The sequence below is a fragment of the Ipomoea nil genome, unplaced genomic scaffold (genome assembly GCF_001879475.1).
Source record: "Ipomoea nil cultivar Tokyo-kokei standard unplaced genomic scaffold, Asagao_1.1 scaffold3321, whole genome shotgun sequence".
In the NCBI taxonomy this organism is placed as follows: Eukaryota; Viridiplantae; Streptophyta; class Magnoliopsida; order Solanales; family Convolvulaceae; genus Ipomoea; species Ipomoea nil.
This window is the reverse complement of record NW_017619749.1, coordinates 2289902-2429530: the sequence shown is the minus strand read 5'-3', so window position 1 is coordinate 2429530 and position 139629 is coordinate 2289902. Positions and strand designations below refer to the sequence as shown.

General features: G+C 35.5%; 16 protein-coding genes and 3 long non-coding RNA genes across 32 annotated transcripts; 5 read left to right on the top strand and 14 right to left on the bottom strand.

Moving 5' to 3' along the window:
• The first annotated feature begins 6872 nt into the window (after window positions 1-6872).
• Window positions 6873-10447, top strand: LOC109170292 (G-type lectin S-receptor-like serine/threonine-protein kinase At4g27290). 2 transcript variants are annotated; one of them, XM_019319334.1, is made up of 7 exons: window positions 6873-7363; window positions 7595-8581; window positions 8816-9075; window positions 9178-9388; window positions 9481-9718; window positions 9807-9957; window positions 10027-10447. In XM_019319334.1, exons 1-7 carry the CDS (start codon window positions 7045-7047, stop codon window positions 10333-10335), a joined length of 2475 nt encoding a protein of 824 aa, XP_019174879.1. In that variant the 5' UTR covers window positions 6873-7044; the 3' UTR covers window positions 10336-10447. The 2 variants fall into 2 exon arrangements, with proteins under 2 accessions (XP_019174879.1, XP_019174878.1); XM_019319333.1 differs by having other exon boundaries at window positions 7574-8581.
• Window positions 10448-10616: 169 nt separating this feature from the next.
• On the bottom strand, window positions 10617-16210 carry LOC109170293 (CSC1-like protein RXW8). 2 transcript variants are annotated; one of them, XM_019319335.1, is made up of 12 exons: window positions 15925-16210; window positions 14933-15323; window positions 14338-14484; window positions 13809-13872; window positions 13473-13682; window positions 12756-12926; window positions 12360-12658; window positions 11989-12277; window positions 11624-11902; window positions 11314-11547; window positions 11053-11230; window positions 10617-10932 (listed from the first exon to the last, which is right to left on the bottom strand). In XM_019319335.1, the coding sequence occupies exons 2-12, from the start codon at window positions 15211-15213 to the stop codon at window positions 10856-10858; spliced, it is 2229 nt and encodes a 742-aa protein (XP_019174880.1). In that variant the 5' UTR covers window positions 15214-15323; window positions 15925-16210; the 3' UTR covers window positions 10617-10855. The 2 variants fall into 2 exon arrangements, with proteins under 2 accessions (XP_019174880.1, XP_019174881.1); XM_019319336.1 differs by having other exon boundaries at window positions 13845-13872.
• Window positions 16211-17349: 1139 nt separating this feature from the next.
• LOC109170294 (squalene monooxygenase-like) lies at window positions 17350-20700 on the bottom strand. The gene is made up of 8 exons (XM_019319338.1): window positions 20361-20700; window positions 19853-19964; window positions 19533-19707; window positions 18909-19077; window positions 18500-18718; window positions 18135-18410; window positions 17767-18045; window positions 17350-17673 (listed from the first exon to the last, which is right to left on the bottom strand). Exons 1-8 carry the CDS (start codon window positions 20589-20591, stop codon window positions 17566-17568), a joined length of 1569 nt encoding a protein of 522 aa, XP_019174883.1. The 5' UTR covers window positions 20592-20700; the 3' UTR covers window positions 17350-17565.
• A 4881-nt stretch (window positions 20701-25581) lies between these two features.
• LOC109170295 (transcription factor bHLH74-like) lies at window positions 25582-29858 on the bottom strand. 2 transcript variants are annotated; one of them, XM_019319340.1, is made up of 8 exons: window positions 27890-29858; window positions 27643-27856; window positions 27333-27563; window positions 27150-27215; window positions 27006-27074; window positions 26382-26453; window positions 26149-26286; window positions 25582-26074 (listed from the first exon to the last, which is right to left on the bottom strand). In XM_019319340.1, the coding sequence occupies exons 1-8, from the start codon at window positions 28129-28131 to the stop codon at window positions 25979-25981; spliced, it is 1128 nt and encodes a 375-aa protein (XP_019174885.1). In that variant the 5' UTR covers window positions 28132-29858; the 3' UTR covers window positions 25582-25978. The 2 variants fall into 2 exon arrangements, with proteins under 2 accessions (XP_019174885.1, XP_019174884.1); XM_019319339.1 differs by having other exon boundaries at window positions 27643-29857.
• Window positions 29859-42247: 12389 nt separating this feature from the next.
• LOC109170218 (AP2-like ethylene-responsive transcription factor ANT) lies at window positions 42248-45987 on the bottom strand. The gene is made up of 11 exons (XM_019319229.1): window positions 45050-45987; window positions 44374-44941; window positions 44203-44285; window positions 44017-44025; window positions 43851-43939; window positions 43679-43752; window positions 43550-43600; window positions 43390-43466; window positions 42693-43066; window positions 42411-42659; window positions 42248-42372 (listed from the first exon to the last, which is right to left on the bottom strand). Exons 1-10 carry the CDS (start codon window positions 45336-45338, stop codon window positions 42450-42452), a joined length of 1824 nt encoding a protein of 607 aa, XP_019174774.1. The 5' UTR covers window positions 45339-45987; the 3' UTR covers window positions 42248-42372; window positions 42411-42449.
• A 4145-nt stretch (window positions 45988-50132) lies between these two features.
• Window positions 50133-52628, bottom strand: LOC109170220. Its single transcript, XM_019319232.1, has 5 exons — window positions 52057-52628; window positions 51827-51954; window positions 51566-51678; window positions 50878-51060; window positions 50133-50590 (listed from the first exon to the last, which is right to left on the bottom strand). The coding sequence occupies exons 1-4, from the start codon at window positions 52413-52415 to the stop codon at window positions 50920-50922; spliced, it is 741 nt and encodes a 246-aa protein (XP_019174777.1). The 5' UTR covers window positions 52416-52628; the 3' UTR covers window positions 50133-50590; window positions 50878-50919.
• A 3977-nt stretch (window positions 52629-56605) lies between these two features.
• Window positions 56606-78308, bottom strand: LOC109170222. Its single transcript, XR_002052382.1, has 3 exons — window positions 78214-78308; window positions 63901-63903; window positions 56606-56616 (listed from the first exon to the last, which is right to left on the bottom strand). It is a non-coding gene; the product is annotated as an uncharacterized LOC109170222 (long non-coding RNA).
• On the top strand, window positions 67468-70557 carry LOC109170219 (growth-regulating factor 1-like). The gene is made up of 4 exons (XM_019319231.1): window positions 67468-68172; window positions 68766-68981; window positions 69102-69450; window positions 69623-70557. The coding sequence occupies exons 1-4, from the start codon at window positions 67845-67847 to the stop codon at window positions 70338-70340; spliced, it is 1611 nt and encodes a 536-aa protein (XP_019174776.1). The 5' UTR covers window positions 67468-67844; the 3' UTR covers window positions 70341-70557.
• Window positions 71652-74985, bottom strand: LOC109170221. The gene is made up of 2 exons (XR_002052381.1): window positions 73485-74985; window positions 71652-71839 (listed from the first exon to the last, which is right to left on the bottom strand). It is a non-coding gene; the product is annotated as an uncharacterized LOC109170221 (long non-coding RNA).
• On the top strand, window positions 76908-86932 carry LOC109170216 (pre-mRNA-processing protein 40A). 8 transcript variants are annotated; one of them, XM_019319225.1, is made up of 30 exons: window positions 76908-77106; window positions 77419-77497; window positions 77798-77860; window positions 77948-78193; window positions 78319-78486; window positions 78670-78740; window positions 78922-78991; window positions 79728-79780; window positions 79911-79968; window positions 80050-80402; window positions 80487-80556; window positions 80898-80990; window positions 81062-81130; window positions 81235-81312; window positions 81502-81588; window positions 81987-82021; window positions 82155-82260; window positions 82573-82653; window positions 82790-82882; window positions 82946-82999; window positions 83084-83200; window positions 83386-83484; window positions 83962-84009; window positions 84103-84195; window positions 84654-84761; window positions 84847-84911; window positions 85021-85123; window positions 85491-85811; window positions 86302-86364; window positions 86548-86637. In XM_019319225.1, the coding sequence occupies exons 2-29, from the start codon at window positions 77465-77467 to the stop codon at window positions 86314-86316; spliced, it is 2850 nt and encodes a 949-aa protein (XP_019174770.1). In that variant the 5' UTR covers window positions 76908-77106; window positions 77419-77464; the 3' UTR covers window positions 86317-86364; window positions 86548-86637. The 8 variants fall into 8 exon arrangements, with proteins under 8 accessions (XP_019174770.1, XP_019174767.1, XP_019174769.1 ...); XM_019319222.1 differs by lacking the exon at window positions 86302-86364 and having other exon boundaries at window positions 76911-77033; window positions 86548-86932; XM_019319224.1 differs by lacking the exon at window positions 86302-86364 and having other exon boundaries at window positions 76911-77106; window positions 78685-78740; window positions 86548-86932.
• A 1045-nt stretch (window positions 86933-87977) lies between these two features.
• On the bottom strand, window positions 87978-89388 carry LOC109169739. The gene is made up of 3 exons (XM_019318627.1): window positions 88800-89388; window positions 88580-88667; window positions 87978-88468 (listed from the first exon to the last, which is right to left on the bottom strand). The coding sequence occupies exons 1-3, from the start codon at window positions 89196-89198 to the stop codon at window positions 88059-88061; spliced, it is 897 nt and encodes a 298-aa protein (XP_019174172.1). The 5' UTR covers window positions 89199-89388; the 3' UTR covers window positions 87978-88058.
• Window positions 89389-92633: 3245 nt separating this feature from the next.
• Window positions 92634-98010, bottom strand: LOC109169722 (kinesin-like protein KIN-7N). 2 transcript variants are annotated; one of them, XM_019318611.1, is made up of 18 exons: window positions 97767-98009; window positions 97526-97615; window positions 97018-97136; window positions 96813-96926; window positions 96657-96738; window positions 96486-96553; window positions 96267-96323; window positions 95832-95974; window positions 95640-95742; window positions 95474-95554; window positions 95211-95279; window positions 95075-95134; window positions 94834-94986; window positions 94427-94711; window positions 94233-94319; window positions 93981-94139; window positions 93618-93884; window positions 92634-93287 (listed from the first exon to the last, which is right to left on the bottom strand). In XM_019318611.1, the coding sequence occupies exons 1-18, from the start codon at window positions 97909-97911 to the stop codon at window positions 92850-92852; spliced, it is 2520 nt and encodes an 839-aa protein (XP_019174156.1). In that variant the 5' UTR covers window positions 97912-98009; the 3' UTR covers window positions 92634-92849. The 2 variants fall into 2 exon arrangements, with proteins under 2 accessions (XP_019174156.1, XP_019174157.1); XM_019318612.1 differs by having other exon boundaries at window positions 93200-93287; window positions 93506-93884; window positions 97767-98010.
• Window positions 98011-100480: 2470 nt separating this feature from the next.
• On the bottom strand, window positions 100481-100879 carry LOC109169795 (bZIP transcription factor 2-like). Its single transcript, XM_019318685.1, has one exon. It carries the CDS (start codon window positions 100877-100879, stop codon window positions 100481-100483), a length of 399 nt encoding a protein of 132 aa, XP_019174230.1.
• A 1006-nt stretch (window positions 100880-101885) lies between these two features.
• Window positions 101886-102420, top strand: LOC109170625. Its single transcript, XR_002052476.1, has 2 exons — window positions 101886-101977; window positions 102189-102420. It is a non-coding gene; the product is annotated as an uncharacterized LOC109170625 (long non-coding RNA).
• On the bottom strand, window positions 102203-107511 carry LOC109170624 (uncharacterized protein KIAA0930 homolog). The gene is made up of 12 exons (XM_019319819.1): window positions 107088-107511; window positions 106320-106509; window positions 106106-106180; window positions 105775-105881; window positions 105343-105403; window positions 105186-105245; window positions 105037-105111; window positions 104617-104733; window positions 104001-104055; window positions 103204-103323; window positions 102536-102756; window positions 102203-102429 (listed from the first exon to the last, which is right to left on the bottom strand). Exons 1-12 carry the CDS (start codon window positions 107123-107125, stop codon window positions 102406-102408), a joined length of 1143 nt encoding a protein of 380 aa, XP_019175364.1. The 5' UTR covers window positions 107126-107511; the 3' UTR covers window positions 102203-102405.
• Window positions 107512-108151: 640 nt separating this feature from the next.
• Window positions 108152-110065, bottom strand: LOC109170655 (protein PHLOEM PROTEIN 2-LIKE A10-like). Of its 2 annotated transcripts, none has more exons than XM_019319854.1 (2): window positions 109780-110065; window positions 108152-109659 (listed from the first exon to the last, which is right to left on the bottom strand). In XM_019319854.1, exon 2 carries the CDS (start codon window positions 109617-109619, stop codon window positions 108363-108365), a length of 1257 nt encoding a protein of 418 aa, XP_019175399.1. In that variant the 5' UTR covers window positions 109620-109659; window positions 109780-110065; the 3' UTR covers window positions 108152-108362. The 2 variants fall into 2 exon arrangements, with proteins under 2 accessions (XP_019175399.1, XP_019175400.1); XM_019319855.1 differs by having other exon boundaries at window positions 108152-109619.
• A 1301-nt stretch (window positions 110066-111366) lies between these two features.
• Window positions 111367-114382, bottom strand: LOC109170574. Its single transcript, XM_019319745.1, has 3 exons — window positions 113701-114382; window positions 112967-113154; window positions 111367-112442 (listed from the first exon to the last, which is right to left on the bottom strand). The coding sequence occupies exons 1-3, from the start codon at window positions 114281-114283 to the stop codon at window positions 111891-111893; spliced, it is 1323 nt and encodes a 440-aa protein (XP_019175290.1). The 5' UTR covers window positions 114284-114382; the 3' UTR covers window positions 111367-111890.
• A 1461-nt stretch (window positions 114383-115843) lies between these two features.
• LOC109170628 (U-box domain-containing protein 30-like) lies at window positions 115844-118334 on the bottom strand. The gene has a single exon (XM_019319823.1). It carries the CDS (start codon window positions 117616-117618, stop codon window positions 116269-116271), a length of 1350 nt encoding a protein of 449 aa, XP_019175368.1. The 5' UTR covers window positions 117619-118334; the 3' UTR covers window positions 115844-116268.
• A 9602-nt stretch (window positions 118335-127936) lies between these two features.
• Window positions 127937-135849, top strand: LOC109170416 (peptidyl-prolyl cis-trans isomerase FKBP62-like). Of its 2 annotated transcripts, XM_019319526.1 has the most exons (13): window positions 127937-128405; window positions 128541-128627; window positions 129084-129350; window positions 129511-129591; window positions 129741-129821; window positions 130388-130582; window positions 131127-131216; window positions 133850-134025; window positions 134413-134535; window positions 134634-134780; window positions 135057-135184; window positions 135333-135453; window positions 135660-135849. In XM_019319526.1, the coding sequence occupies exons 1-13, from the start codon at window positions 128195-128197 to the stop codon at window positions 135762-135764; spliced, it is 1812 nt and encodes a 603-aa protein (XP_019175071.1). In that variant the 5' UTR covers window positions 127937-128194; the 3' UTR covers window positions 135765-135849. The 2 variants fall into 2 exon arrangements, with proteins under 2 accessions (XP_019175071.1, XP_019175072.1); XM_019319527.1 differs by lacking the exon at window positions 127937-128405 and having other exon boundaries at window positions 128560-128627; window positions 129073-129350.
• The last annotated feature ends 3780 nt before the right edge of the window (window positions 135850-139629 follow it).

The following is a 139629-nucleotide window of genomic DNA, read 5'->3' as shown; positions in this document are numbered from 1 at the left end:
AAATGTGCTATATGTCCCTTCCCTGCGTAGAAACCTTATTTCCGGAGGCCTATTGAATAAGGCTGGAATAAAAATGGTTTTCGAGTCTGACCGTTTGGTTCTGACTCACTGTGGGAAATACCTGGGAAAGGGATATTTTCGTGCTGGCCTTTTTGTGTTAGATGCTTCTGTAGCTAAAAATCAAGTTGCTAGAGTAGGCTCTACTAAATGTGATTTCATTTCAGACAATGTTGCCAATAATAAAGCTTCTTCTTCTGCTTATATAGTTGTTTCTTTAAATCTTTGGCATGATAGATTAGGACACGTTGGCACCAAATGTTTAAACAGGCTAAAAAGCATGAATTTGTTGCCAAAATTGTCAAGTGAAGCATGCACACAATGTGAAATTTGCGTTGAATCAAAATTTGCTAGAAGTTCATTCTCAACAGTATGTAACAGAAAAACATCAATTTTAGAACTGATTCACTCGGATTTAGCCGATTTCAAAACCACTGAAAGTAAAGGTGGAAAACGTTACTACATTACGTTCATTGATGATTTTTCGCGTTTCACAAAACTTTATCTATTAAGATCAAAAGACGAAGCTGAACAGAAATTTGTGGTTTTTAAAAATGAAGTAGAAAACCAATTAGACAAAAAGATAAAAAGGCTTCGTTCTGATAGAGGGGGAGAATATGAATCAAATTCTCTTAAAACACTATGTGAAAGTTCTGGCATTATACATGAAGTTACTGCACCGTACACTCCCCAACAAAATGGCATTGCTGAGAGAAAAAACCGAACTCTCAAAGAGATGATTAATGCAATGCTAATCAGTTCAGGTGCTCCGGACTCTTTGTGGGGGGAAGCTGCTATAACAGCAAACCACATTCTAAATAGAGTACCGCACAAAGGGTTTGATAAAACACCCTATGAACTTTGGAAGGGGCATGCCCCAAACCTTAGTTACCTAAGAGTATGGGGCTGCTTAGCAAAAGTAGGACTACCGTCCTTCAAAAGGCCCAACTTGGGACCTAAAACGACGGATGCCATCTTTGTTGGGTATGCTGAGAACAGTGCTGCATATAGATTCATGTACTTAGAAAATCGTACAATGTGTGAAGCTAGAGATGCTATTTTCTTTGAATCTGTTTTTCCTATGAAAACACCTTATCCCTCATCTGATGTTAGCCTTCAACAGAATTCTACGGACTCTTTTCCGAGTTTCTCAAACACTACTGAGGAACCAAGAAGGAGTAAAAGTACTAGAATAGAGAAAAATTTTGGTTCTGAGTTCATAACATACTTAACAGAATTGAAAGACATAAATGAGATTTGTGATCAGTTCATATGTCAATTGGTCCTAGAGGAAGAACCAAAAACCTTTCAAGAAGCTATGCGCTCAGTAGATTCCACATTATGGAAAGAGGCTGTCAAAAATGAATTAGACTCCATACAGTCTAATCACACTTGGGAGTTAGTGAATCTACCAAGAGGTTGCAAACCTATCGGTTGCAAATGGATCTTTAAAAGGAAATTGAGACCAGATGGCTCAATTGAAAGGTTTAAAGCCAGACTAGTGGCAAAAGGCTACACACAGAAATTCGGTGAGGACTATTTCTTTACTTACTCACCGGTAACTAAAATAGCAACTATTCGTGTTCTATTTGCTTTGGCATCTCTACACAGGTTGTTGGTTCACCAGATGGATGTGAAAACTGCGTTTCTCAATGGTGAACTCGAAGAAGAAATTTATATGGAACAACCTCCCGGATGCGTAGATCCTGGTCAAGAGGGGAAAGTATGCAGACTCAAGAGATCTCTGTATGGCTTGAAATAAGCCCCCAAGCAGTGGTATGAAAAATTTCATAAAACCTTATTAGACCTGGGTTATACTACTAACCGGTCAGATGCCTGCTTATATACTAAAGAGAGCAAGTCTAGCATTGTGATCATATGTCTCTATGTAGATGACATGTTAATCTTTAGTCCTAACATTGAGACTATAAAAGACACGAAAAGGAATCTATGTGAAAAGTTTGACATGAAAGATCTAGGGGAGGCAGATGTGATACTTGGGATAAAAGTCACAAAAACCAAGGAGGGTTACCTCTTATCTCAAGGTCATTATACGGAGAAACTTCTAAAGAAGTTTGGGAGTTATGATGTAACTCCAGCCAAGACCCCCTACGATCCCAGTGTAAAATTGTCAAAAAACATAGAGAATAGTGTGTCGCAAGAAGAGTATGCAAAAATAATCGGTAGTCTGATGTTCCTCATGAACTACACTAGACCCGACATTGCATACACAGTAAATAAACTCAGTCGCTATACCCACAACCCGAGTAACTTACATTGGGATGCACTAAAACGGGTACTGAGATACCTAAGAGGCACAGTAGACTGGGGTCTAGACTATAAAGGGTCTCCAGCTGTGTTAGAGGGGTATTGCGATGCGAACTGGGTAAATGGTGGCGATGATGCAAGCTCAACAAGTGGATATGTATTCACTATGTGTGGAGCCGCTGTCTCATGGAAGTCATCAAAACAATCGTGCATTGCCAGATCAACGATGGAAGCTGAATTTATAGCTTTAGATCTGGCAAGCCAGGAAGCAGAGTGGCTGAGAAACCTACTGGCAGACGTGCCACTGTGGGGGTGTCCGGCACCTGCAGTTCCAATACACTGTGACTCACAAACTGCCATCTGTGTTGCGCAAAACAGTGTCTATAATGGCAAAAGAAGACACATACGAGTCAGACATGAGTCTGTGAGGCAGTTAATGTTGAATGGGGTAATCACAATGGAATTTGTGAGATCTGAAAAGAATATAGCAGACCCCTTCACGAAAGGTTTAAATCGTAAGACCGTCCTTGATACGTCAAGGGAAATGGGTTTGAAACCCAATGTGGTAAGAAATTCGTGATGCACCACATATGATGGGCATATGAGATCACGGAAAGACTTACAAAGCTGGGAAAAAACCAGTGACAAATCTGTAGCCTGTTACAGGTAGTCTATGCAGAGATAGACTTGACAGATTAAAATGTCTACATGTAGAAATAGACGAGACAGGGACTGGTACAAAGTTAATGAGTGCAACTAAGTTCAAATCTCGACTGACCGATGAGTTCAAGATCTTATTCACTCTCGGGAAAAGAGTTACTTGGCTCCACTACATGTCAGTTCAAGTCTTATACACTGATATGGAAATTAACTCGGATGTACACTCAGGTTGGTACGGTGTTGAATTACCACTTTAAATGTGTGGGGGATTGTTGGGGACATTTAAAGAGTAGGTTTTGTCCCACATTGCTTATCTACCTTTCTATCTCCCACTATTTAAATTACCACTTATTTTAAAAAGCTTGAAGTATTATGAAGAGGGAACAAGGGGAGATCCCGCGCTGCCCGCACGGTGTGGTGGGGTCAAATTTTGGTCCGCACTTTTATTTTAACTCCTAATTTTAAGGAATTTTGACCACCTTGTCCGCACACCATGCACTGAGAAGTGAACATGTGATAGACAATGTGTGGAGTTCCTTCCCTTGCTCTCCCTCTTTGTAGGAAGTTTTTGGCTTGTAATGGAGGAGTGGTTTCATACAACTAGTATATAAACCCACTGTTTCATTACATCAAAGATGAACTGAACCTTCATGTTACCTGAGATATTTCGGAACCACATGTTCCAAGCGATTCTGTGTTTCCTGTCGAAAGCAGCGATATCCTGGTCGCAAATGCTTTTAAGGAAGTGTATAACATACACGACACAGATATAATCCAAATAATACACACTACATCCATCAGTGTTCGAAATTAACTTGTTCAAAGCAGAAGCAGTTTTGTTCGAATTAGTAGCAGAGCTTGCGTCATCCACCATCAATTGAGTCCAGTAGCTTTTGGTTGGCTTTCCCACGTCACAAACAAAGCATCATTGCATCATCATTGCATCATCATTGCATCATCATTTGTGTCCAGTGACTTTGATTGCTTTTCGCACATCACAAGCGAATCAAGAAGTGCAGCAACGTTTCAGTCCACTGGTTTGGCTGGCAATCGCACATCACTAACGACACAACATCATGGACCCGAGTCTAAATACAAAAATACATTTTGAATGTTCATAATTTTGTAAAAGCTAAATTGTAAATATTCAATATGTAAATTGTGTATTTCAGGCTCGAATCACAAAATAACGACACAATGCTTATACAGTTTTTCTTATGGTATACTCGTAATTTTTAAGTATAATCTCATTTTTTTAAAAGAAAAATTTAATACTTTATTAAATCAAAGTTGCAATAAATAAGGAACAGAATCCAACCAAGTATAATCTCAATTTATTTGGTCGTTTTCTCCGCGTTCTTGTGACATTATTTATGAGATATCAATTATTGAACATCGGTATGACAATATTTACGAGTCACAATCAAATCTTGATGACAATTTATGCCTTAATTTTCATGATTAGAAAAGAAAGGAGATTATATTTCACACACTGGTTCAGATAAAAAGATGGTGGGGGATTTGTAATGGAGAAGATATAGGCCGTGTTTAGTAAAATAGTTAACCTATTACTTAATTTTAACTTATTTAATCACTATTGGTTGTTTAATTTGGTTAAATAATCATCAATATGAGTTGTTTGATTAATTAATTTTTTTTAATTATTTTTTGTTCTAAAATGTTAAAATTAAAAAAATTATTTAAAATAATTTTTTCAATTAGTTTTTTGAAAAAATCATTTGTATGTAATCAGTTAACAACTAATTTACCAATTATTTTTTTACAATCAACTAATGCTATTAACTAGTTAAATTCACTAACCAAATCAGTTAATAACTAACCGTAATTTACCAAACACCTCATTGCAGTGAAATACAAAACCTATTCTACGAACGTTCCGAATAGAGACAAGTCGTTGCAGCCTACAAAAGCAGGCCAAGGACAAAGTGCAATCGTTATATCCTACACCACGGCGCACATAGCATTGTGCGCCGCGCCTCCCAAAACGACGTCGTTTTGGGGTAGTGTTGGGAGGCGCGGTAGGAAGTTGTTGAGATTATGTGTATTTGTTCACAACGTTATGTGTATTGGTTCATACAGTTATGTGTATTTTTTATACAATTATGTACATTCTTTTTATACAATTATGTATATCTGAATCAGAAAATTTGTGTGTATTATGTTAAGAGTTGATGTGTATTATGTTAAAAGTTTATGTTTATTATGTACTAGTTTTTTACGCGCATTGCGCGATTGAGATAATGCCCAATACTTTTTTGTTAAATAAGTACTTTAAAGTATATTAAGGCATGCCCAATACTTTTTTGTTAAATAAGTACTTTAAAGTATATTAAGGCAGGGCCAAATGCTGATACGTACAAGGAATCTGCCCACTTTGGACATAATTCCGGCATTGCCGCCGCCGAGGTTCAAACCTTGGTCTCTTCTCCCAAATACTACCCACTAAACCATTGAGCTAAGCCCGTGCGAGTTAAATAAGTAATTCTAAGTTTACAAATGCAAGATAATATAGTCAAGATTGATTATAATTGTCAATAAAATAATTGTATAGGTATAGTTGAAACCAAATACGGGACATAAGGGAGAACAAATAAAAATTAGGGCATAAAAAAGATAATAGATAATGTAATGAATATAATCAATTGATGAATTTGAATGTAAAAATTTTTACATTTGAGAAAAATAAAGACAATATAACTAATGAAAATATTTCTTTTAATTAATTTATTGATAATTAATATTTTATTTTTCACTGAATAAAGACATTGTAAGGACAATGTAGCAAATATAATCAATTAATAAATTTGAATATAAAGAATTTGTATATTGAAGAAAAATAAAGACAATATAACTAATAAAATTATTTCTCTTATTTAATTTATTGATAATGAATATTCTTTTTTTTTTTTTGAATAAAGGCATTGTGGACACATAATTCTAAATTAAAGAAATGCATATGTATTATTTTTTTTTGTAACTACTATTTTTATTTTTTTTGTTTTGAATGGTAACTACTAAATTATTATTTATATAATTTAGTAAGAGTAAAATAGAATACTAATTATGCCAACTTTGATTGGGATGAGGTTCGAACCTAAGACTTTTTTTATTTTATTTTTTTTTTATTGAAATCAATGAGTAAGTTAACGGTGAACTAACGGCAATTCTTAAAATTTTAACGGAATTAGTAACGGTGTGGGGGTATTTTAGGAAATTTTAGTGTAAAATTTAAATCTGATCAATCTTTTAATCAATCTGAGCCATTCATTTGATTAAAATCTGTGACCGCCATTTTTTCTACCCATTATAGGCCTAACTCTCTTGGGCTCTTATTAGTATAGTAGATAGTAGATTATGTTAGATTATGTGTATTATCTTTTAAAAAGAGTATGTATATTTTGTTATATAATTATGTACATTCATGTATAACATTATGTGTATTCTAGTATAACATTATGTACATTCTTAAACAGCGATTTTTTTTTAAAGAAAAAACTACTGCCATTCACTGGGGCGGAAAATTTCAAAAAAAAAATAATTAAAACGACGTCGTTTTGTATCTGGGCGCATAGTACAACGCACCCCGTGGTGTAGGATATAAATTGCCGACAAAGTGCGTGGAAAGACATTCATTGACTTGGACACGACAAGCCCACTATAGGCTTCAATTCTCTCCTTTCAAATGTGGTATCAAATCAATTACACTGCACAACCTTAAAATTCAACCTCACTATTGGTCCGGACATTGACCTTCGACATATAATTTACTAGTAAGTTGTTTTCAAAAAAAAAAAAAAAAAAAATAGTAGTAAGTTATATCCATTTAAGAAATAAATATGTATACAGTTTCATTTTCGATCACATTCCCTCTTATTAGATGGTTGTCTTTTCTTCTTTCCATTGCAACTTGCAGTTTAACAAAGACTATTCCATCACCTCCATTTGTGGAAAATCTACAGAACCATTTCCAGATTTTGTCTGTATTTTAACTATTAGAATATTAATCCAAGCTTAATTAATTAAGTGCTTAACCCATCCATGGAAACTCTCTCTCTTCTCCTTCTTTCCTACCTCCTCCTATTAGCTCCCAAACTACAATCTTCCCATGCAACCGATTTCATTAATTCTTCTCAAATCTTTGGCTATGGAGACGCCATCATCAGTTCTTCCGGTGGACGCTTTGAACTGGGATTCTTCAACCTCGGAAGTTCCTTCAAACGATACTATGTTGGCATATGGTACAAACAAATATCCGTGCAGACCATTGTATGGGTCGCCAACAGAAATGCTCCCATCTTCAATACATCCGAGGTTGTCCTCAAGCTCATCCAACCAGGCCGCCTCGTTCTTCTTGACGGTAATTTATTCCTAATTGCATGATTTTTGAGTGATCAGGAAAATTCGCAGTCTGATCTGTTGGGTAAATTTAATTTTGTAGTCTTAATCTGATAAAAGATCGTAATAATGGATATAAATCAGTCTTGATTATTTATAAGTGACACTCTCAGATCAAGATTGGTCTTACTGAAAGTTAAATTTATAAAGTTGACTTGATTTTTTATTGTAGGTAAGAAGGAAAGGGCCAACAACACGGATGTTAATAATTCTACTATCTTATGGTCTACTAACACGTCGAGACCGGTGCGGAATCCGATAGCTCAATTGTTGGATTCCGGGAATCTCGTCGTCAGAGATGCCGCCGACGAAAACCCGGAGAATTATCTCTGGCAGAGCTTTGATTATCCGACGCAGACTTACTTGCCGGATGTGAAATTCGGGAAGAATTTGGTTACTGGTAAAGAGGTTTACTTCACGGCGTGGAAGAGTGACGACGACCCTTCTTCCGGCGACGTTACGATGCACTGTGATCCCGCCGGGTATCCACAGACCATCATCAGAAACGCGACGGCCGTGACGTACCAGACAGGGCCGTGGAACGGGCTCCGGTGGAGCGGAACGCCGGCGTTATCAAGAAACCCAATCTACACCTACAATCTGGAGTTGGACAAGGAAAAAGTATGGGTCGCATATCATCTTCTTAGAAACTCCGTTTACATCCATTTAACCCTGTCGCCGGCCGGCGTTTTACAGAGCGAGACGTGGGTGGAGCAGAGCAAGACATGGGCGAACTACATAAATGTGCCGTTAGATGTCTGCGATTCCTACGGAATATGCGGCCCCAACGGCCTCTGCAGCATCGATATCTCCCCAGTTTGTGCTTGTTTCGACAAGTTCTTGCCCAAATATGAGGGGCCATGGGACCGGACTCACTGGTCGGAAGGGTGTTTCCGGCGAACGCCGTTGAATTGTAGTGAAGGATCCGACGGGTTTCTCCTCTACTCCGGGATGAAATTGCCGGATACCCGAAACTCCTGGTTTAACAAGACGATGACGCTGCAAGATTGCCAGCAAGTTTGCCTCAACAACTGTTCTTGCACGGCTTATACTTATCTGGATATAAGTACTAATCCAGGAACAGGATGTTTGCTTTGGTTTGATGATTTGATCGATACCAGAACACTTTCTCAGAACGGGCAAGACATTTACATTCGAGTGGCGGCTTCAGAATTGCCAAGTAAAATGTTAAATAAATAAATTAAAGCTTGCTGACTTTTATGATACTAAGATAAGATACAAAATGTCCTTAAAAAAAAACATTATAAATTAAATAATGAACTTTGCTGTGATGTAATTGAGTGGCTTATTACTCCTGTCCCTGTCTAGACATTAAAATAATTCTCCAGCAAGGTAACATATTAAAAGTGGACCAATAATTAATTAATTATTCTATATGGGTGCATGCATGCAGTCTCCAATGGAGTTTCAAAGGGAAAGAGAAGAAGAGATATCCTTATAGGGAGCTTATTATCAGCATTTGGAGTACTTACCCTGCTAGGGGTAGGGTTGATGTTATATATTCGGAAAAAGAAGAGGAAGGAGAAAGGAGAGATGAGCACACAACAAGATTTTGAGCTGCCACTCTTTGACTTATCTACTATTACTAGAGTTACGGATAATTTCTCTTTCAACAACAAGATTGGAGAAGGCGGATTTGGACCTGTTTACAAGGTAATTACTCTGCGGATTTAACTATTAATAAGTGTAAGTAATGTGTTACGTTATTTGTTATAGTAATTGTAATTATCGATCGAGCTTTGAATGAATTGATAGGGTGTGCTAGAAGATGGAATGGAAATAGCGGTGAAACGACTATCGAAGAGTTCTACGCAAGGACTCGATGAGTTCAAAAATGAAGTTGTTTATATTGCCAACCTTCAACATCGAAATCTTGTGAAGCTTTTAGGCTGCTGCATTCAAGGAGAAGAAATGATGCTAGTCTATGAGTACATGACCAACAAAAGCTTGGATGCATTCATATTTGGTTTGTTTGTTTTAATCTCCAACACCATATTTTACAGCACTATATATATTGCACCATCAATATTAATATGTTTTTTTTTTTTTTTTGGGTAGATTCAACAAGGGGTAAATTACTTGATTGGCCTATACGCTTCAACATTATCAATGGTATTGCTCGTGGGCTGTTATACCTTCACCAAGATTCTCGATTGAGGATAATTCACAGAGACCTCAAAGCCAGCAATGTCTTGCTTGATAAGGACATGAATCCAAAGATATCGGATTTTGGCTTAGCTAGAAGTGTAGGAGGGAATGAGGTCGGAGCAAACACAAGCCACGTGGTGGGAACACAGTACGTATCGATCTGCCTTAGCTTAGCTTTATTCTCATCATTTACATCAGTCATGCTTAATGATAACTTCTTTGATTAAATGATGCAGTGGTTATATGTCTCCGGAATACGCGGTAGATGGGCTGTTCTCAGTCAAATCAGATGCATTTAGCTTTGGAGTTCTTGTCCTCGAGATTATTAGTGGCAAGAGAAATCGAGGATTTTCTCACCAAGATCACAACCATAATCTTCTTGGCCATGTAGGTGTTACATCATACATAAATCTCCCAATTTGCAAATAAAGTCTAATTTTTGTTCAAACTGGATAGGCATGGATGCTTTACAAGAAAGAGAGATCAATGGAATTACCAGATGACCATTTGGCTGTTTCATGCGATGCATCACAAGTTGAACGATCGGTTCACATAGGTCTGTTATGTGTGCAACAACGTCCAGATGATCGACCAAACATGTCTTCTGTGGTTATGATGTTGGCTAATGAAAACTTGTTATTACCTGAAGCTAAGGAGCCTGGTTTTTTTACTGAAAGAAGGATAGCAACTTCAGAATATTCTTCCAGCACTCAAGGAGGGAGTTCTGTAAACGAAGTCTCCGTTTCACTCCTAGATCCCCGCTAAGATTAAGTGACACAAACACAACTAGGTTTATCCTTTATGTTTTACTTGCAAATCATCAAAGTACATGTTCATTTAGCTAGTTTTTGTTTTGGTACTTGTATTTTTGACTAATTTTTTGTTTACGTTCTTCCAAATCTAATACCGCTTTCTTTTTTACGTTCTTCCAAATCTAAATACACACTACCGTTAACCCTTAATAATCAAAGGAACCGTAACAAAATGTAATTCTTTTCTTTTGCCAGATAACCTAAAAATCCCACAAAGTAAAACCACGTTAACGATAACTTGCCCGAACTCCCCTTCCTTTTGTATTAAAAATCAAAATTGATGTATGAATATTACAGATATGTACAGACGACATGTTTTAATTTCTTCTCTTTCTGTACATATTTGCAGGCTTCATGAGCTCTTGAGAACAACAATGTACTGTACTGTTACATTTTCACAATAAATTTGTGTAGCTATCTGTCTGCCTCTTCTCTTTCCATGCATGCACTTTCTGATCTGAGCTCGCTCGCTATTACTTGCCCACCTCTTCAATCTCTAAGTTTGTGTGGCCATTCCATGATCCTGCAGGCATGTCGGGTTTCAAAGCGGCTGTGCCACAAATATAGACAGCTCGGCCAAATTAATTAAATGATTCATGTTTTTCATTCTACTACAGATCGAGTTTGACAGAATAACCGGGATGATGAAAATAATGAAGTTAAGTTGAACCTGGATTCACGTCGTCTTCTAGTTCTTGAAGCATGCTTTGTTCCTTGGGATTCAAGGGATGAGGGCTACCTAGAGTGACTGAACTTCTTCTGAACTGACAATAAGCCGACGTCACCTTTTGGTAGATATCTTTCATCCGCTCTTCCTGCTCATCCTTCCTATCCATGTCAACCAGGATCTGCACAGCATTCGATAAATAAGAGGCTCGCAAGCAAACTAACAGGATAGACGATTCTGATGATGAGATGGTGTATGACGTACCTGTGCAGGGAGGTTTCTGAATACCGGATGAAATCTTTGCCTGCAATACTCGTTGAAAAGGAGTGTGCAGATTATCAAAGGAAACGTGAATCCCGATGCCACAGTGGATTTTTTGAGCCCAAACACTCCCAAAGCTATGATCTGTGTGAGCACCAATGAGAAGATGGTTGCCTTGTGCACAATGATCCAATAAAGACCCCCGGTCTGGTACTTTGTAACATATACGTTGAGAATCTGAAAATAACGTGTTGTCAATCACATACAGCGTATAGTATAGTATAGTATAGTAAAATAAAAGACGACGACTTACCTGATTGCGGTATATAATGTAAGCAAGGGCAAAGTAAACGAGCAACGGGATCAAAATTAGAGGTGCGAGGATAGAACAGGTATATCCCAGGAGCGCAAGGAGGAGGACCCTAGGATATTCAGTGTGATACGGGAACGTCATGGTTCCATAAGTTGACTCATCCTTGTTCAACAGAATATATCTATAGAAAAGGTTGCACAGAATTCCGAACGGTTGCATCAGCTCACACGACAAACTTGCCCACCCCGACGTCATAACATAAGTATTAAAGAAGGCTGCCTGCAAAATATTAAATCACTGTCACACTTGCAACAAATTAAATAATCGATGTAAGAGAGAGAGAGAGAGAGAGAGAGAGAGATAACCGTAGTTGGAACTGCTGTGGCAAGGAGGTTAGGTAAGTCTTTGAGATTTTTACCCAGCTTAGCAATAGCACTCCATCCATCGATTACAGACCCAGAAATTGTCTGTGCGAAGAAAACATTCCAAATCATGAAGTACAAAATCTTAATGCATGCACTCTTCTTCCTGTCACTACGTGAGATTGAGCCTTCCATCGTAGAAAAAAAAATCATTATCGGAGGAACCATGTAAGAAAACAATATTAACACGACACTTGGTAGATATCCTGTAACAAGTTCAACCACCAACTTCCTGCAAGTAAACAAAAACAAACACAATCTCAGATGCTGAATTCTCGAGACCATAAGACAATATCCGGATACGAATACTTCACCCCTTCAACGGTCCTTTTAGAAATGGAAATGCATGCTGCAGCTTATCGAGGTGAACAAGGCCTTGGGTTAGAGACACTGGCACAAGGAAGAAGGCCACGAAGAAGAAGGAAGCCACAAGAATAATAATTTTACGAATCCAAAGAAGCCTATACGGTACACAAATGTTTGACCAATACATATCTCTGGGTTCTGGAGCAAGATCTGTAACCCATAACATTGGATTTGGAGATTTAATTCCCTGTGAAGCAACCGAAGCAGCATACCGAGTCCTGAAAAAAACTAAAGCAGCTGCACATTCCTAAAAAAAAAAATCATTTGCACAATTATGTTAGGATCCTGTTTTACCCAAAACGAAAGAACTAGAAAGACATGCAAAGTTTCAAAGCATCTATTACCTGATCTCTAAAATCCGAAAACAAATCAGTACTTTCTTGATCACTTTCAGAGCAATCACTAGTAAGGATCCTGAAAGATGCTGATGTTCCACCACAGATGCCGCATCTCAATAAGCTCCCATGCCTTTGAGGGGTTGATTTTAGCATCCTATAAAATTTTTCTGCATCGGTCTGTGGTTATATACACACAATATCAACCATTAATCAACACAATCTCACAATTTGTATTTTGAACAACTATACTGCCTAGCAGAAGGGGAATATTTAATTTAGTACAATACTTATTTTCCCTCATTCATGGCACCCAAGAATACTATGCCTTATTTTCCAGCAAGCATGTAGTAAATAATTTCATAATAAACAGCAAAAAAAACGCAAGCAGCTGATTCAAAAGTCCAAAGGGGTCAAATCTTTGTCCTCAGTGCTCAGCAGCATAATCTATGAGGCTAGATCTAATGCCTTCACAACAATGATTCCAAATGATCCAACAATGGCTGGGAAAGGTTCTGATCAATTTTAGCATGACAATCCCATCACCATGGTTGTGCAACTATTTTCTAAGACCATGACTACAATGCAGTGTGTCTAAGCCAAATAACAAGCATGACGTTCCCAGGATAAGAAAAAGATATCGAATTACAGAAATAATCTTTTCCCCCCAAAAAAATCATAAAAACCATTAGCAAACAATCAGAAAAAGGTCTCTTAGATACTTACCACCAGTCTCTGAACAACACCCGACCGGTATATGATTTGATGAGTTAAATAGCTTGATGCATAATAACTTGTAAAGAATTTTGCCACCAGCTCACTGTACGATTCTTCTTCAGACCGTGGGATACCACGAACAAGAACCGTGAAATAACAAGGGTTGGAAACAGATGAACTAATGTAAGCCAACCTCATTTTCGTGATGTATTTGTATTCCTAAGAAAAAGTGGCAAATCTTCAATGATGAAAGAAACAGATACTTCTTGAAAGCTTATGTTTTCTGTGGGTGTAAAAAAAAATATTACAGTAATAGATAACAGATATGGCCTTGAATATCCTTACAAAGTATAGGAGAATGCAAGTAGAGAATGAAATCACGTATAACGCTAGGCAATGAGCCCAAAGCCTGACAAGGAAAATTGAAGACAAAACAAAAGTAAGAACAATTGCAAACATAAAAAGATGGGAAGCAGGAGGTAAATAAAAATTTCAAACAATGGCAAGTTTGTACTGTATGGATCGCATTATAATAAATCCATCCAAGATACAGTAATAATTTCTCCATAGACAACCAAATTAACTCTGATTGCTTGCAAAATCTGTCCTCGAGTCCTTAGAATGAAAAATAAGAAAATTTTGCAAGTTTGCAGACTTTCAAGTGTTTGTTAAGATAAAATCAAATGATGGCCATTGGGTCAAAAGATACAACCAAATAAGTTTTCAAACAAATGGTAGACATTTAGTCAAATGCAGGTTATCTTGCACAGTGCACCAATGTTTGTAAATTTGAAAAGATAACATCCTAATTCATCTGAAAACTCAGGGTTGAAATGATGTAGATTGTCAATATCAGAAGATATATGTATCATACCACTGAGACCCTTCCTTGACATTTTCAATGGTGAAAATCTCCAATGAGTCCTCAGGAGCCAGCTCGTGTGCTACATCCTGCCCGAAATAGTTGAGTGGCAGCACAAGGAAAAGGCAAATGGAAGCAGCAATGGAGAATATTCGGATACTGTACATAATAAAGCACAGTTAAATGTAAGCAGTGGAGGATCAAAGTAAAGCAGTAGAGAAGGTAAGAACAGTTGAAAGCAAAGACCTAAGAAAGATGAAGGCAATCATATGCAGTCTTAGATTAGTGTTCAATATGAATTTCAAGATTGAAATTTGTTGATGTTGGCATAACGTTACAAGGTTTAGTGTGAACGAAAACAATCCCTCATATCATCTGTACCTCAGTATATTTCAGCATCAGAACCAAAAAACAATCCTTCTCAACCAAAGCATTAAAACAGTCATGGCTGATTGATCTAATATCCATTAATAGATTCCTTCATCTAATATAATTTCACAGTGAGTACTACTTTTTAGTGAAAACTTACAAAAACTGAAACATGTTAAAGACAACAAATAATTTGAGGAAAAATTAATTTAGTAAAAAAGAAACAATACGAAATCACCTGAAAACAATTGTACGATCAAAGACCAGAGCATCCAAGCCTCCAACAGCATTTATTTCTTCATCAGTTGTCTCCCATGCCTTCATAAACCAACTAGGAGAAGGGACAAATCGTTCAAAACAAAGAGGATCAGGACGCTTTGGTCCCAAATGAGCAAGCTTCTGTCCAAAGTACACACTGACCAGGCTTGGTTGCTTCCTTAAAACTGAATACAGAATGAAACAAACCACACACACTACTGTGTTCATACCAGCAGAGGTCAAGAGTGCAGATAGATTCATCTTTGTTCAAAATACAATGCGTAATCTTAAGGCAACTCATTTGCAAAATCATCCATTAAAGGCAAAGAGTTGCCACAAAATAAGCCCCGGTGTTCTCAGAAGCCTAGAAGCTGCAAAAGTAAAATAATAAAATCATAAAAAGTTAAGTTCTTTTCTCCGTTGGTACAGGCAGATATCAAAATGAATTTATATATATATATATATATATATATATATATATATATATATATATATATATATATATATAGATATATATGCATAATGACAAACCACAGAGCATACAGAAGCAAACAAGCAACAATCCGTTGCCATGTCCCCAACTTATAAATGATTTCTCATAGAAGAGCATATCAATAACTTGTTTCAATTGGCTTCAACTAAGTCCTTCCAGTTTGACAACTATACTCAACTTTATAAATGCAGGATTAAGAAAAGTTGCAATTTTTACATTTCCGAAATCGCAGAAATAATTATTTAGCAATAATAACTAAATCTTTTCGCATACCCACAAAATATCTCCTTCTACAATAAACCAATCAATTACTACTTCCCCAATGTTCACAGACCGATAAATATAAACTGGACTGCTCGCAGAAAATTAATGCATCGCGAATAAAAATCTCGAAAGCAGAAGATAAGATCAATCGCCCCGTTTTCAAAAGAAAAAGGAAAGCAATAGATTTTACAAAACAAAAGGGGACAAATACTTACCCTTTTAAACGAAAATCGTGATGTTGCCTTGAAGGGATATATGATAGAAAGATTGCTTTGGATTGGGAGGGAAAAGAGAGGGCAAAAAAGGGAAAGAGAAAAAAAAGAAAAGATTGAATTTTGGTTGAAAAGGAGAAGAAAATGAATGAAAGAAAAAACCCTAATGAATGAGATTCTATCGCGAATCAATTTTGGGTTTGGAATTCTCATTGAAATTGAAATGCGGAAGAAGTGGGTGGTGAGACAGATGCGATTTGCTGGCGATTTGAAAGATAATTGGAAAGGCGCCTCAATTTGTTGCTTCTACGTAAGATTGAGTTGGCAAAACAGAAACGCCACGTGGAGTGCAAGGATATAGCCTGTCCAAACGGCTGAAAACCGACTTAACCGTCGCTTGCATAAACTATTAAACCACAAGTCCCGCCGCATTAGAGACTTGTACGTTCCGCATCCATCCTTCAACCTCATACAATTGAACTAATGTTGAAGAGCTTTTTGGATAACTTTTGTGGTCTCCAAAATTCTTTATTTTACTCCACAAACTATAACTAAGATATAGATTATAGAACCCAAAGATATTAACAATTAAAAATGAACGTGAATGATAGTATATGACACAATATACAATTAGAAGAATGATTACGAATAGTCATGATAAATGACAATGCAATTTTATTTTTAGATTTAATATTGTTTCAGACTTAATAACTTAACAATAAAATTATGAATGGACATAAATATTCGTTATATGAAATTAGATTATTAGAAAGCAATTACCGTATTAAATTTGTGTGATCGAAATATATGATGACGCCAAAATAGAAAGATGAGATCCTCATAAAGTAATCATGGAGACAAATCAAAGAGTTGATTAATAGATATTGGTATTGCTTAATTAAAGGTGTGTTTGAAAATGATTTTTCAGGTTTTTAGTGTTTGGCTAAAAGGGAGAAAATAGAAGTCAATGAAAAATAGGGGTGTAATCAATGACAGGAGATTTTCTAAAAAAAAATTATTTTTTTATTTTTTGAAAATTTATTTTTTTAATTTGCAACAATAAATTAATTTTTTTAATTTGTAACAATAAAACAATCAATCAACCGCTACCACCACCACCGTCATAATATATTTTAAATATTTAAAATTTGAAATTAAATAAAAATATGCTTATTTTTCAAAAATCATTTTTTTTATTTTTCAAAAACACCCTAAATATATTTATCGTAAAATCTCAACTAGTTGACGGAACTTCCATGATCACATTTAAAATAGCCTCCAATCAACACACGCACACACACATATATATATATATATGGACTAATTGGCGATCTTTCATGATCATATTCATTACTGTTTGTAGACATTGTGGGGATTGCTCGCTCCAGAGTGATAATTATTCATGTGTTCTAAACTACGGAGTATATTTTAATCATAGGAAGTAATTGACAGTTTACATTACATCGCCATAGTAATCTGTAAAAGATTGATGCTGGAGAGTACATGAGACAGGAATCTATAAATGTTGTGCACAATATTTACTTGAAGTTAATGAACAAAAGTGGAGAAAGAGACAAATTAGAGATACAATAATATATTTGTTGAATGGAAGCATATATCCCCGCGGCCGGCCGCCGCTTTGATTTAGCAGGACGCAGGAGGAGCTCTGTAATATGCCGGAACAGTCGCCGGGAAGAACATCTGCCTAACTCCTTCTGCCTTGATGATGGGGAGGATGATGGCCGATGCACTCTGTAAATATTTCATTTTCATCACACACAAGTTAAAATCCAAGGAAAGTGGGGAAAGAAAGAAAGAATGAGAGATTGAAATACGAGGGCGCACCGAGATTAATCTTGCTCCGATCCACATCCGTTTGAGCGAGGGGAAAGGCAGCAGCAAACGCCCCACGCCATAGATTGCAACAGCAAAGAAATGGCAGACGAGGCTCAGTGGTCGAGGGTTCAACCCGGAGAGCAGAGACACGGGGCCGTTCGAGAAAACCCCTCCGAGGCTCAAGTAATCGAAGCACGCCTGCCGCATTTCTTTCCTTGCTTGATCGGGCGAGGCGCAAAACACTTTGTAAAGTGCACCTGCCAATGTATTGATGGTCGATGCCACGGGCTGCAAGACACACAAACATCAAACATACAAGCGGATTGAGAGGGCAGTCCCGAAAATGTAAGCAAATTCGAGCGTTTGTAACAGTTTACCTTCCGCAAGGTGTAAAAAGATTCCAAATATTTGCAGAGAGTGGGTGCATCGTTGAGATCTTGCAAAGGTCTGAGAAGATTGCGTAGGACGACTATATCCGACAACGCTACCGTCATTCCTCCACCAGTTAAGGGATGGCGCATGTTGAAGGCGTCGCCCATTAGCAAAGCCCCGGGGGTGGGATGAGGAGCGGCAGGCATGCTTCTGTTCTGCATCGTCCTAATGTTGCCCTTATCAACAGCAGCAATAAACGCATCATACAGCTCCGGAGGGACCTGAGACCAGATTGTTACTAATTTAGAATACAAGTTCCCGCTATCTATTATTTGTCATTACTAAAACGCCAGTAGTTTTTAACGTCTACCTGGGGAGCAACAACGGTCTTCAAATATTTGGCCATTTCACCATTCAAAATAGACGGTACCTTTTGACCGGGAACATCCACCAGGCACCGGATCTCGGTACTGCTTATGGGATAAAACAAGATAGGCGATGGATCTCCCAGAATAACATGTCCATGGTTTGCATGTGGAAGTCGGCAGTTCTCCAGGACCAAACCAACAAAACAAGAAGGCACATCGACCTGCAGAATAAAACATAACATTTGCAGTCAACATCAAGAGAAAGGACAATAGAGAAACACCAAAAATATAAAACTCTAAAGAAAGTCGTTATACAAATGATGCTTGCTATTTTGAACGTATTCAACTATAAATAGCCTGCAATTTTGTCATCAGTTAAAATGAAAACAAACAATTCCGATTCGTCCTTACCTTGGGGCTGCAAAGTGACCGTCTCAAATTTGAATAACAACCGTCACATACAATGGTCAACGGCGCATATGCTTTCAACTCTTCGCCAGATTTAGACTTATACTGCACCCCTTTAATGGTTCCCTTCTCTTCAAGCAAGGATGTAACAGTCCCTTCCTCCAATTGGACACTAGTACATATATATATATATATAGGTAATGAGTAGAAGCATTGATCAGTGAAAAGACAATAACTTCAAAGGAAAAAATTGTGAAGACACAGAAACTAGTGACAGATCCTAAGCAAACTGTTATAATTTAAGATTGGGTCATGGTCACTCAACTGGGTTATAATGCACATGAGTCAAACCACACTAAAAGATTGAATCCAACCAATTAGCTAGTCTAACTTATGGCCTTATTTTATAGATGTGGACTCTTAACACATCCAAAGAAACAAGCAACGTCATAACCCCAAATTCCAAGTAAATGGTAATACACTTAGGTAGGGAGTTTCCAACGAGAAGTTCGGAAGATATAAAACAAAGAACACAATCTAAGCATCTGCAGGCCAGCCCCAGAAATGGGGCATAGAACTGAAAAAATCATCAGATTATATATCAGCAGAGAGGAAACATAAACATACTTGGGAAGAGATGCAGCTTTCTCCCTCATTCTTTGAATAAAACGCCCATTATGAAAGCTTCTTCCAGACACATCTGAATGAAACTTCTCCAAAGGATAAGAAAGGCGGGTGTTCTTCCCGTCCTTGAAGAGAGCATACCCAAATACTCGCTGCGCATCAATGTGTTCCACGCAGTCTGTAATCAGAGCTCAAAAGTTATACACTGAAAAAACGAAATTTAAACCCTAGAAGCCATACATAATATTTTCTCCATTCAATACGTGATGGGTTCACTTTAAAAGCTGAGGATGACTTATGTCTATGATAATCTGAATTTATACCTTCAAGACCCAACTCAATCAACTTGAGGTAACCACCAGGTTGTAGCAATTCTCCAACAATTCGGTCTGGCTCGCTCAAATCTCTCTCAATCACATGAACCCTACGCCCATCCTGCAACTCGAACCATAAAAGCTAAACTAAGAAATCTGTTTATTTTTCCATTTTACCAACAAAGTTTCATCTGAAAGTACTGGTCAGGAAGCATTCCTATTTCCTATTAATTGAGTGTTCAGAAAATTCAAATTTGGAATCTTGCGAACAGTCAAATTTTTTGTTCAAAGATCTTAGGATTTAACATCAGTATGGCCCAGCATCATACATCAGTCTCTGTTTTCATCGTCTTCCAATCAAAATCGCATATTTTAGTGAGATTACAACAGCTTCGACAGACTCTATACATATACGCTATAAAGATTGTTGACATAAGCAAAACTTTGAAATAAAAAAGTAAAAAGGATCTGCGTCATAAGAAAGCAAGAAAAGAGGAAGGGAGTTTAAGGTTTTAACCTTTCCGAGAGTGTGGGCCAGGGCGGCGCCGGCAACTCCGGCGCCGACAATGATGATGTCGACATCGTCGCGACCGCCGTCCCTCGATCTGCACTCGCCGTCGATAATGGTGGTTGTCTTGACGCCGTCCTTCTCACTCCCTCCTCCGTTTCTTCTAAAAAACAATGCGTAAGCCGCCACAAGCCCTAAAACCCCGGCGAGAAGCGTGCCGGCGAGATACTGATCCACCATTTTTTTCCGGACAGTGCCGAACGATGCCGCGCGCTCTCACTCTCTTTCTCTCCTCTGTATCTCTAAACCTCTCTCTCTCTCCGTCTCTAGCAAAAAGCAAAGGCTGAGATATACATACAATCTCTCTCTCCTCTCTCTCTCTCTCGTCTGGCAATGCGGTGTTGTTGCTGCGCTGTCGTTTGGTTTTTTGCGTTTAACGTTGATGTTGTGCAGTTGTGGTTGGAGTGAACGCAAGTACGCCCTCGAGAGATTTCGGGGCACCGATTGTAGTAATTAATAATTAAATATATGGGGAGTAAAGATTAAATAAAACATAGAAAATATATCGGAGAAACAAATAATAATTTCTTTTTATAGAATTAGGTAATGCTTGCATGAGATAATGAAATTTAGGCTTGAAAAATGATGGTTGTAATATGTACGTAAAGTGTGATTAGTGATTGTTAATGATATGATTGAATACAATTGATTTTTTATATTTTATTTTAAAGTTACAGGTCAGTGTCATTCGATACTAAATTTTAGATCAATTAAGTTACCTAAATTAATAATAAGTTTATTTTCTTTCATGTGATTTGAATTTTCAAAACTCTTTTTTTTTTTTTTAAAGTGGAATATGATTATTTTTGTTAGTTATAGTTTTAAATACATATTTTTTTAATTAGCTTGCAAGGCTCACCCATCCACATAAAACAAGTTAAATGTGATTTGTATTCAATCATATCATAAGTTACCTAAATTAATAATAAGTTTATTTTCTTTCATGTGATTTGAATTTTCAAAACTCTTTTTTTTTTTTTTTGTTTTAAAGTGGAATATGATTATTTTTGTTAGTTATAGTTTTAAATACATATTTTTTTAATTAGCTTGCAAGGCTCACCCACCCACATAAAACAAGTTAAAGCCCAACCAAAAAAATAATTTGCAAACTAACCTATGAAATTGACACTTCTAATATTGGATAATGAAATGGTACTTCTATTAAATACAATCAACTAATTCTATTTTTACAGCATTGTTATTTCTCATGTTACAATTGATTTCTTTCATTTAGACCTCAATCTTAAAATTGTCTGTTTGTAATTGTTGACATAAGATCGTGCTACGAAGTTTTTAATTTTTTTTTATATTTTTTTTATCATCCCTCCAAGTGTATGGCAATTTCTAATTATTGTTTAAGATAAGGGATTAGATTGATTATGTTTCGAGCTTTTTAATTTAAATAAACTTAATTAGAATTTGACTTAAATTGTTACTCAAGCTCAATGCAGTATTAATTAAACCATGTTTAAAGATTTAACAAGTTGAGATCGTGATTTGATTCGTTTACACCTTTATATCACAAATTAAATTAAAATGTGCCAAATGTAATGACAAAACAATTGGTATAAAATATAAAAGTAGCATATTTCAACTGATTAATTGTATATAGATATTGAAGCAGTGGGCGGGTGTTTTGTTAATTACTTGTGTATCTGTGTGCAATTGGTACAAAAAGAATGTATAAAATAAACTGCAATCACAGATTAGTTGTCCTACTAAATACCAAATTGTGGCCTTCACAAATCAAATGTATTCTAAATTCACAAGTCACAACCAAAATTCGTTGCTGAAATCACTATTTATACATGAGGTTTATTCAATACATACCGTAATACCTTTAGATAGTGTGTAATCACTCAATAATTTGTTCTTAGATTTTATTCGGCCACTTGAAGTTTTAATATTGTGTATACTACACCTTGGAATAAGTGACCAAGTGGGTAAAACATAATTATCGTACATAAATGTTATGAGTTTGATTCTTGTAAACACTATTTTAGTCAAACCCATCTTATATAAATTTTGAGTTAATTCCAGCAATGGTCCTCCGACTATAGTGATTTTCCAAAATTAGTCCCCGACTTTTAATTTGGACACTTTAGGTCCCTTGACTTTCAATTTCTTTCCAATTGAGGTCCTTTCGTTAGAATACGGTTCATTAGACTTTAAATGAAGGGGTAAACTCGTCCTTTCACCTGCCTATGTATTATTTTTCGTATTTCTCCCTTCGTATTTCGCTGTTATACCTTGTAAACATCTCAATAATAGAGGAACGCATACACGAGTAGTCAGCAAATGGGGAACGACGAGGAACATTTTAGGGTTTCGACTAAGATTATCTTCATATATATCACGTATACAATGGAGAAATACTAAGAATAATACATAGGCAGGTGAAATGATGAGTTTACCGCTTCATTTAAAATTCAATTAACCGTATTCTGACAAAAGGACCTCAATTGGAAAGAAATTGAAAGTCAAGGGACCTAAAGTGTCCAAATTAAAAGTCAAGGACTAATTTTGGAAAATCAATATAGTCAGAGGACCATTGCTGGAATTAACTCTATAAATTTTCTATTGCGATAAATTTTTATATGCATACCACTCAAGAAAGGTAAACTGCACTAGGAAATTAAACTCTATACAATAAGCTTGATCGAGAGAGTATTGACAATGATTAAACTCGTGACTTTTAGATATGATAATCATGTTTCACCCACTCAACTGTCATTTTCTAGGTAAATTGCTTCTTTTATTATATTAGTACGATTTTTGTTTTGGGAATTAATTAAAGGGAGAACAAACAAAGCAGTTAAATAAGCATTACTTTATTATCAACTATCATTCAGATTTGATTTTAATATACCGTATCGGTACTGTAAAGTCACGGATCGACTCAATGTATTGGACTATAAAGTCACAGATTGACTCCACGTATTGAAAATTAAACCTCAATCAAGTTAATTAGGTTATTGTCTTGAGAACTACAAGAATACAAGTAAATTTGATTCTCAACAAGAATAGTTTATTCACCTTATCGATCGATTTGGAACAATCAATTATGGACAACTTAGACTCTCTTTTACCTTCTTATAATCATTTACGAGTTAGAGTTCTAATGCAAAATTTACCCATGAAAACTATGTAATATATATATTCTACATCACTCACTAACATTACTAGCACGTATGCATGGATGCATAATGAATTAATTAGGTTGCAATAAAATTGTCATAATCGTCCCCACATATGACTTATTATTAATGCATGCATGGATCCATTTCCTTATAAGTTGTTCAATTCCATCGCATCACCAATCCCAGACATTACCATATATGATATATCATGCACATAAATCGTACACGCTTCTTATTTGTTGTAAATACCAACACTATTATTATGCCCTTAGATTTTACGGCTGAAATGGACAAACTTAACGGAAAAATTATTGGAGGCCAATTTTAAAATTATACCATAATAGAAACTGTGTTTGGTGCCCAAACTACATTGGTTGTACTTTAAATCCTTTCTTGGGCATTTGATGTTTGATAGTGGATGCCAACATTGTAGTCTGAACTGCATGTGTGTTGGCTGCATTTCTGATATCAGGTTTATCAGCAATCTATTGCTGCATTGTGCAGTTTAGACTGGCCGAAATCGAAACTGTTGATTCAAGTTCTTGATGATTCAAACGATTTGATAACTCAATCATTGATTGAAGAGGAGGTGCATAATTTAAGTGGCAGAAGGACGGTGTGAATATCGTGTACAGGCATAGAGGGAATAGGGAGGGATACAAAGCTGGTAATCTTAAATCTGCCATATGGATTGCAGCTATGTCAAAGACTATGAATTTGTTGCCATATTTGATGCTGATTTTCAACCCTCCCCAGATTTCCTTAAAAGAACAGTACCATATTTCAAGGTATTGAGTTTTTGAAGTATGCCATTTGTAATGATTGTGCAGATATTCTAGACTGACAATATACATACATTTGTAACACAAAATACCAAGTTGTTCCTGGGAGAACAAGTTGCATGGGAAAAAGATGGTATAATGCTGCTCTGAACAATTGCAGAAGGTGATGCTCTCTGCAACATCCAAGGCCGCTTCTTTTTCCTTCCCCTTTTGATTCTTGTTTTCGTAACAAGAATTTATCAGTGGAAAACATCATACACTAGATTTAGTGATTGTGGATATAGTAGGATTTGCAAAATGTTTCTCCCATAGAATAATTCTAGTCAATTTATTCTAGTATTATCTCAGAGGTTTGATGGTTGTCATTGAATGTGTCTTTTACAGCTTTTCCTTTTGCCCTTAGATTCTCTTCATTTCGTTCTCATGCATTGCATCCAACCGCTACTCAAAATATGTTCGCGTTGTGACCCTAACTAATAAAAGACTACAAAAAGGTAAACCAGTCTAAGTTATGACCAGTTCAAACTAAGCCAATCAACAGGTTCCATGAGAAATCAAACTTGAAATCTTGTGAATACTAAACTAATTGTTCGACCAACATGGTTGAGGTTGTCCCGTGTATTCTTTATTGAACCTTTGGAGAGCACTTGAGGTTGAGAATTTTAACTTTTGAATATCTATTCAAATGGATAAATTAAAACTTTTTATTAAGAACATATTCTCACTAAACCCTTCACTATTCATATATAATATCATCAACAAAATGAAATCTTGAATTGCTCACTTATTGGACTTGAATGCGATATGAATATGACTTGTGAATTGTGACGTAGGAGCTACCATGCAAATATTGCTTTAGTTATTTCACTTTATTTTCTGTTCTTGGTTCCATCCTTGTCTATAGTTGGCCGATGCGGTGAGTCGACACCGACAGCGACGTTGCAACGTACGACTGGCCCTATCAAACATGTCCAATCCAAACATCCCATTATTCACCAATAATATATAAAGCAAAGTATAAAGAAATTATTGATCCCACTTATCCCTGGGAATACAAGACCCGTTACATCTTAACTCGATAAATTATACGATATATAACTTTGTCTAATCAAAAACATCATGTCCATAAAGTCATGAATTTGAATATGATTACGAGTATTCGACATTGAAAAATGAGAGAGTTTTATTCAGACTCAACTCTGGTGCGTCTATACGTGATCCCACTCGATAGACTAAACAAGAATCACATACAAATTTGAAAAATTGCAAACTTTACACATACAATAATATTGATATTGTTCGAAAATCCGCATGAAGCTAAACACATACAGACAACCCCATTTTAAATATGAAATGCCATTTCTTCTGCTAAAATTCGAAGAACAAAGAGTTAGGAGCTAAACAACCTATACATCTCTGAAAATTATGTATAGCTACTTTTTTGTTGTCCAGTGGAAAGAAACAAATTCAGCAGTGAAGAGTTAAGGCATTAGTTGACAGCAGCTAGCATTCCCAGAAATCTACAAATCCATTCTTCACCACCCTGCTAATCAGCTCGATCGATCGAGACATCTATCTTTATGTTTGGAGGGGAAAACGCCAGAACCGAGGGTGAATACAAGATCAACAAATATCGCTATATGTCCTATGAACGATTACCGTTTGGTCCCATGTTGTTCAAAGAAGAGTTAGAATCAAATCCCATCTGGAGAATACTCTGGAGATCGTTCTCCCACACATTCTGGGCAGAAAAAAAGTTTTAATATCAACATTCTTGAACAAACCGTATAGCGAGGAGACTGATATGAAGTTTACCTGAGGCAATGAGTGAAATGGCGTGGCGTTGGGGACATTATTGAATGTTCCCAGTGGAGCACCGGGGAAAGGATGTGGTGAGTTCAATCCCGGGCCAAGTCCGAGAAGAGCTCCATTGTTTCCTTGTGCGTGAAGAATCTAAACAGAAGCCAAATTGCTGATAAGCTTCAAACTTCTTTCTAATACTCGAATATATATATATATATGATGGACAGTCAATTTCCCGTACTTACATCTTTGGATAATATTCGTTCGATATCAAAGTTCAGCTCGGGATTCACAGTAGCAAGTTTCATCGACAGAAACTGGAAATGAGCGAAAGACCAAAAGGTTGTCATCAATTTGAATATCAGATTATATGCTGCATATTGCAGATATATAGTTCGATTTAATTAAATAGTCTAACCTTGATATACAGAGTATATGATTAGCATCTGTAGCATTCTCATTGTTCCAAAATAGAATTCTACGAAATTTTAAGGAATCATTTCTGCTAATAATTTGCTCAAAAAACACACATTCTTCAAAACCATCCCCATATTCAGCGGTCAAGGCATAAAGTAGCATATGAATTTCGAGCAACAGAGAATAAAACAAAGCATTAATCACTTTTTCTCGAGTTATGCGGTGAGTTTTCAGATTCCCTTCTATAACCCCATTAAGAACAGAACTATGGGCTTATGGAAAAGTAATTGAATAAAATTGAATTTGTTAATCATAAAGCTATGTTTAAAATCATGAGTTTCAAGCCAATAATTATCAAGTCTAATCAAATCGACCAATTTTACAATTAGTGTAATGTTAAAGAACACTACAAAAACATGGCTGCAACATAACTGAGGTTGCTAAACACATACCTCGACTTGTTGCTGAAGTGACTGCACATAGTTAATAATCTCGTCAAGCATCACCGCTTTCCCAGTGATCTACAAATCAAAATCGTCAATATTCAGCAGGGTAAAATGACCGATAATTTGGAAAAGACGAAAGCCAGTGACAACCTTATTGCAGCCCGGAACTAGTTCTTGAAGCAATCTCATTCTTTCACTGATCCTTTCTCGTCTCACCTGCAAACCATAAAGAAAGGTCATTCATTTTCACAAGCAAAACTGAGCTTGCCTCCAAAGTATTTAATCCCGAATCGAGACAGACCAAGAGAAAGGGTGATTGGAGAGAGGGTTTACCCTTTCGGCAAGGCTGTGGCTGTTTGTAGCCTGCCCGCGTTTAGCCCTTACATGAACATAATTTTCTTTAGGGGGTTCCCCGCTACTGGAAGTATCTTTGACTTGTTTCCCGGCTTGCTTACTCCTCAAACTCGAGCTATTGTTTTGTTCGGTTTTATGTTTCTTTTCGTCTTCTTTTGAGCATTCAGAATTGTCTCCCAATGGATCTTTGGGCTGTTCTCTTTCAACATTCTATTACAATAACTAACAATTAATCCACCAAATTATACATAACAATTAATACACAGTAAGGATGATTTGCTTATAGTACCTTACTGGCAATTGATGGAGAAAGAGCCTCTGATGATCTTCTCTTCTTCCCCATAGTGGCCTCTTCCAAATTCAAGCAATCCTCTTGAGAGTGTTGGCCCCGGGAAAAGGGTCGATTAGTGGCAACCCCTATGTTGTGCATATAATTCAAGCGACAATCCGGTAGCCCGAAAGAACTGACCATCTCTGAGAAACCTTCATTCCCAAAAGCCGGAACCTTGGGCACCATATCAACCACATCCGAACCCCCCGAGGGATAGTGAACAAGATGAGAAGTGCTACTCATCGGCTGATTATCAATCGCAACCGGGTAATGCAAGCTCTGATTCACTGGAACCATAGGATCCCAACCAGAAGCACAAAAGGAGAGAGAGTCCATCCCAGTAGGAGGAGACCTGAAACTGGATTCTGAGCTCATTGCCATTGAAATACTAACATTAGCTCTGTGTTGTTGGAGCCCCATATCACCATTATTATCCTCAGTGCCCATTTTCAAAACCAAAACCCCAGAATTTGTGGAACACACACACCACCGTGCACCTTCAAAAAGGCAAAGCCCCAATTTCTATGGTGAACCACAAGACCAAAGCCCAGATGGTTACCTGTTTAATGTAACAAAAAGGCAAATTAGGTTTGACCAAAAACAGGCTGGTAATACCTTGCAGGACTCAACAAGGAACAAAGTAAGCTGGCAGCTTTATAGGACTGAGAGGGGGTCTAGGGTTAAAGCAAAGCAAAGAAAAGAAAAGAAGCCTCTCAGCACAGCATCCTTACAGACACAAAGGAAAAGGGAAAAATCCAATGTACCAGGCATAAAATCTTACACAGCACCCCCCACTCTATTCACCCCTTGGATCTAGTCTACTCTGATGAGAGAAGAGAGAAAAAAAAAAAAAGTAATCCCCTCAGGGAGAAGAAAGTACGAAACTTTCAGGGCATAAAGTGGACAATGGGAGAGAAATGAAAGGCGTAAGTAACAGCTCACCAGAGGAACAAAAAGAAAGCAGATTCCCTTTCTTTCCCTGATGTTTATGCAAACCCCATAAGTGTCATATATTTTCACATCCTCTAATTCAACACTAAACTTGATCTTAGCAGGGCTTAAATCTTGTTTTTGAGCTGCACACAATGAGGATCACGCCCTAAACTAGGTAAAAGAAGCCCCTTTTGGCAGGGAAGAAAAATATACCAATCCTTGTAAAAGAAGCTTAGAATCAAGACTCAACCAAAACCCCCCACAAGGATCAAGAAAAGCAAAGTCCCAAGGACCCTTTTCTAGATATTCTCAATCTGGGTACCCAAAACCATCAAACTACTGGAATTGTGGAGAGGAAGAGATAAATGAGCGGGGGACCTCACACCCAGACCCTCAAATGGGTTGTTTGATGGCACTCCCCCTTAAGAATCAAATGCTGGTTCAAATTCCACAAAGAAGTAAATCTATCCACCCACTGCACTGTGGGCACTTGCAGAAATGGCAAAGAAAGCAAGGATCTTTATAGATCAAATTATCCTAAATTACTCCCTAGGGGATAGGTGTGAGAGCAAAGCATATAAAGAATGATGAGAGAAGAGAAGTTAACAAGGCCGCCGGGTGTTTGGCAATTGGCATCTTTTACCTGCCCAGTGCCCAGGCTAAACGGGTGACATGTATGATTTTAAAAGACAGACTAACCACTGCCAACTGCTCTTACAGCTTTGCTGCTTTAATTATTACACAACCTAATCCCACATAGTCTCCCCCTTCATTTTCTTTCATGCTCTCAATTAAACCACATTATACTTATTATTATTATTCTACCCAAAAAAGATCTCAACTTTATTATCATTACATTAGATTTGTACGTAGATTATAAATATATGGTACATTAACAAATATAGCCCACGCTTGCTTCCTTCCTGGTTGCTTTAATTTGCTTGACATTAGCTTCCACTATTTTATATGTCTGACACATTTGCCAGCTACTCAACCACACTTCTCTTTGCTGTTACACACTCATTTTTCTCAGTGCCAACTAACCTAACAATTCTTTTGAGCCCACCATTGATATCATCCTCCTCGCCTCTATGCAATTTCCGGTGTTCTTCACTGTTTAAACTCCCCCGCCCCCACCAAATCATATCTTCTGCCGGCTGGCCATTTACAAGATTGATTGTATGTATGTATTATATTTAGGCACTCCCAGTTTTGCAAATCGCTACGGATTTTGAAGATGGATGAAATCCTGCAAAGATGGGCTGGGTGTACGATAGTGTATGGAGTAAAGATGCAAGTTTTCTGATTGAGAGAAGTACCGAATCGTCCCCCCTGATTTGCTATTCAATTCTTTGTTTAATTCGTGTGTCAGTCTTTTTTTTTTTTTTTTTCTTTTTCTTGAATTTTCTTCGTCTTCGGACAATCAGACCGCAGGGGAAATAATGGGAATCTCATCATATAATTACCTCACTGTCCTCGTACGGTTTCCAGCTGACAGCTGTTGATGTCTAAACGACACTAAATTATACAATAAAAATGATAAGTGGATGAGATTAAAACTCATGTCATGTGTCCTAATCTTATCCGATAAAAGATCATAATGTGGTAAATCAACTTAGATTGTTTATAACTGGTCAACTCAATCAGCAATGTCAATATATAACTTCTACAATTACTCAATTTTAAAATATTGTGATTATTAATCCATCTTCCTACCTGACATGGAGATTTGAACCCAGGACCTTTAGTCTGACTCTGATACTAAATTGATGCATGTGCTTCATCTCAACTAAAAACTTAAACTCATAGTTAGATTGCACATTAATAATTAATATGCCCAACAAAATTAATTGTGTTTATAAGTTGTCGAATATTCTAAATATACCATGCCTAGTGTACCTAAGCTACTGTGCCTGCAAGTTCTTATTTCAACAACCAAACTAGTCAAACTAAGAATAATTTAGTCTAACACTGGTAAGGCTGTGATCTTGCTGGATATTGCAATTATGCCGACATTAACGGCTGATTATAGCTCTGTAAGTCATCATCCAACCTGCACTACCCAGTAGCCACTAGGCCACATTGTACATCATATATCTCCTTTTTCTTATCCCCGAAGAACAATTACTACAAGAAATGTTCTTTTTTTGGAGAAAATTCTGAGGTTGGTCGGTGACTTATAAATGTTTTTTAAGAACCCCAAATTTGTGATTTTTAAAACCAAAGCTTGGGATCTGACTCAGGATTAGTCTAAATCGCACTCAAAAAATATTGCTTTTGCAAATTTTTTAAACAGTTTTGTTGGTTTTACAGCTACGTGGTAACTTGGTCGGCAGGTCAACACAATCGTAAGACATTATGAATGAGCTTTGAACAAAATAAGGCGCCAAGAAAGAACGAGAGGCAATGATATTGCTAGAGAAGATGAGAATCAGATCTCCTATATTATGATCTCATGGGATATTTATACATATTCAAGTTGTAGATAAAAAGAAATGAGAAAACTTAACAAATTTGAATATAAGAAACTTTCCTAAACTGTATTGGGTCTTGTTTCCTAAGTTATGAGATCTCATTCCTAAAATGAAGAAAGGAAATCTTGCTCTTAAATCTCAAGGAAGATCTTGGAATATTCGCACCCCTCACGCCTGGGTCCATGGTTCTTCCATTCTCCCGACTCTCGATTGTCGACCACCCATCACTCCAATTGTATGTTCGATTGGGTATCCCACTCGGAGTATCCATCAATTTTGATATATGAATAAATATGCCGTCACTATTAAAAAGTGTGTTATGGATAAATATCGTTTTATAACACTCTAAAATGGATAAATGACTACAATAAAGTAAATCAACATAAATTACTTATAACTTACTTTTTTGAACCAATAAAGCTAATCTGTAATAGATAGCGCTCATAGCGAGTCAAACTTAAAACCTTATAATTACCCGAATAATTGTTCAATCAACTTGATTTGGAGTTGTCATTCGCTTTATAATCTCCAACTCTATGGTCATTTTATTAAATAACTAATAAAATAACTTAATTAAAATAATATTGACAAAAAATTAATCTTGTTATATTATATAAAAAAATTATGTTATACCCGTGGATCACTCCATTCAACATTTTGTTATTGATAATTTATTGTGACACCCCACCTCATAGGTCAGACATCTAATCACACGATCCACGAGAGGGGCATTGTCAAATCCTACCAAAACAACAATAATTGCGAAACCTCAAAACGACCACGAACGCCCCACAATATACGGAGTAGCAGGCAATAAATAAAACCTCAAACAATACTAATCAGCACAAAAGCTAGTTTATGCATGTGTTTAAGACTCGCAAAACCTGTACTTGAAATAGTTAATCACCATCATTAATCATGATTAAATTACAAGGCTAATTGAGGCCCGCAGGGATCACGCGTGGGCGGGCTTTTACAAGAAGTGGGCTCTTTTCACCCCTTTGTGGTCCATCCCTAACTTGCAATGATGGGTTTGATACCTTAAACACAAGAATCTCTAAAGATTGTGCTTATTCACATTTTAGTTTGCCACACATTAATAAATTAATTAATTAATTCTCCCTACTTTAACTAAACTAATCATCTAAGGCTTTGCTTTGCCCATTTGCCCATAAAGATGACCATTACATACTCACAAAACATGTTTTGTTTATCACTTTCCTTCACTAATCTTTTTGCCCTTCCTAGATAACTATACAACTTTTTGATCAGTGTCTAGACATCTCAAGTTTTCACCCTTTAAATAGTATGAACACATACCTCTTACAGTTAAAAATTACACGAAATTATTTTAAAATGATATAATCAAATAATCATCACTTTCTATTTACAAAGAACAAAATAGAATAAATATCATTACTTGCATCCATTATCCAAAGGCATGCTTTGGGTGAAGCCCGCTTCCTAACTTTAGCTGGTAAAATACTACAAAGTAAACTATCATAGTGTTAGTGAGTGTTATTATTTTCTATAATATATAGTTGTTTTATGTGGTTCAGGTTTAATTGACTTAGGATTCTCTATTAGACAGGAGAGTCTTACGTTAATTATCTTTTAATACTTTGTAATCGCTTCTGTTACAACTAATGAATGAAATCTGAATTCTAATATGGAATCAGATAGGTTACGATCACCTTGTTTCTCTCTACCTTTCCTAAACAAACTCCATTGAAAACTAACATCGAAACCATGTCACAGTCATCGGAACGAACCGTCTCCGCCGGCGGCTCTCCCTCACCGGCGACCGCCAACCCATTGGCCGGCGCCCATCACCATGTTTCCATGAAGCTTAATAGCCGCAACTTCCTCTTCTGGAGGACTCAGTTGGTCCCTTTCTTGAGGGGGCAGGACCTGCTGGGGTATGTGGATGGCTCCACGCCATGTCCACCGGCGACAGTCGCAGCGGCCTCGGATTCCGGCTCAGGCACAACGCCGGCGACAGGGATGATTCTGAACCCAGCGCACAAGGCTTGGGTGCTCCAAGACCAATCGATTTTATCGATGCTAATTTCATCCATGTCCGATGAGGTGCTACACTTGGCTGAATTCTAATCCATAGGTTGTATATAGTAAATTGGTTCAAATCTAAAAGACCAATAGGTAATTCTTCCAAGGGGTCAAATTTGAAACCTTTGAAATTAACTACCTAACCAACTAATGACGGAGTAGTAAATATAAAGATGGAATTATTTTAATTTAAAAAGAAAAGAAACAGTGACTATCTTTAAGATAAAGAAATAGAATAGAAGGAACTTAGGTCACATGCAATACATCAACTCAATTGAACATTTGGTGTATTAAGCAACCTTTTTTGGGGAATTTATCACCTCTATAATAGTGTAATAGTCCATGAAAGAGTGTCTCTTTCAATTTACAAGTATAAACTAACACAATATATATCTTTTCAATTCAAACCGATGCATTGCATGCGCAGACCAAACGCAATTATTAAAGATGCTGTCGAAGAGATTAAAGAGGAAGAAAGATCAGTGTGTTAAGGATACTTGAAACTGTCATGATGTTTTTTCATATATATATATATATATATATATATATATATATATATATATATGCACTGCTAATAAATACACTCATCAGCTCTTCTAATGGTAATCATTATGATATGAACCCACCTCCATTCAATGTTTCCTCATCAAGGAGTTTTCTTAAAAGTTTCACTTGTTTCTTAGATGCTATTTTCTTCTCATGTTTAAGAGAACAATTAAAATGATGAACAGATTTTAAGTAAATAAATATTTATGCTTATAACTTGATCAAACATTTAACAATTCATTATTATAATAAAACATATATGTAAATAGCTAGGGATATCTTTTTTTTGCTAGGTTATTCCTAGCAATGAAATGTGTGTGGTTTCGACTCTTATTATCAAGTCCTTATTTCTTTATTTAAAATTTTAATAGTTAAAAGTGCATAACTAAATAGTAGATTGGTTGAATTGTGTAACATTATTTAGAAGGATAACAATTTCTCATCTAACATTACATAATTCCCCCGTCCCTACTCTAATGGGGACATGGATGGAGAGTTGTATCCATTAAATTCACCGTCAATAACTAATGGATATACCCCTCCCTATCTTGTCTTTGGTACATTAATTTTAAAAATAATATATATTGATGAAGTTATGACGAATTAATAAATTAAGTATTAGGTTAATATTTGAATTTGATAGTTTAAATTAAAATGTTGTTATTTAAACTTTTTAGTTAAATATTAAAAATTATACTATTTTGACTATAGAGTTAACTGGGGGCGTGAATTCTCAATCTCTAAAAATTTTATGTGGGAATGGGAATTGGAAGAATTTTTATTCCCAATAAAAACGAGAATGTGAATATAGCCCCGCTGCCATCCCTAATCATCTATGACCATTCTACCCAATTGTAACCTTAATAAATCCCTCACAAGGATTTCTCATCCAAATTGGAAGCAATTAATGAATATCTACTACTACATATTTGGCTTCATGAAAAACAGAATTATATATTGTGAAATCCTATCATATATGTTTTTATTTTACTCTACAATTCTAAAGTAATGTGACTCTATTACAAAGTAATATCTCTTCTATACTTTTTCTATCTAATGCAGCTCAAAGAGTCAATACCCCACTACCAGGGTTTGATCCTGTGATCTCCCATCAAGGAGAGCTACAGAGGTGTCATCTGAGCACAAGGTGCTTGGCACACGAAGAGTTAATCACCATTTTAATTCCTCAATTATTTTCAATTGTCAATGTAGTCCATAGTTTTCAGTTCCAATCAATTTGATCCTCAAATTAATTAAAATTTCGTCAATTAAACTCTTTTATAGATCAACATGGTGATTTTCACATTTTTAAAATTTTGTCAATTTGGTCCCTGAAAAGGTTTGACAAAGTTTTAAACAATTAAAAGATCAAATTGGAAAACAATTGAGTAACCACAAGAATGACTTTTTTTTTTCTTTTTTTTTTTATGGGCATTAATGTAGGTGTGACGGTGCAAAAAATATATTGAGAATAGTAGAAATAGTAGATTGCATTATAGTGAGTAGGACATGGAGACATAGGAGTTTATTGATGTTTGCGGTGTGGCTACGCCTTTTGGTAGGATGATCAGCAGACAACAATCACATTCACAAATGCTTGCTCTCATCTTTTCTCACATCCTTTTCTACTATCTAACTTCCACCAATCAATGGATATAAATATGTAATGCACACCATTGCTTACCGGTTGATCAAAGGCATTGAATTCGTTTTTTTATGTATCACTATACAAACACACTGAGAAACTTGTAAATCGTTGAAATACATCTTATGATCTATCTTTTCGGGACAGGAATAAATGGGTTCTTTACGCTTTTGTACCAAAAATTTGTTTTAAAAATTGTAAATTTAGTATAACATTTTTTTTTTGAAAACTAGTAAATTTAGTACTCCGCATAACTTAAAAAATAATAATAAAAAATAAAACTTAAAAAAATCCCAGACGGCAAATTATTGTGTGGACCAGTGTTATGTGAACCATAATAAAAAATACATTTTTAATATACTAAAAGTCATTGTTGAAAAAGACACTAAGCATCCGATTTTTTTTTCTATTTTTTAGGGGTTATTTGCCAAAAAAATCAGGGTTCGGCTACCTAGGCGCCTGCCCGCGGAAGAGACTGATTTCGGCGTTTCTCGACGCGGCCAGGCGCCGCTTAGCGCCTAGGCGTGATTTTTGCAACTATGCTAAAAGTATATTATTCTTGTACTGGATGTACATTATACAAAATAATTTATTTTCAATACTCAAATAATGTACTTTCCTTGAATACAATGTACATTTTTAATATATTAAAAGTACATTATTTTTGTACTAAATGTATATTATTTCATAGTATGATCCACATAGCTGTGTAGACCATGGTATACACAATAAAGATTGATCCCAGACACACTGGGCCTTGAGGCCTGCCATATAAATTGTTTAAATGGTTTGGACTAATTTTCAACTTTTACCCATTAAGGAGTGATCACTTATTTTCAACAAAAAAAAGAAAAAAAAAAGGGAGTGATCACTTAGCAATAGTTATGCTGTGCACCCGAATGTACCATGCGCATGGTGCATACGGTTCAAAACGACGTCGTTTTGATTAAAAACGCGCGTCCCACTTTAAAAAAAAAAATCAGGTTCGACTATCAGCAATCGCATTATTGTGGATATATAGTTATGAAATTGTGGATATATAGTTATGAAATTGTGGTTATATACTTATGAATTTATGGATATTTAGTTCATTCGTTGTGGATATTTAGTTCAATCATATATTGTAGATATTTAGTTCATTCATTGTGGATTTTTACTTCATTCATTCATTCATTGTGGATTTTTACTTCATTCATTCACTGTGGATATATAGTTATGAAATTGTGGATATATAGTTATGAAATTGTGGTTATATAGTTATGAATTTATGGATATTTAGTTCATTCATTGTGGATATTTAGTTCAATCATATATTGTGGATATTTAGTTCATTCATTGTGGATTTTTACTTCATTCATTCATTCATTGTGGATTTTTACTTCATTCATTCACTGTGGATATATAGTTATGAAATTGTTGATATATAGTTATGAAATTGTGGTTATATAGTTATGAATTTCTGGATATATAAAAATGCTATTGCCAGGAATCGAACCTGATTTCTTCTTTAATTGGGACGCGCGTTTTTTTAACCAAAACGGCGCCGTTTTGCAACCGTATGCACCTTGCAAGGTGCATTCGGTTGCACAGCATAATTTGCGATCACTTAGTGGACGCAAATTATGCCATGGAATCGTGTTCACCGAGAATGGTGAACACAAGACAAAACGACGTCGTTTTTAGGCAAAAAAAAAATAATAATAAAAAAATCGCGGATGTGGAGTTAACGGCGCGCGTTTGATCAAATTATGAATTTTCTGTTATGAGATTATGAATTTTATGAAAATTCATAATCGCATAACAGAAAATTCATAATCGCATAACAGAAAATTCATAATCGCATAACAGAAAATTCATAATCGCATAACAGAAAATTCATAATCGCATAACAGAAAATTCATAATCTCACAACTGAAAATTCATAATCTCATAACAGAAAATTCATAATCTTATAACAGAAAATTCATAATCTCATGGTTCCAAAGTGAATGTGTAGGCATGGTTCCAAAGTGAATGTGCAGGCATGGATTCATAATTTATGAATGTCCGTGATTTCGGATGGGAATGTGTAGGCATGGTTCCAAAGTGAATGTGCAGGCATGAATTCATAATTTATGAATGTCCGAAACCTTTGTTCATCTCAAATTAAAGTGAAACCGCAAAATGTGAAAATAAAGAAGAAAAGTCACGCAATTAATTAAGAAAAAAAAAAAAAAGATAACGGTGTACTAACATCGTTGGAACCGTGTTCACCATGAATGGTGAACACGGTTCCATGGCATAACGTGTGCTTAGTGGATCAACGGGCTCATTTTTTGAAAGGAAGGGCCCAAATTTAATAACGGCAAATTTAGCCCAACTTAGCTGGTTATCCAACACACACACATTCAGGATGTTGGGCCTAATTGATGGCCCAACACTTGTATGTTTAGTGGTGATTTGATTTGAATTAAACTATATTTTTGGGTTGAATTGCCTGCGGATGATGAAAGGAGACAAATGCAATGATGCAATATGGGTAGCTACTAAGATCATGAGTTTTTTCCTTTTCTAGTAGCTGCACAAAGAATTATTTGAAAATAATTAGTGCTACTTATTCAAAACAAAACAACAATATATGCATTAGTTTTTTAATTAGCAGTTATTAATGTTTTCTTTACTTGGTATAATGTCACCTTTTGATTGAAACAATAACAACAACGATACCAGGACTATGTGGTCTAATGGTACCCGGGTTGGACTTTCATCTGGAAGATTATGAGTTCGAGCCTTATTGGAGGCGTTATTGATTTTTTGTGTTTCAGTAGGTTGAGAAAGTATATGAAGCCAGTAACTAATATTAGAAAATATTAAAACATGATAGAGAGTAAATTTCAACGCCTTGTTTCCGATCACTTTTGTCAACAAAATAATTTAAATATCATTAAATAAAAGGACATTTGCCAAACACCTTGTGCTCAGATGGCATGTAGTGACTCTCCCATATGAGAGGTCATGAGATCTCGCCTCAGTAGAGGCGATGTTGACTCTTTGTGTTTCAACAGGTCTTTGTGTTTCAACAGGTTAAGAAAGTATAGACGAACAGATACTACAATGTAATAGAGCCAGTAGCTTTTTTAAAAAAAAACAATGACATTTTGATCTTCAATTATAATTTAAAAAAAAAAAACATAAAGAATATAGCAGGTCAACTTACTTTGTATAAAAAAGATCGAAATGTCTTTGTATTTAACGACACTTCAACGATTTTATTGATTGAGAACTAAAAATGATCATCACACAATAATAATACTATGACTAAATGAGGATGTTCTAATAAAAAATGACTCTCATTTATAAATTTAGAATCAGAAATGAAATTAACTTGAGTAGTCATTAGTGTCACAAAGTATATTAATCAATATCCAACATTCCATCAAGGATAACACAATATAATGTTGAGCTTGTTCCTCACGTGTATACGTTCCTTCATATATATCATACGTGCCCCAAGGCGGGCAGGGTTTATTCTAGCTAGCTAGCTAGGACGACAATTCAAACAAAATTAAACATCCTCGACGACGACCTTTATTTCAAGTCAACATTCGGTTTATCGTATGTGGATTTCGCATGAGAGAAAATTAAAGTAAAGTTACGTTTTTGCAGCAGGTAGAACGCATGCAGTGAAGAAAACAGGACCATATAAAATCGCAGAAGACCAGATCAGAAGAACTATACAAAGACGACGACAGATATATACATAATTTTCTTAGCCGCTCATAGGATCTTTGATTAATTAGTACACAAGCAAAGTAGCAGGTCGAGCATGCAGCTGTCGACAACTAATTAACCCATGAAATAATCATTAACTTTGACCAAACATCAATCCTGCCCAATAGCTGATACCAAATCTGCCAAGCAAAGCTAGCTAGCTAGCATGCACGACCTGCAGGCCAGCCCATCCAGTTTCAAATCACCATTATTTTCACCTTTTTAGTTGCATATATTATATATATGTATGCCGGTAATAATTATTGATATGATACATATATCCCTATACGCTTTCCATTATTTTCCACAAATATTGTGTCCTTTTTGACCATTAAACACTATATTGTTCCCTTGTGCCCACGAACTTCATCAATCATGCATGTCTACTGTTCCCTTCTTCTTCATATTATATTAATTAGTTAAGGATCCATGTATTATATATTTTGCTATTATATGTTTGTTTTCTTCTCATTCATCAGATGCATGCCCTTTATAATAAATAAATAAATAAAAATAAAATAAAACTTTAACAAGTTTGAAGTTTTTTACTTAACATATAGTATATCAACTATCGATTTAGATTTTTATTAGAGAAGAAACACACTTTCCTATTTGGTACACATTTTTCAATTTTCTTCTTCCATCAATCAAACAAATTTATCTATGAAAAAATGTAAATAAAATTTGTAGGTATTTAAACTTTTTCTTATGTTATAAATTATTATTAGTATTTGTAGTATCTGTTCAACCTAATGAAACACAAAGAGTTAACGCCTCCTCTGAGGTTCAATCTCATGACATCTAACATGGGAGAGGCCACTACATGTCATCTGAGCACAAGGTGCTTGGCGAGACTCACACTTGATTGTATAATTCAGCGCATAAATTAAGAGTCTAACCCCAACCCTGGCCCATCCAACTCCAGTCCCAATCTGGAGTTAAATTTATGTCTAAGTATTTAACAAAATATGTAAATATAACTCTATACAAAAAGGATACAAAACAAATTAATTAAAAAAAAAAAAAAAAACAAGGGCAAACAGTGAAAAAAATTTAAATTTTATTGTTAATGAATAATATTACGCTAAATATAGTGTAACACTGTTCACCCCTAACAAAAAATTTTCCGTATTACCATGTTCTTTGGAGGCTAGCCGAGTCAATTTTTTTTGCCTAAATGTTGATTTGCCATCTAATTCTTTGGAGATGATCTAAAGGCACTTGATATATATGCTTATTGATCATTAGGTTTAAAGGACAATTTGGCGTTTTTTCTTTTCTTTCGATCTATTCAATCAATATAGATAAAGTGGTGAGGTATATAATATCAAGACTAGAATTATAACTTTTCTTTATAGATTATCCACAAATATAATGAAATGATTGGCAACATAAATTAGACTTGTTAAATTTACTTTAGCCATTAAAAAAGTATTAGCAATCAAATCAAATTTAAATCTTTAAAAAGATAAATTATCTTTATTAACCCAAGCGATATAAACATATAAAGTATAAAGCTCTGAATATTGTTATTAAAAAAAAAAAAAAAAAAAAAACTGCGCAAATATGGCCAGCTAATGAAGTTGTTGATGATAAGGATAGAAGAATAACATCATGATTATTATGAGATCTATAGAATCTCACATTCGTGGTGCTCAATTTCATCATTTTTAGGGCCCCACCTTAATATTAATTAATCTGGACCGTACAAATGTCCATGCAAAACCGCTTGCTTTGATACAATCCAATGACCATATTACTTCTCCTTAGATTATGCATGTATAGTCAATAATTAATCTTGTGTTCATTCACACACATCTTTGATTTATTGAAAAAGATTCAATCGTTACCATAAAGATTCATTTGCACTTACCAATATTTGAAAATTGAAATGTTGATTACCCAATAATTTATGACAATTTATAAATAGACTGTTAATATAATATAATATTCTGTAAAGTTAGATTTTTAAATGAATGAATAAAATATTTAAGTAGATTTTTGAGACCGTCTTACATAAAATGTGTAATACTTATTAGCCAGATGGAGAAATTTGGAGAAAAATGTAAGAGTGATTAGAAAAGAGAATGTGGGAAGGGGAGGAAAAAAAAAACCAAAAATGATTTAAAAAAAAATAAAGTAGTGGCCTTGTCAGGCGCGCCCGGCGTGGCAGTTGCTGTGCGCGAAATAACTTCCTTGGGAAGAGAAATAACTTGGCATTTGCAGAAAAAAAAAAAAAAAAAAAAAAACTCTCTCTTCACCTCTCTCCTCCAACATGGCATTTGCACTTCAAAAGTTGTGAAATAACTCCTCATTCTTCTCTATAGTGGATGCTCTTAAATATTAAGAAATATGTACGTTCTAAGAGTTCAGGATTAGCTTGACGGAGCTGAATAACTTGATGCAAACTACTTTGAATTCTTGGTCACTTCTAATCTTTTTGACGAATTTTTTTTAGTAATATATAGTTGAAAAAAAATTCTAATTTTAGGTGATATTTAACTAAAAAACTAACAGACAGAAATAACAATAATAAAAATTCAAAGAGAAGAGACTAATAGTGAAAATAATAATAACAATAATAATTATGGAAGACTATAAGTAAAAAATCACAAAAATCAAAGAATCAATTAAAAAAAAATCCTACTGAGTATATAATTTTGGATAGCTGCAATTCTGCAAATAGCATTTTTCTGAGTTGAATTTGGTTTATAGTTTATAGTGGTGGATGGCACATCAAGACATGACATTGGTTCTGGGTAGAGAGAGATGACAAAAGAAACAGAGGATGGAAACTAGAGGCCGGCGTAGATCCAATAGAATTTCATCATCAGCAACCTAATTTAATGCCAAAGAATCTAACTTTATAAATATCCAAGAAAAAGTTGTATGTAGGCCAAGTAATTATGATCCTAAATCCTTAATGTAGCCCACTAACTTAACGTTGTCACCTTATACTACAGTAGAATAATCTGCATCTCTCTCACCCCTTTTTTGAACAATGAGAGAGGTAATAATGGCATAATTCAAGATTAGATAGCAGATCATATCATTATCTGGACAAAGCATTAAGATTCCTTAGCTTTTTCTGCATTATTGGAATGAAGAAACATTGATCTGATCGAGCTGGAATCTGTATTTTAATTTGCAGAAAATATTTGATTTCATTTCATTGCAGAATCTAAATGGCAGTATACCCCAGAATCCAAAACTAAGTTACAGACAATCTAGGTCGTAATTCATTTCGTGATTGTAGTACGTAAATTCCTACGTCGTCCTGTTGATTTCCTGTTTCCATGCAAGAATCTAGCTTTCAGTCTTTCACGTGTTAACAGAAAGTATGGGAAGTTTTAAGAGTTGTCATTCCAGGCGGCGAACAGTGGAAGGTGAGCCATGGACAGTGGGATATCCATAGGCGACCGTCGTACGTTGTTTGTCGTGGGAATCAAGAATTTGGTTTCCAGTGTCGGCTTTGCGCCGCCGAACGCCATTGATTCCGGGCTGGCTTCTCTGGAGTTGCTCAGGCTGCTGACGAGGGAGGATGGGTTGGAGAAATGGGTGGTGCTGAGCTTGTTTGGTTCGTTAATGGCGGTCTCAACCGAGGGGATTATTGATGAATCCATCCCTATCAGATTCTGCACCGCCATTGAGAAGATGGGTTTTTGCTGATTTGATTCAAAACATGCATTCTGTTCTTCTTGCTGCTGCGGCGGCGCCTGATACAATGCCATTTTCCAGTCCGAAACAGTCCCAGTAGTACTACTGTTATTTTCCTGATGACCAACCATGTCATTATACTCCACGGCGGCTTCTTTGTTTCGCCGGCATAATTCTCCGGCCGCCGGAGAATTGCTCGCCAAGATTTTGTCCACGTCATATCTGGAAATGTCAAAGTTTGTGACAGCACTAATGCCACGGAATTTGATTGCAGCAATGTCATAAGCTTCTGCAGCTTCTTCTTGGGTGCCTGTAAAGTACATAAACCATAATAATCATTTAAGCATGTATTAAGCATAGTGTAAATACACAAAATACTCGCCCTCGTCCGGGCCCACAATCTACCAACTGAGCTTCCCGTGAGGGCAAATCTGTCTTTTCATGCACTCGGGAGGGAAAAGTTTTTAAAGAAGTTCCACTAAACATTAGTAATGATGCAGTCAAAAGCATCATAGCAGCTAAAAAGACAGAAAAGACTCAATTCCAGGACAAAGTTGCAGCATTATTGTTCTATCAAGCATGGAATTTGCAGGGCAACTAAACTACTGAGAGAAGTAGGGAGCGAAAACTCACTGAAGGTCCCGAGATAAAGGTCCTTGTTTCCTGCAACTCTGCCTATTCGCGCCTGCCACCGTCCATGTTGATGGTGCCTGTTAAACGGGGGCGAATAAAATCGTCATTCAAAGTTTAAACTCGAAACTTTCATTTCCTAATTAAGTGAAACGTTAAGGACCTTGTCACTCCTCGATATATCGAAGCACCCCTAGAGAATCCACTACTTTTCCTGCAACATAAGGAAGTGAATTAGCTACTAAAACAACACATTTATCTTCCAATTAGTTTAATTTATTCATTCATTTACCTTCTCAGATGGGCAACATGTTCCTGGCGTGTCATGTTCTTCATTTCTTCGAGCTCTTTCTGGTAATTTTCCAGCTGCAAAACGACACGAACCAAATCCAGTGCCCTATCAGTATGTTTTAAACATGCATATGCAGATTAACAAACTTAGACAGTGTTGAACTAAACCATACTGGAAAGTTAATGTGGGTTGAAGGTCCCCAATACTTGAGAGCAGCAAGGTCATATGCCCTTGCAGCTTTCTCTTCCATGTCATAACCTCCTGAAATATAGATTAGATTAGATTAAATTAATGTTTGCCAAATCTTTTAGTATTTAAATTAATAGAACATGGCTTACCCAAGTACACTAAAAAGATCAGCAGCAGTTGATTAGAATAGCATATCCCCAGCAAGAATGCACATGCCAAAAGTTCATATTAAAAGTCAGACCATGAAGACAATAATGTGGCCAAAAACTGGGTGCTGTAAACAAATATATCCAAACAAATATGTTCTAAGGCCTGTGGTTTTCCCATAGACTGACCTTGCCTCCCTTTCCTAGTCTGCCCTTCCTTCTTGCAACTGTTATCCCAAAGATGGGCCTCATACCTGCCTGTCCACCTATGTCTGTTGGAATCATAATATTTCAGAGATTAAAGGCATCATTAATAAATCCTAAGTATAAATTGAAGACAAGATTTTGATTTGAATTGACCTTGTTACACCTCTATACTGAGAGGTTCTTTGACCAAAGGTGTCTATGGATTTTCTGTGGATGGGTTGTTTTGTTGTTGCCAGTTTCCCAGAGGCCCTTTTCTTGCAGTCCATGGCTACACATTCCAAATCAGTGGGAGAAATTTGCCTAGCAGCAGTAACACAGCTGGACTGAGAGCCAGGACTCATGGAAAGACTCAAAGGCTGCAAGTCATTACCCCCACCACCATCACCCACCAGGGCAGTGGTGGTGGTGCCTATCTGTTGTTGTTCAGGTGCTTGTTGTCCAAAGAGTTGAACAGAAGCCCAGTTTTTGAGCTCATCATTTCCTGGCATTTGAGCTATTTGCAGGTTAGAGTAGTAAGAATGGTGATTTTGTGGGTCTTGATGGAACCCCAACCCCAAACACCTCTGCCTTGCAGCTTCTTCTTCAACATCCTGCTGGGTATAATATATGCTGTCCAAGCTAAGAATCCCAGCTTCCCTCTCATGGCTACCATACTCACCATCCCCCATTGTTGCACCTCCCAGAAAGTCCTCCAGCTTAGGACTAGAATTTGGAACCATACCTTTCCACATTCAAAACAATAACAGTATTATTTTTTCAACATACCACAAAATAAGGGGAGAAAAAAAAAAAAGAGATTTTTTTTTGGAGGGGATAATAGAAAGCATACTACGAGTCTGGGATCTTGAGAAAGCTTCCATGATGCAAAGAGAGCCATCAGATTTGAGAGGCATAGCAGACAAGGGAGAATGAAAGGCACCGATTTCCCCAACAGCATAACAGAGACCAGAAGAGTGGAGGGGAGAAAGAGAATGGTAGAAGCTTGTAGGAGCAGAAGTGGCAGCTGTGTAAGCATCCATTTTCATGGCGGGTGAGAGGGAGAACCCCAACAAGTGATTGTTATTAGCATTATTATTATTATTACCACCGCAGCTGTTATGATCATTCATGGACTTCATTTTCCCCTTTCTAAGTGTTTCCTGTGCCTCAAGAAACCTCAATCATTCCAACAGGAAAATACATAGAAACTCCATTTTCATCTTCACCTTCAACACAATCATCTAAAAGAAGACAAGAAAATAACAAAAACCCTTCTATTCTATCTATGCACAGACTCTCTCTCTCTCTCTCTCTCTATCTATAAAAAAAGAAGGACCCTTTGAACTAAACAAAGAGAATGAGTTTCAGGCAGCAATGCTGATGAGTATCATCACCCCAGGCAAGCAGTCCATAGGGATCTGTGTTTTATACATACACACTCCTAACGAGAAGTAGCTTTCCAAAGACTAGTGCTTTATGCAAAGACTGTTTATATACTCTCACTTAATCACACTCTTAAACCCTAGTTAAACCCAGACTACCATAACCCTCCAAAAACTCAGCTCTGAGATGAGACATTAAAACTGACAAAACCCACTACTTATTGAGCTTCGTCTGCCATGAAAAGGGGATTAACTAAATAAAGCAGAAACCTTTTTTTTCTGGGATTTAAATGTTTTCCTCAAGGGGAAGACGGGCTGTACCGTATTACGGAGTAAATAGTAAAAGATTGAAGAAGATCGCTTCAATCTAGTGGGGAAGGAAAGAGCCAATGGGGCGAGAGGCTGGTCAGACTCTGATAATAACAAAGACAAGTTTCCTTTTTCCCGGCTTACTCTCATTACTATATAAAGCCACACTCTTTTTTTTTTTTCAAAATAACCAATGTTCTCAAATTCGTCCAACTATATTCTGGACCGTGAATCCATTATCAGGCTATGAAGAGATAATCAAATCAATTTAGCTTTAAGAATTGAGATTCAATATCAAATTTTTACTTATACTTATAAAAAATATAATTTAAATCCAAATCCAAATCCAAACTTCCAATACTCGTAACAGAAATCAAAACGTCATCTTTTGTCACGGAAAGCGAATCTTACATTGAGCTTATCATCCATTAACATAATGTTATGGGGCATTGGGGCCAATAAAGGCACACCCCACCTTTACACCTTATGTATAACACTTGATAAGCAAAATATTAAAATAACTGTAATGTTAAAAAATGGCTTTTGTATTCGAACAACATATTTTATAGTTCTGAGCCAGACCATTTTAAGTAAGAATCAAAACTTACAAATTAAATTAAATATGACTCTAAACCTAGTAGAGAGTAGTCTCTAGTATTAACCTATTCAAAATTTTATTGCCTAAGAATATGTATATTATTTTCCTTTCAAAATGTGGGTAAATTGAAAAGAAAAGAAAAAGTATAATTACTACTCCGTAATTAGGATAGATACAGAAATGAGGGAAGGAAAAAGGACATCTGCCCATGCAGTCACTTCATACAGTACGTACAGCTTTCTTTCTCTGTACGTACTGCCACCCCCACCCCCACCCCACCACCATTCATTCACCCTGCCACCACTCTGCACACTCTTTTTTTTTTTTCATTTTTAAAAACCATAATTTTCTTGTGACCTTACGTACAAAGAAAATGACAAGTGTCTCATGAAATAAATTGTCTTTGTATATGTTTTATTTTATTTTAAGAAAACAAAATGATAATTTATAACCTTATTGTTTATTTGTTTTTAAAATTAATACGGAGTATATAATTAAAACATATAACGTTAAATAAAAATTTATGAAATGTGATTTTTTAAAAAAATGTGAAAATATTGCAGAATTATTACTTTGAACTTTGAATCCATATCCTCATATAGTCAATCTCCCTTTTTTCAATATCCCACACCCTTTCATGAAAATGGGAACATGGTTTTACATAGGTGGCTGTAGGCTGTGTAATATGTACTCCTCCTTGAATTTGGACTCTAATAAATACGGAGTAACCAAAATTCAATTCACTGTCTCATGCTCTCATCAGCTCATGTACCATGAAAGAATATAGAGAATTTACTTCTTTATCCTTTCGTTTTGTCCTCAATCTTTAACACGCTTTAGATTAATTCGGATTCGATCCAATTTGGTGTACTCTTACAAGAGTCATTACACCATTTAATATGGTTAGAACGTTTATTTGATATTCTAATATTACATACACATATTGGCTTATGAAACTATTATGTATAGGTCTGTGTGGTCAGACAATTGACTTGGAGAGTTGTCTATTGACATTCTTGATTTGAACCGATAACTATACAAAACTTAGGTTGATTTATCTCTTGTCACGTAATCCTTTGCTAACTAAAGTTACAAGAGAAACTTAACCTAAAACATATATTCGGATCTGTGGATGTTGGGACATTATAAAGTATGGGCAGGAGTTTGGTGTATGAAAAGGGAGAATTAGGGAGGGTAGTCAAAACCTGATGCCAGACAAAAGTCAGGGAGTGGGTGGTCGTGGGTCTATAATATGCTCCATATATTCCAGGAATGATGAGCAAAGGGCCCTTAACAAAAGCATCCTTAATTGACAACCTAAAGAACAACGTTATTAGCTAAAGTAGGTAATTAATGGCATAATTAAGCACATTTGGTAACGATGTGAAATTGGTAGGTAATGCCACAGCAGAAAATTCTCCTTTTTAGGGTGGCCTGGTATCGATCTGCAGAATGTTATCTACGTAGCTTAGCTATAAAAAGTGCGATTAAAATGCCAATCTTTTTCCTGCATCGTAGGGCTACTGTAACACAGTCCTAGAGCTAGCCTTGAATTGTTTCATATCTTGACAAGAATATGCCTTTACTATAGAATTACCAAGACAAATGAAAAGATTTTTCTATGTCAAAATATAAATAAATGACTATTTTTTTCTCCCACAAAAGTATTTCAAATTTAATTTTAAAACCAAATCATACGAATTGTTATAACTTATAATCAAGAACCGACAAACTGGTAAAACAGTTATTGTTAGTGAGGGGACAAGAGGTGGCCATCTCAAGGCATGTCATGACCTACAGATGCGCATTAGCTAAACAAACAAGCGAGACGCGTAGCATTACTTCATCCACACACAACGACAATATAGGTTTTACGGTCAACAATAATGAATATTATATATATTTATTCAGTAAGACTCAAGTAGCAATAGAATGGACGGTCGTAAATAAATGGTATCTCCCTAACCACGCTAGGCACTCTTCAGTGGGGTGGGCCATCATTCATCAGGCTATGTTGCTTTTGGCGACATATTTAATTTTTTTTATTGTATCCTATGGGACATTCATATAAACCTAAGTCGTTAGATCTTTCTCGAAACATAACTTGACTATAACGATTAGTGTTAAAATTGATGAATATGTAGTTTAAAGTTTAGTAGGTGAAACCGTGACAAATGAACAGATACATTCAAAATTTGTGGTAAGCAATTAAACCAATTCCTTAGTACTTAAGAAACTCTAGAACCATAATTACCTTGTCAACCCAACAAAAATTAAAGGTGAATAAATAGATAAGAAAATGGATGAAGTTGTTAATGGTGGTCCAACAATAAAGGATATATATGGACTATAAACCTAGCTAGATAGGTAGAAAGAAAGCTAACCCAAATTATAACTTGTTTTGCTTTTAAGTATAATAATGGCAAAAGAAAAGAATTGTTGAACATGGGAGATAGAATTGCATGCAGAAGTGCATGGAGGTGGCAAATGAGGGGAGACATATTTTCCAATTATAATGATTTGGTTTGAATCCAGAAAGTGAGATTTGAATTGGGAGGGAATTGTAAAAGCAAGAAAGAACAGTTAATGATGGGAGGTAAGAGATTGTGCGTGTGGAAGTGATTGGTGGTGATTCTTTAAATTTTCTTTGCTTTTTGATTATGTAGTAATGATGAGTGAATCCACCCAACACAAACTCATGAATTCACTCCCATTCAAATTATGTGGTTTTCCCACTCCCTTTGGTTAATTATGGGATCTCCTCAATAAAAAGACCAAAGTTAACGACTGACTGCTCTATACCCAAACTCAAACATCGAATTAGTTAAAGATAGATCAGTCTCTCCCACTCAACCAGAACCCAGATTGTTGTTCGAAATATGGGAGTTGGAAGCTTATGTTTCAAAGTTGAAACATTGTACGTAACAAGGAAAAAAGCTCAGTGCTCACGCTACCCAGCTGCAGCTAAACTGGTAAAGCAATAAATGAGGGGGGAAAAGAGCAATATAATGCACTCGTTCACGTGAGAAGAAAGAGAGAGAGAGAGAGAGAGCAGAAAATCCAAAAGCAAATAAGAGCCAATTAACTTCACTACCCAATTGCCCAACACAAACCCAAACCCAGAATTAAAAGTCAGACGTTTGTCTACCTTAACAGCTGATCGATAACGACAACTGATCTCAGACAGTAATGACACCAGCGGATCCAAGAAAAACACCAACCCTCCCTCCATATATGCCTGCTTCCTTCCTTGCTTACACCATTCTTTAATGGTGCTTAATATAATAGTAGTAAGTAATCTTGTATCTAAGCTGAATTGTCTGGTCACAATCACTGTAGATTTTCTCTCTGCTGAATCAAATCAATGCACAGGTCTCTTTCTCGAAACAGATACAATGAACATGTAAACAACACAAATGTAGTCTGGATCAATACTTTAGATTTTCTGAAAAATGTCAATGCTAAAGATTTTGTCTAAAATGGATAAATGACTCTATGTTTCCAGTTTCCACATAGGTGTTGAAGAAATTTGAGGGCAAGCATGTCTCTTCTCCAGAATCTGCGGATATAATAAGGGAATAAAATCATGGCTGCTTATAGTGGCAAGGTGGATATGCTCTTCACCCAACCATGACAACATAAGATACAAAATTCAGCTAATAGGATGCTCAAGAAATGATTTGTATCATCAGTTAAAGTGTGCCCAAGAAAACTATATATATATTATTCTGATATATCAGTTTTTGGACACTGAAATTCTGATATATGTGACTAGAAGTTCTCAAGTAATCTAAGGTCATTTTATTGAAGTCTATTTCTGAAGACTTTGATATGTATAGAGCAAAAAGAGTTATTGTGGGTTGGTGATTCTTCCTTCCCACATTTAGCAGGCAAACCGTCTGAGTAATCAGGCACATCGATCTTATACTGATTGCCGGGAGGAATTATGGCTGAAGCATTTGGGAAATTCCATCAAAATGTTGCATAGATATTAAGAAATGCCAATTTCTCTTGCATCTTGAAAATTGCCTTCTAATAGTATGTATAGTAAAGCTCACTTGTGTTGCAACAATTATCATCCTCCCACAAGTGATGTCAAAACCTGCAAAGCCAAAGAAAATGCCAGCCGTTACTTTGTGAAATTAAGCAAGCAATAGTTATACGGTATAACAAACTTTATCTTATATGCAGCATCTGATTGATCAAATGGAAACCAAGATGCATCATACCCCCATTTGTGAAGTTCAAATTTTACTTGGCTCAGTTTAATTTTTTTTACCGACCAAAGCAAAATCAGAGCAGCAATGGCAGCATATCGACTAAAGTTCATGAACACAGTGACAAAATAAGAAAGAGAGACTGTCTCAGATTAAATGAGAAAACCCTTACCTCAGAAAGTGCAATGGGTTACAATGCTTATTAACATCATTTTCATCGCCTCCCATCTGGTAAAGAACTCAGCAATAGTGTTCTCCATCCAATAAGCAATACAGCAGTGCTCCTCATTGTAGCTGTGATAATGTTGGCTGACGGTATGTGACCGTCTGTTGTTGCCCTAATAATTAAACCCAACTGCCAGAGAAGAAAAACAGAAAATAAGTTATGTTATAACACTTACCCATTTTCAGTTCCAAAAAGGTCCACATGCACCTTAATTCCCATGGCACTCCAGCATACAATTCCTCTTTCTTCAATTCAGAATATAGAGAGTCTAATTCTAGCTTCACTTTTCACTTTTCTAAATGCCTAAAAATTCACTTAGTCTATGTCTAGTATTTGTAGGCTTGTAGCTTGTATACTTCAACTATGCAAGTGTCCGTTACTCTCCAGTTTGTCTATTTATCTAAGATACTGACTGCATAGTGCATACTAAACAACTCTTGCAACAGAGGCAATGTCAATATAACCTTGCACAACATGTTGGTGAGAAAATTATTTGTAAAAATTGAATTGCAGGATACATAATCACCCAAGCTCTCTATAGCAACATAACTGATGAGCAAACAGATTCTAAGAGAAATCAATCAACACTCGTAAAGATTAACTAGTAAACTGAAAATTATGTAAAGGAACTTACTGGGATACCTAAAGACCAAGTCTTTGTTGCAGCAATAAACCCCTTGAACAGACCATTCATTCCTAGACCATCCTCTGCATATCCCCCAAGAAAATATGCACTAAAAAACCAGCCTATTAACACAGCATAAATAAACAACTCAGACATGCCCATTCATTCAAACATGCATTCTTAAGCTTTATAAAGTGAAAGCATCCAATTTCAAAAAAAAAAAAAAAAAAGTGAAAGCATCCACAGTAAGTATTTAGTTACTGCCCATACCAGCAGTAAAAGGGTCAGCTGTTCGCAATGTCTCTGAGTGGAAGACCGGCAATCCCTGAGTGAACCTTCCAATTGCTGAGAACAACAGCAAAGCCACTACATCCCCTCCAGCTAACAATGCCACTTTACTAAACTTGCCAATTTAAAGTTTAAAAAAAAATAAAAACTTTATTCACGCAAAATCAAAAATCGAATTTTAATCATGACATAAGAAGAATAACAAGAATTACCTCCATTTGTCAATGCGAAAAGAAGAATTGGGCTTCTGGAATTGGAATACACCTTCAGGAGGAACCTTATCTTGGGTGATCAAAGAGATTACATCATCACCGGCGGCATTGACGTGAGTGTCTAGAGTTGAACTGGGCGGTGTGACGGTGGCGGCAGAGGGCCGGGTAGCTCCCGGGTTAGCGGCAGCAAGACTGGGGAGCTTGGGCGGAGTTTGCGGGCTTTGAGTCGGGTTGCAATTGGAACGCCCGGGGCGGCGGTTAGAGAAGAGGGGAGGAATTGGGTGGGCGAATTTCAAAGCGCACCGGTCAGAAGAGGACAGAGAAGCCCCTCCGCCGCCTCCGCTTGGCAGCAGATTCATTGTTCACTCTTCTTCTCCTCTTCTGATGATGAAAGAGAACGCTCTATAGTTGTGGCCACTTTACAATGGATGATTATATCACTTCTGGACTTCAATTTCTGAATTGAATTCTACGGCGTAGAGAGCCATGGAAGGCTTGTGGACTGTGTCTTGTCTGGAGAAGAAACCAATGAGATTCACAGATTGCTGGAAAACTCACTCAGAACCAAAGAAAATAGAAAATTTGGACTCCAAATTACGACCCCGACCTTTTATTCGGGTATGGGTCATCCATCGATTGCGATTTGAATCGGGTCGGATCCTGCCAAATCAATGACTAAATTGTGAATTACTACCATATATTTCTTTTAAAAAATATCTAATAATTTTTTTTGAAAACTTATTACAATAGGGAGTATTTATCTCTATAATGCAATGTCGGGCCAAATTCACAACTTATAATAAAGTTATAAGAGAGTTTTGTTACACTTATTCTTGACCACCACCACTTACCTACCTACCTTACCTAATAATCCGCAGTTATTTCACCATGCATGCCTTCCTTCCCCCGACTCGTTCTTCCCAACAATGCTCTGATATCCAATTCTGACTTTTCTAAGAGTATGAACTGCACTTTGAACTGTCAGATTTTGCTGCATTCTCAATCCCCATGATGATGGATGTATTCTTGTTGTGTATGAACTATGAACATAGCTGTGAGTACAAGTAGCAGAATGGGGTAGGATTTGGCCCATTAAACACCCCAAACAAAACACATCATTATCCAATAGCAAAGCATAAGCCCATTTGAAGTTTGCCTATCTCTAGTACATGGGCCTATTCTCCCCATTTCCTTATTACAACACTAATTCACTTGTTAGATCATAGTTCAAAACAACGTCGTTTTAAAATATCATGTTTAATAGTCATCCGCACTCTTCAACTCACATTGCAACCATGTTGCACTTGTAATGTAATATTTATATACATTAAGTTTTATTTTATGAACCATTGTCCACATTATAACACGAATTCGTTGATACATATTCATTTTTAGTATATTGTAAATTTATTTTTAAGTACTACACTAGAAATGAATATGTAACGAAATATAATAAACTTACTAAAAATATATATAAAACCGTGAAAAAAAAAGATACAGGCCCTGTTTGGTAAAAAATTAGCCTATATGCCAATTTTGGCTTATTTGATCACTATTAATTGTTTGATTTAGTTAACATATCAATATAAATGTTTGGTTAATTAGTTTTTTGCAACTTCAAAAGGCTAAAATTCAAAAGGCTACTCCAAGCAACTTTTTCAATTAGCTTTTTGAGAAAAGAAATTACACCAAACAGCTATCAGCTAACAGCTAATTTACCAAACACTTTTCTACAATCAGCTAATGTTATCAACTATTTATACACTCTAATTAACAGAATCAGCTATCAGCTAACAGCTATTTTACCAAACAGGGCCACAATATACTAAATATGAACATATATGTTAATAGTTGATCTTGTATTGTATATCATATTCCATGATATATTTATTGGGAGTTATTTAACATAATACATGCATATAAAATCAAGTATATGACATTATATTTACATTAATAGTCCACTTACCAACTACTCCAATTGATTCGATAACATAGCATGCTATGACATTTTATTTGATAGGTTTGAAGGACCATCTTCTACACTCATTTGTTTATTTACTTTGAGAAAACGAAAATAATAAATCGTTAATTAATTTTAAAAAGAATCACAGAACTCGAGAATTTATCTAATATTAAATATTGTTCAATAGGTTGGTTTAACCAACGACGGTTATGCCAAACCTCGAGATGCCTCGACAACATGCATGCTTAATTAGCTTAATTTATTTATTTTCGAAAAAGCTAAATTAATTTAATTAATCATATAGTGAAGTGAAATAATGGTAAAACGTAAAGTATGAGAATGGAAGGAAGGGAAAACTTGTAGCAGGCAAGAAACCAGCATTATATTAAACCATACTCCAAATGACAAGAATCACAAATTCACAAGATTCACCATTAACATATAATTTTTTTTTTAATATATTGAATGCCCCTTTTTAATATATTACCGTAGACACTGCAAATATAATAAATATGATTATTTTTTAACATTCATATATTTGAATATATTTTGGATAATATTAATATTATATAATTTGTTTAATTAGACCGATAATACTCCGTATCAAAAGAGTTTGAATATATTAAAACTCTTCATTTTTTTTTTATATACCTAGGTGATCTCAGCTTCGTCAGACTAATCTTAAGTCCACAAGACCTTGTCCCTAGAGTCATTGTGGAAGTAAACCGTGAGAGTCGCAATCAGTCCACCGATCAAAACATAGTCTTCATATCTTATCACTATAAATAGGAGCTCTAACATATCATGAAAATATCCTTTGAAGTTTATTTAAAGATCACCACAAAATTTCCTAAAAATAAAAGTTTAAAAAAAAAAACATGAAATCCCTACCTTGAAGATCAAGTCATTCGGGTCCGGATGCCCTTCAACAAAGCGTTAGCCATATAAATCCTTCCAGGAAGATTAAGCCACTTGAACTTAAATTAAGGAGGGCCTTCAATGAAATATTAAATAATTAAAAAATTATCTAGAGATCTTGTACTTACACCGCATTGATACTTCTTGTAACTAAAATATTGTATTTGAATTTAATATATTCAATTTTTTCGTATTTACAATTACAAATTTATTTATAATATATTATTTAAATTATGAACATTTAACATACTAAAAATAAATATTTACCATAATTTATTTTACGATATGAATCATGTTGTAGAGTATAATTTTGTTGGCAGGCAAGGCTGAGTCAATCCCGAGATCTTGTCACATGACAGGCCTTAGGACCAAAGCAAAGAATTAGGATTTCTTCCACTTTTTTAATTCTCCGGTCGTATGCGTGCGAATATTCGATAATTGCGTCCAATTTTTTGTTATTCATCATTAATCTAATCAACACCCATGTGCCTTAATCTTCGTAAACATACCAACTGGATTTTTCTTTATTAAAATCTAAATATTTGTTAAATCTGCTCACGATTGTCTTGCCATTTATATTAGAAGTTTCCTAATCGACTATACCTAATTTTTCAGTAACCACGGAACCACCCATTGTTATGATTTTTTTATTTTTTAATAATATTGACTTTATTACAATCTAATATCTATTCATAACTACTTTCTCAAACAAATGAAACACAAAAAATTAATATCGTTTCCGCTGAAGCTCTAACCCACAAATTTCCTTATGAGGAAGCATCTTGGTGCCATTGGACTACAATGTTATGAATAGTTATAAGTGACTCACTCTCATAAATCACCTATCAACCTTTTGAAAAGTAATACTAAATTTTCATGGAATGAGTGACTAAATGGTGCATGATTCTCATACTTGAAAGTCACAAGTTCTGTTATTGCTAATATTCCCTTAGTCAAGCTGGTCGCATAAGATATTCTTAGTGCAATTTACCTATATTATGGTTCTATTTGGTAAAATAGTTAAGCTGTCAACTAATTTTAGCTTATTTGACCACTATTAGCTGTTTGACTTGGTTAAGCAATTAATATATGCGTGTTTGATTAATTAGTTTTTTTTTTTTTTTGTAACAACTTATTGCTTTAAAATGTTAAAATTCAAAAAATTGCTAAAATTCAAAAAACTGCTCAAAGTAACTAGTTCCGATCAGCTTTTTGAAAAGGACATTTTGTATATAATAAGCTATCAACTAACAATTAATCTATCAAATACTTTTATACAATCATCTAATGCAATCAACTAGTCAAATCCACTAACACAATCACCTAACAACCATTTATTAAACATCCCCTATATCATTTGCAAGCTACTATACAAGAATTGATTTTACCTAGTGCAAACTCTAGAATATTGACTACGAGATTTTGTTAGCAGTCAAAAGTAATACGGAGAGTTTAAACCACATAATTATGATGTATTATTGTATTTTGGAGTTGTTTGGTAAATTAATATAAGTTCGTTTCTTGGTTTTCAAAAAAAAATTATGTTACAATTTGTAAGGGCATCCTCAATAGTGAGATTTTTTGGAATGGTTTTTGAGGTGCCAACTAGAAGAAAGAAAAAAAGGAAAAAGATGAAAAAAAAATAGAAAAAGACATATCTGACAAAAAATAAAAAAGGGCTTGAAGCGCCAACCGACGCGATATGTGCCCCCATGCAAGCCACCGCGCTTTTTCCTTTGCATTTCTCTCTCTTGCAAAGTCCCACAAAAACCCACTATTTACATAAAAAGTTAAAAGTTCTCTCATTCACATAAACATGGTGCCTAAACAATTGTGAAACAACCACTAATATGGTGAGCCTAAGGTTTTATGCTATTCAAAAAGACATAAAAACGATTAAATAGTTCAAGCGTTAAATTAAATTGAAAATATTTGAACCTTGCATGGAATTTTGTCTTTAAATTATATATTTGTGGTCCAAACATGAATAATGTATAGGGTCTAGGGCTTTGAGCCAGGATTACAAATTCCAACTACTAGTAATTAATTACTCGGTAATTTAATATAATAATTAAATTAGTATAACTAACTGGATTTAGCATGTTGGAATTTGATCCAAAAGGGACTTAAAATCTTTTTATGCATCTCATCCTCTGGGCCGTGGGCTTGATTCAATCCAGGTAAGGTTGGTCTAGAAAGCATCGCCCGCTACGTCGCCGTCACGTGCCATGTGGCACGCTACGTCATCATTTCCAATGCACATATATTTATTTCTATTTTTATTTTATTTGCGATTTGCATGATGAACGGTTGGATCTTCTTTGGTGAGCCATGCGATTTTTCTCTTTTTTTTTTCTTTTTTTTTTTTTACATTATAAAATAATGCTTTATTTAAATAATGATCTTTGACCACGATGATGCTTCTTCGTCCACATCATCCTCCCCCTTGTAGTCTGGTAAAAAAAATAAAAAGTAAATATAACTAAGTAACATGAGACACACTTGTTATATACGGAGTAGCATATTTTTGGGGTAATTTTTTTTTTTTAATTTTTGTGAAATTTTATTTATAATTTTAGATTATCATTCTTCAATATTAATATATCAACTTTAAATTATTTGGTGAATTTTCATAAAACATTATATGAAATTTCTTGCCATTTTTAATCTATGTTGGAGTGTTTTCTAAGATAAGATAAGCTGAATTAACTGTATTTTGGCATGTTTTCAGGTGATAGTTAATTCAAGAAATGTTAGGTTTATTAAAATTACAAAAAAAAAAAAAAAAAAAAAAAACTCTCCAAAAGAATTAGAAGTGGTAGGAAATTCAAAGTCAAAAGAAAAAAATTAAAAATGATAATTGATAATTATAAGTAGAAATGTCACGAAAATTGAAGGATTAGAAATGAAAATTATCCAAACATGGAGATTGATATTAGTGTTGATAATACAAGAAAAATCTGTAACTACTATTACTTGAGGATTTGAATTGGATAAACTCCACAAAGCCTTAAATGTGACGAATTCAACCGAGAAATATTGATAAAAATTAAATTTATAATTTTTTGATTTGAAAATCTTGCTCAACTTACTTGACTAGTCTTTAATATTGGTTGAACCATATACTGTTACCTTGGATACTATAAGCATCCTAAAAATAATCCATAAAAACCATATAACAAAAGAAATATTATAATAATAATGTTGAAAGGTTCACGCTGGTTGGGTTAGGTAGAGTCTGAAAACATTGAAAGACAGCCCTAGCTAGGCAGGGCAGGGCCTAACAAGAAGACACCCAACTTGATGCACACCTAAAAGTACACCAACCTACAACTAGCTTAAGGGCTGGCATGCAATCACTCTTTTATATTCTTCAAGCTTTTTACCCTTCAAGAATCAACATTTTTATTCTTCTTGTACTCTTTTTTTTTTTCCCCTTATTTTATTACCGTGTAATAGTAAAAAAAAAACATATTCTAATTCTTTATTATGTGAACATGAAATTAAGATTTAAAAAAAAAAAGTTGATGAGACATGCCTTTGGGATTAGACATGCAGTCGTATGCTTATAGCTTCTTTCTTGTCCATTGCATACATAGTACTGTACTTCTTCTACTTTACTAAAAATAATTTCTTTGTTTTTCTCTCTGCCATCCACGACACCCTATTACTCCATGGGTTTATTGTTCTTTTTTGGTTTTCTAAAAAAAAAATGCAATAATTTTTTGTTTAATTATTTTGAGTAATAAACAATTATGCAATAATTACTTGTTTCCAGGTCGTCGGTCCAAACACACACCTGGGTTTATGTATTTCCCAATGTGTAAGGTAAGGTTATATAGTAGTTTTTTTTTTTTGTTTTTTAAGGTTATATAGTAGTTGTAGGCTCCGTTTGTGTATAAACTTTCTTTGTATTTTTCCAATACATTTTCTTGGAAACTCAATCTGCATGTATTGGTAGTTTTTTATTTTGTTGATTATTGTGTGTGTGTGTGTTTTTTTTTTTTTTTAAAGTTTATTATTGATCAGATTTGTTTAAAAACAAAAATTGTTGAGAGTTTTTAATTTCTTATAACTAATAAAAAGGACTAATATACAGTAGTGGTTGTAGTAGAATTTCACTAGAGGGTGTTGAACTTTGGAGATTCTGTCCTTCTTCTCTAAAGTCCAATCAAATCTATGGTACTGCACGTAGTAGTAGTGAATGAAAATGAAAATAGTTATACTATATGTACCCCTAAATTTTACTCACTAATATTGTGGTCACTGATAAAAAAAAAAAAAATTATGTGGGTCCCAACTCCCAATACAAATGTGACATCAAGATTTTGTGTGTGTGAGTAAAAAATTAGGAGTAGATATAGTATTTTCCTTTAGAAAATACTACATGGACACATGGACTCTCATTTCTTACTTTAAACTTTATTCTCTTTTACAAATTCTTGATGTAGATTTTTTTATGGGACCTACATGATGATAATATCGTATAAGTTTTTGTCATATTATGAAGTAAAAATAAAGTAGTAAAATTTGAGGGTACATGTAATAAAACTCGAATTGAAAAATATTTATTCAAATGATTATCTTCTCATAAAATAAAAAAAATATTTCACAAGAGTTTTACTCTTTAAAGATAGTACAATTACTATTTTCCTTGATGTACCACCATTATTGTAGCTTGCTGCCCACCCAACATCCTTTTAATTTTCCTCCTGCTCTACAACCTTATCTTTTGTCCCTATCTACCACTTAAATGAAATCCAACAAGCATAACCAAGAAATTTGACGGTGGAGATTTAATTCATTTCGTTATATCATAAAGCCAAACCCCAACAAATTACAACTATAGGTAACTGAGTGGATATAATGTTATTTTCATATCTAAAATTTAAAATTTTATAATTATCATACTCTTTTCAATTGAATTTATTGCAAGGGTCTTTTTAGTGTGATTTACTTTTCCTGTGTAGTTTACGGACTAATATGTAAAAATGTGATATTTCAACACACACTTGGATATTGAATACAAATTTGTCTCGGGAAAAAAAATTAAAAATAGTCATTTTCATTTATTTATGTAATAATATATTGATATTACTAAATTTAATTTTATGAACTTAACTTAGAGAAATCATTTGGTTTAAATGATCTCGCATAATCTTTAAAATGTGAATATGGTAATACCATATTTTTATGTTCGGTTCAAAGGATGTAATGTAACATATCAAAAGTGATATTTTCAAACTTGTTTATTTATTTATTTTATATAATTTTCTTGAAAATCGCATGTCATTCATATTCTTAGCGTTTGTAAATTTTAAAAAATTGTAATATTAATTCAAAATATCACTTAAACCAATCACCTTAACTATTACGGAGTACCTTTTTGGGTTGTACACAGTTAGAGCATAATTGAAAAGTGCAAAACATTTTGTCGTAAAATATATGCATATATATACTTCTATTATTGATGATCATATATTCATATTTAATAACTAATGATGATATGTGACAAGTCCACTTTTAAATAATTTTTTGCTGGTGATTGCGCATGGCTTGAAATTTGAAAGAGACTTAACACCCAGCACACAATTATTGGTTACTTTCATTTAAAACCCATACCATGAATATAACACACACACAAAAGATATATATATATATATATATATATATATATATATATATATATATATATATATATATATATATATATATTTATATAAATAAAGCATCATGTGAAAACAATACCATATGAGAGAAATAAGAACCAAACACAGTTTTACATCCTGTAAAAAATTGGCATATCAGATCATATTTAAAAAAAAATATTGTGATATTTTTGTAATTATCATCAATTTCATTATGCAAACTTAAACACTTATATATGCAATCTTTAACAACTACATATGCAAACCTGATAAATTTTATAAAATCAATGAAAAAGATAAAATTTAAATCTAAACGGTAATGCTAGACCCTAAGCAGTAAAAACGTGAAAATCAAAACCCTAAGTGCAATGCACTTTCACATTTTTGAAAGTGCAATCTTTTAATACTAAATGTGACAAAATGTTAATTCTAATTGTGCAATATGTTAATACTAAATGTGCAAACTTGAAAATTTTTGAAAAATACAAATTTCAGTGTTCAAGTTTGCAAAATAAAGTTGGTGATAATTAAAAAATGCTGCCACTTTTTTTTTTTTTAAATAATTTTGATTTGGTCGATTTATTTTTTTCAGATGTAAGATTTATATTAATTCTTATTTATCTCCTAAAGACTAGTTTTCATTTGATATAACACACACACGCACACACACACACGCATATATATATATATATATATATATATATATATATATATATATATATATATAACGGTCGTGATGTACTCAATGATACATGTTCGTAGAGTCTCTCCTAGTCAACTTTATCACGATACCATTTGGCATAGAAGAGAATGATGATAATGTAGAATATAGTGTACGTAATTGTTTAAATTGATAGTTTTTACATTTAACTTTTCTACTTTTGATAGCGTAATTTTTTAAAAATGCTATTGACTCTATTATATTGTAGTATATGTTCAAATATACTTTCTCAACTTAATGAATCACAAAGAGTCAATAACATCTCCACGGAGGTCACTACATGCCATCTGAGCACAAAGTGTTTGGCTTTGATAGTGTAATTAAATTTAAATACAAAAATATTAGGGTACATTATATGGAATATAAAGTTAGTAGAGAGTATATAGTGCGTTATACTAACGGTTTTGACATGGTAATTTTTTATTAGATATTCATATCAATTGATCTTTTCAGTTAGTTGTGATAAACAATTCACAATCATAGTTGTAACAACTCGTTTTATAATCATGTTTTACCTATTTAATCACTATTTCGAATAATAATCAAGTAATTTTGTTTACTTTAACGTAGTAGAGAATATAATACAGCGTGATTTTAAAAATGTTTGTCGTCTAAATACAATTATACTGAAAATGACCATTCATGCAACACTCACAGCAAGAACGAAAGTGATACCCATTCGTACTCTTTCTCTCTCTTTGTTTTTTTTAATGTATATCTGGGAGGAAAAGTTGCAAGTGCGAGAGAGGGAGAGAGAAGCATATCTTTTGGTTGAAATAATATTTAAAATGATTATCCAGAAATACGTTGCTCTTGGACATAAAAAGTAAATTCATTGAAAAACGCCCATTTCGAATCCTCCCTCCCATATTTAAGGCTCAGAAAGAAGATAAAGATTGTACATTGGCCCTCGAGAATAATATCAAACTCACCCTCATCTCACCCAAGTGGCCAAGTGCCCAACCAACAATGCATTTAAGTTAAAAGCAGCATATTGACCATATTGATTTGAGCTAATGATTAGTGATAAGTAATTTATATTAGTTTATCAAATTTAAATTGATCAGCTATATATGACTAATTAATTAAGTCATAAGATTAGGTGTATCCGATGCATATTCTCCGATAATGATTGAGAGTTTTCATATGTACTAAAAAAGATCAGACAATGTAAAGTAGGACAAAGTTCAAAAATTGTTGATTAATATAAATGACTTAATTATTATTAACTTTGTTTTATTAGTCGTTTTGAGGTGCATGGTTCAATTCTTATGAATGAGAGGTACTTGTAAACAATTGAGATATATCCAGTAATTTATATTTTATATCTTTTATTAAAGTGCAATGAGAGTATATATTTGAAAAAACGTGAAGACTGTTGAAACATATCTGGCTTTTTATCTCTTTCACTAGGGTATATATCTTGTACCTGCATGTAAACGGTTGAAACTTGAAACACATCTCAAATAAGGTTTATCCACTCCTCCGAGGTACATGGTTTGATTCTTATCGCCCATAGACGATACTTGTAAATTATTTCCTATGACTTATCTTATGTACCAAAACTTGAAGACAAGAAAAGTTGTGGGATGTTATTGCAATTTGTATTAATGGTGGGCGGGGTGGTGGGGCATTTGACTTACATGAATGAGCATGGCGCTATGGTGGTGGGGAAGAAAAGGATAGGTGACCTTAAAGGCTGGCATAATTTGGATGCAAAAAAAAAAAAAAAAAAAAGTGTTGGGTCCCATACTTCCCCTGTCGGCAAAGAGGAAACGAACCACTCTCGTCTCCTCAATCTCCATCACCTCCCCTCCCTTAGCTTGTCATTTTGTGTTCATCATCTCCCAGACGTTTCAATTCTGTTAATCTCTTCACATTTTTATTCTCAATTAAACTGCCCCTTCATATCCACCATTCTGCCAACCACGACAATCATGCATGCATATATCTATGCATTGGGTCTTTAAACCTAATCCTATCTCTTCTTGCATGTATATACATACATACATTTCCATGCTTATCGTACGTTAATATATATTTATATGCATAGTACAATGCACATTGGAATATATTCATGCGACAATAATGTCTGTTGTATTATATTGGGTGTGTATTGTATAGTCACAAGTGGCTACTGGCTAGCACAATTGTAGCCACTTGGGGAAAGCAGTGTCCATATGTGTGTGAGAATTAATGTCACCAGTGAAACTCTTTTGCCCCGGGGACCCTTTTTGAAATGGACAATACCTCCTTTTTTTTACACCACCATATGTAAAATTATTCCCCACATATAATAATTATGCTCGTCTTTTTTTTTTCTTTTTTTTTTTACGGGTTGTTATTACCCGAAGCATTAACTTTTAACATATGCGAGCACGGGATAAAGTTGTGTATAGATTAGGTATTTATACAGGAGGGATATGAATATATGATGGGTCCAACCAAAAGTTTGCGAAATCTATATTGCGATTTGGTAGTACTATGATTTTATGATGCTGCCTTTTCATTTTGGCCCACCCATAAAAATGTTAGTTCAGCGCTGCCATCGAAATAGGGAAACATATTAATGAACGCCACCAAATTGTGACAACATCCTTAGCTTGGTTTATTGGACGGTTTTTAAGGTAGTCTGCCACTCTGCGTGGATACCTGTTTTACTATTTCATAGTTGATACTACCATATATGGAGGAGACTATGGTCTGTGGATACTTTCTTTTGAGTATTATATACCTGGTAAAATAGTTAGCTTATCAGTTGATTTGGATTTATTTGATCACTATTAGCTCTAACAGCTAATTTACCAAATATTTTTTTTACAATAAGCTAATAATATCAATTAGTCAAACCCATTAACTCAATCAGTTAATAATCATTTACCAAACACCACCTAAATCTCGAAACTTTTTCAAGCACAGCATTTACTGCTATGGAGGGGGAGGACTAGTGGAATACATCACTACCCTAACCAATAAGTCCATATTAACTGGCATTAAGCAATGTCTCCAACGAGGACGCAACTGTCTTCAATGGTATTCAATTGTTTGGTACGTACTTACAATTTCTTGCACTGCATGGACATAAACTGATTTTTGACCAAAATTAATGAATAAAAACATTAAAGAAAAAAGTTTCATTTTAAGTTATTTATATTCAATCAAATCTTATTATTCAAGTCAAGACATTGCTATATATATACACAAATTCAAATTTATATTTTACATTTTAAGCTTTCTATCAGTCAAGCCATTCCACCGCGATTTAGCCATCAAAACAAGTTTAACTATATTAAAGGTATCAAAGGACTCGCATTTCAAGATCACTCCCTACATGTGTCACCATATATATATCTAATTCGCAAATAAATTTGCCTCAGAGTACATTAGACATTATGGATCTTATAACTTCCAATCCCCTTGTCACAAATTCTAGATAATTCTAAAAGTTGTAACTATGTGTACATATTGATCTTTCTTGTCCTATCATTATATTATAATTTTTTATAATAATATTTTGTGAAATTTAATGATTAATAATAAAGGGGGAAAGTTGAATGGTGGGCTCATGATGGTGTGTATGCAAGTCATGTGCTTTGGGAGTTCAATTTTGATTATCTTATTAATAATATATTATTAATTGCAATTTATTATAGATATAAACCTAGTTGTTGTAACTTAAACAAAGGCAAGTGGAGTAGACAAAAGGGTGTTAAGATTTAATATTGTCCTCTCTAGATTGGAAAATTATCACGTTACCCACTTGCTTCATTGACCGGAGATGTCTAGATTGAAATTTAAGACAAACCAATATCCTCCTTAACTAATTAAATAATAATTTATTTTAAATCTCATCAGGGACTCTTTTTGAGAGAGTAATAAAAATTATAAAATGATAACAATGAGAAAGGTATATCGCCTGCACCTATATATTGTTTTTTTTTTTATTTTTTTATTTATAAAGTTGAGTTTATAGTTTGTTTGTTTTTTTTTTTTAAAGAAATTATAATCAACTAGTGGACTATTTTCATTGTTATTTTACTAAATTAGAGAAAAATTATGATAATAGCGTTTCACCATTCGTCTTTTATACATACACACATACACACATGCATGTGTGATCATCATTTTTCACTGACGTCTCATTGAATGCATGTCATGCATGTATAAATCACCCGACTTTAAATAAATTCAAGTATGATATAACTATAAAATATTAAAAGGTATATTAAACCATAGGACCTAAACTATACACTACTAATTAATATATTATTAATTACAAGATATATATGTATATACATATATGTGAGGCATATGATAGAGGCATAGGGAGAATTTGCAGACCGGTCAAATGGAGGAATGAATTCAGAGCATATGCATGCAATTAAATACACAAAATATTTGGTGAAGAATTTAACAATGCACAGTACATGCAACCATTACTAATTTTGGTGATCCATGCATTCAATTCTCAGCATACTTTTCCAACAGGTAGGTCTTTGATTAATTGTGCGGTATGTACTTTATTTAAATTTTTAAAATATATATATTATTTATTACCCAGTCAAATATCATGTGTATACATATGTAAGTTGTTCGGACAAACATTTTGCTTAAAAGAGAGCTTATATGTTATATAATTTAAACTCGTTTACAAAGTTAAATTGTATTATTTATACTAATACATTTTAATGTGAGACCAATAATATTTAAAAGTCTTCTCAAACTCTAATTTTATATGTACTTTAAATCAAATTTTCGTTCATCTATTATTTATTTTAATTTTCAAGTATATAATACGGAGTATATCAAATTTATTATTTTAACTAGGAGAATCCAAATCTGATTCGACCCAACGCAAAGCATAAGTGGACCCCACCCAAATTAATACTTCCAAATGAACGTTAAAGTGTTACTTTATACTAATTTTTCCTAACGGTTGTATATTTTATTTTTAAATTAAGTTGTCAAATTCTTACAAATCGAGGAACTGATATTAATGTTAAAAGTTAAATTTTTAGTACTTTAGAAATAACTTTTATAGCAAAGTTAGATTATCGATTTGAATATTTAAACGCTATTTTGTGAGTTTGTGTCAAGGATGAGTCTTGTGTAATAGTTATAGAAAGAGAGAGGAAAAAGAGATGAGAGCGGGACAAAGCAAACTATCAAAGTGTAGAATATATGTAATAGGGTCACATGCTTTTGCGCATTTGTTCCATGCACTCTACCACCTCTTTCGTCGTCTTAAAAAAAAAAAGAAAAAAAAAAGAAAAAAAAAAAAAAAACAACCTTGGCAGATACTCATACAATTGTCATTCTAAGTACAAATTTTGTAATTATTTTTTTAAAAAATATCATTGTAAAATTTATTTACAATATAAAATAGTTATTAATTATCTTAATCAGCTATCTGTCATTTACTAAACACTATCATTATCAGTTTTACCTTCATTTAAAAAAAAAAAAAAAAAAAAAACAAATAGTGCCCTCATCACCCAAAAATGCAATTAGTAATGCGCCTTATTGCTTGCACGGGCTACTATTCAGTAGGCAGTATTTGAGAAAAGCGATCAATGTTCAAACCTTGACAGCAATAGTGTGGAGATTATGTACAAAATGAACAGATCTTTGGGGTTGGGGATTGAATTAGTACTAGTGGGGTAAAGAAATACTCCGTAATTGACTCAAGGTGTTGCTATTTGTACTACCCTCTAGTGAAAAATAGGTGTAAATAACTTGAAATGGTAAAAACGTAGAAAATTTCAACAATTACATAGGTTATGTAAATTGAAATAAGGGTATAAATATGACTATTTACAAAATCTAGTCAAATGTAATTTACGAGATTGCATTAATAATTTTTTAATTAAAAATTTAAAAATGAAAACATTTAAAAAAGAAAAAAGATGGCTGCTTTCTCACCGGAGAAGGAAGATGATTTTTTTTTTTGAAATAAAAGTAAATAATAAATAAATATTTTTAAATAAAAACATAATGTTCGACTAACTTTAACGAAGTTGGTGCAAATAGTAAATTATTATATTTACCCCACTTATTAAATAAGGTGTAAATAGTAATTAGAGTGATGCAAATAGAATTGATGATTGACTTAAAAGATTTGAATTATATGAGGCGGTGCAAGAATTTCCCATATAAGCAAGTTACTTGTGCGATTTCCTCTCTGGTTGTTTCTCCGTCTTGGTTTCCAATTATTTTTAGCTTTGAGAAACGTCAACTTGTTCCGAAAAACGCAGTAAGTATATTAGTACTGTCGTCTTCTTCCACTTTTCAGGCCTGGTTGGGTATAACTATAGAGACGTAGCTAGCTATCTAGCACTTAATAAGCACCTATACAGTCACGCGCCCAGTGTCCGGGACCTCAAAAAAGGATCATCTTTAATAAGAATGGTCATTTCTCCAAGAAATCAAGGGACTACTCTCGTCTGTTTGTGTTTATGTAGTTATTGTCTCCACTGTCTGTTGTTGTTGTTGTGTTTTTAGGTGTGTGGTCTGGTCTGGTCTGGTCTCCCTTTTTAGGATGGATTTTGGGGGGGTGTTGGGGGGTTTAGATACTGGGGTGTTGCCAGCAACTGCTAGTGTTTTCTCTGCTGTTTCTGATGTTGAGACCAAGCTGAAGTGGTGTGGATCTGGCGGATTTCTAAAGCAGGAAAGGCCGCCGCCGCCGGCGGTGGCCGGCGAAGATGACTGGAGAGAAACCAAGTTTGCTAAAACTTCCACCGCCGCTATACTGAGATCTAATGCCAATGGAGTCTCTGAATCCGGCCAGCAAATGCTCAGTTTCTCTTCTGCCAACTCGCAGACACTGCCATTGCCGTCTTACCATGCCGCTTTTAGCAGAAACTCAGGTACGCTCTGCGCGTAAAGTTCCCAACTTTATTGTGACCCATGGTGCATAAATGGCAATAATGGCATATGATGTGTTTGGGTAGTAGACCTCTAGGCTTCTCGTTTTGGAAGGGAAATGATTCTCTGCCCACTCGCCTCCAAAACCTGAGTTGATGTTTAAATTGGGTTAACATTCGATCTGCTTGTGGCTTTTTAGGAAAGACTGTTTCTTTCTTGCATGGGTTTTCTGTTTTTGAGTTTTAAATTCCCAGTATGTGCTGGAAACCATGTCTTTTCACACCATCTTCCACAACAGAATCTTGGTTTGCAAAGATACCAGTTTGGCCAGTGCTAATAAGAAGGTAGAAAAGTGGGAAAAAAACATCTGTCACTCATGCACATTCCTCAGAGGTTTTGTTTTTTACTTAATTGGTCTCTCTCAAAACCCAGATTTTCTACACTTTTGTGATCCCTTTTTCAAAGTGTGATGTTACTTGCCCCTCCTCATACATTCTTGATACCAAAGGCGGCATTTTTCTTTTTCCACCCACCAATCAAGATAGCTGTTTTAGTTTTTGGCTTTCTTGAGGTAATTTAGTTGTTTCCATTTCAGGGTATGGAGGATTGAATTCTGGGAACATGCATGGGTTAGTAAGTGGAGTGAGAGGGCCATTCACTCCATCTCAGTGGATGGAGCTGGAACACCAGGCTTTGATCTATAAGTACATAACTGCAAATGTGCCTATTCCTCCTTATCTTCTCAACCCCATCAGAAAGGCCTTTGATTCTGCAGCCTTATCAGCTTATTCTGGCCTGAGACCCAATTCTTGTAAGTTCTGCTCTTCCCCCCTTTTGAAATACATTATTATCTTGATTTTGTGCTGCAATAAAGGGCTAGCTTGTTCTTTAGATAAATGAAATCTGCAAATCTGTATTCATATGTTGGCAGTTGGATGGGGTGCTTTCCATCTGGGATTCTCCAACACCACTGATCCAGAGCCAGGGAGGTGCAGGAGAACAGATGGGAAGAAATGGCGGTGCTCGAGAGATGCAGTAGCCGACCAAAAATACTGCGAACGGCATATGAACAGAGGCCGTCATCGTTCAAGAAAGCCTGTGGAAGGTCAAGCTGGAACAACAGCTGCAGCAACAACTAAGCTGATGCCGCCGGCTACTTCCTCAGCATCAGCAGCTGTGGTGGTGCCCGGAGGCAGTGTTTCCGACACTATTGGCTTCTCAAATCACAACAATTTGCAGCCATTTTCAACCAATCCTTCTCCACCATCTCACCTTTACAGGTATATATATATCTTAAATCATATAAATTGAAGCATGTGCTCCATTTCAACTAAAAGTCTAAGCTGATAGTTGGATTGCACATTAATGGCTGTATGCTCTTAGTCTTAATACTGTCTGTTTCTTTTCCCAAATTTTGGCTAACTGGTTGCAAGATTATTCTTCTGTTTCTAGGAGCTTTCTGGATAAGGGGAATCAGGGTGAAAAAGAGAGTCAACAACATTCCATTATCAAAGACCAGCATCATCCTTATGAAGCATCATCAAGATCAGGGTTTGGATTAGTCTGCTCCAACCCTCTGCTAAATCCTTTGAGTAAAGGCGGCTCTTCAAGCTATAGTACTACTCATGAAGATGTGAGTGATCGTGAGAGCAAAACCCGCCATTCACTTCATCAGTTCATGGATGATTGGCCCAAGAACCAGCCAGATATCGATCTCCAATCAGATCAAACTCGCCTCTCCATCTCCATACCAATGTCCACTTCAGACTTCATGTCTTCAACGTCGTCTCCAGTGTCTGAGAAGCTTGCAGCTTCCCCGCTGAAACTATCGTGGGAGCACGAAACCACCACCCAAATGGGGTTAGGAGTGGGGGCGGTTATCAACCAAAGACAAGGAAACTGGATTCCCATAGCGTGGGAATCATCATCTGTGGGTGGACCTCTGGGCGAGGTTTTTCACAGCACTAACAGTAAGTCATCAGGTGACTGCAAAAACGCCTCGGCCCCTCTTAACCTCATGGAGGGATGGGATGGGAGTCCAAGAATGGCTTCATCCCCGACTGGGGTTTTGCAGAAGGCGGCGTTCTGTTCACACTCGAATAGCAGTGCAGGGAGCAGTCCGAGAGCTGAGAATAACAGTGTTATGAACCCATCCCTGCAAGCTCTGTAGCCCTGAAGCAAGAAGATGAAGATCATCATCAGTATTAATCTAGCTTTTTTCCAGTTAAGATTTGTTAATTTGATTGCTTGTGTAATATTTTCAGCCTTGAGAACACATAGCTTGTGTAATAGCCGAGTAAATGCCTAAATGGCATCCATCAGACTTCAAGTTTAGATTTTTGCTCTAATTTGACAGTGACTTGTTTGGTTTTTGTTTTGTTTGATCATGTGATTTTGTCTGTGGTTTGGTGGGTTTAATCAACAATGTCTCTTTCTTTCTGGGCGATTGGATACGTGTTGGTTGATCGGTTGCAGTGTGGAATGTGGGCCTTAATTTCCTCGTGAAGAGGAAGAAGACCATCTCCACATTACCCACAGAAATTCATGGCTATTCTCAGATACTTTCAATCAAAATATCAATCAATCAATCAAATAAAAGGCAAGGATACGTATATGGCTATTCTCATTTTCTACTCTTAAATTTTACTATCAAACACAACCACAAAATCATGATGTAGATACTTGAATAACATATATATACACAATAAGTAATTAACCAAACCCTTGAATAATCAATTCGGTACACAATCAAATACAAAATTATATATATATATTTGATAAAGCTTAGAATCATACAAAATTTAGTACAATCAAGTATAAAATTACACTTCTTTGATGAAGCCTAGAGTCATAATCGATTAATCATTAACCTAACCAACCCTCAAATCAAGAAGGTCATAGTCACGAGACTAACCTATAGCTAACTAATTCAAACTAAGAAATATAGAACTCTCTTAATAGTCAACTTAAAACTTGTAGTTATCAAACCCACAACCAACTAGGATGCAACCATTTACAAATTACAATAAATAATGAAAATACATAATACGAAACATCATTAGAGAATATTTACATGTCTTTTTTAAAGTTTACATGAATTTCTTGGAGGCATCATAGGATTGTAGTACAAGGAAATAACTCCACAACTAGAAGGTTAAGATATCATGAAGCTTTAGTTGTTTCTAAAATTTACAGTGCGTTTGGTTCGGAAGAAAAAATTAGGGAAGAAAGAAATTGTAATTTGATTGGAAAAAAAAGTGTATATAAAGTAAAAAATTCAAATTACATTTTTTGGTAGATAAGAATAGAATTACTGTAATTTTAAGAAGAAAAGTACATATATTAAAATGTACTTGTATAATAATTACTACTCCATATTATAATTTGATTTCCTACTTTATTCACACCTTCCAACCAAACGCCCTCTGAATTGCAATTTAACAAAAGGAGGTATTGTTTTCCAACCAAATATTGTAATTAGGGTGGTCAAAGAATTATGGTGGAATTACAATACAATTCATGTCTAACAAACAGCCCATTAACGAATAACACCCGACAGTACTGCGTTAACAGCCACTAGAATTCAAAAAGACTAATACAGGTTTACATGCATTGTGTTGAATGCTAATTATGCAGCAAGAATGCTTTGACACTGCAGAGGCTACACACCTTTATACTTTAGAGCGTAAGAATATACAAATAAACATAGCTATTTAATGTTGCCTGTTATGATAGTAGAATAGTTGCATACAAAATAGACTACAACAAACTCATAAATCAGAAAATATGCAACATATGTAGATGGATAAACAATGCTGCTTTGAAATCCTAGGACTGTCAGAGCTTCTTAGAACAAACCACTTAGATTGGATGCAGGGGCTGATTTCAATCAATAGGCCTACTTGTTGTATCATCAGCAGGCCACAAGCAAAAGCAAATTGGTACAACTGGCAAATTCCAACCTTTGAGCTCATCTCATGCGAAATCTTCCAAATATTACATGATTTATGAAAGACTTTACATGACTTCAAATTTGTACACCATCAATTAGTCCATTGAGTTATGCTATGCAAATAGGCTGATGGATTTGCACATTTCTTGGGCTGGCTAGGGGTATGTAACCCACAACAAACACACCAATTGTAAGACGGTTGAAATTTAATTTAACTACTTTTAAGATGATAAATCAGCACTTTGGTACATCAAGTAACTAGTCACAGTCTCAAAGACAACTAAAATGGAGAATCTTAATAGGCTAATTACTACACCATATGTCCATATGGAGCATGAATAGCCAGATAGGTCATTTTCGCAAAAGAACTTTATCACTCTCAGATAGTCATATTGAAAATAACATGAACAAAACTTAATCATAGACAGTACATCCAATATCCCTTTCTCAAAGAATTTTAAAATTTCCCATTCTATGGTCTTAATGATATAATTATCAGTGAAATTAAAACTTTTTGTCGTCAAACCCATTTTTGTGTCTTGTAAACTCTTGAAATGCCACGCTAATTTAAGAAATTGTAGTGTCTTGAGTTTGGAGGCGTGCGTAACCCTAATTTTTGAAATCATTGTTGAAGACAAATTAGGGCTTTAAACACCACCTTAGTTGAATTTCAGGAGAGGTCAGGCACAAGTCAACAAGAAATGCCATGTGAGAAAAAAGAGAGACCATTCTCCTATCAAATCAAATTCAAACACATAACACCAAAAACAAAGCAGCATAGAAGTCAGATCAACATTCACAAACATAGCTTATATGACTAAAGGTTCAATAAGAACATGGAAACTTCACCAACGAAAAATTTATGAATGCTATGGTGCTCATATTCTATGGGTGTAAAGAGTCTGTCATGCCGTGGCAACAGCATTCAGAACAAGGAATTATTTTATAATCATTGCACCAAAACATTATAGAGAATTGAACAGAACTTGAAAATGGAATCAGATATTGAAGCAATGGACGGTAACACCCAATTAGAGGAAAGCAAAACTTACAGGATGTGCTGCAATACAACTCCCCTAACCAAGGGTAATAATGTCACCTTCCAACCAAATGTCCTCTGAATTGCAATACAACAAAAGGAGAGTATTGTGTTCCAACCAAACACTGTAATTGGGGTGATCAGAGAATTGTGGTGGAATTACAATACAATTAATGTCTAACAAACAGCCCATTAACGAATAACACCCGACAGTACTGCGTTAAAAGCCACTAGAATTCAAAAAGACTAATACAGGTTTACATGCATTGCGTTGAATGCTAATTATGCAGCAAGAATGCTTTGACACTGCAGAGGCTACACACCTTTATACTTTAGAGCGTTATGAAACAAAGCACATTCTAGCTCTAACATTGTAAGAATATACAAATAAACATAGCCATTTAATGTTGCCTGTTTTGACAGTAGAATAGTTGTATACATAACAGACTACAACAAGCAAATAAATCAGAAAATATGCAACATATGTAGATGGACAAACAATGCTGCTTTGAAATTCTAGGACTGTCAGAGCTTCTTAGAACAAACCACTTAGATTGGATGCAGGGGGCTGATTTCCATCAACAAGCCTACCTGTTGTATAATCAACAGGTCACAAGCAAAAGCAAATTGGTCCAACTGGGAAATTCCAACATTTGAGCTCATCTCACTTGAAACCTTCCAAATATTACATGATTTATGAAAGACTTTACATGATTTCAAATTTATAAACCAGCAATTGGTCCATTGAGTTAGGCAAATAGGCTGATGAATTTGCACATTTCTTGGGCTGGCTAGGGATATGTAACCCACAAAAAACACGCCAATAGTACAATGACTGAAATTTAATTTAACTTCTTTTAAGATGATAAATCAGCACATTGGGACATCAATTAACCAGTCACAGACAACTAAAATACAGAATCTTATTTGGCTAATTGCTACACCATATGAAGCATATATAGCTATATAGGTCGTGTTCTCAAAAGAACTTTACCTCTCAGATAGTTAGATTGAAAATAACATGAAAAAAACTTCACTAGCTGAAATCATACAGTACATCCGATATCCATTTCTAGAAGAATTTAAAAAATTCCCATTCTATGTTAATGATATAATTATCAGTGAAAATTAAAACTTTTTGTTCTCAAACCCATTTTTGTGTCTTGTAAACTCTAGAAATGCCACACTACCGGTTAATCAGCAATCACTATGAAGCAGCATTGAAAAGAAGACATCAAACAGTTCACAACCTCAGTTAACTTTTGTAGTGTCTTGAGTTTGGAGGCGTGCGTAACCCTAATTTTTGAAATCATTGTTGAAGACAAATTAGGGCTTTAAACACCACCTTAGTTGAATTTCAGGAGAGGTCAGGCACAAGTCAACAAGAAATGCCATGTGAGAAAAAAGAGACCAGTCTCCTATCAAATCAAATTCAAACAAATAACACCAGAAACAAAGCAGCATGGAAGTCAGATCAAATTCACAAACATAGCTTATATGACTAAAGGTTCAATAAGAACATGGAAACTTCACCAACTAAAAATTTATGAATGATATGGTGCTCATATTCTATGGGTGTAAAGAGTCTGTCATGCCGTGGCAACAGCATTCAGAACGAGGAATTGTTTTATAATCATCGCACCAAAACATGATAGAGAATTGAACAGAACTTGAAAATGGAATCAGATAGTGAAGCAAAGCACGGTAACAGTCGATTAGATGAGAAGCGAAACTTACAGGATGTGTGGCAAGACGACTCCCCTAATGGGGAACTTTATAGATGGGGAGTGGCGGATGCGAGGCTATTTGAAACCCTAGCCCTAATTCCTAAGTCTGCAACCAATTAGGCCCGTTTGTTAATGATTCCAAGCTTAATGTTTAATCACTATACTCATGATGATGATCCATATTACAAAATAAATAATTGATATATAAATTTAATTTTAGTGTATCACAAATTCATTATTAATATATTATTTGAAAATGAATTTATATTATATTAATTAACAATAAATTTATAGTCCAGACGGAGTCATGAATTTTGTTGAGAGGGGGCGAAAAAGGAAGGACGGATCCATCAATTTTTTCGAGTGAAGGCGAAACATTTTAGATAATTTTTAAATAATAATAAATTATCCAAGAAATATATGTATAAATATTGTTGGATATGGACGAAAAATAAAACACCTTGAAATTTTATTAAAAATATTCGTAACAAAATATTAAAACATAATTAATTTGATAAAATAATTTGAATAGATAACACATTATAACCTTTCAAAAAAAAAAAAGATAACACATTATAAATTACACATCTCATTTTTAATATAAAGGAATGTTATATATATGTGTGTGTATTTTATTAAATATTAAAAAAAAAAAAGCTATTAACAATGTGATTGTGTTGAAGTCAAGAGAAACTGTAAAATTGTGTTAATGCCAACAAAGGATTTGAACTCTAGATTTTCACTATAACCAAATGTATGCTCTGCCAACTAATTTATTTCACTTCTTATTAACATTTATCTTCTTTTTTTTTTTTTAATACTAATACTAAAACGTATACTATATATACATACATACAACTATTATATATGGGGTGAGGGTGAGGTGAGGGGGCAGCTGCCCCTTTGGCTCCGTCCATGTTTATAGTATATTTAAAATAAATATTCATTAATGGTTCATCTTGCAATGATATGAACCATACCATGCCCCATAATATAAGTTGTCCCAAATGTTTGATACCAAGGTCTTTTGTGGGGCAAATTTTACTATGGACCATAGTCCATGTAATAGTGTAGTCTATAAAGTAAGTATCATTCCGATTACACTTTAATTTCGTTTGATAGATAATATTGCTTTGTTTTTTCAGTTTCATTTTTATACTCACTAGTTTCATAATAGCAATATTAAAGTATCATTTTAATTTTACTGCATTTTCATTTGACAATATACATTATTGTATGGGTTCTATTTTGTAATTTTATTTTCCACACAAACTAGTTTAATTATAATAGCTACCGCATTAATTTAATTACACTCCACATTCATTTGACAATATATGTTAATGTATGGTTATGGATTTTAGTTTCATTTTAACAACATTAAAGTATCATTTTAATTATACTATAGTTTCATTTGCCAATATACGTTGTTGAATGCGCTCTGTTTTTAATTTCATTATTCACAAATACTAGTTTCATTTCAGCAAGACTAAATTATCATTTTAATTCTATTACAATTTCATTTGACAACCACGATCCACTGTATAATAACCGATCTTTGTGGTTAGTTGGTTATATGACACCAATGTCTAAACCAATTATCCAATAGGAGTTATTGACTTTGGCAAATTATTCTATGATTTCGAGTCCAAAAATATTCAATATAGTTTATAAATTTTGTTTGTTTTATATTGTAAACAAAAATATAATAATAAGTCGTTATAATTAAATATCATAACAAGTTTTCAAAAAAAAAAATACCATAACCAAATTCAATGTCACATATTAATTATTGTCATTTTTATAACACATATATAAAATAGATTTGTTATTTGTTATATATATATATAAACAGTTAAATCAATATCGACAACTGCTCAAGACACTTGAATATTGCTAACATAATCAAAATAAAGAATTGTTAATTTGGGATCATGTAACTTGATTTGCTTACTACAAATTTGTTAATGCCTAATGCCTGACTATTGGGTCGGAGATAATAGTATGTATCGGACTCGGACCCGACTCGCCCGATAGGGTTTACACTTCACATTACACGTTCTGAAATCTATCAAACTCCCCTGCTCCCAGAAAACACCGCTTTTAGAAACCAATCTGTATAAACCTTCGCGGGCGATCTTTCTTCAGGTATTTGTTCATTTCTTCCTCTCTCAGACACACGCAAGGATACTTCCGCAGAATTTTCTCTTTTGTCTGATAGATATACATTTTAATTCCATTATTGTTTTGATATCTTTAATTTTTAATTTCGTGTTGAGCATGAACTTTTGATCAGATTCTACTTATGATAATTTTTTACTTTACTTCGTGATAGCGCTTAATTTCAGTCACACTTCAATTTGGTGAAAGCTATATTGAAAAAGATGTAAATTATAGCTCCGGTGTCTGTAGATCAGTTGTAATAAAAACTGTTTAGCCAAGTGGAATAATTTGGGCGTGTTAGAAATGTTGAAAGACTTATGGATATTATACTGTGATATGATTGTTTGCAAATATTTGATTTTGATAACAGTTCAGGCTGCCTTGTTGGGAAGTTGAAGTATTGTGTATGTGCTGGCATGGCAACTAATCCACCGCCATCTGGTGCACAGGTATTATGTTTAGATCACTGTGAATGCCTGCACTATAAGTGAACTTAATTTTCCTTTTACTAAAGGTGATGAGCATGATGTGTATAAAGATGTTGTATGCTTTGATTTTTGGGAACAGTTTTGCAGTTTTTAGTTATTTATGTTGTTAGGTAAAGAATTTCTATATCATTGGCACATTCGACATTGGGTTCTTTTATTATTAAAGACATTCAATAGTTATGTTTTTCTCTTCTTGAATTATAGTATCTGTTCATCTATTCTGAATCTCAATTTTTTCTCTCTTGTTAAAACCTTTTATAGCCTCTTCGGCCACATCCAGGTGGACCCATGGCGCCCCATGGTTATGGTTCGTTTCCCATGCAAGTATGTTACTTGACTTCTTTTTGAGTTTGGCATGTTATTGCTGCTTTATTTTCTAAGACTAATGAGCAAGCAAATTTTTTGTTGCAGTTTCAACCTGGAGCACCTGCACAACAAGGACAGCCGTTTGCTCCACCTGTACAAATGCCAAACATTGGTATGGGTCCTGGACAAAGTCAAGCAATGCAATTTTCTCAACCAATGCAGCATTTTCCTCCACGCCCTGGTCACATACCTTCATCCCAGCCAATTCAGATGCAACCAAATATGCCTATTCCATCTGCGTCAATGCAGCCTCAACAAATGATTCCTTCTGGGAATAATCACATGCCTGGTGTGAGTGCCACTGGACTTACAGATTAAGCATTGTTATCAATGTTATTGATTTTTTAGCACTTGAATTTCCCTTCATTGTATCCTGTCTACTATAACTTCCTCATTTTTCATTTTTATGCTTGCAGTTTGCAGCATCTTCTTTTGGCCAGACAAACAGTGGCATCAACATGTCATCCCAGATAAGTACACCAGCATTCACAGCTGGAGGACAACCCTGGGTGCCACCTGCAAATCAGAGTGCACCTATGCAGCATACCAGTCAGCAACCCTCAGCCTTTGCTCCTGCAGTTGCGGTATGATCCTGTGGTCTTACACACTTTTTTCTCATCCCGTGATTTATATCATCATTTCTAGATCTGACTCTAAAAAATATTTTTATTGGCAATGATTTAATTTCTCCTACACCTTGCATATCTTGTATGGTTTTTTCCCCCTAACACAATTTCCAAATTTCCACCACTTGGGGATCTGATTAGGCTGCTAATACTCAGAATAGTGCTGAGCAGTCGACATCTGATTGGCAAGAGTATGAGGTCTCAGGAAGAAGGTTAGTTAGTCCTTATAATGAAGTTTTTAAGACTTGTTTTACCCTCTTTATTTCAAAGGAACTAAAAATATGTTTCTCTATAGCCTATCAAAGATAGGGAACTGCATGATCTGACTCGTTCATTTGAATTCTAAATTGTGGATGGATTTCTTCTAACCAACACAACATTTGTGCACATTAGGTATTACTACAACAAGATTACAAAACAGTCTAGCTGGGAGAAGCCTTTGGAATTAATGACACCTCTAGAGGTGAGCCAACTTCCATTCTGCTACTCCGGAAATTAAGTACAAAGTCTTTTTCTAGATTGCTTTTGGTTGCTTTGGGTTTTTGTTAGCATTGCTACCTATGGATCTTGACTATTCAGTAAGCAAAATTTGAATTGCACAAAGCGGTTTTATATGTGTTCTCCCTTTGTTTGCATGTTCTTCTACTGGTTTGTAGCTGTCATGGAAAATCACAGGAATATATCGACTGCTCTCAATGCTCACTTTGAAGGAAGTTTCTCTTCAAGGCAGGCAATGATTTGTTTCATTCTATGCCATAATTGACAACTTAATTCTAATTTTTTTCCAATGTCCCATCCCCTCAGCTGAAAGTTTTTTTTTGGGGGGAGGGGATTGACAATGGTGGTTCCTTAGCTAAGTTGGATTAGGTACCTGTTATTGCTTGGTGTAATATATTTTATATACTTCTCTTGATAATGACCATTTTCTGTACCCTGCTTGAGCAATACATGTACGGATGGTTCAATCGTTGTTTAATTTGTGAAGTCACTTTTATCCAAGTATAAATGTTCCAATGCTAGTGAACATTCAGGTAGTGACTTTCTTTTTTATGAGATTTTACTTTTTTAAGTATGCAATACTATTTTTGTATCTCTATCATAATTTAAGTTTTCATATAAGAGGTATATGGTGGATTTATAATATTGTTTGCTTAGATGATCAGTCTTGTATTTACTTATCCACTGCGCTTCTTTTCCAGAGAGCAGAGGCATTAACTGGTTGGAAAGAATTCACAACTGAAAATGGCAGAAAGTAAGTTATTACAGTGGGAGACTTCTTATGGATTGATCACACCCCCCCGCCCCCGCCCTTTTTTTTTACCCGGTGGTTCTGAGACATGGACCTTTAATTTTGCCCCCCTATTTATGCTTGTGACTTTCAGATATTACTATCACAAAGAAAAGAAGGAGTCAAAATGGGAAATACCTGAGGAATTAAAGGTACTTAAAAATTTGATTGCATTAACATTATTTGTTTTGTTTGTTGTTTTTTTGGACTGACTTTAGAAGTAATCGTATCAGTTGGCCCGCGAACAAGCTGAAAAAGCAGCTGCTCCAGGATCACAGGGTGATGCAGGCTTGACATCTAAAGTTGCAATTGGTGCAGCTGGCACCTCAACTGAACAACAATTTACTGCTGTCACCCCGGTTAGCTCTAGTCCTTCAACAATTTCTGGAGTAGCTTCAAGCTCTGCACCAGTTACACCCGCTGTTTCTGTTGTTAATGCTCCATCTACGGTGGTTTCTGGATCATCAGCAAATTCTGCTACTTTGCACCCTGTTATAACAAGCTCAATTAGTGTTTCTTCACCTGCTGCTACACTGGGGAGTAATGCAGATCCTGCTTATTTGGCTAGCTCCAACCAGGCACCTATGTATGGACGCTTTCTGTTGGTTAGGTTATCTGAATGTGCTTGGTGTATGCCTGTAACTTATTTTGATGGATGTGTGTATATCAGGAATGGCGTGGAGAATTCGTCTCCTCAAGTTGTTGCTTCCTCAGGTGTATCTTCCATACAGGATATTGAGGTATGTTAACCTTTCCGAGTCATTGTTGATATGCCACTAGTTCAGCTCTATATGTCCATGAGTGCCAAAATGATTGTTTCAGCTGGATGTAATTCTATCTGCCAACATGTACTTGCCCTATGAGTTATGCCACCCACTTTTATTTTTTATTTTTTTTATTACTGTACATTCTTCCCACCTCTTTTATTAAATTGTTTTCCTGAGCACATTGTTTCTTCAACCAATTATTTTGCTTTCAGCATGAACAGTACTCTCTGACACACCCATCTTTTTCTCCAACTTGTTGTTTAGGTAGAATAACATTGTTTATTGATTTTTTTTTTTAAAAATGTGTCTTACATCAGATGAAGAAAAGTACTGCTACAAACATTCATGTTACTGTTTCAGAGGAGAAAGCAGCAGATGAAGAACCTTTGGTCTATGCCACCAAGCAGGTATATATTTAGAATCTTCTGTATTTAATTGTGTGAGTTCTTTATAAACTGATTGCTTTTGTTGACTTTAGGAGGCCAAAAATGCTTTTAAAGCTCTATTAGAATCAGCCAATGTGGGATCTGACTGGACTTGGGATCAGGTTAGTTAAATGATGTGCTCTCTTTAATATGCTCCTAGCCAACTAGATGCCTGCATACTAAATCTGACTGTACTTGATAATCTCTTCGTTTTCTGCCATTCTAGACAGTGCGAGCAATAGCCAATGACAAACGGTATGGAGCACTGAAAATTCATGGTGAGAGGAAGCAGGCATTCAATGAGGTATAGAACATTTTCGTAAACTTTCTCCCCAAGAAGGATTGAATATTGTTTTTTTGATCTATTAATTGCCCTTTTTAAGTGATTTCTTGGGTACAGTTTATAATTATGGTACATTAATTATTAATTAATTAATATAATAATACCTCAAACTTGTGTCTGATTGTTGACATATTTTGTGGTTTACAAAAGTACTTGATGCAAAGGAAGAAACTGGAGGCTGAGGAGAGGCGCCTCAGACAGAGAAAAGCCAAGGAGGAATTCACGAAGATGTTGGAAGTAAGCTTTGTAGTGTTCATGTATTTTAAGCAACATTTAGATAATTCATTTCTTTTTACTGTTTTCAATAAGTTATTCTTGCCTCTTGGTTTATTGAAGCTGTAGTCTTAGAGTAGCCTTGTGGATGCATTTTCAATATATTTTACATTCTAATAGGTTATTTAATGTAGTAAAACATACTACATTTTCTTTATGATAATTGCCCTTGTTTCCAGCCTATAGTAAACAGTATTGAATTAGAGTATGCTGCACCAAGCCACACTTAGTAGTGTCCATGCTGTTACAATGGTTTTATGATTAGTTGTGCTGTTCTTGGTTCAAATAATTAGCATCTTTTGAATGAAATGGATCAACTCCTGACTTCTTTTGTCACTGTTAATTTTTAATTTTCCCTTCAGGAGTCCAAGGAACTTACATCATCAACAAGATGGAGGTAGGGACATTTTTATTTAATACCCATGTTTTGCTGTACTTGCTCTTCATATATTTAGTTGTTCAGACTTCAGATACGCCTTTGTAAAATAGTCTTATAAAATTCTTATGGGGTATCTTGTTTGATAATCTAGCAAGGCAGTAACAATTTTTGAAGATGATGAACGGTTCAAGGCTGTTGAAAGAGAGGCAGATCGTGAAGATCTCTTCAGAAACTATTTAGTGGATCTTCAGAAAAAGGTTAGCAGAAGATGTTGAGTGTGAAAGTTATGTATTCTTAGTGAGTAATTTTTGCATTAGCCAAATACCAGTCGGTATCTTTACAGAATGAAGAAGGCCTATGCTTTGAGTAAGATAAGTGCAAAATACCTATAAGTGAAAAGCCTAATGTCAGGTTATCTACTTGTATTGTTTGTGCGCTTTTGCATCTGTACTTTGAATTAAATTGCTGATGATTACTTCAGATAGATTATAATGCTATATCCTGCAACTGGAAGGGATCACACAATATTTTCCAAATGTGACTTAGTCCTTGTGTACTTGTGTATCCAGGAAAAGGCAAAAGCTCAAGAGGACTACCGAAGGAACAGAGTAGAGTATAGACAATTCTTAGAAACATGTGGATTTATCAAGGTATCTTTATTAACTCCTGATGTTTTTGGATTCGGGTGGGGGTGGGAGTGGGATGGTTGAATGACAATTCGATTTGATTTCCTTTGCCCCCTTTTGTACTTTCCTGACTAGTTCATTTTTTGGGGTGGGGCCTCAGGTGGACACACAGTGGCGGAAAGTTCAAGATCTCTTGGAAGATGATGAAAGATGCTCGCGCCTTGAAAAAATTGATCGCTTGGAGGTTTTCCAGGTACACTATTCATTTTAACACATTGGTGTCTAGAAATAGAATACTGATATGCCATTATGACAGGAATATATTCGTGACTTGGAGAAGGAAGAGGAAGAGCAACGGAAAACACAAAAGGTGTTTTTTAAAAATGATTTCTATGTACTGTATTACATTAAGATTGATGATTGAAGATTTTAATTGCATTTGGATTAACTTTAGGAACAATTGAGACGTGCTGAGCGCAAGAACCGTGATGCTTTTCGTAATATGATGGAAGACCATATTGCTGCTGGCACAGTCACTGCTAAAACACTATGGCGTGACTATTGTCCAATGGTATTGCACTATTTCACTCTCTTCTTCATCTTTTTTTTTTTTTTTTTTTTTTTTTTTTTTTTTTTTTTTTTTCCTCCTTTCTCGTTATTTTGGAAGGGGGTTGGCCACCATATATGCGAATGATATTATTTCAGCTTTGGCTCATCCTTTTTATGTTTCTTTCCTCTTGTTGCTGGGAATGATAGGTGAAGGAGTCCGTGGCTTATCAGGCTGTTGCATCCAACACTTCAGGTTCTACACCAAAGGATTTGTTTGAAGATGTTGTGGAAGAGTTGGAAAATCAGGTAGAAATGTTTCACTGTTCCAAATCCTTGATGTTTGATCTGTAAACAACCGGTTAAGTGGTTATTCATGCTAGTTTCATTTATTGTGATTACTTTATGATTTCTGGGTTGGCTTTTATGTATGCTTTTAAGGTGATGTATAAGATTGAGGAGGGTCTTGTGGATTGGTGAGAGAAGTTAGTCACATAAAAAAATTCAATGCTGAAGTCATGTTAGAGTTATGTGACACGTTATTTTTTAATATAAAACGAATGTTATAGTTTGGAGACTTCTATACAAATTTGGCTATAATCCTTCCTGACAAATACTGACATACATGATATTATTATACTGTTACTTTGCAACAAACTTCATCTTTGGTCTTGCTTAGTCTCCAACAAGCCAATAGGAACTGGATATGGTTTGTATTTCTGCCAAAATGAAAAATCCCACAGCTTGTACTAACTCGTTTTTCCTTTGAATTTGTACTTTGAATAGTATCATGAAGACAAAACACGTGTTAAAAATGTCTTGAAGTCAGAAAAGGTATGGTTTTCAGTACCGTTCCCTTTTTTATTCCACCATCTTGCTTGGATATATTGTTTGCATAATCCTTATTTGGCATGTGTACTCATTCAGATAACATTCTCACCATTATGGTCATTTGAGGACTTTAAAGCTGCTATTCTGGAAACCATTGGTACCCCATCCATTTCTGAGGTTAATTTGCAGGTATGAATTCTTGGCTGCATATATATCTTCTTGTTATAAGCAACAAAAGATTCTCAGTTTTCCTATTCATCTTACCTCAGTTGAAAGCTTGATGATGGTACCTTGTACACACACAGACATAATTATTTCGATTTATTCCCCCCCCCCCCCACCCCCCCACCCCCTCGCCACGTACATTGTTACTTTGTTAACTTGTGTGGCTTGAGTTTCTATGACATTTTAAATTCTACATCCTTTTCGTTGTATAATAGTCATCCTGAACTTTGGGTACAAGGACAAAAGTTGTCTTTAACATTTTCTCTCTTCATGAGAAACATTTCATAGTGAATGAAGATTTGATTGTTGCTGTTTATAAGATGATGGCACCTTGTACACACAAACATTTCATAAGTGTTGCTGTTTATGTCCAGTTCACTCTTCAATGTTGTGCTTAATTTGGTTTCTCCTTCTGTTTGCAGCTCATTTTTGAGGACCTCATGGAGAGAGCCAAGGATAAGGAGGAGAAAGAAGCTAAAAAGCGTCAACGGCTTGCAAAAGATTTTGTTGAGATGCTGAGCAATGCTGATGTGTGCAAGATCTACTTTTAATGACATCATTTTGCCTCAAATTAATTGTTATCTACATCTGAATATTTTCGTTTTCTACCTTTAGGAAATAACTGCTGCTTCTAGTTGGGAGGAATGCAAAGAGCTTGTGGAGGATAGCTCAGAATACAAGTAATTGCTTTTTATATTTGCTTACATATTTCATGCTAACATCTCTGGTTGTTATTCTAATGTTTTCATTGTTTGGGTCTTATTTCCTCCCGCTTGCACTTTTAACTAGAGCTATTGGAGAAGAGACAACCTTGAGGGAAATCTTTGAGGAATATGTTACTCGCTTGCAGGAGAAGGCAAAAGAAAAGGAACGCAGACGAGAGGAGGAAAAGGTAATACTCCATAGTTTATATCTGATAGTAATCAAGCTTTTTATATTTTAAAACTTTTTCAATGTCACGTTGACACTTGCCAAGTTTTTTAGAATGAAAAGTCTAAAAAATCAGGGTACAATTTGGAATCAATTGAAAAGAATGAGGAAATACAAATCACTCTTTTGAAATACCACACCCATTTCTGGCCCTGCGGCTTAGAATGAGCTGACAAAGTAAGATGGTTTCTTGCAAACTAGAGATTGAAAGTTGGAAAAAAATATCACATTTCTCAATTTTTATGAGCATATATGTAGCTGTTGCTGATTTTTAGTTATAATAAGTTATCAATATATTTACTTTTTTGCTTTGTCTTCAACGATTGCAGGCTAAAAAGGATAAGGAAAAAGAGGAGAAAGAAAAGAGAAAAGATAAAGAGAGAAAAGAGAAGGACAAGGAGAAGGAAGAGCAGCGTGAGAGAGAAAAGGAGAAGGGAAAAGAACGTTCGAGAAAGGATGATGCTGATAGTGAGAGTGTAGATTTCGTTGAATATGAACACAAAGAAGATAAAAAGAGGGATAAGGACAAAGATAGGAAACATCGGAAACGGCATCATAGCTCTACTGATGATGTGACTTCTGATAAGGATGAGAAAGAGGAAACTAAGAAGTCCCGTCGACATAGTGGTGAACGGAAGAAGTCAAAGAAGGTAATTAATAAATTAATTAATATTTTAAAACACCTCAGACCCACACATATCCCAGCTGTGTTATCTAACTTTGAGGTTTGTACATGCAACACAAGTTGGACCCTGAGTGGAAGTCAAGAGGTCAAAATGGTTAACCATTTAATGTATGGAAAATTGCATTTTTGGTCCAGTTATACTCGTGGTACAGACTTAGTCCCTGATTTATATGCGTGAACATCTTTAATCCCTAAGTTATGCATTGAGTAGCGATTTTAGTCTTTGAAGGACCAAATCAGCCACTTTATTAAGTGACAAATTGGTGGTAGAAATAGTCCCCGCCACTTCATGCATAACTTAGGGGTTGATGGTCACACATATAACTCAAGGATTAAGGTTGTACCACGGGTATAACTAAAGGACCAAAAATGTAATTTTCCCTTTAATGTAAATGGTTTTCCTTCGATTCCAATCTATACCCCCACCACCAGGTAATGTGCAAAGTTGTCTGCAGATCTGTGAGAGATGAGGACTTGACCACTATGTGAGATTGGTGTAGAGACTCATACAATAAAAGGTTAAACCAATTTTGACTGTAGAAGTTCTAAAAAGGGTTCTCATGTTGCTCATATAGGCCCCAATGTTATTTTATCCTATGGGCTCAAGAGCACACACGGAGTATTACACCTTTTTATTAACCCCCATTATTGGTGGCATTAGTGCATTGTCTTGATTCTTGGTTATGTTTTCCTGCTTGCAGCATGCACATTCACCTGAATCAGACGGTGAAAGTCGACGCAAGAGACACAAAAAAGAACGCGATGCATCTCGTCGTAGTGGTGGATACGAAGAGCTGGAAGATGGTGAACTCGGTGAGGATGGTGAAATTCAGTAGTGCTTTTTGTTTTGTGCATTAGTGCTTTCTTACTAGAACTCTTCATAGCCTAGTACACTATTTTACTGCAAGATTTTGTCTATGATTTTTTAGTCGCATCTAACAACACTATGATGTAACCTGTGTCGGTACCGAGTAGTGTTTTGTTATACACTGGTGTAGATTGCCGCTGCAAATGCTATTTTCATCATGAAAAAGATGAGCTGTTACTATACACAAAAATGTAGATTGTTTACCTTATTGGTACAAATGGAAATGGTTATAGTATGAGCGAAGTTTGGCATAGGGTTGGGCTGTTACCACGTGCAGTTGGGGACATGTTTTATATGATGGGCATGTGTATCTTTGTAGGATTTGGCATCTTCCATTGGCAGTTGAAACATCATTATCACCTCATTCAATTCCCCATTCTGCCAATGCAAACAGATTTAGTGCTTTCTTTACTCGTACCAAACTTTATATACTTGAGAAAGAGAGTAAAAGTTAGATGGAAAACTTGAATGTAAAAGCCTTAAGATCGATTCCAGTTCGCAGTTTTCCTCTTCATCCTACTTTAGTCGGAGGAGGGGAATTGCAAATTGAGATCGATCTTAATGCTTAAATCTCTTTATTCATACTTCAATTGAGATCTTAATTGAAAATGATAAAAATACTCTTAATATTTTTATATTTTGTCATGTCTTAAACGAAGGGGTGACTGGTGTGATGAATTTTGCCACTAAAATAATAGTCTAGATCAAAACTTTCATTTTGTTAATATTTGTGGGACTAAAATTGATATTTGCTCTATAAACAATGGTAGTTGATAAAATGAATGGCATTGGGTCTAGCCAACATGTGACTGGCGAGTCCATACTTGTGTAGGGTCCTAAGTCTTAACCCTTTGCTCGGGGTTAAAAGGGGTGGCTTAAGGGGCTTATGGGAAATGGGATATAAACCTTTTATTCTCCAACTAGTGAGAAAGAATTGTTTTTTCTATTTAGATATAGAACAAAAGACTAATCTTTAGTTTTTTTTTGTTTTTTTTTTAAATGCTACTGACTTTATTACATTATAGTATCTATTCAAACATATTTTCTCAACATGCCTCCACTGACCCCCCACATGGAAGAGGTTATTATATGCCATCTGAGCACAAAGTGTTTGACAACAAATCTTTAGTTAAATGGAGTGAAAAATCAACTCCTTTCTTGTCCTTCTTTCTCTACTTATCTATGGGGCTAAATTCCTCTGGCTCTGGACATTATACCTATGATGCCTTGGGTTGACTACACATAACTATAATGAATCATGCATGCCAGAGTAGAACATAGAAAATTAAAAGTATGAAAATAGAGATAATTAGAACTTGACATGTTGTTTGTATATTACTCAGTTTATTTATAATTAAAAGAAATAACCATATCTCTAACAATCTCATCTCTAATATCCTCCAACATAATCTCAGTAATAATCACCCCAATTTCCTGTGACTGCTGAAACCCCCTCCATTCTCCCTCAAAATCCAAGAACTCGAAATGAACCAGTTGGTTGACATTGGTTTCATCAATGGGGTCTTGGCTCCACTCCCATATATTCTCACATATCAGCTTCCACAGTTGCTCAGGATCCAAGATTCTCCCCATCTGTTGGCCCCTCTGGTCTCTTCTTCTGTGGCTCTCAACCACCTCACTCACACAGTCAAACAGCAGCTGTTTTGTTTGTTGTGTGGCCTTTCTGTTTCTAGCGTACTGACAAGCGACACTCCTTCCCACTAATGTTGTTTGAGAGTCTGAGGTTTCTTGTACTGTATGTATAAGGAAAGACATCAAGAATTGTATGAGTTTTTTTTTTGACTCTTTCTGGATAAGAAAAGAAAGTTAAAATGGGGGGAATGAAAAGATGAAATCTTTATTACTTTGATGAATCGGGGAGACATCATCATCTGAGGATTCTGTTTCTTCCAGTACTGAGACAGGGCTGAGCTGCTTTCTGTCTTCAAGAACCTGTTAGCTTTATGAACAACCAATCTGAATTGATAACAACCCAATATTTAGACACTACTTAACTTGGTTCAATTCTCCTTAACCAAGTTTGACAACATTATATTGTTGTGTTCTTGAGACTGAAAATTTTACCTGTTTTTCACGTACTTTGCAGCCTTCATCATCTTCTTCTGCATCAATCTCCGAGCAAGAATTGAACACAGTAGAGCTACTTGCAGATGATAAATGATCATCCTCAGCTAAATCCTGCTTACCAACACGGCCATTATTTCTATTACTCCAACAATTCTTGAATTTCCGATTGGCCTCAGATTGGACAATCCTGGTAAACACAGCCCCCACAAGCTTTGAACAGCTTGGGAGTAGTGATCTTCTTCTCTTTTTTGTAGCAGAGCTTGTTGATCCTTTGAAGAACTGGGCAGAATTATTGCTTCTGGGGTAGCCTCTGTCATGAAGGTACTCCTCCATTGTGAAAGGCTCTTGCTGTTCTTGGAGGAAATCTCCTAGCTGTTTGGATATTGGAGAAGCCATTTGAGCTTTGAATTGAAGATAGCTGAGAATGAAAGGGTTCTTGATGGTGGAGGTGTTGATGAATGAGGACAAGAAGAAAGGCTTCTCTGGGGTGCATTAATTGGGGTAGACAAACTATCACTCAAGAAAGGTGACTGGACATACATGCGTTTTCCTCACAAAAAGTCAGAAGTATTGCCTTCAAATCATACAATCAAAATACTAAAAACAATGTAATTTTTTTTTTTTTTTTTTTTAAATTATAATCTAAACTAATGCTATTTTATATCTCTTGTACAATCAATTGTTCCATGTTAAGGCTTAAGAGAACCCTCATCATTTATCTACTTCACAAAGTATATATCTTTTAATTTGGAACAACCAGCCAAGTTGGTCAGACAGTTGATTGATGAGTCGAGCATGCATGTTTATCTCTCTTTGTGGTTCTTTGCAAGCTACGGATGACAATGCCAATTTCACCTAGAGTACACATACCGATAACAATTATAGACTTTCTTGTAAATTAAAAAATATTTTTTGATGATCAACAATAGTATAATTATATGACCCATCTAACAGTAATTTTTGAATGCACTAGTCTCCAACAATAATTTCATTATATCAATCATTGATATGTTAAACTGTAACCTAAGCTGATTAAAAAAAAAAACTGTAACCTAACCTGATTAAGTGACTCATTTACAGATTTACTTCAGTTCTGGCCATCCACTATTTTTACGGCATATTACGGTACTTGCACTCTTTTTTACTTTAAGTTCTGTTTTTTATTTCATCCCTCGTTTTGGAAGAAGAAGAATGATATGCTATCTTGCCTGACTTTGTCACTTTGTCAGGTATTTTCCTATTTTAAATATTATTTGATATTACTTTATATTGAATTAATTTTAGAATGTCTCGCTATATATATATATATATATATATATATATATATATATATATATATATATATATATATATATATATATATATATATATATATAATTTTGTGCATTGCAGCTGGGTCTGATAATAATTTTGAAACGAGTCGGTAATGCTGAGAACGGCATATTGAAGCAACCATTCAATATAGTCGTTCTTGTTCTTCTTGCACTTAGCATTGCGTCTCTTGCCATAGTAGGAGGTCCTTATGGTTGGACTTCTCGCACATACCTTTTGGAGTTGGCAAGATTAGGAGGTAGTATTTAATATATTGGTAGTTTATTTGCTACTCAGGCTTTGGTGCCCATGGTTCCTAAAATAATATGTGCACTGAATGAATGGGTATTTTTATTCTTTAGTATCCCGGTATTAGGATATATGTTATTTATTTGGCGTTTTGTAATAGATTAGGATAGAACAAATTTGTAAGAATATTTTTGTTACGAAGAATAATTATTATTGTTAACTATTTTGTAAGAATATTCATATAACATTGCACACACACTACACGGATAATTGGGCAATTATTTGGGCAATTAATGAAATGGGTTGTATCGATTATATTTTTTTATGTTATCCTTGCATGAATTCGAGCAAATAATTGCCCAATTGTCCGTGCAGTGTGCGTGCGATGCACGGATAATTTTTTTGTTTTATATATTTTGATAATAAAATTACGGTATTAATTTTAAAGATTTTAATTTTGGTAAGGCCATATTTATTTACTCGAACAGGGCCACAAAAATCTAAAAACCGGCCCTGTTTCCATGTAATATAAAGTGTTTATTTATTTATTTATTTTTTATTTTTTATAAAGAAAGTATATAGGTAAAATCAAATACTAAAGAAAAAAAAGCCACATAAAAGAGACAAGAAAAGGATTATTTATGGTCCCAAAAGTCTGTATTGGGCAAGCTCAGAAGATAGGCCATCCTTATACATTGGCACCAAGGCAAATTGAATGCTTAGTTCTGCATGGGAAACTTTAAATAATAATAATACTAATAAATCATTTCTCTATGTATATATAGACTCATGAATTTGAATTATCTCTATCTCCAAAAGAAAAATGAAAACATATTTTTATGCATTAAAATTGAATAAGTTGTTAAAGGTTGCATTCATGCATCAATAAACTGATTGGCAATGTTTGTTCTTTGCATGCATGCCGCATGTGCATCACCTTCACCCTTCCTTTTCATCTTCTCTTATCCTTCATTCTATCCCCTTTAATTAATGCACCACGTTCTACCATATCAACTAATAAATTGTACTCATCATAAATATATCACTTTTAGGTGATGAGGAAACCTACCTCATATATTTCAGTTAAACTCCGTTTCTGTTTAATAATTACTCTGTATTAAATTGTGAATTTAGCTGAGATATTGTTAATAAGAATCTAACTTGTGATCTTAGTAATAAAATTTTTATTATTATTTTAAATGAGATTTACAGCTAATGATGTGATTAGTGTGGCCTCCATTTTATTATTTTTGGAAGTACGTTGTGATATCGACTCAAGGTTTTCTGGATATCCATTTTTTTTTAAAAATGGATAATCAAAGATTAAGACACTTGATAACATCCCAATGTTTCCTTTTAATCAACCCAATAGCTGTAATCCATCTATCCCAAAAAAAAGTGAACTTTGGATGCAAAACGCAAAACTACTTTGCCCCACATCCCACCGTATAAAGATTAGAGAAGAGGGTGTTTAGTAGGCAATATTTGAAAGAAGAAATCAATGTTTGAACTTTGACAGTGGCAATGTGAGAGTTATGCCTAAAGTCTTGTGTAAATCAGTATTTGGTTTTGTCTATTGAGTCATTGAATCACTGTCATTTATATTCTTCCAAATGTTCTGTCGGACCGAGGTGTAGGACCCCTTAGAATTGGGGATTCAATCTTTTGGAAGAAGATTAGAGAAGACCTATCTAAATCGAAGTGACTTAATGAGTTAGCAACCTTTAAGTAAAAAAATCAATGTTTAATTTTTACAATAAGCTACCTTATAAGAGAATTTACAATTGTCAAGATTTGATCTTACGTTATTGAGGGGCAATTTTAATCTTACTTTATTGAGTGTAGTTTTCTATATGAAAATCAACTAGTTATTTGTGAGAGAAAAAAAAGTAAACTTTTTTTTAGGAGATGACCCATCTTCAAAATCCCTTTTTCTTCCTCCCATTAACCTTATCCGCCCTCAGATTTATTTACGGAAAGTGCATAAATTTGACATTTTGCGCAATCATGCTATCTTTCTCAGTTTGAGGTTACCGACACCTTTTATTATTATTATTGTTGTTTTTAATTTGATGTAAAAATTGAATTCATTAAAAACCATTGTCTGAGCAGATAGAAATGTCATCAAGTAATGGTCCCACAGCACACCACTCAATGGAGCAGTTAATGTCTGCATTTCTTTCAGCCTGGATAACCTCATAACCCCACTTCTTCCTTTTAAGTTTGCGAGTTGAATAAAAATTTAACTTTGAATTAAAAACTTAACGTAACTATTAAATAACTAGATCATGTATTAAAAAAGAAAAGAGTGGATAAACAGAAATTGAGATGACTTTACACCAAATCATCTCTTGCAATTGTTTGTATGATACACTAAAACAACATGAATGCAAGAATCTGCAGTGTGATAAACCATTTTAACTTAACTAGATTAAACAACAACCACTCTGAATACTAGGGGATTTTGGTGAGAAATCGCAGAAACACTTATAATCCAGGAGTTCTGGATACTGGAATTGGATTCTGAGCCTTCAAGTTGTCTATCATGGATCTGAAATCGCAGTTAAGGGACATGAGTGTTTTCTGTCTGCGTGCAAATGCAAGGCTGAAGTCTTTTATGTATTCTTCAACATCTTTCCTCCTCTGCTCTTCCACGCTGTAATTCTGCAGGAACTTTTCTCGTTGGTCTGTAAGGCGAGCAATCTTTTGAGATGAGTCCGTGGCTTTCTGGATTAACATATCTCGCTCTTCTTTCAGAGCACAGAACTGCTTATCTAAGTTCTGATATCTTTCCCTGGAAGCCGCGAGAAGTTGATTGCTTGACTCCAGCTCTTTTTCCAGGCTGCAGCATTTGTCCTTGATTGTTACAGCTTCTTCCTCGAGTTTCCTCTTCCAATGAGCAATTTCTTCCCCAAGAGTAGGCCCCTGGGATCAAATTAAGCAACGGATGGTTAAAAGGAACGTGATAAAAGTACCAACTTTCCAGACAGTTAAGCTAAGGTGATTCTTGTGAGTTGTGACACTACTAATATGCCTGAATTGACAGAAAACAACTCACAATCGGTGTGTCTAGATTCTAGTGTTCTACCATGCATTTGTTGCTCACAAGAATCACAGGGATTAACATGTGTAGACACTAGTACCTTAAAATATCATGAGCCTCAAAGAAGAGAGATAGTATCCCAGGGTCAGAATGGAGAAGAGTATAAAAATGAACGTGTGACATCTTGTTATCTGTAGTGACCAGGCAGCTACCTTATGTTTGCTGCTGTATGATTCATTTTCTGAAAGTTGGCTGGGAATTGACTCATCAGGCAGCACAAGTGATGATATTGTACTATTCACCCTCTCATAAAGCTTCTTGCGCTGCTCTTCAAATGAAAAATGCTTCCTATTCGAAGACACATCTCCATCCATAGCCAATGAAAAATGAGATTCCAAAGTTGAGAAAAGGCAGACGCCAATCTCACTTGTGGCAGATAGTAATTTGGCTGTTGCCGACTTCTCATTATCTACATAGTTCTGTTCCACAGACCATTAAGATAGTGGATACAATGTCAATAAACTTTACCAGCGCTAAGACCCAATAAAGCTAGTGATATGTTAAACAGACATTACCTTTAATATTGACATGACATCCTTGAAAATATCTTTGCAATTTTCAACAGATTCAGAGAGTCTTTCAGGGATTTCTCGAACTAGAGAAGCCTCTTGCTGAAGTTCAGAAATCTCTCTCATTAACTCTTCATTGAGTGATGTTTGTTTCACATAATTTGTCTGAAAATTAATGAGCAAAACATAAGCCAAAAACCATAGAGTAAAGTAAACTTATCTAGACCCCAAACTTATGTGTGCTAATATGAGAGTAACCTTGAGTTCATCTCTTTCCTTTAATACTTGCTTCAATTGGCTCTTAAGATTTTCTACCTCTTGTTTGTAATCTGATATGGATGGATCCTGGTAAAGTAAAAATCAGCATAAATGTATAAATGTCATTCATTAATGTATTAGATAAGAATGTTAGACTGCTGTAAGCCTGTAACCAATATGAAAATGAGACTCACTGTGGGTACACAGTTAGCTGAAACTGAGCTTTTCATGGCAGGAGTCATGTGGAGTGCATCAAGATCAGCTACAAAGCCTTTATTCATTTTTGCCCATGCATCTTCATCAGCAAAATCACTAAATGCATCAGGAAGAGGACTGTACTCAGGCTGCCGTGAGTAATTTGATCGCTTAGCAACGAAGGCAGCAGGAGCCGCTTTAAAACATGGTGTACTAAAATTATCATCCTGGCCTGTGCTGCTGCAAGCTTTGCTTTCCTCCTTAAGACATTGTTTAGCAAAATCCTGAGTCCAGGAATTGAAATTAACCTTCAATTCACCATATCAAAATCACGGCATATAATCTACTTGAGCAAGGGGAAAAGAGATGCAAGAAAAGATTAGATTATCCCAATTAGGACAGCTACCTGAACAACAAGGCCATTAGAATCTGATAAAGTGGGAAGATTGTAGAGCTCATCAATTTTCCTCTGCTGCTCCATAATGCATTGTTCACGCTCCTTCTGGGATCTTCTTTCCTCCTCCAACTCCATAGCAAGCTTCTCATGCTCTAGTTCATACTGATAAATGAAAAATGAGTAATCATCTTAATACAAAAGACTAAATGCTCTTGATTAGTCTGAAGAGAAAAAAATACTCCGCAATTACCTTCAACAAATCATTTCTCAGTTTCAGAATCTCCTGTTCAAGCACTCCAGAGTGGGATCCCTGTAAACCAGGTGTTACTTCCAATTTATCTGGCTATATATTTTTGGCTATAAGTTCAGGTCAACATTATTTTCACCTGAAGTTTCTGACGTAATACTTCTATTTCAAGTTTTTGTCTCTTCAATAATGCCGCATCTGTCAATATCTATTACAAAAATAGAATTACAATCAACTCTATCTCCAATTAATGAGAAGCAAGAAATCAGCTATACCCACCCACACCCCATAGTCATATCATATGCAAACAACTCATGTCAAGAAAAAAAACTACTCCTTGATTCTTGAAACACAGTAAATGATTCCAAGTTCATTCTGAAGGAAATAGCAAAGACTCCCCACCTCATTCACTTGAACACAGTTGGTGATACGTTTAGCCCTGCTAGCAAAATGAAGTGTTCCCCTTGTTTCTTCTACATGATCCTAGTGATATTAGCAGCATAAAATTTCAATATTAGTATCAACATATAATTTAAAATGCAGGACTGGCATACAAAAAATTGGGTACCTCTTCTGGTGCTACAGTGCAAATTATAGAAGTTTTGGCATTACCACCAAGTGCAGGTTGAAGTATGCGTGTAAGCTTGCTATCACGATAAGGAATATGTCCCCTGAATAAATAGTACATTAGTTGAGGAGTCAGGACACAGTCATATACTCATATCTATAGATAAAACAACAATTATAAAGGAACAAGTACCTTTGCTTAGCACCTTCACTTAATTTGTTAATGACATTGCCAAGAATCATTAAACTTTTGTTAATGTGCTTTCCTTCCTTAAGACGAACTCCTCCAGCTCCAGTTTTGGCAATCCTTTCAGAGCCAGCTAAGTCAACTAAGTTCTGTTTCCCAACAGAAACACAAAGCAAAAGGAAAGAAAATTTAGATTGTATAGTCAATGAAATGAGGAAATAAAGTAAGACAAAGATAGAACTCCATGGTCTGTCTTGATCTCTTAATCATTATTTTATCATCATAAAAAAACATTTAGGGTGTAGATTGATTTAATCTTTCATGGAAACTAGTTGTAATCTTGAAAAACTCTTAGGAGAATGAAATCCAAATAGACTTATATTTTGAACATTTAAGAAATCTCATAATCTCAGGCCAAGGTCGTGAGGAGGAATACCATACCAAAACAGACACACGAATAGCATCATCTGAACTATCTTTTCCCTTGCTTTCAATTACCTAATTATGGAAACAGAAAAAGTAAAAGGAACTAAATGTTTTAGAAGTGCATAAAAGTGAAATAACTGCTTCAGAATATAAAAGAAAGAAATGCATATGCAGATATAAAAATCAAATAACAGCTTCAGAATACAGCATTCCCACAAAAATGAAAAAACTTACCATCCGAAAGATGGTGTGAGATCTGCTACTTCGGACATTCATGTTAGTCTCCCCAAAGTGCCTATTGGCTGCACCACCATCATTTCAAGAAGTTAGGGTTTAGAACACAAACTGTGGAGCCAATCATTGGAATTTGGAAAAGCATTATAAATACTCTTTTCAAGGTCAAACCTTCTCCAAGTTGGATGAGCTGAAGTACTTGTTCAGCTGTATTCACAATTTCCTCCCTCAGTCCAGCTACAAATACACCACGCTATAGAAATAGAAATTGATGTTAATCACACCCAAATAACTTTGAACTTATACTAGTTTTTTTTGTAACTTTACCTCTAAACTTTCGTGGATGGGCAATTTCTGGTTCTCAACAGCAAAAAGATCATTAATTTCTTCATTGTAAATTTCCAAGTATGAGACTCGGATCAGAAATTCCCTATCAGTTGTCTGAGAACATAAAGGTAAAGCTACTTAGACTCAGACTAATAGATACTAACCATAAAAATAGTGAAAAACATCATAGAGAAGGAATTTATACCATATGAATTTTGGTAAATATATCATTCACTGAACGTTGAGTGATTCCTGCATCATTCTCAGAACCATTCATGGTAAATGTCTTACCACTACTTGTTTGCCCATACGCAAATACAGTTCCTGAATTAAAAAGATCAATAATATAAGACTCTCTAAGTTGAGGAAAATATCAGCAAGGCAAGTGCATTCACGACCTCTTCTCTAAAGTCAGACATTTAAAAATAACAGTTTTGCAGCTCCGAAGAAATCTTTTCTGTAACCCGGCACCCTTGAGCATTCAATTAAAGTTGTTATGCAACAAATCTTACTTAGAAGTGAAATTCTGTTAACAGTTTGGAAGCATAGGCTTAGATTTTAGCATTTAATAACGACAATTCTGAAACAATCTGTTGTGTTTATCATTTCAAGTTGAACGGAGACTATTAAACTTAAATCTAGAGCTACAGAAGCCTTACACATTAAAAATAAAATTTAAAAAAAAAAAAAAAAAACCCGGAAAGAGAGCATACCATTGAAGCCTTTAAGAGCAGCATGTATAATATCTTTAGTGATCAGCTCATAAATGCTAGCGTTGGTGCAATCCTGGTCGAACACGTGATCTGCAGTTAAAATAAAATCCAGTATTCATCAGTTCACAAAAACAATTCAAAAAATTGACCAAATTTCTAATACTACGTTCAAATTAAAACATAAATTCGTAAAATAGACACAATAAATGTGCTTATACATATATATAGAGAGAGAGAGTACCAAAAGCGTAGGAAACACCAGAAATGGGGGTGCCAAGAGACTTATGAAGAGAGATGCGATTGTCTTCAACCTTCCAGAAGGTTCCATTGTTGCCGTCTTCACTCCTCGCCGGTCTCACTCTCACAGCTACGCTCACCTTCTCCATCTCTCCCCGTTGTCTGTCTCAGATTGCAGCCTCAAAGTTAGAGATGAAGAAGGTCTGAAATGGCTGATCTTTTCGAATCTGTGGGGCGCTCCAATCGGAGCGGGCTGTATTTCTAGGCGTTGCGATTTGAATTTGTTGCGTTTTACAATTATGCCCTTACCAATAACTTACCTTACCGGGATCTGGCCATCCGCAATTCCGCACATATATAAGCCCAATACACAAGTCCATTAACTAAGCCCAACTGTATTTCTAATTTTTTATTATTATTATATAATTATTTTCGGATCGTTATACCCTGCACCACGGCGCGCACAGCACTGGGGCCTCGCGCCCCCCAAAAAAATGTCATTTTTGTACGTTATGTAGGGAGTTGACGTGATTATGTGTATTTGTTTATACAATTATGTGTATTTTTTATACAATTATGTACATTTTTTATACAATCATGTACATCTTTTTTTTTTTTTTTATATACAATTATGTACATCCGAAACAGGAAATCTATGTGTATTATGTTAAGAGTTGATGTTTATTATGTTAAAAGTTTATGTATATTATGTATTATGTTAGATTATAAGTATTATCTTTTAAAAAAAAAAGTATGTGTATTTTGTTATACAATTATGTACATTCATGTATACAATTATGTGTATTCTAGTATAAAATTATGTACATTTTTGAACATGAGGGTAGCGAAATTTCAAAAAAAAAATAAAATAAAATCTGAAACAACGTCGTTTTGCATCAGAGCGCACAATGCAATGCGTGTCGTGGTGCAGGATATAAATTGCCATTATTTTCCAATTGTTATACCATTGACCAGGTTTATATTGCATTGTGAACTCTGATACAAAATTTATGTACCTTCAGTTAACTCATTATGTACCTACAGTTAACAGTTTCTATACATATAAACAAATAACTTGATAGCTACAAGTACAGAAACTATAAATGCAGGTACAGAATGTGTCAACTATAGATACAGAATTTGACTTGATAATTGCTGACATATAATATGATAGCTACAAGTATAGAAACTATCAAGTGCACGTACAAAATGTATTAACTATAGATACAAAATCTGAAGGTACGGTTATTTTTAGACCAGGGTCTACAATGCAAGGTAGACCCTGGTACATGATATAATTTGTCATTCTTTTCGAGCTCAAGTTTCAGTCAGATGTGAGAGAAAAATCTATTTACAAAGTTCAAACATGAGAAAAAGTTTTATAATTTAATTTTTCTTAATTTAATGCATGCATGCACACATCAATGTAAAAGGAAAGGAAAAGGGATTTTTTTTTTTTTTTAAAAAAAAAGTAAAAAAGAATAAAGTTTCTATTGACAAATAATACAAGTCCTTCATGCAGCAGATATGGGTGTATACAATACATTTTTTTGGGATAGACATGATCCGAATTCACTTTCTTTATGCTATGAAATAACATATGCTGTTGGTGGCATGCATGCATTAATTCCAACATATATAAAAAGCTTCACTTTTACCAGAAAGCTTCTATAATTTATTTATTATCATATTTGCACGGTGCACAATTAGGCCGGCCGACAATATCTAACCAATTACGCACGTCCATTATTTTTATGTATGATACAAAAAATATATATTAGTGTCTAGCCCGTCGTACAGATCTTCTTTTTTTTTTTTAGATCAAAGAAGAAGGGGGTGACCCAAATAGAGGTTTAAGCGACAACAAGGCGTCAAATGGGGATACCAAATTGGTCGTCATCTAGTCTACTAATAAGGTCAACAGGAGGAATATCAAAGATAGACGTTCGGTGCTGTCTATCGTGGAGCTTAGAAACACTGTCGGCCAGATGGTTTTGGTCCCTCGAAATAGGGGCCAGGTGCCAAGAACCAATGGATTCCAGTTCCTTTTTGCATGCGTGGAGGATGTTGCCTGCAATGGCGCTAACCTCACAGCCACAGTCGTTGACAGCCTCCACGTACAGATCTTCTTAATACTATTTACATCTTTTATGTAATTTAAAAGCTATTGTATAAAAATGTCATTTATCTCGTACACTGTATAGTGACTACGATTTCTCTTGTCACTCAAACTATATATTAGAGTTATTATCATGAACCCACACGAGCTTAGCTCAATGGTTTAGTGAGCAGTATTTGAGGTAAGAGATCAAGGTTCATTATGTCCAAAATGAACAGATTCCTTGTACGCACTGACATTTTTGGCCCCTGTCGGGTTGGGGATTCAGCCTTTTGGGGTAAGAGTTATTATCATTCTTCCAAAGGCTGAACCCCAACCTTAAGGGGGGTAAGAGTTATTATCATGATTAGTCATTCGGTCCATGACAAATCAAATTAGTCTTAATTTCAAGTTTTCAGATATATAAACACGAGCAGTATAATATATATACTCGGTATATATTATCATGGAATATATACAACGCTGATGATCAGATGATCATGATGATAAGCCTCAACTTTAATTATTTAGTACAACATAATATTATTGCTAGGACTCTAATATCGGATTAGTTGTAATTAACGAGGGTGAGCGTTTGAAGAATAATTTAATTTCATGTCTTACATACTATAATGCACGCGTTGAAGGCGGGGGCGGGCGGCGGCGAGGAAGAGCCGGCGGGACAAAATGTCGAGTTGTCGTTTCAGGATAACGGCCTCCGACAGAAGCCGGTTTGTCTCCGTTCGGACGAGTTGATACCGGTGCGCAACCACGAACAGCTGCCTCTTCAATTCCCGGTTCTCGACGGCGAGCAGCTTCGCTTGCTCGTTCAGCTTCTCCAATTGCATTTTCTTCCTCAATCTCGACCTCCTGGCTGATTCCCGGTTTAGTATCCGCCGTTTCCGCTTTTTCTCGTCTGGTGACGACGTGTCCGAGGAAACAGATAGAAGTTGCTGGATTTCACTGCTACTGAAATCATAGTCATCAACCATGGCCGCCGCATCTTCTCCAAACATCATCTTCAACTACTATATATGTCAATGTGTTTTTTTGTGTGTTTCTACGTGAAATCAAACGAGGAAAAGGGGGGAAGAGAGTAGTAGAGTGGTCATGTATTTATGGAGGTTGGAGGATGGACACGTCACTTGTGGAATCAGTTCAAGATTTCAACTTTTATTAAAAGTAAGTGCACTCTCCTCCACAAAAGATATAATATATAAAGAAGAAGAAGAAGGTTCATGCTCAGTATGTAGAGGATCATACTTCATATCATATAATGGTGCAATGAATTCTAGTCCATGCAACTAGAAGGGAACATTCATTTTAGGTTTCTTCATCCAGTTGACTAAAAGTCTAAAACCCACTAATTCTGTTTATGCTGAGTAGGAACTCAGGTGACAAAACATTCCTTCGTCAATTTTAAGGTAACTGTCTTTGTTGGGCTCGAATCCGAGACCTCTGGTTATTCTTTTTAATTTAAAGGTGTAGTTTTGTATAATTAAACATACACAAAAAGAAAGAAAAGATGAAGATATCTATACACTCAGAAATAAGCTGTAAATCATATCAGATATGAGTATATGACATCATTTACCACCATATATCTCTTTCAACTTTCAAGTATATTAATACATAAACTAAACTGGAAAAAGTAATAATTCTTGGAATATGCTGGCAATGCTGCAATGTTTATGTGCAGCATCAGCAAATGACATGTTTTACCTAGACATATCGGGTGCATTTACTAACTGGAAAAATGATATATATATTTTTTTGGAGAATTGAATAAATGCAACCTTAATGATTGGTTATGAATAATCATGACTATTGGGAATGCTATACATAAAGGTGAAGTTGGTCACAGTAATAGTACAGAAAAATATAGGTGGCCCCCTTGGTATAAGGGGGGGATATTGAAGTTTGTGGAAGTTAGAACTTTCTTTCTTTGAATGCTTTGCTTATTAGGTAAATGGGGTCAGAGAAAAAGTTGTAGCTAACCTTAATGATGAAGAATCATACCAATTAAGAAACTTGAAACAACAAATCAGATCACAGAATTAGCAAAGGACAGTCAGAAGATTCCTCAATCAGTTCGGTTTAGTAGCTGGTATTTTCAGGTAAGTAGGTAATCCTTGGTTGGCAGGCAGCTATAATGGTTTTGTTTTGTCTAGTGTTTGCTGCAATCTTGTAACACAACAAAAGTGCAGAATAACATGCGGCCTTTGTTTTGGTTTGGTTTGGTTTGGTTTTCACTTTCCTATCTCCCTTTCTATTTCTGTGTTTGAAATTTTAAACGATGCATGAGATATGTGATATGTTTTGTTCCAGAAGAATTTGGGAAATTTGGGGGCTAACTTAATGCAACCTTCATTGAGCATCAAATCAGACAAGAGAACTGTAATGTACAAGACATGATATCACAATGCTTTCTAACCAAGCTCGCTATGCATGTTTTCTTAGTTTAATCTTGGATATACTCATCTACAAGGTAAAGTTGAGAAAGTACTTGATAGTTGATACTGCCCATCACCAATCATCTGCATTCCTACAAGTTCACCGGGGGACTTCCCTGCATTAAGCAATAAGACAAAAGAAAAGTTTATCAAAACTGGAAAAGGGAAGAAGGCATGCTGTCTGTGGTGGAGTAAGAAATTAGCAGAGGTTAGAGATATAACCTTAAGGAGAAGATCATGAGCGATGTGCTCCCAGGGCAATGATATTGACATTAAGCAACACTTTAGGGGGATCATCTCTTCATCTGAGCTCCGTGTAGCAGAAGCAGCAGCATAAGCATGCTTAGCTGCCACCGATGCAACTGATGCTGCCCTTCGAACAACTGCACTGAAACTTAATCCTTTTTTAGGAGGATGATGACCGTATTCCTCCTTGCTTTGATCTGACAAACGGACCAACATTATTTATCGTTGATTGCTATGTATGCAAAAAGAAAAGTTCAATATCTCTTTGAAATAAAAGGTAATTGTTGGTGTATAACACTGTTTATGAAATAAAGTTGTGAGACACTTACAACTTCAAAGTTCAAACCGTCAATCTTAAATCCATTGGTAGAGACGATTTGTTGAAAGAAAAGGATTGCACTATAAGATTTGATGCAAAAAAATTGGGGCAAGTGGCATTACCCCTTTTCAATAGACGGCATTACACCAAATCTTAATCGGGTAATATAAATGAAATTGAAATGCCAGTATAGTTCAGGGTCTAAAATTGAAATTAGTTCTCTACGAGATAAACAAGTTTAATATATAAAGAAAAAAAAAAATTGGTCTGGTGCAAAACTGAAATCATGACATGCAAAAGTAAGTAAAACTAATTTCCAAATTACCTACAACACCAGAAACAGCTACTTCAACTTCCCCACGTCCTCCTGGACCTTTCATGTATATCCTGTCCGTTTTCCCTGAAGAATGAAGTGAAAGAAGACTCCCAAATCCAGTTCTTCCAGCTGCCACAGAGTTTATTCAAAAGAAGAAGAAGAAAGAAAGAAATTAGCTTTTGCTTCACAACTGGATATACAAATTTAGAAGTTAGAGAAAAAATGAACTAAGAATCAAAAGCAACAACACGTGGAGGCTTAGAAACTTCAGACAGCACACAGCAGGAAATTGAATCAAGTATGCAATAGCTGTTTTTATTCACATCCTTTCAGTTCTTAAGTGTCTACCGTCTCTTTTCATATCAAATTGGTATAGGAAGATGAAAAAACTTATGCGGTCAGCCAACATAAAGAATCTCCTCAGAAGCTAGTACTGACTTCAGATAACATTAATAAGCCCAAGGAATTAAAATGTCTGGGCATGATGTGACATTTTAAACAAATTGATGGTATGGATCACAGTGTCACAACCTTTGGACTAAGTATCACCTATTCAACTTTAGAGACTGTTTGATATCAAAAGCCCATAAATAACACCAACTCAGGTTTCTGTGCAGTTACTGGTTAGGTAGAACTCAAATCCTACAACTATGTGCATCTTGTATATGAACTAAATGATCACAGACAAAGCATTCAAAGTAATGATAATGAATCAGAAGTCTGGATGCTAAATTAGTTGTAAATCACATGATTCAGAACACCAAAAACATTGCATGCTGGTGAAACAGAAAAGCAGCGTGTTTTACCATCATAGGCATCTCGGACCATCTGGTAGCTAACGAAACCCGAGAATATAGTGATCTGGAATCACAAATTACCAACTGTCAGGAATGTGCACAAGTGTATCATGTAATGCATGAGTATTATAGAGATTTGCACACTATAAAGCAGGCACAGGTAGGTGGGAATGTCAAATGTAAAAACTGAAAAACCTGAACATGTTTCTGAAAAAATTTAGAACAGAGAAAAGCAAATTCATCAAGCCTAAACTATCACTAGTAAGGAAACTTGTTTTTCAGGGAAGACATTTAATTAACAGGATAATACTAATACTCTTCTCTTTCAGATCGTCTCCTCTCTTTTCTCTCTGTAAAGAGCGCAGATAGGTGGTGTGGGATGGGGGGGGGGGGGGGGGGTGAAGATGGTGACTGCTGCCTTCATGCCAGTTGTTGCAATCAATACAATGTGAGAAAAATGAAGTACATTTTAAATGAGCTACCATTTACTGTATGCAAAGCAAATTAAAAGAGTCCAGCTCTTTCATTTCCAAGTTAGATGAAAGATCTACTGAAATACTCAAAAGTAAAGAAAAGGTAAAGTTACAATTAACTTAAATATGTGATGATAATATGATATTCAAACCTTTGAACTCTGAGTCTTTCCACCACTTGTCTCACTTTGGGAAGAGTCACTGGGAAATGCAGCCCCATCATTTGCATTTAGAATTACACAATAGCAGTGGTCCACATCTGTCAAAACCTGGAAAAGATGTTATTTGGAGGTTTCTAGCCCTGAAGGCATGATTCATCAAAACATTAAAACATATGGGACACATAAATATACGCAATTGGGGAAACAGACTCATCAAAGTGAGTATGAACAGCATGCTAAAGCTTGAATGCATCTATGAACAGCAACTAGTGTAATAAGTAATTCTACCAACATTTCTGCAACTATGGTTAAGCATTCCTCCTTATCTTATTAAATCAACCACAGTCCAAAGCTAGAAAAAAAGGAGAAGATAGCATTTCAAAATACTAAAGAAGAGAATCAATGCATTACCACTGCATCAAAAGTAGAATCAAAATCATCAACGGCAAAACATATATCTGGATACGCAGGAGTTGTTTCTACTTCCTGCAGCGTATGTGTGAAGTTGTAAGATAAAATTCACTAGAATACATGGAGGGATGCACATTAGCAAAACTTGCCTTTCTTGAGTCCAAATGAAAATTAATACGACTTGGAGATGCATAGACAGTCTTCACAACCTACAAAAAAAAAAAAAAAAAAGATCACGATGGTGTTGACAAGTAAACAGTGAGAAAAAATTAAGTATAGAGTATATAAATTATGTTCTTCAGTTACCTTGTATATAGGAGACAATGGCTTGTCTTTGCCAGTTTGGTAATTTTTAAGGACCTCGTGACTAAAAGAAAGTGAGGAAGGACATTATTACAAGGAAAGGGACAAACATCTTAAAGTTTTAGCTTGAATGATAAAGATAGGTATAGCGACTCAGGTACACAGTTTGCAGACAATACCATCGCTGCTTTAGTAAAACAGAAGAACCAAATATTAAGCCTATCTGACAGACATGACAAATAAACAATTAGATGCATGGGGTTCAGCAAATAGTTCTCCTCACTAGCACTAGATTAGTAGATTATACAAATTAATCCATATCAATTACAATACAATCTTCGAAAACAGAAGAGAAATATCCCTGTGGCTAAGAAGATGCCACCTTTTCTTGAATTTCAAATCACAGTAGTAGTGAAATCAAGAGAAGAGCATTACCTGCAAATTGCCACTGTCACACTGAAAGTTGTATGAGCAATCAAGTTCAAGTAATATGAGCGCCTCCAATCCACACCTACTGAGTTCTCACCAAGTAAATCATCCAACTGCAAGGAAATTAAGTAAAGTATATCATCCACAACTTCAACCATCAGAACTCATCTTCAATTCTAAAAACATTGACCTCTGAACTTACCCATGCAAACAAAACAACTTCCATCAGATAAAATCACGGTAGTACTAATACTATGTTGCACTAATGTGAATTTTGGAGGAATTTCTAGACATGGAAGTGAACAATACTTGGAGGAAAGACTAATAATGCCTTTACCTTAGGTGACCACCTCCGTACAAAGTAAGGAGAATTGTCTTCACTGTTGCCATTGGATTCATATCCTTGCAAACTCTGCATACACATTCCGAAAAAATAATAATAAAAGCATTGTGCTACATTTAACAACTCATACATTATGACCCATGGTTTAGCTTTATGAATCTTGCATATCACACCTAATACAACAATTCTAAAACCAGAACTATTATACCATTTTTCGGACGAAGAATATGAGATCATCCTCCTGACGGCCTCTGGATTCCTTTCCACATACGAAATACAAATCCAATACTTCATGCCAGAACTGTGGATCCATTTCCACATCCGATGGATCTTCCTCCTCCACTATGGTTTTCCCTAAAAATTTTGAGTGCTTCTTCACCATACTCAACAACTCAAACCTTTATGGCAGATATTGAGTTAGTAAAGGCAAATGAAAATAGACACATGGAGATAAAAGAAAAATGTTAGTATCCTTCTTATCCTTTCCTAGCTCAAAGAACATCACTTTGACCATCCTAAAAATTCTTCCTTTGTTTATAAATCAACAAGTATGCAGTGTTTTTGAAATACTAGAAAATTGAGATAACCCCGGCATTTAAATGCCAAAGGTTGATTAAGCTAGGATAGATTGCAAAGAAACCTTTTGAATTTGTTCTAATTGCCACTTCACTAATTCATTCTCCAAAACAATACCACCACCACCGCCCACCCTGGCAAAGGAAAAAAGTTTCCAATGGCTCAAATGCTAACCAAGAGCTCATTTTGACGTACAATGCTAATTACGGTTAATATATGGAAACTGACAAGTGCAGTTAGCCCTGCATCATGCGAATTCAATCCAAAATTGCAATTTTATGCTAAAAGTGTTCAACTGCCACCAACCCTTTGAATCTCAAAAGCAGACGACTTTGAAACCTAACCGGAAGAACGAATCAGAAATGTTGAACAAAATCTTAGTGAAAAACGGAAAACTCACCGACTAGGGGTTTGGCCTCCTCCGTTGCCCAGTAGCATTGTGTATGTTGTTCTTTAGTTTTCACCTGATAAAGATTTGTTGCGAATTTCTCAGACGGAATTGCTGAAGAAAGCTTCTGAAGTTTCTCAATCAATATGAATATCGAGACGCTGATTTTACTAATTTGGAAATCGCGAAGTTAACAAGGATAGAGTGCAGAGAAGTTGCAAATATGCAAAGTTGAAGACGTAGCGTTGATTGCCGATGCCACGAGGCAACGCATAGCGCTTTCTCTCTCGCTCTCTCTCTCCCTCACTCTATCTCTCTCTCTCTCTCTCTACGGGAGAGTTACCATAGTATTACTGTTGTGGGTCAATGGCGCGGTTAATTAGTTGGCTTGTGAAGCCAATTATGTACGAGTGGTCTGTTATGCGCTGGAAAGTAACTGCCTCTGTTATCGTATAGAGTTCATTTTTTTTCTTTTTTTGGACAACCAGCCATGAAGGTAGGAGAAAATGATATTTTTTTGGAAAATAGGAGAAAATGATATAAAACTCTTATGAAGTAAATTTTTGGGTAATTTTAGTTATATAAGAGAAGGATTAATAACAATTGTGGGTCACTTTTTTAGATGAATCATAATTTATTTCGTAAGTAAAAAGTAAAATATAAGTAGAATTTGAGAGTGTATGTAGTATTATCTGTATTACGACTCTATGTATATGAGCCAATTTAAAACTTCTTATTCTATCATCTGAAAGGTCAGTTAATACAATACAATTAGTTTTATTAGTTTTCTTCATTGCTTTCGTCTGCCTATTAATGAAGTAAATTAAGAAATATGTATTTTGTTGCCTCAATCCTGAGACCACCATCAACTATAGGTAGAGTTAACATTTTTTTTTTTGAATTAATCAATTGAGTTATGCACCAAGAACTTTCGACTCTAAAGTCTAAAGCTTTTGCCTGCCTGTTAATGAGGTAAATTAAGAAATATGTATTTTGTTGCCTTAATCCCGAGACCACCATCAACTATGAAGTAGAATTAACATTATTTTTTTTGAATTAATTAACCAATTGAGTTATGCACCAACAGCTTTGGACTAACATTACTGCTACAATAATATGTTTTCAAGATTCCTCATTTACACATACCCTTAAGAAGACTTGGTTACAAGAAATGTGTACTTTGCAATTATTATAGAGGCTAATAACAATTCTATACATGGTCCTTATTGGAATGGAAGATCTATATCCAAGAAACTAAACCTGCATAATATGTAGAGTATAGATGAATCAGATTTGGGCAGGCAACAGATTGTGAGTACTGCCCAGTATATGCAACAACAATGCAAGGCATATTGTAAGAATAACAGAAGATTTGGCACAAATGTATCTGATCACATCCATCCCCCGCTCCGACACTTCTTCTTGAACTACATTAACACTTGTTTTCAAGCTTTGCGACATCTTCCATACCAGGAACTCCACTATGGATCTTACAGTCTCAAATGTCACCCTGCCCGTAACATCAAGCACAAACTTCCGGTTACTTGGCACTGCCAATGTGGACGAGACACTACTCAGCCATCCGTTACTCTGCAGATCGATGGGTTGGCTCTTCTCTGGAGATGCGTTCTTGAAATCCTTGCCATTCATTTGGGTTGGATCATCGTCGCTGTGATCAACAATGGAAACAGAGGATGCCAAACTCAAACTCGGGTCAGGATTAGATGTCAAGACTCGGTGAGAAGTCTTGACCAGAGTTTCCACAGCGCCATTGCAGAGGGAAACCATAATGTCCCTAACTTCGGCTTGATGTTTAGGATTAGTCATTCCAGAGAACATCTCATCGTAGAAGTTAATATGCATCGTCTTATCAAGATAAACAGCAATAGCAGTGCCTACAAACGTCTGTATACAATCTGCCATCAGTACTTTAGACCGATCACCAAACACTGCATCTACCCAACCCGGGGGAGTGGATGAATTTGGATGATTCCCAGGACAATGATTCCCATCCATGTCCTCACGAGACTGGCTGTTCGAGTAAAACCCCATAACCAAATTCTTCGCGAAGCTACCAACAACCACTGAAGCAAACCCGGCCCCAGCACTACTGGTCAACCTATCCATAAGTTTATCTGAAAAATCTGAACTTCCAACATCTCCAGCTGACTTATGGTGCCCCTTCAATACCCCAGATGTTACAGCCTCTGAAACTCTACTCAATGCCTTTGAAAACTCCTCAGATCGAGCAACTTTCGACAGTTGCTTAAAACTACTGGGAATTTCATTGGAATCAGACTGCAAAAACTCCTTCAAATCCTTGGACACAACAGTGACAGCCTCAGCAGATTCACACACCATTTCACCTACAGACACTAAAGCCCACAACACCTTCATAATTCTCCTCCTCTTTCTCACAATAGACGGTATATTATACACTCTATATGCACCATACGATGATGCCCCAATAACCCCAAGTGCAATCAACCATTTCTTCTTCTTCGGCGTCAAGATCAAACCTTTCTTTACAAACTCAAAATCCATCTATATATACGTTCCAATACAAAGCTCAAAATCGATTAAACATATGCATCGATTGGAAAAAAGAAACAAATCAATGAATTAGGTTTTCGTTTTCCGAAATGCTGACACAGTTGAAAATTCTGGAGAAAAAACTAGCATAGATTATGGAGGAAAGACGAACCTGATGTGATTATGAGCCGTTTGAGCAGAAAGAATCAGACGAAAAGAGAAGGGATTATGGATCTTGTTGTCTTGCTGGGTTTTGTTTGTATTGAATGGGTCATTCATTTGAGTCCAGAAAAAAATGGAATAAAAGGGAAATTGTGGCTGGAAATGGAAAAGATTTTTCTTCTTTTAATTCTTCATGAAATATGAAAAGAAAAGTGGTGGTCTGAATCTTTTTGGCATTTGGTTTCTTCTATGATCCGTGGCGTTTTGCGGCGTTCGGCCAATCCGCTGCCAGGAGGCAAATTGTTAATACCTGTTTCGTAGTTCGTGCGTGTTGGCAAATTATATCGTGCCAGGAGCTTCAAAACAACATTGTTTTGTTTAATGAAAAGAAACGACACCTGTTTCGTGTTGTTTCGCGCCGTTTCACAAAAAGTAATTCTGTTATTTAATTTCATTTTGTATACACTGTAATTTCAATTCAACACAATTACAGTTTCATTTCGATATAACAACAGATTCACACACCATTCTCCGTTTAATTACAGTCAGTGGTACAGTGATTGAAATTACTCCGTAAAAGTCACCCAATTCCAATTCCACTTTCAGTTTCACCCTCCTCATAAATGCCAAAAAATTTTCCGGCAAAAATTGAACGAAAGAATGCACCGAAAGGACCAATTTTGCTAAGAAAGTCATAGTTGTGGACTAATTCTACAAGTTTTAAAAGTCGTTATGCTGTGAAATTGTGTCCACCTTTCAAGGTGCACACGATTCTATGTTCATAATTATTGAACTATATGTTTATAATTATAAAGTTATATATTCATAATTTTTGAACTTCATATTTATAATTGTTGAACTCTATATTCACAATTACAGAACTCTATGTTCATAATTACTGAACTATATTTTCATAATTATAAAACTATATATTCATAATTTTTGAACTTCATATTCACAATTATTGAATCTTAGTCATAATTACAGAACTCTATGTTCACAACTCTATGTTCATAATTTTTAAATTCATAATTATGAACAGTTTTGAAACCGTGTAGTTAAACATCATAATTTGCCTTAATCTGGCATCAGTTTACTTGATATTATTGTCTAATGCTTCGGCGATGTTAATGATTAGTAGCATAAACTAGTTGCGAAATTCTTCGATTTAGAACTTTTATGGTTCTCTTCACTTCGCTGTCGGATTCTTGTTCGCGGTTACGGGTAATTGGTTTGATTATGCCATGCTCTGATGTTTAGAAGCGTAAGTTAATTGGTTGCAAATTTCTTCGATTTTGAGATATTTACGGTTACTGGCATTGATTTGAGTATCTTATGCTTTGATTTAATGTTCTTGGATGACGAACTTTCTGATTGGATTTTGTAATAAGTATGGCTCTCCGGTCACTGTATACTCGTATAGATTCAGCATTCTAGTTTGTTGAGTCAAAACTTGATAGTTGCAGTGTAAAAATTACGACTATCTAAGAGATTAAATTACAATTATTTAAGAGACTATTGAGTTATCGTAATTTATCTACACTTTCATATTCATGTGGACAAGTTATTTGGCTAGCTTTTGCTTGATTCAGTATAATTTCAAACCAAAAATATTTGAAATGTACATTTTACTTTCTCATATAAAGCAACCTACTACAGTACTATAGGAGATTCTGGACTGAAAAAATTCCAGTTTATAAGCAAACAATTATTTGCTTATGTACAAATACAATCATGCTTTTTGTGTACACGAGGTGTAGCAAGCACCCCCAACCACTACTAAGATACTCCACAATCATCAGAAAAGAATTAAACAAGCAAAACCTCTCTTTTTAAAAAAAAAAAAAAATTAATAAAATGAAATAAAAGAGGAGCACCTTCCATCTAATGAGGGGTCATTGGCTATGGTATTCACCCTTACAAATTTCATATCCATGCTACTTGCAACTATGCCACCAGAAAAAACCGGAACTCACACAGTGCTAACCCCCTCTGCCTCGTTGCCTTAGTTCGATGCCAGAAGACTTGAGACATTTTCTGCATGAAGCACAGGAGTCCTCAGTACATTTCTGATTGTATCACCAAGAAAGAAAAAGGTGGTGAGAGCACACTTTGGGAAAATTAGATCTTTTTTGGAAGTTGGCCAAGCTTAAGATGTTCGGGAGGAATTGCCGTTGTTTTAGAGGGCACTGTACAATCAATATCATCCTCAAGATCACTAAATGACACATCTTCTTCATTTCCCACAAGGGTAGGGCCAGAATATCCTTCCAGTTCGGGATTGTCCTTTAGCCAGTCATCCTCATCATCATCTTCATAATCCAAGATAGGTTGTTTATAAGATGTGGTAGTAACCACCACCTTGTCTACAGTCTTGCTTGCCAAGTCTTCAGCAATAACAGCTTTGTCTATGAACTGGATCTCTGTAGTTTCAATGGGATGCTTCTCAGTTTCAACATCAGTTGTATCATTGAAAGATGAAGGATGTTCATAGCCAAATGCTGTGTTAGACGTGTTTCTTGAGTGGGTATCTTCAGATGATAGAGAATCAAAGTCTTCATGCAGTAAGTCTGGGGTTTCTTTTGAGTGGAAAGTATTTACTCCAGCCCAATCTGACTCAGGATTCATTTTCTTTTGCAGCTCTTTTATCCACATTGCCCTTGCTTGCACAAGCTGGAGGGGATGAGCATATCAGAAGTTAAAATACTTCATGCACAAACTAATATCATGCAATGTCTTGTAGCTATATAGTCAGTGCCCTTTTGAAATATAAAACCGTCAAGTGCTCATAACAAAATGCCAACTACTTAAAATTATCAAAAGCACTGCAAGCGACACTACCAGCCGAAACCATCCAATCATTCACAGCTCAAACAGCTAAATATTAGTTCATGCACAAAATTCTGAGTCTAACCATTCTGTTAACATTAACACTTTAGCAGTGACTTTAAGAAGAGAATGTTCCTCTCCACTTGGTCCTCCCACCACAAGGCCATGCCAGATATGGAAAATATCATTTTAGCATTACCGGAGAAAAAAGTGTCTCCACAAACGGGGTGCCACCCCCAAGTTGATATTCAGCAAAGGAAAGAAATTAAAAGAATGAGATAAAATGAACTTCTATTGATATAGTTCATTGAAAAATATAATTACATATTTTAACAGTGTGACAACTAGTACCACATATATTAACTAACCTGCGGTGTAGACAAAAGCTCGGCATCATGCTTATTAAGTCTTGAGTGAAGAAGAACAAAGTACACCATCCAGAAGTAAGCATCAGTCATATGGGCAGGGCAGAGTTCAATTCTTAGAGCTAGTAGCCGAGGAACTAAACATTCAATTGCAACAACATGATTGACCTGAGTCTTGGAGATCTCAAAATCTGAACAGGGCAAAAAGAGCACTATGATTAAAGTTGAAAATGTCATTTCCCAAGAATAACAAATTAAGAATTGAAGTGAATCCACAAAAGAGCTCCCAGCAATACTGTCTGGGGCTTAACACCAGGCAGTGCAGTTCATAGATAATCATCTCTTAGAGATTAGAGAAAATTTGCAACACTAAAGTTCTTGGCAAGTAAAGATGCAATGATGCTATGCTTCTAGAAGTGACAGCAAGCATTAGGCATGGCATATGAGATGAAGAAACTAGGCTTAACAATGAGCATAAAGCATTAGGCATTGCCTGTAAGACAAGAAAGCAACAAGCACATACACCATACCCATCCCCTATTAGGTTCATACTCGTCAACAATACCGGGACCTCAATTTCCAAGAGTTCACTTAAATACTAGCAACCATGAGAAGATAAAGATTCGATTTTTAGACATCTTTAAGCACATAGCATCAACTAAACCGCCCAAAAACGAACACTTGAGGATATAAAATCCATTGAAAGTAACATGAATGATACGAGGAATCGTGCAAACCATCAAATTCCTCATCTTCTTCTGATAAGGGAAAATCAAGCCAAGTCTCGGGATGATGAGCTATATTCTGAGCAAAGGCCAACGCCTCCTCAGTAACCCCCACAGCATCACCCACGTTATCCTCCACCTCATACTCCGTGAAATTCTCACATTCCACGAAATCCCCATCCTCTTCCTCATCAGACTCACGATCAAAAAGCCTACTATGGACTCGATCAGACTCCAATTGATCCGAATTCTGGCTCGGAAGACTAGTCGCAGCAGGCGGAGGTGCTAGAAATGAAGCGACGCCCCACAGCTGCCGACTTAGGGCTTCTCCCAATTCAGACAAGTCCTCTTTGACACCGCCGCCGCGGCCGGGATGATTGGCATCATCAATATAATCCTCGGCGTCGTCATTCTCGCGTCGATCGTCCAAATCGATTTCCTCGTACGCGCAATCGCCTTCCCCGGGCTGCTGTTCCCAAGAACCGTGACAGGTCGATTCCCGTTTAACGACGTCGTTTCCACATTCCTCCCCGCTCTGTTCATCGTCGTCGAGGCGTAGGGTATTGGCAATCGAGCGCGCTAACCACGACGACATGGCGGTTCGATTTTGATCGGATCGAGGAAGAGGAGAAAGGGAAGAGAAAGGTGCCTAAATTGGGTGATTTTCAAATCTGATGAAGAAAAGTGGGTGGGAGCTGATTATGATTTTGTTTCTCTCGCTGCCCAAATTTATTATTTTTATTCCTTTTTTAAAAAATTTGTTGCTGTAATGACGTGGAGTGGGCTCCGCTGTTAACAGTGTCTTTATGGGCCCCGCCGTTGAGCTTATCTGGAGTATGATGGCCAACTAGGCCTCGCTTTAATGGACATCACTCCATTGCTTTTCTGATACGAGAAATTGTAACATAGTATTTGACAGAATTAGTTAACTCAAGACACTAATAAATACTCCGTAGTATATAAAGTGGCATAAAAGTTTTATGAATGGAGAATAACAATAAATAATTGTGTATAATTTTTGTGATCTAGTGGCACGAAGTAGCGCTTCCAAATTAGAAATTATGGGTTCGATATCAGTGGGCTGATATTGACCCTTTATGCTGCAGTAAGTTGAGAAATTCTGAATTGAGCCGTATTTAAGATTTGCAGGCATAAATTTTTTGTACTTATTCAGTAGACATGGTCAAATCCCGAGTGATATTTGCTTCACTGTTGTTTTTCATATGGAAGGTCTCACATTTGAATCTCATCTTAAGTGTTATGAAAAGACTAGGTTGAACCATAAACCAAGGATCTAGGTGGAACCAGTAACCAAAGAAACCTTATGTCAATAAAATAATGAAATTGGTGGAATAATTGAAGAGAGAATGGTTTTGCCTTTATGGAGGACAGTCTTGACTCTATCTTCCCAGCTTTCAAGGTAGGAACACACCTCCAACAGCTTCACCACCAAATGCTCCTTTTTTCTGCAATTTCGCAACTTTAACTTTTTGGTCTCAGTCAAAGATCCTTGAAATTGCAATTCCAACAAAAACTTCTTGTTCCCCTTTCTCCTTTTAATCAAAGGTTTAAAAATCTTAGACTAAACCCAGTATCTTAGTACAAATGCTAAACAGTCTGTAACAATGTGCAATGAGAATTCTCTTCGAGTAAGAGTCAAACTCTGCGGGCGCATTCCAACCCGTTATTTTTATCGACTTCTTTTTCCTGGTCCAAGGGTGAGTACGTGGGGTGCATTGTTCAAGGCCAAAGAAAGTTGAATCCAGTTTTCTTTTCTACACAGTAAATCCTAGCAATAATATCTCCCTTTTCCTTTATGTGTGTGTGCACCATACACTTGATTTGGTCCCAACCCTTAATGATTTTCTTTGTATCCATATTTGAACACAGAACAAAAGAAAAAGAAAAAGAAAAGAAAATGCATGTGCTCAGTGATTGTAAACTGCAACAAGTTCTGACCCAGAACAAGCCAGAAATGCTAGCTAGACTTCAACTTAGTGCCTTTCCAAAAAGAAGCAAAAGATTTCAAATTTGGGAAGCTCAGAAACATGATTCCAAAACTATATGGTGTAGTGAAGCTTATAATAATAATTAAGCAAAAGCAAAAGAAAGGATTGCTTGATGGGGAAAAGGCTAATAATTGGCAATCAAAAGATTGTAGAGAAATAAAGAATCAATTGTACTTGTTGACTTTATATCTAAAGAAACTGAAGAACTTACAGATAGCAATCTTTACAATTATGAAATTTTGGAACCCCCGGTGAGAATAATTGGATAGATTCTGGTATGGGATAGCCCAGAAAGAGTACAAAGACATCATATTAGACCTTGGAGTTGTATTCCTTGAATCTTGATGTTACATTGGAAAGGCAATCATGGGCTACATTAGTTAGCCAAGATTATTGGAAAGGTTCAGTATATACGACTAATGCCAATGAACAGTTTTGCCTATGAAGAGAGAACTAGATGTCTAGATTGAGATCATGTCTTCAAGCATATGAAAGAATGGAAGCCATAGCAACCGGGGCGTCTGGGCAGAAGGGAAAAGCTGTGTACGAATAACAAACCAATTAATTCACTTCATTCTATTGTTCTCGAAAGTTTACACTTGGATATGAAAATAGTTGCGGTGTAATTTAGGCTGCAGAGCTTTAATAGTTCTGCGGACCGTTGCTTCAACTCTGGATTGCAGTCGCTTTGAATTACAAGAAGGAGCTTTGCAGCTAGGCCCGCCTCAACAGCGAGTGAAGCACATTTCTCGGGGGCGAGCTTGCAGACTGCCCACAAGATTGATAACGCTAGTTGAGTGCAGTTCTCGGGAACTTTCATCAGCAATTTCACAACGTTCGGGATGGTCCTAGGGCAATCCTTTAGAGCCAATGCACCTTCTTGAAGTGTTGAAAGAACCTCGAGAATATGAAGGGCTAAGTTCAAGCATTCAGCATTCAAGTTGGGCAAGGCGTCCACCAATTGAGGGATACCCCCAACACTCACAATCGAGGCCCTCACTGATTCGTATGAGGACATTATCACGAGCAACCTGAGACCAGCCAAGACAACAACTGGGTGTCGCTTATCCTTCACTAATCTCAATAACCCGACCAAAAGACTCAAACTTGACACAATTTGTGACTCGGAGGAGTCGGAGCCCTTCTCTTCCATCAACATATCAAGCAATTTTGTACAGTTGATCTTCGTATCAACTGACCCCTCGTTCAACGTATCCACCACTAGCGAAATCTTGGTTGGCTGTGTCAAATTGGCCTTGGCATCTGGGCTAAGATCCAAGTGCACCAAAATCCCAACCACCTCCGAGGCAACAGCATGCGTAGTAAAGGCGCCCAATAGGGAACTAATCAAAGTAACTCCGCCATTACTGACCACCGTTCTCCTGGCTGAATCGTGGGCAGTGACGACTTGCCTCAACTCTTTCAAAGCCTGAACTTTAGCCTGACCCTTAACCTTCTTCAAAGTCTCCAAAATCTCCAAGACTCTTCCCTGCACATCCCCTGACCTCTTCTTCAGAGCCAAGTACTTCTGGGAAAACCAACTGTAAATCAGGTGGTGTAGAGTACTATTTGGGATGATCGAATCATCCCACAGCTCCTGCATTGTAGTCGGGCAAATGAGGCGCCCCAAAGACAACCATTTGAGAATGTTGGACCTCTCATAGGTCTGCCCTGTGCAAAGGGTCACAGGATCTTGCATTGGCTCTAAGGAAATTGGGCAGATAAACACACAGGGCACCTCAATCGAATCAAGTTCTTCAATCATTTTGTTCAGACTAATCTTCTTCTCTGAAATACCAACCCCAGAAACCACCCCACCACCACCTCCCCCTCCCAAAATCCCATCTTTGACAGCAGTATCCAGATCCAACACCTGTCCACCCACCTCCCTCCTCCCCATAGATGGCTCATACATAGGCATTTTTTTAAACACACCCTTTTTTGGAATTAGGACTAAAACTTGAGCAGAGCTTTTAAATTTAGAAACAAGAAACAGTCTTCTTCAACACACATATGGCGGGACACGAAGCGTGTGGATAAAAAAGAGGAAAAGAAAGAAGGAAGAGAGCAAGAGGGTCTCTCACTCTTTTGTCTTCTCTGTCTTTCACTTTCCCTGTAATTGACAAACACTAGTACTGCAATCACAAATGGACATCGAGGGGGACATCTTTTCTTCTTTTTTGAGCTTTATCTCAGCTCTTTTTCCCCGGTCAAAAGACTCATAGTGCCATTTCCACCATCATTATCACCATCAAACACTACGATGATGATAACTAATCCCTCTTCCCTAAAACCAAAACCTCAACTACTCTAATCACTATTCACTCTATCTTCCTCTTGAAGCTCCCCAAAAAAAGACTCATACCATTCCAAAAAAAAGTAAGAGACAACAAAAATCAACAGGCACCCACCAAATTAACAAGAAGAAAGTTGCAATCTTTCTTATCAGAGAACCCAAGAAAGAATGAGAAAGCTAAGAAAACATACCAAAATGTATGAAATTAACTGTACATTGAGAGGAAGACAGGCAAGCTATGAGCTTTATCTATCTGTAAATGTGAGCCCCTCTTCTCCCCCCTGCTGCAATGGGGGCAGGCAAGTGCTTGAAACCCTACAAAATGAGGCTTCCCATAATTACTACTGCATTTAATTTGATTAAGAAATAATATTATTTCCTGATGCAGGCAGTAATTTGACCACAGCACGTGTGGTCCAAACTCCTATGTGTATCTTTTCGTACCACCCTTTTCTTTTCTTTTTTTCTAAAATAATGCATAATGTACACTGCACAGTATTTTATACCCTCACTCGAGTCTCTATAAAATTTGCCAAAAAAAATATAAAATATGTATATGATATAATATACGATTCAGTTAACGTGACTGGAATTAGTTTTAATTTAATTTTTTTATAATTATTTTTTCATTTATTTTATTTGAAATTATAATTATAAAATTAAAATTATTAATTATAAAAAAAATAAATAAAATAATAGACGATGTATATGAGTGTGGAGAAGTATAGCCAAGAAAAAAAGGAGATAAAAATGAAAAGGTTTTTGGAGAAAATATGATAGGAGATTATATGATGTTGTGAATTAATTGAACCCACAAAATAAATAGATAGGGGATAAGAATTGTAAATGTCTTAAGAAGATGATAATTTAAATTGTTACAAATACTACACTAAATGAGCGTTAACTGTTAGAAAAAATAACTTAAAATGGCATGTTAAGTGGCTATTACAATTATCAGTGGGGTCCACTTCCGATTTGGGTCGGATCAAAGTGGATTCGGGTTCTTCGTAGTGAGACGAAGAGATTGATATATTGTACGCTCAAAACGGATAATGGTGAATGAGATATTGATTCTCAAAGTAGACCCAATTGAGTTGGAAAATTAGGGAAAAAAGTGAGCTTTTGTCCCACATTGGTTTGGAATGAGAATTTCCCCCCTTATATACAAGAGCTCTTTTGAAGCTTGTAGAATTGTATAGCATAGAGGCTCTCTCGCGCGGGGGGTGCAAATCAAAGACAGTGAGAAACACGAAACTTAGAGTTTTTCTGCTTCTACTCCTTCTCTTTCTAAGCCTACTGTGTTCAAAACCTTGTCTTGCTCGCCGGATTCTCTGTTTGAATGCTCAAACACTGAATCATAGCAAGTTTTATCCTGGGAAGCCTAGACTACAACGCTCCTAGCATCTTTGGGAGGTGGCAAATAAGATTTTAAGGAAAGAGTGATTGCTTGACTCTTGCAAAAACCCAACACCAAATACGAGCCAAAATTCTTCATCTTTCCTTCCCTATTTTTTCAGAAAATAATAATCTTATTTTTTATTATTATTTATTTTTCTTACCAACGGTTCCAACATTAACACTTATCGTCGCCAAAGGCTCGAGATGTATGGGTGATGATGGTCTTCAATGATTGACCCATTGTGTCAACCAAGGGCTTGCATCTCTAGAAACACGTGTGAATCACTTTGTTGAAGTTTTACTCCGGGATGAAAGCATTGCCGGCTTTGGGGTTTAGGCTTTTGCCCAAGGAAGGGAAAGAGGACTTGGCACCTAAGTCCGAGCTGAATATAAGGGAAGATAACTTGGCACCTAGATGAGGACGTGGAAAGATGATTCAAAATTGTAATCTTATATGAGAATATACACATTTTTATACGCATAACATATTGATACGGTACTCAAGCCAAGACCCTAACTTCACCATAAAAACTAGCTCACGAGTGGAAGCTTGTCCCAACTTAAGTATCACTTCACAATTTCTTGTGAAGTCGTTGTGGGATCGCATCACACATTAAATTATGTATTAATGATAAAATATTATATACATATTCTCGGTTGTCAATTTAAGTAATAATTGATATAAAATACATTTGTCAATATCTATAATATTAATTTGAGTCCACATAGTAATGTTATTTAAAAATCACCATTTTAAATAAATTACTTTAATTTTCTTTTTCATGAGTTCCATCTAATACTAAAGCATGTGATATTTGAATTTGCACCGTTAAATATAACAGTCGTGAGTTTTCTAATAAATCAAAAAAAGCCAATGGTGCGTATTCGAAAACGGAGCGTGGCCTCCAGAAAGTGGCAGCGAAGCAAACTGACTAGTCAAACACACACACACACACTGTTGTATCCGGCGATGTTTTCCCTTTTCTTTAATCTTTAACAAGGTTTGACTGGATCTTTTTGCCGCTTTAAGGAATGGGGAACACCGACACGTGTCCACGGCAAACGTGGGTTCATCTTCTTCTGCTCTGCCATCCTGTCTCTCCCTCCTAACTTAATTGCTCGTCATTAACGTAAACTATACACCGTTTTATTTTTAATACTACTTCTGCCATTCTACTAAAATAGCACTAATGTTATCCGCTGCTCCGTAATTAGTAGTTTATTCAATTGGGTGTTTTAATATAGCCATATCATAATTAAGAAATTAGAACTTGGAATTTGAGATTTGGCCTGATGAAATTCTTTTAATGCAAGCCTGCTCCCTCGGCAGGTGTAAGCTTAAATTAATTTAATGGAGAAGGTCAGTAAAGGACTAAGACCAAGTCTAACACCAAGTATTTAGGTAATTGTGCAATCGTTATACCCTACACCACGGCGCGCGTAGCATTGTGCGTTGCGCGCCTGCCAAAACGACGTCGTTTTGGGAGGCGCGGTAGGAAGTTGTTGTGATTATGTATATTTGTTCACACAATTATGTATATTTGTTTATACAATTATGTATATTTGTTCATACAGTTATGTACATTTTTTATACAATTATGTACATTCTTTTTATACAATTATGTACATTCGAATCAGAAAATTTGTGTGTATTATGTTAAGAGTTGATGTGATTATGTTAAAAGTTTATGTTTATTATGTATTATGTTAGATTATGTGTATTATCTTCTACAAAGAGTATGCATATTCTGTTATATAATTATGTACATTCATGTATACAATTATGTGTATTCTAGTATAACATTATGTACATTTTTGAACATGGGTTTTTTTTAAAGAAAAATTAACTGCCATACACTGGGGCAGGAAATTTTTAAAAAAAAAAAATTAAAACGACGTCGTTTTGCATCTGGACGCATAGTGCAACGCGCGCCGTGGTGTAGGATATAAATTGCCGTAATTGTGAGATTGTTGAGTGAAAGTCGTTAATGGGCTTAAAAAGTCAAGTCCAACATCCAGCATCTCTAAAATAATATAATTACTAATTTGTTTTATGTACAAAATTCATATTCAAAAGGTACATAATTTTATAATGTTAGACACAAAAAATTATAATAAATTAAACAAACACAAACAAATGAACTAAAATTTATAGTGCAGTGTGAATCTTGATCATAACGATTGTTGATTGTATAGATTGGCTATTTTTTATTTATTTATTTATTTTTTTAGATTTTGGGAAGGACAAAGTAACATTGTAATTTGCATTAATTATAGTTTTGGAGCCCTCGAAACTCATACTTCCGCATGCATGCCTCATTAGCCAATCGGCCCAATCCCACCAATTTCTATGTTGACTGGTCCTCTCTCTCCTATGTTTCTGTGCAGTTCTGTAATCATTACAACAATAAATAGAAAAGGCATGTATTATAAGTTTTAATCATAAACTTATTAAGGATTGATATGTGTTGAAGACGAGTAAAAAGACTAAATTATGATATACATTTTAATGGCCTGTCGTTGCTCAAATATTTATACACTAGAATTTCAACCATGCACCTACTAGTAAAGCAACATTTATATTATAAATTGGTGTTCAAAAATAATTATTTTGAAATTTCAAAAGTCTTCCAAGCTTATCGTATATAAAGCCAATTCGAACATGGAAACTATTTTAATTTCCTTATCCATAGCTCCTCAGTCCTCACCATGTTATACATTGATTGTATATGAAGTGATATGTCAACTAAAAGCCTAAAGCCTAAACTGATAGTTGGATTGGACATTAATGGGGTATACTCGGGACCGTAGTCGCTTATCGCTTATCAAGCCTAAATTGATAGTTGGATTAGACATTAATGGTATACTCAAATACGTGGATCATAGTCGCTTATCGGGTGATGTAGAGATTCGAACCCATGACCTTTGAAGCATGTGCTCCATCTCAACTAAAAGCCTAAGCTGATAGTTGGATTGCACATTAATGGTTATATGCTCAACAAATGTAACTACTTTAAAAACCATGAATGAACTTTTATCACTATTTGAGATCTTACTTGGTAATATATGAACAAGTTTAGTCTCAATGTGTGAAATCATAACATACATTCACTAGAAAACATCTGATATGATTAAAAATAAAAAATAAAAAAAAATCCTCACCATGTTAGCTTACGCATAGTTGGCGATGGAGCATTTTTATTTCAAATATCTCAATTGTCCAAGAAGATTCGTTTTCTAGAACAATGAAAGACTATATGAGCAGTCATGCACCTCATTCTTGATCAAACCATATACTTTTTGTTATAATTAATATTTGTACCAAATACGTACCTTACACGTGAGTTTAAAATTTTCCACATTCATAATTATTTAATGAACTTTGTCACTTTATTACGCCAAGTCCAATTCTTTGAATTAAATGCTATTGATGGGTGTATTGATAACAAATCCAGAGCAAATCGATCTGAATGGACTGATTCAGATAATCTGAGCCAACCTCCAAGGTTGGCCTCGAGGCGGACCCCATCGACCGTGGCCTCGTGCACCAAAGGCGCCCCGCAGTTGGCCTCAAGGCCCTGAGCTCGGCCTTGATTGAACAGCCCAAGCGAGCACTATGCTCGGCCTCGAGCGGCCTTCCGAGGTCGAGCTCTGCACACAGCCTCGCGCGGCTATAAGGCCAAGCTTGATGCTCGGTCTCTCGCGACCAAGGCCGAGCTCAGCACTCGACTTCGGGAGGTCATGGTCGAGCTCGGCGCCTAGCAGGCGCAGACTAGACGGGTAAACATGGTCAAAGGGCTCTAATAACTGCCCGTTGCACCATTTTCTTGGCGGCAGTTTATGATTTAATCTTAGCATATATATTTTTCCTTTGTCTTTGTTATGACACCATCACAATCCTTTTTGTAATCATCTCACACAAGCCATTAATACAAAGCATTATCTTTTTAACTCAGTATTTTGTTTTTACTGCTTATTCTTTAATTATTGGTTTGATTAATTCGATCGAGCATCCCAAATTAATTAATTCATCAGCTAAAAACCAAGTCAAAATATCATGTATACCAGTTCAAAGGTTATGTGCATTTACATAGTATTCCCACAATAATATATGTACATAAGATCACGTTTCCAATTATATTATATTATTAACTTGCGGAGAGTAATTAGTTAGTACCCAATGTTTGCCAAACCGCGGGCGGGGGACAATCCGTTGAGTGTTCCCATTGATTTTATATGCACCGGCAAGTATTCTGAAGTTGCCTCCACGCAGCCACACCGGCAATTGGTCCATATATCATAATATATATATATATATATATATATATATATTCAGGGACGGAGCCAGAAATTTTATTGAGGTAGGTGAAGAAGTAAGGCCGGATTTCTTATTATTACAACCAAACATGTGCTCTACCAACTATAATCTAACTCATCATTTCTTATTAACATTCAACACTTTTTTTATACTAATACTAAAACATGTACTATATATACATATATACATACAAAAGTTATATATGGGGTGGAGAAAGGCCGAGAGGGGTAGCTCCGTCCCTATCTTTGATTTACGAGAAACCTTGCAACTATTCTAAAAGTATGTTTTAAGTAAAACTCGTTTTATGATCATATCGATTAAAGACCATATTAAAGTACAAATTGTCCATAGTTGATTAATTAGCTCAAACTAATAAATTTAGAATATTGTGATTACTAAAATAATTGTCTAATTAACTTAATTGAATTTTATAAATCTTTTTTAAATCACAACTCTAATAATTATCCAACATCACAAATAAATTCAGATTCGATATGAGTCGAACCTGTAAAGTTTGGTATTATTAAAATGTTTATGGAATATAGAAGTTTTCATTAGGACACGCAAATCATGGACCATTTCTTCTAGATAACAATAATATGAACGCGGTGCTGAATCAGCAACAAGACCAAAAAGATAATTAAAAAATGGTAATTCTTCAAGAACGGTCCAAATTTTGGAAAAAATGCCGCCGTCAACTTTAGCAAGTTGGATATATTTGGATGGTTTTCAAGTTTGGCCTACAACGTGTTCCTGCATTCCCAAATAAAATTTGTTCTTATCCTTATGTAATCCGGCGTGCTATATAGGACTCAGCCAATGCATAAAAACCCACAGATTCAACACACTCCAAATCATTCTTTCAATCCCATTCCCATTCCCATTCCAGTTTTCAATATTCAAGATTTTTACTCAATTCCCTTAGCTTATCCGATCTGATCGTGTTTTACTAGATTCTTGATTTACACGAACGACATGAAAGGCGGGAAGGCAACCCAGAACAGATTCCTGAGATTTCTCGCGCTGCCGATGAGGTGTTTAGCGAGGACGAAAGACTGTTACATTAACGGCATGAACAATTACGCGGTGGTGAACCAGTCGAAGGCGGCGAGGGTTCAACGGAGCTACAGTGTGAGCTCGCAGGGGTCCAACGACAGCGAGGACTACCGGGAGCTTCTGAAGGCGGCGTCGATGCGCGGCATGGAGGGTAGGATCGAGCTGGAGAGGCTGATGCAGCAGTACATGAAGCATCAGCAGCAGGCGGCGGCGGCGGCGATGGCGATGAGGTCGTCGCAGAGGGTGCGGCGGAGCAGCAGCGTGGCGATGGGGAGGATCGAGGAGGAGAGCGGCGTGGGCGAGGATGATAGTAATCATGGCGTCGATGAGATGAAGTATCCCAGAAGCAAAAGCTACGCCGTTACCAACAAGAGGAGTACAGTCATTGGGTTTTGATTTTTTTGTTATATATTCAGCGGAATTGAAATTGAAGCTTTGTAATTGTAGTTTGAATTGGTTTGGTTGGCTTGGGAGCAGGTGCTTTCAGGTCGATCTATCATGGTTGATGATGATGATGATGATTCTGTGCATTGGATGGTGATCGACATGGCGCATGAATGGAGTTACCATGACTGTGCCCATTCAATCCCACAATGCCGTTTCAGGTTTATTCTCCATTCCCTCGATAGCTGAAGCATAACGAACCCATTGCTTCAACCTCGAGACTCATGAAATTCAATGGTTTCTGCAAAATTAAACATCATTTCATATTCTTCATTCTACCATTCTTCATAATTATCATTGCATGCCCACAAATGGAAATTAAATTTCACTCGACCCTCTCCACAGAATAATGAAATGGTAGTGACTCAACTGTTTATGATAACTCATAAGAAGTTTATCCTTCAGATTGGGTGTAAGGACCAGTACAACCTATCATATTAGGTGTAACCAAACTAAATTTTATATTTTTGTTCACAATCTACCACTCAGGAATTAACTGGATTATCTGTGTGAGCACCTTCATAATTATCATGATAATAACCGTGCGGTGGTTCTGTATGGTGACAGAGAACAACATTCTTGTATTCTAAGGGAGGATTATTTTCCATTTCTTTCATTTTCTAGAAGAGAAATGGCACAGGAGTGAGTTCAAAGAAAGAGGTGCCAAAAGAAGAAAATAAAGAAAACGAAAGTTCACCGCACAGATTCGATCCAATCTAGTCATGAAATGCGCGCTGCACAATGAGTGACGACTTTAGGATAAGATTATATGGGTTTTCTGGTGTTCAAGGTTGACAAATTATATAAACATTGAAAGCCCCGGATGTCTACTTTCCAACAAAGGAGATGGTAAGTCATTTTGATTTGTCTAGACAATATTGTCAACATTGTGTACGTTTTGGTGTCGCTGTGCTGAAAATATTAAGGTTATCTTCGAAGCATGATGTGTATTTGAGATTATATGAATTTACTTTTTGGTACTTATATTTAAGATTGTAGATTCAATCTTTTACGTTTTTGAGATATCTCTTATGTATTTTTAGAGTGAAAATTCTCTTTTGCATTAAAAAAATGGCGCCTAAAGGTTAGCATACAAAGTTGATTTGTCTATAATAAATAATATATTCCGTAATTCACATGTTAAATTAGAAGTTAAAAGTCAACCTACAAAATGGATTTTACCAAAAAAGCTATTGTAACATACTTTCATACAAATTGAAAGGCAAAACTATTATGCCGAATAAAACAAAAGTTCCCCTAATCTTCTATAAGTCGTCGAAGACTTCTCCCACCGCAGGCAGTTTCCAAGTAACGTTAAAGGCTGCTGCTACTAACCATTGACATTTTCATATTGTGGTAGGTTTTCCACTTGCTACTATTCATAGTTGTGCCTCGTTTTGTCTTTTAATGCTATATTTTAATGGCGAATTTATAATTATATTAGTAATTTTTTTTTAAATGATACAAAATTTTGACCATAACTAAAACTAACTCAATATAGGCCATAAAATAGTTTGATAAGAAAAGTTCAAAGGGACTAAGTAAATTTTAGAGTTAATTCCATTTTCTAGTCATAGATTTATAGGTGACAGTTTATATTTAGTCATTTTTTATTAGAACATTCTCATTTATTCATAGTATTATTGTGGCATAATTATTTTTAGTCCTTCGTCAATAAAATCGTTGAAATGTCATTAAATACAAACACATTTTAATTTTTTATATATATAAAATAGGTTTAACAGTTATATTTTTATGTTTTTTTTTTTTAAATATCCATAATTGAATACTAAAATGTCATTGTATTTAATGAAATTTAAACCGTTTTGTTGATAAATGACAAAAAAATAGTCATACTACAGTAATAATAAAATCAAAAGTAAATATTCTTATAAAAAGAATTTAAAGTCACTGTCATTTATAAATTTAGGACACAAAATGAAATTAAAATTAAATTGAACTCGGCTTTATTTGGACCAAGCACATATTGAATTTTAAGCTCTCCCCTCCCTCTCCCCAAAAAAACAACAACTGTATTCAGTAATGTTTGGAGATCAACTAAGACTAACTGAATTAATATCAGATATCAATAACCCAATAGGGTAGCTCAAGTGGCAATTGAGCTTTCTTTGTGGGGGAGAATTTTGGGATAACTCGGGTTTGATTCCCACAAGTGACAATTCCTTTTGGGCCAGCTTCTGTGCCTCTCGGAGCGAACCGGATGGACCTGGACCGTTACACGGACAGAGAAAGACCCGAAACACAATGTGTGGTTTACACCAAAAAAAAAAAAATATCAGATACCAATGTAGTTTACAAAAAAAAGAAGAAGAAGAGATTTTTAATTGTAAAAGTGCCAAATTATGAACTGAATTGATATTTTTACTCTAAAGTAGGAAGAGAATTTTAATTGTAAGAGTGCCAAATTATGAACTGAATTGATATTTTTACTCTAAAGTAGGTTATATTTACTCTATTTGTCGCATTTTATGTGTTGGATTAAGTTAATGAGACTTGACTCATATTTATTTTTTGTAATATTTATTTGAGTGTTAGTATATAAAATTTATATATTTAAAAATTACATAAATTATTATTAAACATAAAAAATTAAATTAAAAAATATTAAAGAAAAAAAAAATGAAGCGTTGGTTTAATTAATGAATAGTAAACACAAAAAGTAAAATGAGACATTGGAGCATAATGTTATTGAATCGTGGACCGGCAATTTCAAATCCAACTGATGGGGCAATGACTATTATAAGCCAATACAAACTTGGGTTGGGCCTGCATTCTAATTCTACTGCAACATTTGAGCAAAGCATGGCCCATGGGCTTCTGGGATAAAGAAAGCCCACTGAAATATAACCCGAGTTCTCCATCTCCTGTATTGATGCCCAACCACTATCCTATCCTGCAAACAAGTACATCACGCTTCTCACTACCATCTGGAACTGGAAGGCCAAACATCTTGGTAAATCGAAAATGGTGGAATTTTCCCTAGCTACTGCAGCGAACTTCATTGACGAGAACGACGAGTTCGACGAAGAGCCAGGGGAAGTGATCGAGTCTGCTCCGCCGCTGAAGGTGGGCGAGGAGAGAGAAATCAGGTGCAGCAACGGCACTAGCCTTAAAAAGAAGCTCCTCAAGTGTGGCGATGGTTGGGAGAGCCCGGAATTAGGCGATGAACTCACTGGTATTCCCACTAGAAAAAATAAAAATAAAATTAAAGTCTCACTTCACCTCTTCATTCATTCATTCTTTCTAGATTTTTAGTTAAATTCTCTCTCGCTTTCTCTCTTCTCACGGCCTGTGTGCGGTTGAGCTGCAGTTCACTATGTGGGTAGTCTGCTTGATGGAACCAAATTTGCATCAACTAGGGGCGATGATCAGCCCTTTACTTTCAAGCTTGGCCAAGGTGAGTTCTAGCTCTATCTATAGCCTTTGTTTGTTTGTTTCTTTTTTTTTTTTTTCCTGCATTTCTGCTTTGGATTGATATATCTTCTCTTTAGGTATTTCAGAAATGTTCTTAGAATCAGAGTTAAGTGATAACTATCTAAATACAAACTCAAATCAACAATTTTATGCTCTGTTAGTTATTGTAGGAAATAATAATCAGAAAATAAAAAGAATTTCGGGTAATAGAGTAGTTTAGATTACTGCCTGCCATTGATTCAAAATTTTGGCTATCTCAAAGCTATGGGATAACTGTGTAAGAGTGTGGTAATGCGTCTTAAACAAAGTTGAAATGAAGCAAATTGAGTTGTTCATTTCACTTTTATCACTTTTCTACTTTGAGTTTTGAGAATTGAGTGAAAGATTATTGCTCTTGCTGTATTATTGGTCTATTTACATGAAAATAGTGGTTGGTTAGGTAAACTTGTTACTGGCTTAGATCATGGGATTATTACAATGAGAAAAGGTGAAACAGCATTGTTCACTTTGCCTCCGGAACTGGCGTATGGAGCAACAGGCAGTGATGGTGTTCCGCCAAATGCTGCAATTCAGTTTGAAGTAGAACTCATCTCATGGATCACAGTGGTAGATGTTTGCAAGGATGGTGGTATTATCAAGAGGATTATGGAGAAGGGGGACCTGACTGGGATGACTGGGCCTCCTGGTGATTTAGATGAAGTTTTAGGTACTCAAATACTTATGTGTATACCCCAATCACCTCCTTTCCTTTTTGTAGGAAAAAAATATACTTTTTTAATATTATATCTTGTAGCCTTAAGCATTTTCTCCTTATCTAGTTGCGATTTGCATATGTATTCTTACTAGTCTTTCAATTTATGAGACAGTAAGGTACACTGCAATGACGGTTGATGGTGCTATTGTTTCAAAAGCAGCTGAAGAGGGAGTAGAATTTTACATCAAAGATGGTACCTTGATACATTTGATTTTTAATTTTTTTTTTTTTTAATAAATTATTATTCTGGAGGATGAAGGTTCAACTACCTTTATCTAAGGATGTATGCTGTATTGATGTATGTTCTGCTCTTTTATTACCCATTACTTCTCTTTCTTTTAGGTAATTTTTGCAAAGCATTACCTAAAGCAATCAAGACAATGAAAAGGGGGGAGAGAGTCAATTTAATTGTCCAGCCTCAGTGTACGCTCACTGACTATCTTCTTTTCCTTAACTTGATAATTGCTTGACTAATAATTCTATTTCAGTAACAGGGAGATGCTTTTCTGCCTTTTTTTTTGAACTAATAAGCTTCATTATATTTATTCAAATGATCATTTTTTTTAAAAAACTATTTGGTATTTGGAGCATGTATAATAATCAAGCTTGTAATAATACATCTAGACTCTTCAAACATACTATACAAGAGGATATTTTGTTGGTTTGTATGCATAACTGTTCTGCGGCAATTAACTATATAGCTTGTAGAAGCCTCGGGCAGAAGTATGTTGATTTTAAATGATATGTACCAGAAAAAGATTGGTGTTCTATGGTCGAAAATAGAAATTGCATTCTCTAATTTTACATGAAATGTATGCACATGTGGTCTAGAGGGCCTACTCTATCAGTACGAGACTTACTGTAGTAATTCCAGAATGAATATCTTCTGTGTAAACATGTGCATGTGTGTTTCTATGTAAGAATCATTCTACAGGATTCTTCCTGTAAATTTCAGGAGTTTGTTTTTCCATAATTTTACCTTTCTTCAGATGCCTTTGGGGATAGGGATAAGGATTCTACCAGTGGCTTCCCTTTGGTTCCCTCCGGTTCTGTTCTGAGCATTGATCTGGAGTTGGTATCCTTCAAACCTGTGATAGATGTGACTGGTAATTTAGGAGTTTTAAAGAAGATTTTGAAAGAAGGGGAAGGTGCTCACACTGCAAATGAAGGCGCAGCTGTTAGTAGTAAGTGTTTGGCACTTCTACCATGTTTTCCCTTTTCTATTCGGATGGCAATGACATGTCTCATAACAAATGCAAATTGCTCAAAACCTACTTGGCAGCAATTTGATCCAAAAATATTATTTGAATTGGAATTTGACATAGTTCACTGAAAATAATGTCGAACTCTATTTTCAGTAGGGCAATATTATAAATAAGAATGTAGACTTTCACTGTATTGGAATTGGAATTTGACATAGTTCAACTAAGTATAATATATTTGAGCCAAAAATATTACGGAGTACTTGAATTGGAATTTGAGATAGTTCGCTGAAAATAATATCGGACTCTATTTTCAGTAGGGCAATATTATACGGAGTAAATAAGAATGTAGACTTGCACTGTATAATGCAAAGCCTTCTAACCATGATTCCATGAATAGGCAGCTATTGAGTTGTGATTTGTCAAATTGTCAAGTCTCTTTTTCAAACTTTGGTTTAATGCATCTTCTTGCTGCGATGTGTTTTGACTTACTCTCAAACTTCTCAATTTACTGTTCAATGTCCAGTTAGGTATTCAGGTTTGCTTGAGGATGGCACTTTATTTGAGAAAAAAGGTTTGGATGGAGGGAAGCCCTTGGAGTTTACAACTGATGAAGGTTTGTATATTTAAAAAAAATATCAAAATGAATTCTTCTATCTTTGCTTAGAGAATGCATATCAGATGAAGAAAATGCCACATGCAAAATATATCCCACACTTCCTCCCTTGGAAATAAAAGGATTTTTTCTATTTTTAGTCCTTTGACTATTATGCCCCTGCCATATTAATCCCCAATTGCCACATTTGGTGCATGACTTTGATTTGTTGCCACATTTGGTCATAACCAATTATCTGGCATGACTTGCTGGAATTGGGCTGATATCGGTTACCAGAGTTTTTTAAAGGGGAAAAATTGTCCTTCCATTATCTACCCAGCTTCATCCTCAGGTCTTCACCATCACACTAAATACCAAGACAATGCTACTAGCCCCATCCTCTATTTATCCTCTTAAACCCTAGCAAAGTTGATGACCAAACGGAATGAGAACCCAAGAGAAATGGTGAAGTCTATGAGATCTAAGAGGGAGAAGGGGCTGAGAGCCATCGGAAGAGAGACTGTGTCTGCGGATCTTATCACCTAAAAGAAAGAGGCTGTCAAGCTTTGCAAATCCTGTGAAAACCTTCCACATTCTTAGTTTGCTGAAGTGGAGAAGAGATTGGAAAAGAGAGGCAAGGGCGAGAACATGAGAATGTTGAGTATTTGGTGAAATGGCAGGACGGAGAGGATGGTGAATGGTGAAGGCTAGGCTGATAGTTTCAATGGGTACTGCTACTGCTTCATATCCTGTTGGTATTTTCCATGGAGGTTTAAGAAAATTGTCATTCTGATTGGGAATTCTCAGTAGTGAACTTCCCTTCTAACGTTGGGTTTTCAAGATTGAATCTTTAAAAAAAAACACAAAAGCTTTTTCTGCCTTTTTTATCCGATAAGGATAAAATATCTGACAAAATATCAGACATTGAATTTGTTTACATCTTCCATTATTTATAAGAGTTGCAAAGTAGACTTATAATTGTTTGAATGATGTGAGCTCTCTGGATTTCTCCCGAGGTTTATTCCATACAATTGCCTTGTGCTAATGCCCGACGCTGCCGTCCTTCTCGGTGACCACAAGCTTGTAATTTAAGCTAACAACGACTTAACTCTCTTTTGATCATGCTTTCATGTTATAGATTGGTTTTATCCGCTTTGTTCTGGGAAGTAAGGCGATCTTTCTGATTTCCACCACCTTGGGGGCTTTGGGAAGTGGATTATATCAGTTGGTAATATCAATAGCCTTTCTTTGAAGTGGATATAACAACCTATTAGGGGTGATTGTCCTAGAGTTTTCTCTGTGTTCTAATGGGTTTACCAGAAGAATTCCTCTAGAATTTGGCCAACTTACCAATCTACAGGAGTTGATTGTTTAGGGAAATAGCCTTTTGGTGAGATCCCGTCATCACTTCTTGAGGTAAAATGGGCTTCTAGTTGTCGACAAGTTGATCTGTCTGGCTACCCATGCGGCAAAAGTGTTGGGAAAGAGGGTGGTTGCCACGTGCCACCACAAAAGAGGAGTATTGAGGAGACAAATTGTGAACACACTTTTGGTGGCTTGAACTAATCTATCTTGGCCCCATTTCTAACAACTTATTGGTATGCCACGGTGATAGTGTAAGTTGGACCGGGGGTCGCGACTACGCTACAAATATTAAGGTAGTGAACAAGCAAAATGACGCTTAGTCAATCGGTTGGGCTGGTCGATCGGTCTGCCAGGTGGACAACTGAAAGGACCAAGGCTTTGTTGTATTATGGAATAGAAGATGATTACAAGTGCAGTAATGTTACAATGTAGTGAGTATGATGGTTGAGGGGAAGACCCCTCTATTTATACTAAGGAAGTCAGCTATGACATTTAATGCTTTAGATGCAAGTGGCTTGACGTGGCGTGCTCCTATTTGTTTAGCCGATCAGTTGCCCTCTAGCTATGCGTAGGCTGATTACCCTAGGCAATAGATCCATCATTAATGGACATCATCAACCGCCCTTCCTACAGCTGCAAGTGGGTTTTCTTTACTTGTTGTGCAAGCTAGGCCCTCCAATTCCCCAAGCCAAGCACAAAATCGGCTGACCAGGCGAGGTACCCGACTGGGTGCTCCCGGACCGGGTGATTCCATGAGTAGTCTTAATGCATATTTACCATCATGAGTCCCCCAATTCTTGAATGGTCGACGACTTCAAGAAGTGAGAGATTTATATTTTTTCTTGCATAGCAGTTGTCCATTTTTGTTTTTATCAATCCGATTGGTTTTTTTCACTCGCTTCTCTCCTCTCCGATCGGGGCGTCGTACATGTCAACCGGGTAACCCAATCACGACCGGGCACTCCAATCTTCGTCAAACATTTCTTATCACAGGCTGTTTGCTACCTGCCAACCAGTCGGTTGGCTCAACCAGGTGTTAGTTGTGGCCAAATTTGATGCCGGAACATAGCTTTGGCTCCTCCACCCCCCACAATAGATGTAATGGTATCATATGCATTTATTCTGTGGATTGCCTGAGAAGACATAACACACTTAGCAGTTTCTCCGTATAAAGGTTTTTGTGAGCTTTTTATAAAGGTCAAAGCCTCAACTTAGCAGTTATTACTTATTAGACACAAATGTAAATGATATAATTTGTTATTATTCTAATTCTTTTCTGTTTATTGTAGAACAAGTTGTTAGTGGATTAGACCGAGCAGTTACAACAATGAAGAAGGGCGAGCTTGCAATTGTGACAGTAAAGCCTGACTATGGATTTGGAAGCGATGAAGTGAAGTGTGACATTGCAACAGTTCCTCCTTGTTCAACCATTGTTTTTGAAGTAGAAATGTTAGATTTCAAAAGGGTAATCTTCTATACCTTGGTGGTGCAAATCCCTTAGAGGGTGGCAAATACTTGTGTGCCGTTGGCTACATACATCCTACCAACAATGAACAATGTTCACATCACAATACACAAGTGTTCATGCTCGTATAATAATCTTAAAATTTGTTAATTACCTGAACATTAACATATTCTCATATGAACATTAATGTATTTCATTCCAAACATCGTTAATTCGTTACTAGGGTGCATGTAGTTGTACTGGGGTGTGTGCAAGTACTACTGGTAGAAGGTCATGTCTCTAGACCAGAAAAAAAAACAATTTTATACCAATAAACAAGGTTTGGTTCTTTATGGCATATTTATGGTTCTCCTTGGGCTTTGACTTGAAAGTAATTTTTTGTTACAGGAGAAGGCACCTTGGGAAATTAGTAGTCACGAGAGAATTGAAGTAGCCAGTAGAAAGAAGGAAGAAGGAAATGTACTCTTCAAAATTGGCAAGTATCAAAGAGCATTGAAAAAATATGATAAGGTACTGGAGAATAATTTTCTCGACATTGAATTTCTGTTAGTCTGTGACTCCTGTCAGTTCGGCTCTTATTAATCAGCCTGTGCTTAACGTTTATCTAGGCTGTGGACTTTGTTAGTGAAGATGGTCCCTTTGGAGATGATGATCAGAACATGATCAAATCGTTGCGAGTATCGTGCTGGTTGAATGGTGCAGCTTGTTGTCTCAAATTGGATGATTTTGAGGAAGCAATCAAACAATGTTCAATGGTATATTATTTAAATATCTCTCTTTTTGCTTGTACTATGTGATTTGTTTGGCCCATATAGCTTGTCTATGAAGTTGGATAAGAAGCAAAGAGCCTCTCTTTCCAGTACCTCCAAAGTTGAGGACTTGAGGCTTCTCAGAAATGTCTATTTTCCAAGACGTTCTGGCTGAGACAAACAAGCGCAATATCTTTGGCTTCTTATTCTAGTAACCTTTAGCTTTAGGGGCAATCTTTTGCAGCACTGAAGGAAGTCTTACACTCTGCTTATGACGAATAGGTCCTTAGTGTTGAGTCGTCAAATGTGAAGGCTCTGTATAGGCGAGCACAAGCTTATATGAAGACAAATGACCTGCACTTGGCTGAATTGGACATCAAGAGATCGCTGGAAATTGATCCTCAGAATAGGTAATGCTACCAAATGTTGAATTTTACTCTGCTATAAGCCTTTAACTTGACCTTTATGACTATTAATTGATCCATAACATTTTGTTTACCATCTATTTTGCTTATATCTTTAATAAAGACAACATTTCTGATTAAATGAAATCCTCAGGGAGGTGAAACTAATGCAGAAGAATTTGAAACAACTTCAAGTTGAAAGCAACAAGAGAGATGCAAACCTCTACACAACAATGTTTGCGCGCATGCTGAATGAAAATTCTCCAGCTAGCAAGGTCAGTTTTATTCAAAATCTATCACTTTTTTCTCAGTAACCCAAATAAATTCTTCCCACAAGGAGGCAAAAGGAAAACAAGAATATGGCATTAAGTCCATCAATGCACTAGCCATGTAGAATTGAATAACTGAGCTTATTAGCACTCATTTTATTCATTGGCCAATCATAAAGCACCTTGTGTTTTCAATATCTTAAATTTGACAGAGATTAAAAGCTGGGACAAGTGAGGATAAAACCGAGGACGAGGTTATGGCTATGGAAGTGGACAAGGATCCGGTAAATTCAAATCCAACCCCTCCCAGGGAATAGAATCTTGTTTTCTAGTTGTGCAATCTTCTTTGTGTGTATATAACTATATATTTTTCTCTATAGCAATGAAGGGTGTTTACACAAAGTCCTCGAAGTTTTATTTACTTTTTAGGTGAAATATCAATTTTAATCAAATAGGAAATTGCTACAATAATATCTCTCATCTCTCCTTCCTTTCATCGCTCCATAAACAAAATAGTGGAGCTTGTGAATTTCACTGTTATATTTTGCGCATTAAAAATCTCCCTACCATCAATATTTCTTTGATTTACGGGAAAGTTTCCAGTTTGTCTAAGCTAGCTAGCTTAAATTGAGAAGGTTAGTTCACAGTTCTTATAAGGAGTTAAACTTGAATCTTGTAATTGCAGAGTTAAACTTGAATCTTGTAATTTAAGCTTACAGCTCGCTCAGCTCAGTTGGAAGTTGTGGACTTAACATGAATTTTGAATGTCATATATTTATCTAACTTCCAACATTAACAAATCTTTTAGGCTGTGTTTGGAAACTCGGAAAATGACTTCTGGAAGTCATTTTCCGGGTTTTTGGTGTTTGGCTACACCTGAAAAATCCAGTCAACGGAAAACATTTTCCGTTGACTGGGGAAAATGAGCCCAATTTGGCGGAAAATGACTTCCGCCAAATTTGGGCGGAAGTCGTTTTCTGCCTCTTCTCTTTCAATTTTTTTTTTTCCTGGCGGAACTGGGTTCTGCCAGAAACCATAGCTATGGTTTCTGTCGTATCCCAGTTCCGCCGGAAGCCATAATTATTATTATTATTATTTTTTTTTTTTGTTTTAAAGATTTAAAATGAATTTTTAATTCAGAATAAAATAATTAAAATATTTAATTATATCATTCTACTCATTTTCCAGAAAATGAACCAAACACACCAAAACAGTTTTCCAAATGCAACCAAACACGGGAAAAGGAAAATGTTTTCCGGAAATCATTTTCCAGAAGTCATTTTCCTGCTTTCCAAACGGACCCTTAGTTAAAATATCAATATAAGTATTTGGTTAATTAGCTTTTTGCAACTCCAAAATGCTAAAATTCAAAAAACTACTTCAAACAACTATTTCAATTAGCTTTTTTAGAAAAGAAATTATACCAAACAAATATCAGCTAACAACTAATTTATCAAACACTTTTCTAACAGCATTTTGAATAACAACATCTAATTAACACAATCAGCTAATAGCTAACAGCTATCAATAACAGCCATTTACCAAACATGGCCTTTATATTCTACTTTCCCCCTCGTGCTCCTAAAGTCATGCCCAAACGCGGTGTCTTGAATACTTCTAATTTCTAAATTAATAGGTGTATCCCATTCGAATGAATCAGATTTTTAACTTGATAATTATAAAATTTCAAATTTATTTTCACTATAAACAATTTTGTTGGGCTTCTCAGTTTGAGCAAGTTAACTATAAATAATCTAAGCTGATTAATTTTAATGTGATATTTTCCCAGTTAGAGTCACAATGTGAGATCTATCCATAATACATATGTAGCGGTTGTGAGTTTTATCTTTTTTTTTTTTTTTTTTTTTTTTTTACTTCTAAATTAATTAAAATATGTATTAACGTTTAATGATTGGTACTTGGGCATAAGGATGTGCGTAGGACGGGTTCGGACGGCTCGAGTTCACAGATGGTCATCCCGAGCGGATATCAGATACACTATTTAAGCTCTTATCATTTTTTTTTTTTACTTAAAACCGTGGATATACAGTTGATTTAATCCACTGATATCCGTTAAAACCGTCGGATAATTCGATTTTGTTTATTTAATTAAAATAACCAATTTGACATTTTTTTTAGAAGAAACATACAAACTTACAAACTAAAATATCATAAGCTATTACAAACTTACATTCATATAACTTATAACTTAAGTACTTAACTACTTCAGTAGTTAGATACTTAACAGTCGAGACCTTGTGGTCTAATGGCATCAACTGATCAAAGTTGAATTCTTAGATAAGAGGTTATGAGTTTGATGAGTCTCAATAGAGGTGATCACATTGCTTTATAGATGTGAGTTTTAAAATTTCTTTTATTATTTTTTTTATTATTTATGTTTATGTGGAGAGTCAAATACTCAAAACAAAGCTTATGTGCCAAGTCGAGTCATTTATCAAAACTTACTGGAGATGTAACTGGCTAATGGGGTTGGATGCCTTAAAATCGCGAGTTGATGTGTATAATTGCACTTTTTAAAAGTTCATGGGCCTAATTGATTTATCAATCATGTTCTGTGGACCATATTTTGTCTATTGTAAAATAATGTACATTCAGTACAAAAATAATGTACATTCAGTATAATAAAAATGTACTTTTTGTTATGGTCCACACAATAATTTTTCTTGATTCATCGTGTAATGTTTAGATGCCTATTTGACTATTTTTCATATATTTTATATCTAAGTTTGTCAGAAACGGCCAACACTAACAGATGGACCTAGTCATTAGTAATTTATAAAGGTAAATGTTACACACTCCAAAATTACTACTTCCTATTAATTATTATAAATTTATTATCATGAATTACTAATGAATTAAAAAAAAATATCTCGATACTATCTTGTAAAAAATCATGAGTATTTAAAAAACAAAAAAGAGAAAATGGCACTTTTTCCCCCTATGTTATATGCTTATAGCACTTTTTCCCCCTGAGTTATTCATGCATCCACATTTGCCCCCTCAATTATTATAAAAGTGACGGTTTTTCCCCCTGATAATATTAAATAGACATTTTTACCCTTAAAATACATATTTTATTTATTTCTCTTGTTCAACAAATTATTGTTTATACGTAGGGATGGCCACGGTTCGGTTCCAACTGAACCGAACACTATAGCAATCAAATAAAAAAAAAAATTCGGTTATGATTCATAACATAACCCAATATTTGGGTTTCCGTTTATTAAAATTGTGAAGTGGAAAAAAATAGATTCTGAACCGTGAACCAGAGGTTCAAATCGGAACAACTACTAGCAATAGCTTAAAATTAGAATTATAATATTTGCAAATAGTGTATGTTTTTTTCGCATTTATATTGGCTCTCACATATAAGTATATATAATCGCGATTTGATTTTTATTTTGAATCGTTGTTTCACAATTTCGGATCCAATTTGAACTGTTGGTTCAAACATTATTTTAAAATTTTATTTTTTTATTTTTAAAGTATTCTAAATTCAACAATTAATGTATTTTATTTTTTCAAATTGTGGTTATAATTTGTTGGAGAAGTAAAATAAAGGAAATATTTATTTTAAAGGTAATATGTCCATTTAATATATCAGGGGGGGAAATTGCCACTTAAATAATATAGGGGGAAAAAGTGCTATAAGTATATAACACAGGGGGAAAAAGTGCCATTTTTCCAAAAAAAAATCATACTCATAAAAAATATTGTGGTCAAACAACATAATTATGACTCTTTCGAATGGAGTTCAAACTCTAATAGGAGAAAGTATGTATCTGCTCAATCCATTAATTATTAGTGTGCTTATTTTTAGCAAAATTTTAGTCTTATTTTAAATTAAATTTTTACATTAATAATCCCCCTTCACTAGTACTTTATGTATATACATAATGTACTTTATGTATATAAATAATATACTTTTAATATATTAAAAATAAAAATATATATTTTATTTATAGTTTACAAAAATTTATAGACCATAGTCTATAGAATAATGATGAGAAGTAATGACCCAAGGTGTTTTTATTTTTTATTTAATAGTCATAAACATATACACTGCCCCAAATTATATAAAAAAATGGGCTAATTAATTACCCATGGACATTTCTTGTGCTAAGCCCAATTTATTACTCATCGGCACACGTATAAATATCC

Excerpts from the sequence above, each read along its gene's own strand:
- LOC109170292 (XM_019319333.1), top strand. The coding sequence starts at position 7,045 with ATGGAAACTCTCTCTCTTCTCCTTCTTTCCTACCTCCTCCTATTAGCT. Across the intron at positions 7,364-7,573 it reads CCGCCTCGTTCTTCTTGACG|GTAAGAAGGAAAGGGCCAAC; the intron begins GTAATTTATTCC and ends TTTTTATTGTAG. Across the intron at positions 9,719-9,806 it reads AGCCACGTGGTGGGAACACA|TGGTTATATGTCTCCGGAAT; the intron begins GTACGTATCGAT and ends TAAATGATGCAG.
- LOC109170293 (XM_019319335.1), bottom strand. The coding sequence starts at position 15,213 with ATGAATCTATCTGCACTCTTGACCTCTGCTGGTATGAACACAGTAGTG. Across the intron at positions 13,873-14,337 it reads GTCAAGGAAGGGTCTCAGTG|GCTTTGGGCTCATTGCCTAG; the intron begins GTATGATACATA and ends TTTCCTTGTCAG. Across the intron at positions 12,927-13,472 it reads GTGTTGTTCAGAGACTGGTG|ACCGATGCAGAAAAATTTTA; the intron begins GTAAGTATCTAA and ends ATATAACCACAG.
- LOC109170294 (XM_019319338.1), bottom strand. The coding sequence starts at position 20,591 with ATGGTGGATCAGTATCTCGCCGGCACGCTTCTCGCCGGGGTTTTAGGG. Across the intron at positions 19,708-19,852 it reads GATTGAGTTGGGTCTTGAAG|ACTGCGTGGAACACATTGAT; the intron begins GTATAAATTCAG and ends CTCTGATTACAG. Across the intron at positions 18,719-18,908 it reads GGTCACTTTGCAGCCCCAAG|GTCGATGTGCCTTCTTGTTT; the intron begins GTAAGGACGAAT and ends TTTATTCTGCAG.
- LOC109170295 (XM_019319339.1), bottom strand. The coding sequence starts at position 28,131 with ATGGGCACTGAGGATAATAATGGTGATATGGGGCTCCAACAACACAGA. Across the intron at positions 27,564-27,642 it reads CTCCATCAATTGCCAGTAAG|AATGTTGAAAGAGAACAGCC; the intron begins GTACTATAAGCA and ends TTATTGTAATAG. Across the intron at positions 26,454-27,005 it reads CACTTCAGCAACAAGTCGAG|TTTCTGTCGATGAAACTTGC; the intron begins GTATGTGTTTAG and ends GCTCATTTCCAG.
- LOC109170218 (XM_019319229.1), bottom strand. The coding sequence starts at position 45,338 with ATGAAGTCCATGAATGATCATAACAGCTGCGGTGGTAATAATAATAAT. Across the intron at positions 43,067-43,389 it reads CCTTTATCTCGGGACCTTCA|GCACCCAAGAAGAAGCTGCA; the intron begins GTGAGTTTTCGC and ends TGTACTTTACAG. Across the intron at positions 42,660-42,692 it reads CAATAATCCCCTCGGTTGAG|ACCCATTTCTCCAACCCATC; the intron begins ACCGCCATTAAC and ends AAGCTCAGCACC.
- LOC109170220 (XM_019319232.1), bottom strand. The coding sequence starts at position 52,415 with ATGAATCTGCTGCCAAGCGGAGGCGGCGGAGGGGCTTCTCTGTCCTCT. Across the intron at positions 51,955-52,056 it reads TTTCGCATTGACAAATGGAG|TAAAGTGGCATTGTTAGCTG; the intron begins GTAATTCTTGTT and ends TGGCAAGTTTAG. Across the intron at positions 51,061-51,565 it reads CTTGGTCTTTAGGTATCCCA|TTGGGTTTAATTATTAGGGC; the intron begins GTAAGTTCCTTT and ends CTTCTCTGGCAG.
- LOC109170219 (XM_019319231.1), top strand. The coding sequence starts at position 67,845 with ATGGATTTTGGGGGGGTGTTGGGGGGTTTAGATACTGGGGTGTTGCCA. Across the intron at positions 68,173-68,765 it reads CGCTTTTAGCAGAAACTCAG|GGTATGGAGGATTGAATTCT; the intron begins GTACGCTCTGCG and ends TTTCCATTTCAG. Across the intron at positions 68,982-69,101 it reads TGGCCTGAGACCCAATTCTT|TTGGATGGGGTGCTTTCCAT; the intron begins GTAAGTTCTGCT and ends ATATGTTGGCAG.
- LOC109170216 (XM_019319222.1), top strand. The coding sequence starts at position 77,465 with ATGGCAACTAATCCACCGCCATCTGGTGCACAG. Across the intron at positions 80,403-80,486 it reads AGCTCCAACCAGGCACCTAT|GAATGGCGTGGAGAATTCGT; the intron begins GTATGGACGCTT and ends TGTGTATATCAG. Across the intron at positions 83,201-83,385 it reads GGCGTGACTATTGTCCAATG|GTGAAGGAGTCCGTGGCTTA; the intron begins GTATTGCACTAT and ends TGGGAATGATAG.
- LOC109169739 (XM_019318627.1), bottom strand. The coding sequence starts at position 89,198 with ATGGCTTCTCCAATATCCAAACAGCTAGGAGATTTCCTCCAAGAACAG. Across the intron at positions 88,668-88,799 it reads GCAAAGTACGTGAAAAACAG|GTTCTTGAAGACAGAAAGCA; the intron begins GTAAAATTTTCA and ends TAAAGCTAACAG. Across the intron at positions 88,469-88,579 it reads TGTCTCCCCGATTCATCAAA|TACAAGAAACCTCAGACTCT; the intron begins GTAATAAAGATT and ends TTATACATACAG.
- LOC109169722 (XM_019318611.1), bottom strand. The coding sequence starts at position 97,911 with ATGGAGAAGGTGAGCGTAGCTGTGAGAGTGAGACCGGCGAGGAGTGAA. Across the intron at positions 96,739-96,812 it reads CCATCCACGAAAGTTTAGAG|CGTGGTGTATTTGTAGCTGG; the intron begins GTAAAGTTACAA and ends CTATTTCTATAG. Across the intron at positions 95,743-95,831 it reads AGTGAAGGTGCTAAGCAAAG|GGGACATATTCCTTATCGTG; the intron begins GTACTTGTTCCT and ends CTATTTATTCAG.
- LOC109169795 (XM_019318685.1), bottom strand. The coding sequence starts at position 100,879 with ATGATGTTTGGAGAAGATGCGGCGGCCATGGTTGATGACTATGATTTC.
- LOC109170624 (XM_019319819.1), bottom strand. The coding sequence starts at position 107,125 with ATGCTACTGGGCAACGGAGGAGGCCAAACCCCTAGTCG. Across the intron at positions 104,734-105,036 it reads ATTCTACTTTTGATGCAGTG|GTTTTGACAGATGTGGACCA; the intron begins GTAATGCATTGA and ends CATCTTTTCCAG. Across the intron at positions 102,757-103,203 it reads AGCTGTTTCTGGTGTTGTAG|ATCAAAGCAAGGAGGAATAC; the intron begins GTAATTTGGAAA and ends TCCGTTTGTCAG.
- LOC109170655 (XM_019319854.1), bottom strand. The coding sequence starts at position 109,619 with ATGGATTTTGAGTTTGTAAAGAAAGGTTTGATCTTGACGCCGAAGAAG.
- LOC109170574 (XM_019319745.1), bottom strand. The coding sequence starts at position 114,283 with ATGTCGTCGTGGTTAGCGCGCTCGATTGCCAATACCCTACGCCTCGAC. Across the intron at positions 113,155-113,700 it reads AGAAGATGAGGAATTTGATG|ATTTTGAGATCTCCAAGACT; the intron begins GTTTGCACGATT and ends TGCCCTGTTCAG. Across the intron at positions 112,443-112,966 it reads AGCTTTTGTCTACACCGCAG|CTTGTGCAAGCAAGGGCAAT; the intron begins GTTAGTTAATAT and ends CATCCCCTCCAG.
- LOC109170628 (XM_019319823.1), bottom strand. The coding sequence starts at position 117,618 with ATGCCTATGTATGAGCCATCTATGGGGAGGAGGGAGGTGGGTGGACAG.
- LOC109170416 (XM_019319526.1), top strand. The coding sequence starts at position 128,195 with ATGGTGGAATTTTCCCTAGCTACTGCAGCGAACTTCATTGACGAGAAC. Across the intron at positions 128,406-128,540 it reads ATTAGGCGATGAACTCACTG|TTCACTATGTGGGTAGTCTG; the intron begins GTATTCCCACTA and ends GTTGAGCTGCAG. Across the intron at positions 128,628-129,083 it reads TACTTTCAAGCTTGGCCAAG|GTAAACTTGTTACTGGCTTA; the intron begins GTGAGTTCTAGC and ends GTGGTTGGTTAG.